This window comes from Miniopterus natalensis, chromosome 22 (genome assembly GCF_054644295.1).
Source record: "Miniopterus natalensis isolate mMinNat1 chromosome 22, mMinNat1.hap1, whole genome shotgun sequence".
NCBI lineage: Eukaryota > Metazoa > Chordata > Mammalia > Chiroptera > Miniopteridae > Miniopterus > Miniopterus natalensis.
The window spans coordinates 1583358-1727536 of NC_142102.1; the positions used below are offsets into that span (position 1 = coordinate 1583358).

The 144179-nt window shown below is 47.1% G+C and overlaps 3 protein-coding genes across 3 annotated transcripts; 1 reads left to right on the plus strand and 2 right to left on the minus strand.

The window, feature by feature from the left end:
• Positions 1 to 538: 538 nt before the first annotated feature.
• On the plus strand, positions 539 to 4540 carry MAGEL2 (MAGE family member L2). Its single transcript, XM_087829227.1, has one exon. The coding sequence runs from the start codon at positions 539 to 541 to the stop codon at positions 4076 to 4078; it is 3540 nt and encodes a 1179-aa protein (XP_087685353.1). The 3' UTR covers positions 4079 to 4540.
• Positions 4541 to 18626: 14086 nt separating this feature from the next.
• On the minus strand, positions 18627 to 23387 carry MKRN3 (makorin ring finger protein 3). Its single transcript, XM_087829216.1, is given in 2 exon segments — positions 18627 to 21857; positions 21859 to 23387. Coding segments are annotated over 2 exon segments (1539 nt in total). The 5' UTR covers positions 23367 to 23387; the 3' UTR covers positions 18627 to 21826.
• Positions 23388 to 45558: 22171 nt separating this feature from the next.
• LOC107527910 (neuronal acetylcholine receptor subunit alpha-7) lies at positions 45559 to 94107 on the minus strand. Its single transcript, XM_087829238.1, has 10 exons — positions 94062 to 94107; positions 93706 to 93845; positions 66177 to 66221; positions 61840 to 61949; positions 56946 to 57025; positions 54591 to 54758; positions 53491 to 53685; positions 52468 to 52554; positions 50478 to 50587; positions 45559 to 46059 (listed from the first exon to the last, which is right to left on the minus strand). Exons 1-10 carry the CDS (start codon positions 94105 to 94107, stop codon positions 45559 to 45561), a joined length of 1482 nt encoding a protein of 493 aa, XP_087685364.1.
• Between the last annotated feature and the right edge of the window lie 50072 nt (positions 94108 to 144179).

Sequence of the window (144179 nt, forward strand, 5' to 3'; positions counted from 1 at the left end):
GGCGTTTCGCGCTGAGCCCCGCTCTTCTGCTGCGCCCTTCGCTCCCAGGGCTGCTTCCCCGGGCGGGGGGGGCTCGCTCCTGCCTCAGTTTCCCTCTCAGCCCCAGGCAGTTGCACACGCGTCTGCGGCACTGGAGGCTGCGGGCGCACCGGCGGCTCCCCAGGCGGCCCCGGCCCGGGCCCGGCCGCCGGGACTCGCACGCGGAGCGCGGCTCGCAGGCACCGAGCGCCCGAGGCTGCGGCGCCCCCCCGCGGGGGTCTCGGCGGCTCCCGCTGCGCCCCGCCCCCCGGCCCCCCCGCGCCCGTGTCCGCGGGGCTCCGGCAGACGCCCCTCCGCAGGCTCCACGCGGGGGTCGGGGGCGGGGCCGGGGCGGGATTGCGCCCCCTCCCCCCGCCCCCTCACTGCGCAAAGCTGCGGCGCCGGCACCCACTTCCTCCTCGCAGTCGGCAGGGAGGCTCCGGGCTCGGCCACGTCGGCACCCCGCTCCCGGAGGAAGGCGCCGCTGTCGCAGGAGGCCCGCCGCCAGAGCCGCGCGGACATGTCGCAGCTAAGTAAGACCCTGGGCGACCCCAGCCCCCCGGCCGAGGCTCCCAAGCCGCCGGTCTACAGCCGCCCCACGGTGCTGATGCGGGCGCCGCCCGCCTCCTCCCGGGCGCCGCCGGTCCCCTGGGACCCGCCGCCGATCGACCTGCAGGCTCCGCTGGCCGCCTGGCAGGCACCGCAGCCCGCCTGGGAGGGCCCGCAGGGCCAGCCGCCAGCGCCCGTGGCCGCGCTGGCCCAGCCTCCCGCGCTGGGGGGCCCGCTGGTCCAGGGTCCCCCCCTGGGAGGTCCGATGGGCAAGCCCCCGACTCCCGGGGTCCTGATGATCCACCCACCCCCTCCGGGAGCCCCGATGGCGCAGCCTCCGACTCCGGGGGTCCTGATGATGCACCCCTCGGCTCCCGGGGGCCCCCTGGCCCATCCTGCCCCTCCCGGGACCCCGATGGCGCACCCTGGCCCTCCGGGGACGCCGATGGCGCACCCTGGTCCTCCGGGGACCCCGATGGCGCATCCTGGTCCTCCGGGGACCCCGATGGTGCATCCTGGCCCTCCGGGGACCCCGATGGCGCATCCTGCCCCTCCGGGGACACCGATGGCCCAGCCTGCAGCTCCGGGAGTCCTGATGGCTCAGCCTCTGACTCCGGGGGTCCTGATGGTCCAACCTGCTGCTCCGGGAGCCGCGATGGCCCAGCCTCCGCCCCCGGCAGCCTTGATAGCACAGCCTCCACCTCCGGGAGCCGCGATGGCCAAGCCTCCAGGTCCAGGAGTCCTGATGATTCATCCTTCGGGTTCGAGAGCTCCGATCCACCAGCCTGCAGCCTCGCCGGCCCCGATGGCACAGCCGACAGCCCCACCGGGGCAGCCTCTGGCGTCCTGGGCCCCGCAGGCTCAGCCTCTGATTCTGCAGATCCAGTCCCAGGTTATAAGGGCTCCTCCGCAGGTTCCCCAGGGCCCGCAGGCGCCGCCGGCGCAGCTGGCCACACCCCCGGGCTGGCAGGCCCCCTCTCCGGGCTGGCAGGCCCCGGCACCAGGCTGGCAGGCCACGCCCCTGGCCTGGCAGGCCACGCAGGTCACCTGGCAGGCTCCGACCATCGCGTGGCAGGCGCAGCCTCCCGTGCGTCAGGGTCCACCACCCATCCGCCCGGGCCCGCCGCCCATCCGCCCGGGGCCCCCGCCGGTGCGCCAGGGGCCACCCCCGATCCGCCAGGCGCCTCCACTGATCCGCCAGGCGCCACCGCCCATCCGGCCGGCCCCCCAGGTCCTGACCACCCCACCTCCGCTCTGGCAGGCCCTGCCGCCCCCCCCACCTCTGCGGCAGGCCCCCCAGGCTCGGCTGCCCACCCCGCAGCTGCGGGCAGCCCCCCAGATGCGGGCGGCCCCCCAGATACGGGCGGCCCCCCAGGTGCGGATGGCCCCCCAGGTGCCCACGGCCCCCCCGGCATCGCAGGTGCCCACGGTGCCTCCCACTAGTCTGCAGGTGCCCCAGGCTGCGCTGTCGGCCCCTCTGTCGGCCCCACAGGCTGTGCACTGCCCACCCATCATCTGGCAGGCCCCCAAAGGCCAAGCCCCGGTGCCACAGGAGATGCCAGTGTCGATGGAGTTCCAGGAGGTGCAGCAAGCCCAGGCGCTGGCCTGGCAGGCCCCCAAGGCCCCTGGGCCCTTCTGGCAGCCCCTGCCCGCCCAGGAGGCCCAGAGGCAGGGCCCTCCACTGGTGCAGGTGGAGCAGCCCTTTCAGGGGGTCCCCGCCTCCCAAAAGGCGCTGCAAATCCAGCTACCCCCCCAGCAGGCCCCGCCGCCGGGTCCGCAAGCAGAGCTGCCCCAGGTGCAACTCCAGCCCTCCTGGCAGGGCCTCCCAGCCGCCCTGCAGGGCCAACCCGGAGCCCCCCTAGCAGCGGCAAATTTTCCCATGGGCTCTGCCAAATCACTGATGACTCCATCAGGGGAATCCCGGGCCTCTTCGATAGACCGTAGGACCTCGTCGAAGGAGCGTCGGACCTCGTCGAAGGAGCGCAGGGCTTCTTCCAAGGACCGCATGATCTTTGCCGCCACTTTCTGTGCCCCCAAGGTGATGCCGGGGGGCCGAGCACACCTGCCACCTGCCTGGAAGAACTTTCCTGCAACACCAGAGCCCTACACTGCCACCCCCAGGGGCTTCCCAGCTACCTCCCAGTTCCAGCCTGCCTCTGCTAATGCCTTCAAGGGCCTGCCTGCCCTCACCGAGCCCCCAAAGTCACTGCCATTTGCTCCCAAGGATCCCTTTGCCTATGCCGAGGCCCTGCCTTCAGTCCCCTGGGTCCCCCAGCCCACTGTGAATCCTCCCAGGGCGTCCCAGGCGGCGCCCACCATGCTGATGGCTACAGCAGCTGCCCCCCAGGCCATGGCCATCCCTCAGGAGGCCTCGAAGACCCCCAATGAGCCTCCGCGTCGCTCGGGCAAGGCCACCAGGAAGAAGAAACACCTGAACACTGAAGAGGACACCAGTGGCCGGATGCTGGCCCTGCGTGGCTGGCAGGCCCCAAGGCCCTGGGAAAACATGGACTTTAATGACTGGGAGGTTGAAAACCCTCTCCAGGTTCTGGGTGACTGGGAGGACCCAATCCCCTCCTATAATCTGAGTGGCTGGGAGGGCGCCAGCACCTCCAGGATCTTGAGTGGCTGGGAGGGACCAGGCACATCCTGGGCCATGAGTGCCTGGGAGGGTCCGAGCACCTCGAGGGCCCTGGGTCTCTGGGAAAGCCGAGGTGGCCCTCAGTCTCTGATGCTCTCTGAGGTCCCTGGGCTCCCTATGGGGTTTGGTGCCAGTCAGGATGAGGCCAAGGAGGAGACTGAGCCGTTGTCTCCCCTGGATGAGAGAGCAAACGCTCTGGTGCAGTTTCTCTTGGTCAAGGACCGAGCCAAGGTGCCCATCAAGCGCTCAGAGATGGTGAGGTTCATCATCCGTGAATACAAAGATGAGTGCTTGGAAATCATCAAACGTGCCAACCACAAGCTGGAGTGTGTCTTTGGGTATCAATTGAAGGAAATTGATCCCCAGACCCACTCTTACATTATCATCAACAAGGTGGCGGGTCCTCTGGGTGCACCGGCGGTGGCATCCTACTTAGAGACCCCCAAGTTTGGCCTCCTGATGGTGGTCCTGAGCCTCATCTTTATGAAGGGCAATTGCATCAGGGAGGACCTGCTCTATAGTTTCCTGTACAAGCTCGGGGTGGATGTCCGGGAGACCCACGGTCTCTTCGGAAACGCAAAGAAGCTCATCACTGAAGTGTTTGTGAGGGAGAAGTACTTAGAGTACAGGCGAGTCCCCAACACTGAGCCAGCCCAGTACGAGTTCCTCTGGGGCCCCCGAGCATTCCTGGAAACCAGCAAGATGCTGGTGCTCAAGTTCCTGGCCAGGCTCCATAAGAAAGATCCACAGTACTGGCCTTTCCAGTACTTCGAAGCCCTGGAAGAGTGTGAGTCCGAGGATTCGGACAAGGATGAGCCAGGGCCCGACGAGGGGGCTGAGGGTCCGCCCGGCAGCCCCCCTCCCCGCTAAGGAGATCTAACAGATATCTCCGATCCCTTGTGTCCCCCGGCCAAAGGCCACTTACAGGGTTGTGTGTGTGCGTGGGGGGGGGGTGTTGTTTTGTTTCTGGTGTTTATGTTCCAGTTCTATGTGTGTAAATTTGGATTTCCACTTGGTTTCGTATCTGCCAAAGCTTTGTACATCTTCATGTGGTGTTGATTTCAACTGGCTACTGTTCTTCTTGGTATTCTGGCACTTGTATTTTTAAGTGAGATCTGTGATTCTCTGTTTTGTGTTATAATTGTTCTGTTTTGGTATCAGAGTTGTGCTGGCTTTGTGAAATGAATTGAAAAAGCTACCCATCTCACCCCGGTACACATTATGTAGTGTTGAAATAGGCTGTTCTTTGAACGTCAAAATGACTCATCAGTAAAGCTGTCTGCAGAGAAATAAATATCTATATCTATATATATAAATATACTTTCAGCATAACATGGAGGTGTTTGTCTTTATTCTAATTTCTACTCTAGATGGTGGGAGCCAAGTTTTTCTTCTCTGAATAGACCTGAACATTGAGACTACTACCAGCAACAGCGCTATAATCTTCCAAACAACACAATGATTTTGACGGGGCGGGGAGGGGGGGGGCGGACGACGACACGTAAGGTTGACATTAACCAAGCATAAGACTTCACTAAGTTATACACATCTTTGGATTTCACCCTCACCACATCCCCTCACAGTAGGCGAGTGTTTAAACTCAGGTCAATTAATTAAATGGCACCGGCTAGTGCCAAGTCAGGAAAGTGGGAATTTGGAGCAGGTTTCCTTAAGGTTACGTGGGAGAGGAGGACCATCCACCTGTAGCACCACAGGTATCAGGCTTCTTAAGAAATTGGTCAAAGGGGCCTTTGTCAGCCATGTGGGCCTCGGTGGGTGTCCAGTAGCTCAGGGGATTTGGGTTTTATCAGCACACTGATACTGGGGTGGAAACTCGGTCCCTGCAAAATATCCAGACTTCTCTCAGGAAAAATGAAGGGGCAGCCTTTAATGAACTAGGGATCCTGCAGGTTGCAGGTGGTGGTGCGGAGCAGGGGGATACCCAGCCCCACCGAGGAAGCTCCTGCGGGTGGGGGGGGTCAATGCTCACACACAGGGGAAGCCTGCCAATGTCTGAGCCCTGGGGTGCAGGGCCCGCTGTGGGAGGGATCACAACGGAGCAGTGAACTTTCCGGAGGTGTTTGGGGAAAGATACTCATGCCCGCGCCAGGCTGGTGTATACAAGACTCTCCTGAAGTCATTATCTCCTCAAGTGGACGGGGGTCATCGGCGCCGCCACCCCCCTACTGTCCTATGAGGGTCAAAAGCCCCAACCCTAACCCCCTCCCCTGGGTAAAGATGAAGCCCAGACAGGAGGTAACAGGTGACAGTGGAATTCGCCTGCCACCTAGTGGCCGGTCCTGGCTCTGTCGCGCCTGCAGCTGCACAGTCTACAGCGTCACATTCCCGAATACCTGGGCTGTGCTACTACTTGCTTCGTAACCTTTGCCCATAACGTTACTGCCCAAACATTCCGTTTCCTCCTATATCACAGCACAAGGCCAGCCCTCTTCTCCAAGTCCAATTCACTGGCAGTTAGTCGCTGAGCTCCTACAGTAGGAGATGGGCTCCTATGACGGTGAGCTCATGCCCAGCACGGACACAGCCAAGCTCTCTAGGACCACCGGCCTCACCCCAGGACCTGCCTGGCTACAGGATCTTTGGCAAGTTGTCCAAGTGACCAGGTTTCCCAGAAATTAGGGGAAAGTCTCTTGCAAACACGTTGGGTCAGGGAGTACAGCGCTTCTAACCCCAATCAATATTCAGTTATTTGGACAACAGCGAGGGTCCACTGATGGCAGCATCATGGCCCCAGCTGAGAACTGTCCCCAAAAGAGGCTCTGCTGGACCAGGAAAGCGCCACGCGGGTCTAGTATTTCTTGTTTGGTTCTGCTTTGTTATTGTTTCTAGTTTTCTCTAAATCATTTACTCATTTGCTCCAACACAAAATGACATTCTGGGGGACAAAGGCATGACAACCTGTGCCAGAGAAATTCTAAAGCGGGGGGCCAGTAGTCTCCCATCAAAGCCATAAAATGATTTTACCCAAAGCCATTTCCCTCTAAGCTGTCTGACTCCCAGGAAAGAGAAGTTAAAAACGTTTCTCAGAGCGACCAATTCCAGTGCCCTGCTGTGTAGGATGTTCAGTTACAAGTGAGCTGCTATCTTACGATATTTATCGTGGGGTGACGATCTGACTTTGGGGATAATTTTACTCAGAGTGATGCTTCCTTAGAGCAGTCAGGATGAGGGCCAGCTGCTTGTCAATGCTGTACGCAAAGCAGCGCTGTCAGCAGACAGGAGTTGATCGCTGCAGCTGGGGTGGGTGGAGCACTCTCCAGGGTCCCTGTGGCCTCTCCTGGGCATCCAGCCCACCAGTTATTCATTTACCTTCAGGGCTATGGGCACACCCACAACTGCAGCCATCCTGACGGCTGCTGTAGTACTTGAGAGGCCAGGGCTCCCTCTGCTGGACAGTTGTAGGACCTCCGTCAACTCTATTGAAAACCCAGGTGTCAACAAGGAGGGTCCTAAAGAGAAGCTGCTAACATTGAGATCCCCCCCTTTTTTTCTCTCTTGTCCCCAACCCACAGTCACACGGGCACAGAAAAGGCACGGTTAACATAACAGGTATGGCCTCTCTGGACAGAATCTCTATGAGAGGAAGACTCCAGTGGATCTACCTGTAGAGCCCAAGGTGTGTGCTCCCCTGCTTTCTGCCAAATCTTCCAGAAGGTTCTGTGGTGAATCCCATCACAGGATCTGTAACACTACTAGCTCATTGGTCCAATCTCCTCATGCCTTTAGGCTCTGAAAGTTGTATCTGCTCCATGGTCAGCTTCCTTCTGCTTTGTCGGTTGCACCGCAGATGCCACCCTGGAGGGCTCAGCGAGATGCCCTTCCTGCTGCAAGTGGCTTTGCTCTGAAGCTGCCAATCCATCTCCCAGCGAGGGTGGCTCTCTGTGCTTGCACTTGTTCACAGCAAATTCGGCTTGAGAGCCAAGGTTAAGAGGGGTTGGTGGCATCCAAGCAACAGCAGTCACAGCAGAAGCGGTTCCTAAACCTCGTGGACTTCCTGCAGCGTGCTCCGCGGTGGCCCAGAATCCTCCCCCAGAAAGATCTGGCTGGAGCCACAGGGCGCCTGGACTGTTGGCTTTTCTGGCTTCTGTGAGACAGCCTTAAAAATATTTTGTTTTGAAACAATCACAGGATCCGCAGGGACTTCCACGCAGCAAGTTTTAAATTTTGATGAGGTCTGATTTACTGATTTGTTTCTTTTACAGATCGTGGTCTTGGTTTCATGTCTAAAGACTGTATAGGGTAATGTCATGCGCCCTTCGTCTGGGTTTCCTTCAGTGTCTACAACTTTCTAATTTAAATATTTTTTAAATTTTCCAATTACAGTTGGCATACGCTATTACATTAGTTTCAGGTGTACGACCCCGTGATTAGACATTCCGTAACTTACTGTTACCCCTCAGGTAAGTCTAGAGCCCCTCTGGCACCATGCATAATCATTACAGTGTTACTGACCATGGCCCCTGTGAGGTACTTTACACCCCAATAACTAATCTGTGACTGCCCATCTGACGCCTCAACCCCTCCCCCTTTCTCACCCAGTCCCCCCCACCCTCCTGCCATCTGGCAGCCTTCAAAATGTTCTCTGTATCTACGAGTCTGTTTATATCCTGCTTGTTCATTTATTTTGTTTTTTAAATATATCTTGTGTGGTGTAAGTTTGTTTTTTCCATTTTTATGAAGTATCTTTTCCCGTCCCTTTCCTTTCAGTCTCTGTGTGTCCTTCTATCTGAAGTGAGTCTCTTGTAGGCAGCCTATGTGAGGGTCTGGGCCCTGTTATCCATTCAGCCTCCATATGTCTTTTGATTGGAGCATTTAATCCATTTGCACTTAAAGTAATTGTTGATAAATATGTATTTATTGCCCTTTTATCATTCATATTTTTTATTTTTTTCCTTCTTTTTCTTAAAAAAGACGCTTTAACATTTCTTGTGACACTGGTCGGGTGGTGATGAACTCCTTTAGCTTTTTCTTGTCTGGGCAGCTCTTTATCTGACCTTCGATTCTAAATGATAGCTGTGCTGGGTAGAGTCATCTGGTTGTAGGTCCTCGCTTTTCATCACTTTGAATATTTCTTGCCACTCCCTTCTGGCCTGCAAGGTTTCTGTTGAGAAATCAGCTGACAGTCCTATGGGTGCCCCCTTGCAGGTAACACTGCTTTCCTCTTAAGGTTCTCTCTTAATTATGATGTGTCTTGAGACTGGCCTCTTTGGGTTCATCTTGTTTGGGACACGCTGAGCTTCCTGGAGCTTCCTTCACCAGGTTAGGAAAGTTTTTTATCATTATTTTTTCACCCTGGTCTTCAATGCCTTGTTCTCACTCTTCCCCATCTGGTACCCCCATGATGTGAAATGTTAGTACACTCAAGTTGTCCCAGAGTCTCCTTATACTACTGTCACTTGGGGGGATTATTCTGTTCTTCTTGCTGTCTGACTGTATGTTGATCTGGTAGCCTGCAACCTTTCTGAACTCACAAATCACTTCTAGGAGTTTGCGTGTAATTCCTTAGGATTTTCTACATAGACTATTTTGTCATCTGCAAACAGAGACCATTCTATTTATTTATTTCCTATCTGCATGCTTTTTCTTTTTAAAATGAATTTATTGAGGTGACGTTGGTTTGCAAAGCCGTACAGGTTCCAACAGTACAACTCTGCCCACTGCATCATGCACCCCCAGCAAAGTCTCTTTTCATCCTTACTTCCCCCACTGTGCCCACCTCCACCTACCCCCCAACCTCCTTTCCCTCTGGCTATCACCACACTGTTGTCTGTGTCTATGTGTTATGTATAAATGTCTTTTGACTAATCCCTTCTCCTGGCTTCATTCAGTTCCCCCTGCGCCCCTCCCCTCTGACAGCTGTCAGTCTGTCCCATGTATCCGTGCCTCTGTTTCTATTTTGTTTGGCAGTCTGTTTTGTTCATTGGATTCCACAGATAAGTGAGATCATATGGTACTTGTCTTTCTCTGACTGCCTTATTTCACTTAGCATAATACCCTCCAGGTCCATCCATGCTGTTGCAAAAAGTTAAGATTTTCTTCTTTTTTATGGCTGAGTAGTATTCCATTGTGTAAATGTCCCACAGCTTTTTTTATGGATTAAAAAAGCCTTTTATTTTCTTTCACCACCTTTCTGCTGGACTTCGAGCAGTATGTTGGAGTGGAGTGGTGAGAGCAGACACCATTGCTTCATTCAGATGTTTTCAGGGAAAACATTCCTTCTTTCAGTATTAACTATAATGTTGAAGCAGTTCTCTTCTATTTCTATTTTTTAATTAGATTTATTGGGGTGACAATGGTTAAATAAAATTACGTAGGTTTCAAGTATACAATTCTATGATACATCATCAGTACATTGCATTGTATGTTTGCCACTCAAAGCCAAATCTTTTTTTTTTATTTTTTAAATCATGAATGGGTGTTTAATTCTGTTAAATGTTTTTTCTGCATTGATTGTTATAATTGTGATTTTCCCTTTTTAGTCTATTAATATGGGTTCCATTAATTTACTTTTGAGTACTGAACAGCCTTACATCCCTTCAATAAACTTTGTTTTTCATGGTACATAGATACATATTTCATTGCTGAATTATATTTACTAATATTTTTAGGAACTTTTTGTTCACACTCATGAGGGTGTTGGCCTGTCATTTTCCATTCTTTGTGTTTTTTTTTGGGGGGGGGGGGTACTGTGATTGCCTGAGTTTTGTATCGAGGTATGGGTAATTTCATAAAACGGCTCTTCCTCTTCGACTTTCTGGGGGACTGTGCTAAACTGGTGTGAATTATTTTTTAAAGTATTTGACAGAATCCTCCACTGGTTTTTCAAGGAATTACTTCCCAATAAAGCTCTACTCGAAGACTGAGGGATTTCTGCTGCACATAAGCAGTAACATGCAGAGGAGCTTCTGGAGGGAAGGTCCCTAGGACGATGCAAGGATGAGAGCCTCCTTCAGGAGAGCCCTGGTCCGCATCAGCCCCTCATGCACGGCTCAGGGCAGAGGCCCGACGGGGCTCCAGCCAGCAATTCCTGGCTGGAATTCCAGCGTGTCAGAAGACAGGGAGTCTGGCCTCAGTCTTTGCTCTACTCCTATCTCTCACCCAGCGTGTGGCTTAACCCCTTCCCTTAGGAATTTCCATAATGAAAGATAAAGATACCAGCTCTCCTACCCAGAAGAGCTGAAACGGTTAAGGGCGCAATCCGAAGACAGCGGCTCTCAAGTGCAGTGGTGGGAAGGCGGTGCATTCCACTAGCTACTACGTACTGGGGGGTTTCTCTGCAGTGAGGCAGCGAGTGGGATACATTTTCAACTCCCCGTCTTCCTCCCGCTGCCCAGTTGCATGTTTCTGCAGAAATGTTCGGCAAGGGGATATCAAGATTTCCATTAACTTATTTCTGTATTTACTAGTAAGTTTACAGAGAGGGGTGAATGGCAACAGCGATTAAGCAAAGCTCGTATTCGGATGAGCTGTCACTCAAAAGGCCCTTGTTTCCACTCAGGGGTTGACCACTTTCCCTCAGAGAAGGGAGATGAGAATCGATTAGTGTGCGCACGGGTCTAGGCAACTGGAACAAAAAAGTGAAGAGACAGATACCTCCTATTATCATGCAGGTAATTCTAGTAAAGAGAGATGGATAAAAAACCAACATAAATGAGGAAATATCAGTTAAAACCATAGTGAGATATCACCTCATACCTGTCGGAATGGCTGCCAACAATAATTAACAAACAACACATGCTGGCGAGGGTGTGGGGAAAGGGGACCCTGGTGCACTGCTGGTGGGAGTGCAGACTGGGGCGGCCACTGTGGAAAACAACAGTAAGGAGGTTCCTCAAAAAATTAAAAATGGACCTGCTTATGACTCAGCGATTCCACTTCTGGGAATATACCCTAAGAATCCCAAAACACTAAAGAAAGAATATATGCTCCCCTATGTTCATAGCAGTGTTATCTACAATAGCCAAGACTTGGAAACAACCCATTTACCCATCAGTAGATGAGTGGATAAAACAGCTGTGGGGCATTCACACCATGGAATATTACTTGGCCATTAAAAGCATAAAATCTTACTATTTGTGACGGCATGGACTGACGTAGAGCAGTGACTTTCAACCTTTTTCATCTCAAGGCACATAAACTAATTACTAAAATTCTGCAGCACACCAAAAATATATATTTTTTGCCAGTCTGACAAAAATAAAAGGTATAATTTCAATCCATTCACAGGAGATGGCTGTTGTTGTCAGCTTTTTAACTGGGCAATTTAAAGTATTGCATGGTTTAAAAATTCTTGTGACGCACCAGCTGAAAATCGCTGGCCTCGAGGGTATGATGCTGGGTGAAACAAGTCTACAGGGAAAGACAAATACCACTTCTACGTGGAATCTAAAGAGCAAACAAAATAGCAACAGACTCAGATCCTTTGAACAAACTCAAGGTTGCCAGAGGGGAGGGGTGGAAGGGCTGGGTGAGAAAGGTGGAAGGACTGAGATGTACACATTGGTAGTTACGTAGTCACAGGGATATATGGTACAGCACCGGGGATATAATCAATAACACTGCAATAACTGCATGATGTCAGGTGAGCGCTTCAAATATTGGGGGGACACTTTGTAAATTATGATTGTCTAGCCACTATGCTGTACACCTGAAAATAATATAAAATACTATTAAATGTAAACTTTAATTGAAAAATAAAATTTAAAAAAATGAGGAAACGTCTGTAGTAATAGTACTATGTTGAAATTAACCAAAACAAGGTGAGTTATAGAATCAAAAGGGTGTGTAGCTCGTGTGCTCAGAGAACTGTGTGAAAAGTTAATATTTAGGCTGATATATATATTTTTTAAGCAGGACCTTTTGACGTAGAGGGGGAGAGGAAGGGAGAGGTAGGGAGAGAGAGAAACATTGATATGAGAGCGAAACATCAGTTGGCTGCCTCCTGCATACCCCATACTAGAGATTGAGCCTGCAACCTGGGCCTATGCCCTGATTGAGAATCAAACCCACAACCTTGGCTTACTGGGATGAAGATGAGCTACCCGGTCAGGGCCTATTTTTAACTTCATAAGTGAAACAGTATTAGCATCAACAGAGACTCTATCGAGGTAAAAATGTTTAGGAGAAAGTATTCTACATTCAATGAACAGAGAGATCACTGTTGCCAAAACTTCAAGTGTGTGCCTGTGTTCATGAGAGAGAGAGAGAAGGGGCTGGGAATGGAGAATATTGAATCCGTAAACTTGAGAAGAAGGGAACAATGACAGATCTTGTTAATTATAGTAATAGCTTTGGTCTTTATTTCTTCTAATAGTAGCAGGGAGGTTTTATTTAATCAGGGGAAGGGTGTGATCAGATTAGTTTTTGAGAGAGATGAAATTACATCCACCTTGTAGGCATTTTCTCTCAACTATTATTCCATTAAACACAGTAATTAAATTTTGTTTCAAGTAAAAAAAAAAGAAAGAAAGAAATGACATCCACCTTGCTATCCATCCCAATTCTCTAACCTCCTAGAGCCCCTTTAATCTTGCTGAAAACCCTGGGGCTTAAAGATAATTGATTTGGGTGAGTCCGTAGTGTAGGGAGGCCTTAAAGTAACCAAGGGCTCAGGAGGGGTGGATGCACCTTTAGCCTCATAAGACCATCAGCATGGCTTTGATGCCTCTGTGCAGGTTCCAATTCTCAGAGAGAACCAGCACCAGCTTAGAAAGGAGACCCTTTCCTCTGCCCCCCATGGAATGAGAATTACCTTCCTCCTCTTGCAGAACCAGCAGGCAAGGGGTGCACATTTTATTAAGAAGTCACTTTGAGAGCAGAAGCCTGCAAAGGAGGAGGGAGAGGTAACGGGTGAGACAGGGGGAGTCGTGTGGGGTGTGGGGCTCTGAACGCCACACGGGAGGCTGTGATCAGATGTGTCACAGGCTGTGAGGGGTGGCATGAGTTGGGTGGAGAGTCAAGCACGGGATTCAGCAACATGGACTAGGGGACGACACTTCCAATGGAGTGGAGGTTGTGAGCGTAGAGTGGAGTGTCTTTGAGAGCAGGAGTTGAACTGGGGACAGTGCATGGGTACAACATCTGGAAGACTGTTGCCTCAGAGAGAATCAAAGAAATGGGGCAATCGCTGGTGGTAGGAGTAGGACTACCCCACTGCATGTCTACTATGCTGTTTTTTAATCAGTTGACTATTCTTATATATTTTTTATTCATTTCCAAACTTTTAGTGTTTTAACAAAAGATGCAATTAACATCTTTGTAGGACAGAAAAATTCCCAGTCCAAAGAGGAGAAACAAGAGAGAAGGAGGCGGTGAGAGGTCCCATCACCCGGCGAGGCAAGCTCCCTACCCTAAGGTGTGACAATGCTCCCTTTGGTTCTATGCTCTGCTTTCTGGGCACTGGGGCCGTGTCCTCTCCACCCGGCTCTGCCAGGTGGCAGTCACATCCCCAGCGCTCTGGCAGGTTAGGGTCATGCTCCCAAGGTTCAGGGCCGCCCCATCCCCACAGCTTAGAGCAGAGGCTACATGGCCTGTTGAAACCGGTGATGGCACCCCTCTTAAAACCAAGGAGGCCCTGAATCACCCGGGGAGTCATAAAGAGTAGAACATGTTCAGAGCCAAACAGCTCTCATGGCCCAGTCCAGTAAAATTCAAGGTCTGATGGCCTTTATTTTTTGTCCAATTACAGTTGACAGTCAATATTATTTTATATTAGTTTCAGAAGTACAGCAGAGTGGTCGGACAACTATATAATTTACCAAGGGATCCCCTGATGATTCTGGTACCAACCTGGCACTATACAGTTATTACAACGTTATGGACTACACTCCGTCTGCTGTACTTTACGTCCCCGTGACTATTCTATAACTGCCAATCAGTACTTCTCAATCCTGTCGCCTTTTTCACCCCCCCCCCCCCAACTCCCCTGCCCTCTGGCAACCACCAGTTTGTCCTCTGTATCTACAAGTCTGTTTCTGTTTTGTTTATGACAAAAGAGGCAAGAACACACAATGGGGTCAAGACAGTCTATTCAATAAATGGTGTTGGGAAAGCTGGACAAATACATGTAAACGCTCTCACACTGCTCTTAGCAATATTTATTTCTGACACATCTCCCCAGGCAAGGGAAAGAAAAGAAAAAATAAACAAAGGGGACTTCATCAAACTAAAAAACAGCAAAGGAAACCATCAATACAATGAAAAGATGACCTGCTGAAAATAAGAGGATATCTGCCAATGACACATCTGATGAGGGGTTCACTTCCAAAATTTAAAAGAACTCACAAACTCAACACCAGAAAACACCCCCCAGACAATCCAATTTTTAAAATGGGCCGAGGGTCTGAATCAACTTTCCTCCAAAGAGGGCACACAGGTGGCCAACAGACATGAAAAGATGCTCAGCGTCGCTAGTCATCAGAGACACAAATCACAACCACAATGAGGTACCTCCTCACACCTGTCCGAACGGCTATTATCAAAATGACAAGAAATAGGAAGTGTTGGCGAGGACACAGAGAAAAGGAAACCCCTGTGCACTGTCGGTGGGAATGTAAATTGGCGAGGCCACTGTGGAAAACAGCATGGGGGTTCCTCGGAAAAATTAAAACTATCGTATGATCCAGCAGTTCCACTTCTGGACATCTACCTGAAGGAAAAAAATTAAAACACTAATTCAAAAATATCACCCTGGCCGGGTAGCTCAGTCAGCGAAAGCATCATCCCGATAAGCCAAAGTTGTGGGTTTGACCCCTGGTCAGGGCACCTACAAGAATCAACCAATGATGCATCAGTAAGTGGAACAAATCGATGTTTCTCTCTCTCTCCCTCTCCTCTCTCTTTCAAATCAATAAATAGAAACCTAAAATAACAACAACAACAAAATACACAACTGACCCTTGAATAAAATGGATTTTCACTCTGTGAATCTACTTACATGTGGATTTAAAAAAATATACAGTAGAGTCTCCATATCCCCGGGTTTCACACTCATGAATTCGACCAACTACAGATCGAAAAGAGTATTTTCAGTTGCTGTTGGGAATCCGCAGATGTGCAGATGCGTTGTTCTACCCCATTTTCTACACGGAACTTGAGCATCTATGGATTTTGGTACCCGAATGAGGTCCTGGGACCAGTCCCCAGCACGGGGTGTTGGTGCCCCTCTCCCCCACATTGTTCAAGGGTCAACTGTGGAAGTACCTCTGCGTTCACTGCATTATTTACAATAGCCACAGTGGGACAGCGAAATGCCCACTGACGGGTGAATGGATAGAGGTGCGGTATACAGAGAGTGGAATACTACTCAGTCATAAAAAGAATAAAATCTTGTCACCGTGACAACATGCATGAAACTTGAGCGTATTTTCCTGAGTGAAATAAGCCAGGCGGAGAAAGGCAAATATTGTAAAATTTCACTTATATGTGGAATCTAAAAACAAGTGAACAAATAAAACAAAATCAGACTCACAGATACAGAGGAGAGACTGGTGGTTGCCACGGGGAAAGATGGTTGGGAGATGGGCAAACGAGTGAGGGGATCAAGAGGTTCAAGCTTCCAATTTCAAAGCACGCCAGTCGTGGGATGTAACATACAACGTGGGGACTGCAGTTGATGATGTTACACTGACCTTGTATCGTGAGAGGGTAACTGGATTTACTGTGCTGACCATGTGCTTCGTCTACAAATGTTGGATTATGACTTTATACACGTGAGACAAATATAATACTACATATCAACTTCAGTAAAATAAAAATGTCTTTAAGGTTTTTGGTAGCTTTTTTTCAGATGTTTTATTCCTATGCACTATAAATTGTTTCCATGAAAAGCAGGTCTTCATTACATTTTCTACGTGATTGTTGTTTTATATATAATTTTCTTAGCATCTTATTGATTTTTATTTTGGGGAAGTTTTCCAGAAAGTTTTAGATTTTCATCATGCAATATTTTATCATCTGCCCAAGAGAGATGAATTTACATCCCTCTTTGAAATGTTTATGTCTCATTTTTGGTTTTGTGTAAAATGCATTAATTATCGAACTAACTTTAGCTGTCAGCAAAGAGACGGGATCTACTTGTTGTGCCTGACTCAAGAAGATATGACTATTTTCCTTTCACTGATTATTCAAAAGGATAAATATGCGGAAATATTTTTACTCTGATCCTTTCTAATATTTATTTTTACATTTTTGCAACATTTTTCATGAAGTTGATCACATGTGTATGTGTGTGTGTCGGTTATACTTTGGTATAAATTATGTCCCACAACGAAATATCATTAAGCCATGGAAAATGCAGGGAAATCCTGCCATTTGTAAAACCATGGATGATCCTTGAGGCATTATATGAAGTGAAATAAGTTAGAGACAAATACTGTATGGCCTCATTTATATACGTGGAATCTAAAAAACCAAACTCACAGGAACAGACAACAGGTTGGTGGATCCCAGGGGCAGGGAGTGGGAGATGGGGGAAACAGGGAGAGGTGAAAAGAGAAGAATTCTGAGATGTCCTACATTACACAGGTCCGAGTGTGAGAGACAGAGACGAGAGTAACTGAAGTTAACAGCCGTGGGCCAGCTAACAATCCACTGCTCGCATTTCTGATCGTATGTTGGAGTTTTAGTTCATTTCTTTTTAACTCATTGTGGTGACATTGGTTAATAGTTATATTAGGTTTCAGGTGTACAACTCTATAGTATATTATCTGTATACTGTATTGTGTGCTCGCCCCCCAAGTCAAGTCCCCCTCTGCCACGATTTGCCCCCCTTTACCGTCTTCTACCTCCCCCTGCCCCCCTTCCCCCTAGCAATCACCACACTGTTGTCAGTGTCCCCGAGTCTTTCTTTTTTTTCCCCTTGACTTAACCCCCTCACCTTTCTCGCCCAGCCCCCAAAGCCTCCCCTCTGACAGTTGTCAGTCTGTTCTCTGTGCCCAAGAGTCTGTGTCCCCTTTGCCAGTTCATGTTGTTCCTTAGAGTCCACACACGAGTGGAATCATATGGTACTTGTCTTTCTTCGGCTGGCTTCTTTCATTTAGCATCATCCTCTCCAGGCCCATCCCTGCTGTCCAGCTTCAGACAACGTATGTCGGGGCCTCGAATCAACTTCCAGGCAGCTGTCTAAAGAGGAGCCGAGCGCCAGGCACCGCTGCATCCTGCTGTGCGCGAACTTTCAGAGAGGCCGCCCGTAAGCCATCAACATGTTTCTTCCTTACAGACTGTGCACTCGCTCCTTCAATTTTTGATCAAGTTAATACTTTATCTGTTTATTGGTTTTTCTCATTATATTCCCATTTTCTAATCCACTAATTTTTACTTGAATCTTCCTTAATTATTTCCTGGTTGTGTGTGCATCCATGTTTGCTGTTTCCTTAAAATTTACAGATTTGGATACGCGTCTTATTATGCAATGTGCCTCCCTGGACAATGTGTATTATATTGGTATTTAAAATTAGTTTTACTGTGAGCACAGATCAGCACTATCCTATAGATTAAGGTAGGCACAATTTTTAATCACTTATTCTATCCTGCTAAATTATTCTGAATTCACTCTTCCATCAAATTATTTTTGAGAGATATTTAAAAGTTTTCATGTGGTAGTCGCTTCTTTTCTTGTATCGGAATCAGAGAATGTTGCCTGTAGTACTGATTTCTCTATTTCATCGACAGTTTCATTGTGATCCAGTACAATTATTTTCTGTTAGTGTCCACTCAACACTGGAAAATGGGATATGCTCTAAATTTCCACGGCCAAACTTCCAACATGTATCAATTCACTTTTTTGCACTAGTGCTGGGCCATTTTCCAAGCATCCTTTCCCATCTACACCACGCTGAGGGCTGTACTTTAGCATCTTCTGTGGAAGCAGAGACATCCCTCCTCGAGAGGTTTACAAAAAGCGCAAAACAGAGGAGCATATGGGGAACCGATTTTGAACTAGAAATGTTTCCCTTTATGTCCCTGAAACTCAGTAAATGGATTCAGTGATGTGTGAAGCAACGCGGTTTCCACATCTTCGGGGGAAAGAGCACCACGTAAAGTTTTAGCATCTTTGTGAGTCTGTGCATCCGTCAACTTCAGACACGTAAAGCGTAGGCAAGTCAGACTGCTCCACCAGGGCATATTTCACGGGGTTGCAATCAAACCAGGCTGAGTGCAGGAGTCCTTGGGGAGGAAGGGCCTGCACACTGCTTCACTCAGAGCAAAGCTCTGTGTGTTGAGGGGTCCTCTGTTCTTGACCTCTTTCTTTCTCTCTTTTTAATCCTCTCCAGAGAGGGAGGAAGGGAGAGAAACATGGATCACCTGCCCCCCGTACTTGCCCCCACTGGGGATCGAATCTGCAACTTAGGCATGTGACCTGACAAGAATCAAACCTGCCACCTTCTGATATACAGGACAACGCTCCAACCAACGGAGCCACACTGCCCGGGGCTGACCTCTTTCTGAACGAGCTGATGAGGCAGGAAATTTATATTTTTAAACGTCATCTTATTTCTTATTTTACTCAGGTAGGCTTTTGTTATGTACTGTATTTTCAGGAACAGAATAGCATTTTTAGTTTTACCTGAATGACTTTTGCTGAAAAAATTACTTGGTCTCTTTGAAATTATGGCCATAAATGTAATGAGCCCCGTTTCAATGAAAATAATCATAAAATAATAATGTTACCCTAATTCAAGTTACAAAGATTCCAAAAAGAAAAACTTAGTGGGCTGTTAATTTTTGTGTCAGCTCTGATCAGGTCCACAAACACATGTAACTGCCGCTTAAAAAATACCATGTGATTCAAGCTCCTTGCCCAATTACATTTGATCCTCACAACAACCCTGCAGAGCTCATGCTGCTGTTGTACCCACTTCTCATACAGACAAACTGAGGTGCAGACACCTGGACTAACTTGCTCCGGGGTGCATGGCTGGTAAGAAACCGAGTCAGGATTCTAATGACTCTTTTTCTGTGGCCTGAACATTTTATCTTCTATTAACCCCTGTCCCACGGCACCTCCTGCACTTCATGATCACTGTCTGGTACAAGATACTACTGGAATAAAAGCGTGACCTGAGAACAAAGTTCTCAGAGCTTTCAGTTCAGTTTAAAAATCCTTCTGACAGCTTAGACACCACTCAAAGCTCACTGAGACTTTGGGGTCAGCCCAGTCTTTGAGAGAGCACCATCTGCTTCTGTTCTTGGGTTTGGTCATCTAAGCCTTCTGAGCCTGCATCACTGGGGAGACCTTGGGGGTGGCACATATTTGGATTTTGTGTAGAATAACTCATCCTGCATGCCACTAACAGCCAGGCATCCAGCGCCTCCTGATGGGGGAATTCTTTAAATAAGATGGAATCAAGAGGGAAGGACTATGGGAAGGACCACAGTGAAAGCAGGCTGAATACTTACTTACCCATAGAATTGGGAATCATATAAGAGGGAGAGGCAGTGTGAAAATATGGGCAGTTGACGCACACTCTGGGAAGGGGGCCAAGGAATACTGAGTCTGGCAGCCCACAGATAAAGGCCCAAGGCGCCCACACTGTGTATGAGCTTATTTATGCCCACCTCTGTCCCACCTGGCTGAACTATCCATACTTAAAGATTGCAGGTGCATTTCCTGTAGCTATATTCAGGTGCCCCACCTATCCATGGCCCTATTATGTGGGGGATCACAGTGTCTGTGATCTGGACATATACTGAGTCCCATTCGCTGTCCCACTAATTTATACCTATAGGCCATAGTGATATCAGCAAGTAATTTAACCTCTCTACCTGTTTACCTCATCAGGATGATGGGGGAAATCATAGTAAGGCGGTTCTGGGAACAAAATTTATGCTTTGCAGAGTGTGAAGTACGTTGTATAAACTCTGCAAATACATCGTCGAATCTCCTGGGCCCAGCTTATTTTCAGCTATCTTAACCCAGAGAAGGGGATTCTCAATGTGGGGCATTTCCTACAGGTCCATTAAACTGTTAAAACTGAGCTCCTGAACTCACACTCTTTCCTTGTTCAGTTACTGAAAAGATGTATTAAAACTGTTCAATCAGATTTCATATTTTCTATTCTTATCAATTATTTATTTGCATATCTGATGCTATATTATTAAATGACTACAAAGTTGGGATAGTTTTATCTTCCTGGTAAATTGTAACTAAATGTTTACATGCCATCCTCACTTATCTCCGGCAATGTATTTATCCTGAATATGCACTTTGTTTATAAGAAGCCACAGCATCTCTGGTGGATTGTTTCATCCTAGCACTTTTAATGGTTCTGTATCCTTATATTTTAGGTGTATATTTTAAACAGCATGTCGTTTCTTTTTAATTATAATCAAGGCTGAAAAACTTTAACTTTTAGTTTTTAAAACATTTTCATTTAATCTAGTTATGGTGTACCTGTGTTACAAACTTTCTGCGTTACTATTGTATTTAGTTTTTGTTCCTTTCTACATTTCAATTTTTGTCTTTCCATTTTTGTATTCTAATGGTTTCAAAATTTTTATTATTCTGTTCTCTCTTTCATAATCTTTTTGGCTACATGTGGAAAACTTTTGTCGCAAGCTCCTTGTGTAGAATGTCTAGAGATAACACAAAATACTGAATACAAAGAACTGTGTCCAGAATTGTGCCGTTATAAGGAAAAATGAGATGTTTGTAACACGCATTTATTTATTTATAACAGCAGAGCGAGCTATTAATGCCATCAGGGAAATAACCAACATCCTACTTAATAAGTCCTTTAAGATCTGAGCCATATTGGGCCAGATCCACTTGAATAGCCTTTTTCAATAGATGCTAATCACGGAAGCCTGTGAAAGGAACACAAGAATTATTCACCCACCTCACACGCACACAACAGCGAATTCTGCTAGCCTTGGACCTTTAGCTTCCAGTTCTACATTTAGTACATAAACATTATACTATATTATGGTATATATCCTTTATATATATATATGTCTTCAAATAAATAACTTTTAAACTCACTTCTACGCACATATATTTATATATGTCTTCCATATATACTTCCAAATATAAGTAATTTCACATCAAGTTAAGCAGGATGGAAACATGTAAACATATACACCTGGTTCTGGTCAAGTACCACACAAAACCACAAGGTAACCACAGTTAAAAAGTGCACTTGAATTAGGGAAGAAACAGACATGTAAACAGCAGAGACGAGCAGCTGCACAAGGCCCCCCGAGGGTCCATTTCTTAAGGCTGTAGCAGCAAAAAGTTCCTTGTTCAGTTAAGACTTCTCCCTTCACCCTGTCCCATTTACTCTCGAGGGGCTTCAAAATGAGTGTGGAAGTCCTGTAAACACTAGACTAGACCTGAGTCAATCCTGTTGAAAACAGAGATGACAAGATAAACCATAAACTGACAGTCATATGCATTTCACCGAACAACAACGTTAAGGACTTTTTTTTTTGGTTTGGTTACTTTTGTGAAGCACCACACTCCTAGGGGGAGAGAAATGGGGATGGGCAAGAAAACACATGAATGATCCATCCAAATGGCTTCGACACCTGCTGTACATGGTAGATGCTCTATCAACGGGAAACAGGCAACAGCGGATGGCAGAGCGTCAGCACAGCGCGTCAGCACACTACACCACATGCCACAGATCCGAGTGGAAACACTTCCCCAGCCCCCCCCCCCCCCATGAAGCATGTCCCACCGGTCCTCCGACAGACGGAGCTCACTGCCTCCCGGTGAAAGAAAACACTGACACCACAACAGACTGGCCAGCCAAAGCGTGACAAGCTCTTTGTTACGGCTTTGAAAAAGCATGCTGCCCTCTCCCACCTGCTCAGGCTCCAAAGGTTGTCTGCTGGATGCCCCAGCACCCTGCCTCTCAGGCTCCTCCTCTCCCTGGCCCTCGGGGTCTGCATGCTTGTAAAAACAGTCCTCTCCAAACGGGCAGCAGTCCCTGACTAGCGCAAAATACCTGCAGGTCTTGGTTTTCATCGCCTCCTTGTACTGCTCCACAAGCTTCTCCTTCTCCTCCGCCTCCTCCACCCAGAGCTCGCTGGGGATGACCAGGCGGGAGGAGACCCTGCACTGCGGGCAGGATTTGACCACCCTGCTCCTAAACTCTCGGGCCGACCTCCACGTGCGGATGCACTTAAGGCAGTAGGCGTGGTTGCAGTTGGACAGGATGCCGAAGCGGCGGTCGCTGAGGTTGGCTTTCTCAGACACCACCTCCATGCAGATGCCGCACACTTTCTCCAGGCTGCGCTGCACGGCGAACGAGAACCGCATGTCCTGCTCGTGGGTCTCCACGCAGGCGCGTCTGTGCTCTGCCCTCTGGGCAGCATCCCCCGGGTGCAAGACCTGCCGCCCACACAGGTCGCAGACCTCTCCGTGGACATACGCGCAGCTCGCCCCGCGGAAGCACTGCCCCATGGCGGCGTCGCGGCACAGCCGGCCCCCCGCGCCCGCGGCAGGGGCAGGGGGCGCCCTCTCGGTCACGAAGCCCTGCGGGGGAGCCTCGGGGGCGGCCCAGGCCCCGCGGCCCCAGTAGGGCTGCCCCGGCACAAACTCAACGGCACCGGCCCAGCCTTCGGCACCTGCTCCCCCCACAGCTCCGAGGCTGCCGGGGTCTGTCTCGGCTTCAAAGAAGCCCCAGTCGGCCGCCCAGCCAATCACAGGCGGGGACCCCGAGGGCGCGGCGGAAACGGCCCGCGCCACTTCCGGCGGCGGCGGCGGCTCCGGCTCGTAGTGCGCAGCCGCGCCGGCGCCGGGCTCCGCGAGGGCCTGAGGCGGCGGCGGCGGCCCGCTGCCCTCCCCGGCCTCCTCCCGGCCCGGGAGGTCGTGAGAGTAGCGACAGTTCTCCCCCTCCTTGCACATCCCATGGCGATAATACCTGCAGACGACTTGCTTCGTCCAGGCGCCGGCGCGCCGCTGGCTCTGCAGCCAGCTGGGGCCGGGCCCGGCCCTGGCCCTGGCCCCGCCCCCGGCGGCGTAGGCGGGCCGCAGGCGTGACGTGCCCAAGGGGGGCGGGCCTCCGGCCGCCGAGCGCCGGAAGACCGGGCGCGTGCGGTAGCTGGGCCCGGCCGCGGCCTCACCTGCCGCCTGGGCACCTGTTGCGGCCCCGGCGTCTTCGCGGGGCTCAGAGGGAGCTGCAGGCTCTTCCATTGCACCTTTTACCCCCAGAAACGGTGCCAGGACCTGCCCGGTGCCGCTCCCTCGCGGGCTTGAAGCCCGGAGGCCGGGAGCCGTCACGGCGCTCCTTGACAGGGAGGTGCGCACCTTTTTTCCTTCCGCCCCGCTCCCGACTTCCGGCCGCGGTGCGTTCCGACTTCCTCCTCCGGTCAGGCCATGGCGGACACTTCCTGTGGGGACACCGGCGGTTCTCTCCCGAGTCCGCGCGGTCGGAAGTCGGCCGGGCGTGGGAATTCGGGCCGCGTGGCTACATTGTTTCGAGCAGGCGGGCGCGCGCCGCCCTCCCGGCCCCGCCGCCGCCCTCCGAGGTTCCCTTCTGAGCGCTCCGGCCGTCCCCGCGGGCGCATCGCCCCCGATGGCTCGTTCACGCCCAGACACGCTTTTGTTTTAAAAATCGTAAACGCCACGACCCCCGTGTCCCCCCTCCCACGGTGCAAAGTCCGCCTCGCGGCGTCTGAAACATCTCACGCGTGAATTTGATGAGTTTTCTGTTCATCTTATGCCTACGTGGGGCTTTTTAAAAATTATTATTTTTATTTTTTGGCGCGGATGGACGCTTCGATCGTGTGGTTGTGTTGATGGGATCCGCTGTGGTCTTTGTTCTCTGGACCCGCGCGGCCGAGGCGGCGGCCGCCGCAGCCCTTTCCTGCGCCTTTCGGGGGTCTCGGGGTCACCGGGGTTTTTCTGCCTGTCCTCTCCCCGCGCTGCGCGGAAACGCGGGCTCCTTTCAGTCCGGATGCTGGATTCATAAGCCCCTGTCCCCTGGATGCCCCAGACTCTTTTTTTTTTTTTTTTTTCTTTTTCTTTTTGCTCTTGCTGGCTTAAGTCGCGGGGGCCCTTTGTCTCCCTGTTTCTGTCTCCGAGGTCTGTGCTGCGCTGAGGTAGGACAACCTTTCCAACGTATCCTCTGCCATCAGCTCAGAGCAGTGCCTGGTAATCTCCACCTGGAGCTCTGTGTCGTTTTGCAGATGCATTAGTTTAGCAAAACCTTCTAATATTCCTCCTCTGCTAAGGGCACTTAGGAATATATCCTGAATTTTATCCTGTCGTTTTCTGAATATTTTTGAGACATTACTGCATATTTCCTCTTGATTCTCTCAATGTGATTATTTGCACTGATAGGTCTTTAAAGCTTTAACTCCAAGCATAAATCTGTTATGATATAGCATCACTTTATATATTCCTGGATGTTATTTGCTAAAGCAAGTTTCTTAGAGGGTATTTTATATCCTAAATTTATATTTTTAAATGGGATAAAGTCTGAAGATAGCATGTAAATCAGATGGAAGCAAGTAATAAAGTTAAATTAAAAAACAAATGTGAAGTAAGGGGACTGAGTCAAACAGAATCCTTTGAAATTATTATTATTATTAAAACTGGTAAATTTCTTTGAAATTTATTAGGAAAAAGACCCCAAAAAGGCACAAGTAGCCAAGATCAGAAATTTTAAAAATAGTATCACTACATTAATAACACATTAAAAATCGTGAAATAATATCAGGAACAAGATTAGGCTATTAGAAAATTTATATGAAATGGTCATATTTCTAGAAATATGTTTATTAGTAAAAATGACAGGATCAGTAATAAGAAACAAACATATTGATCTGTTGGATAAATGACTCTGTAATTAAAAACAATTCTTTAAATGAAAGCCTTTAAAGCTTTCTGTCTGAAAAAATAGAAAGGCAAAAAAGTCTATATTGATTATTTCAAGTTCTTGCCAGTAAAACAAGGCAAGCAAAGAAAAGATGTTAGAACTGGAAAGGAGTTATTAATAGAAGACAGCAAAAAATTGAGAATAACTTTCTGATAAAACTATTAGATTTAATAAGCACATTTAGTAAAGACATCAGATAGTTCAATGTAAAAGATCAGTTGTATTTCCATATGTTGTAATGTTACATATATATAATCAATGGTATGAAAGCATTTATAATTCATAGCATTTACAACATTAAAAGTTAACCATCTTTGGAATTGAGCTAATTAAAGTTGTGAAACTTGAAATCCTTTTTTGCTCATGAAGTGCTTTCCCGCCATAAATCTAGGAACTTTCCTCCATTAAATAGTTACTGAGTTTTGTATGGGAGATGCCAGTTCTTCCAAAGTCTGACTCGAATTCTCTCCTGAATGTTTTTGTTAATAGATACTCCTTGAACATCCCCTAAGAGCTTTGCAGGAAAAAGACTTGGAGCACAGATACCAGGCTTATACAGGCTTTTCACAGATACATGAACATAAGAATCCTGAATATAAACCTGTTATTTGTTTTAATAGTAATATGTTCCAAGCACCATTTAAATTATATTTGATCCATTTTTTATAAACCAGCACCATGCAGTGGAACTTCTATGATGATTGTATATATGTGTTTTCCAGTACAATGGGTGCTAACGTGTGGCTCTTGAGCACTTAAAATGTAGCTAGAATCACTTTGGAACTGGATTTGTATTTTTTAAATTTCAGAATTAATTTAAATAGCCACACGTGGCTGGTAGGTGGTGTACTAGACAGTGAAGTGCCAGATAGTATTTGACCATCTTATTTCCTTATACAGGAGGGAACAGAGAAGGTTTCCTAACTTGGCCAAGCCTAGGCTGCTGGCACAGGGCACTGTTTGCTTTCAAACCCCCCACTTGGGTGCCTCCCAGTGATGTTCATGTCCTACCATCTCATAGTGAACTGTATCATCTAGTTTTATAGTGACAATATTTCATATGCACCATCAGAAACTAAATTGTATCTTCTGATTATAAATATCATGAGATTGACTAACTGGAAATACCAGGCAGTGCATCTTGAGGGGAAAGAAGCAAATATTTCCCATCCCAATCAAATCACTGTTCTCAATGAATTTTCTCTTTCATAGTCCATTTTCCTGTCCCATTTTTTTCTTTTTTTCTGGGCACCGATGCTGTTTTCACTTTGAACACACATCCTGTCATCTCTTTGGTTATTTGGCTCAGTTAATTCAAAAGCACTGAGGGGCTCGGGGGCTGAGACTGGACTGAGACAAACTGGTATACATACCCCAGTGTGCAGGGCTGCCCAAGATTTCCTGGCTGGGCAGCATTTGTGTGCCCATGTAGAAGGAATGGAAGGCACACTTGAGCAGGCTGTGCTAAGCAGCCGGGTCACCAGGGAGCAGAGTGACAATGTGGGAGGAGATTTGCAGCAATGCAGGGCTGAGACACAGTCCAAACAGCATAACAAAAGCCTGAGAGGTGGGAGACTAGTTCTGAAGTGGACTGTGGGGATCGACAGAAAAGAACCAAAGGCCCCACAGTTTTTTATTCCAAAAGCTCAGGCCTGCTGCGCTGAGCCCTACATGGCTCATATGTCTTTATTTATTTATTATTTTAATTGAACTTACTGGGGTGACATTGGTAAATGAAATTCTATAGGTCTCAGGTGTACAATTTTACAATACACCATCTGTATACTGTATTGTGTCTTCACCACCCCAAGTCAAATCTCCTTCCATCATCGTTTATCCCCCCTACACCCTCTTCTACCTTCCCTCACCCCCCTTCCCTCTGGCAGTCACCACACTGATTCCAGTCTCAGTCTCCTACACAAAACCCCGTTACAGTACCCTCTTTAGTACTGGAGTGTACAAGAGTCCTTCTGTCCATAACAAGTGTCACGAATAAGTTTTTCTCTAACTGTTCAGGTGCCTGCAACTCATATGGGATTCACCCTTGACCCCTCTACCCTTTCACCCAGGACCCCAAGTGCAGATTGATCAAGGTGCCATTGGTGAGTGTGACTCTTGAGCCAGTGCTCCCATGACACTCAATAAGGACTTGATTTGGGGTGATGGACACACAATACAGTGTACAGATGACATGTAGAATTGTGCACCTGAATCCTGTATAGTTTTGTTAACCAGTGTCACCCCAATAAATTCTGTTAAAAGGGAAAAAAATTGAATTGAACATAGATCACAGATCAAAAATGTCACTTATATATAACATCAGTGAACAAAAAAACCCAAGATAGAGAATATTTTAAAAAGAGGGATAATTAACATATAACATCCTGTGAGTTTAAGGTGTACATTGTGATAATTTTATACATTTTATATGTAGCAAAATGATCACCCCAATGTTAGTTAACACATTTACCACTTCGCAGAGTTCTAATTTGTGTGTGTGTGGAGAACTTTTAAGATTGACTCTCTTAGCATCTTTGAAATACACAAAACTGTTAACTATAACCACCACGCTGTACATCACATTCCCAGAAATTTTTCATGTTCTAACTGGAAGCTAAGGACACACACACCAGTCGGGCACACCTGGCCCCCCAGGAGCTGAAGACTCGAGCATCAGGTCATAGGACAGGGACATTTGTCTTCTGCTGGAAGTAAAGTTCCTTTTTTAATTGATTTTAGAAAGAGAGAGGAAGGGAGGGAGGGGGAGATGTAGAGAGAAAAACAGAGGGGGGGGCATTGATTTGCTGTTCCACGTATTCATGCAGCACTGGCTGATTCTCGTATGTGCCCTGACCAGGGATCGAACCCACAACCTTGGCGTGCTGGGGCGACGCCCTAACTGAGCTACCCGGCCAGGCCCTGGGAGTGAAGTTTTTTATAAAGTTACGTTGAGCTCGGCCATTTAGCTCGTCTTCCCGTTAGACTTTCAAGGATGCGAAGGATGCCAAGCGGCGCGTTCTAAGGGCTCCCGCCGGGTCCCGGGCAGGTGGCAGCGCCCATCGCGGCGGCAGCGGCGGCGGCAGGGGCGCATGCGCATTCCGCGCCGCCCCGCGCCCGCGCGCACTCGGGGCGCAGCTCTCCGGGTCTCGGCGCCCCCACCCCGCCAACCCCTTCTTCCTCCTCCGCGCCCACAGGTCCCCCAACTCCCACGACCCAGGCCCGCTCGGAGCTCCTCTCGGCCCAAGTCACCTTCCGCGCAGGGCCCGCCGACTCCCTAGGGCTCCGACGGGGAGACCCGAGCGGAGGAGCCTGGGGCGGAGCGGCGCGGACTACATTTCCCACAATGCCCCGGGGGCGCTTCCGGCGTCTGGCTTCCTCCGCCAGGTGGCCGGGCTCTGGCTCCGCCAGGTGGCCGGGCTGTGGCTCCCGCGGGTGATGCCCCTTGGGGAGGTGCCGCTGCACCTTAGATGCCTGAACCCCTTTTATTTTAACGGTTGAGGAGAGACTGAAGGTAGGAAATATATAAACGGAGCCCCTTTTAGCCAAGTCGCTAAAATTATTAACATTGTAAAGGAAAGACCGCCTTCTTTAAGTAGCCTGGGAACTAAAGATCAATTAGAACTTTGCAGTCCATCCTTCGTGTCTCTTAAAATGCTTTTTTCTGTTTGTTGTGTTTTTTTTTCTGGTTTTTTTTTTTTCTTTTTTTTCTTTTCATCCTTTCCATTCCTTACGGAGCATTCTGGATAATTTTCCATGGTCTGTGTCCTAATTACCTAATTTGCAGTCGTGTGGTGTCCAGTCTCCAGCCAAATGCATCCAATCTGCTTTTCGTTTGAGTGATTCTGTTCTCACATGTAGAAAACACATGCTTCCTTTTCGAACCTTCTATGTCACTTTATTTAGGTTCCTGCTCCTTTCGTACTTCCTCAAGCTTGCCCAGTTCTTTAAATATAGTTTTATTCTCTGAGAGTAATATTTCAGTACTGAGTTATTTGGGAGCTGGTGTCGGTAGGTTATCACTCACCAGTACCTCGTACCTTAGTCTGTTTAGTTACCTCTGTGTGTTTCTCATTGACTTTGCAAATGATGTCTGGGAATTCGCCAAGGCCTAGGATTCGGTTGCTTTGCCCAGGGAGGATCTGCACTGCTTCTGCCAACCCCTTCAGGGCATTATTAGTGCAAGATCACTTAGACGAAAAACGCAGATGAAGCTTTCCTAGACCGTCCACGTGATCTAAACTTGGCCAACCCCCCAGAGAGGTCTTACTTACACTTGTGGGTTTTCTCCTTTATTTCTTATCACTTCTATTCTTCCTATTGAACAGAAACTCACAGTCACCTGAGTGTGGAGGGTGACAATCGCTTTAATTCTGATTCTGATTCTCCTTCTCTTAACGATGTACCTTAGCCTTATATTAGTTTAAAAAACAACAACAAAAAACAGACAATCAAATAGTAGCAGGAGCCCAGCTGGCATGACTCAGTGGTTGAGCATAGGCCTATGATCCAGGAGATCAGGTTCGATTCCCAGTCAGGGCACATGCCAGGGTTGTGAGCTCGATCCCCAGTCAGGGGGCGTGCAGGAGGCGGCCAATAAATGACTCTCTCATCATTGATGTTTCTCTCTCTCTCTCCCCCCCTTCCTCTCTCTGAAATCAAAGAAGATAAGTTTTTTTAAAAAATAGTAGCAGGAAATATTAAGTTATATCTTGAAATGAATGAAAAAAACCTACAAAAATAATATACTCAGCAAAAAATATTATAAAGGAATGAAGGAAGATGTGGGTAAATGTAAATGAACAGTGATTTTAAAGAACAGCAATAAAAATATCTGATGGGGTTAAAGGAAGAGCTAGAACTTTAAATAAAAAAACAGAAAAGAACACATAAGAAAGAGGGTGTGATGGATTTAATTGTTCCAATTTCTTTGTATTACCTCAGAAGAAATTAAACACTAGTTTGATTAACTTTATATTTTGAAAATTTTGGTGATTTCTTGCATAACCAGTAAAGATAAAAATGAACAGTATATAATATTCAAACAATGAAGATTAAACAGTGAGCAATCCAAAAAATGTCAAAAAGGAAAGGAAAATAGATGGACAACACAGTAGATTTAAAAGAAAAATATTAGTAATCAAATATAAATTGACTAAGTGCTCCATGTTTAAAACCAAAAAGATTGTCACATTAAATTTTAAAACTATAAACTGTTCATAACAGACACATTTAAATGTAAAAGGCTAGTATAAAGTATAGCATCCAAATGATAGCCAAAAAAAATGGCATACAGAAGGGCCTTTAATAAATAGACTTTAAGGCAAAAGCAACTTATAAAAACTAAGTTTAAAGGCAAAAAGTGCAATAAAAGTCTAGTTCATTATTATAACCTTTAGTTCTCCAAGAATATGTAAGTATGTATAGTCTAATGAGTAACAATATAAGGAAAATAGAAGAATCCTAAATAATTGTGGGATATTTGGACATATCCACTTCAACTGATAAAAGAAACAAAAAATTAGGAGCCAAAATATGAATAAAAATATTTAGCAAGTGAAAATTATTGTTACCAAAATTGATTTACTACAAATACAGGAAACACTGCAGCCTTAAACTCTACTTATTTATCGAGCACAGGGAATATTTAGAAAATGTGACCCTACCCTTGGCCATGAACAACATGTGAATCATTTGTAAAAGTCAGATATCGCAGAGAACATGTTCTCTGACAACAGGTGACTAAAGCTGAAAGGCGGTTTACAAAATTGAAATAAACCACAAAAATTGAAATAAATCAACATTTCTGTGTTACTCTGAGTCAAAGAGGAAACCAAGAAGGCACTTGAAAGTATTCTGAACTGAGCAATTATACTGCACATCAAAATGTGTCATAATGAAAAGAAAATACATCAACATAATTATACATATTTGGGGGGAAATTATGATTGGTAATGAGATAAGCAGTGTCCGATATTCGACGAACAGCAACGTAAACTTCAAAAAGTAGGAAAGAAAATAAAGATAAAAGCTAGCAGTGGGCCTAAATCCATCTAAGATCACTGGCGGAAATAGTAGGCTACCGTAGTTGTGAGCATACGAAAACGTCCCGGTAGATTAGGGTCTGAAATACAGGGATACAGCTTAAAAGTACACACAGTTTGAAATGTCAGTCTTTGAAAGGTCATTTCCGAGAAAGCAAAGAAAGGGAGAGGCATCCCTTGGCAATTGTGTGGCGAAGGCCACATGCGGTAAAAGGGAACCTTTAGCATCCTAGGAGACAAAGGAAAACTAAAGGATTGGAGGAAACAACAATACCTCCCATAAACCATCAGAACAAATCCTTGATATTACTGAAATTTGCTATACTGACAGGAGAGGGTGCCATTGAACTGGGAATCTTGTAAGCCAGCAAAAGTCCACAAAAAAGAGAGGAAAACTCAGTAAGTCTTAGAAAGTTACTATTTTAAAAAGCATATCCAGCCTTGGCCGGTGTGGCTCAGTAGGTTGGGCATCGTCCTGTAAATTCAATAAAATTTTTATTTTATTTTTTATTTTTTTAAATATATCTTTTTATTGATTTCAGAGAGAGGAAAGGAGAGGGAGAGAGAGAGATAGAAACATCAATGACAAGAGAGTCATTGATCGGCTGCAGCCCACAGCCCGGGCCTGTGCCCTGACCAGGAATCGAACCCCGATCGCCTGGATCCTAGGTCGATGCTCAACCGCTGAGCCACGCCCGGCCGGGCTTCAATAAATTTTTAAAAATCCTACTCAGTACACTTCAGCTCATGAAAAACCCGTCCAATAAAATAATTTCAAATCAGAATGAAACTCTAAAGCAACACTACGAATGGAAGAAAATATATTCAAACAAGCATTTTTGGATAAGAAAAATCACCTGGAACCACACATCTAAAAACAAGGAACAGAAATGTGAAGAGATGAAATATAATCAAACTCAGAAAAGAAAAAAAACCCAAAAGGATCTTCTAAGTGAAAAACAAATGACGGGAGACTGAAGGAGTAGATTCACGTGAAAATGTAGTGGCAGGCATTTGACCTTAATTTTACCTCCTTAAAAGCCCTATATCCCAACTTGCCCAGTGCAGTAGTTTTATCACTAAAAGTTGGACTTGTTGATGGAGTCCTATGGTAGTTTCGGTGTTAGATACAGTTTTTTTCCACATACATCTGTGCATTTTCTCTTTAGGTGACTGAATGTTTAAGAAATTTGTGTGCATAGTTACTCAGTTTTTATGGACTGTTGTATCCTGTTAATGCATGTTGCTCTCTGACTCCAGTATATCTTCCCTGTACTGACCAAACCTAAATAAAGATTTTTATTGTAAAAAAAAAACACCAAAAAACCAAAAACAAAAAAAAAACAATAAAAGCCCTATATCCAAGTGTAATCACATTGGGGGTCAGGGCTTCAGCGAATGAATTTTGAGGGTACACAATATTCAGTCATAAACATTTTCGTATTTCCAAAATTAAATTTAGCAGTAGGAAATTCAGTACATTTGTTAAAATGTATAGTCTTCATAGAACCGTTCATCCGAAAAGACCATTCGGCCCTGGCCAGTGTGGCTCAGTGGGCTGAGCCTCGCCCCAGAGGCTGCTGGTTTGACACACGCCCAGGCTTTGGGCTCGATCCCCAGTAGGTGGCATGCAGGAGGCAGCCGACCGATGTTTCTTTCCCTCCCTCTCCCTTCCTCTCGCTCTCAAATCAATAAACACATATTTTTTTCAAAAAGAACATTCACTGTGTAATAAATTACAACATAAATTTTCAAAGGTCACATTTGCACATCTGACAAGCTGTGATTGCAAAGTTAAATGGAGACCTTCAACTAAAATGTTAGCACGGCCCACGCGGATTTGCATGAGGCCAGTTACTTTTTTAACCCAGATAATTTTACAAGAGCTGGGTGGGCATTTTTTGACTCTTTTGGTTTTATTTTTAGAGCAGTATTAGGTTTACAAAAAAAAAAAAACTGAGGCCCGGCCGGCGTGGCTCAGCGGTTGAGCGTCGACCTAGAATCCAGGCGATCGGGGTTCGATTCCCGGTCAGGGCACAGGCCCGGGTTGCAGGCTGCAGCCGATCAATGACTCTCTCATCATTGATGTTTCTCTCTCTCTCCCTCTCCTTTCCTCTCTCTGAAATCAATAAAGATATATTTTAAATAAATAAATAAATAAAGGTACTGTTATAGAAATAGATTTGTGTGTGTATTAGAGTCAGGAATATAAGTTTGATGTATGTATTAGACTTGAAATAAGTAACTCCACTTTATTTTCTAAATGTGATTCTGATTACCGGCCCGTTCCTACCAAAGGGATAGATGGACTTAGGTGTGGGAGCCCTTTGGACTATCGAAGTATGACTATCAGGCATCTTTCTCACAATAAAATGTTGTCGAATTCCAAGTTTCTTATTCAGAAATACCTCTTAGTGGAAGTTGCACCCGCCTGGTTCTGCTGCAGGTGCTGTTAAAGAGAAATAACTGTGCTGAGATGAAGTTTCCAAGGGGCAAGGTCTTTGTCCTGCTCGGCTCTTGTGGTGCTGACACCTGCTATTTTGAATCCTAGGAGCAGGAATCGTAAAGACCCCGGGGATAGATGTCCGCTGGGGTAGGCTTTCATTCTTTGAGGAAGGCCTCGCCGGCTGGGAAACGTGTCTTTCCCAAACTCAAACGGAGAAGTCCCAGCAGCCCCGGGGCCTATTGTTGCGTAAATCTTTGCTGAGATGGGACCCTCCGAAATAAGCAACAAGCAAGGTAAATGTCCAGATCAGAGGCTGTGACATCAAGCAGGAGCGTGACCTTTCTTGAAATAGAAAATATAAATATAAACAAAGCTTATCTGAAGTGGGGAATTCATTCATAAACATCAATATGTCTGTTGCCTTCTGAGAGGTTTGCTCGCCCGTTTTTCCCCGTGTGGATTTCTATGAATCTTGTCAGTTGCTTTACCCTTCCTGGAATTAAATGCTCGGGTGCATTGGAACTAGGACAGAATAATATATGTTAGCATCGCATTGAAGAGCATGTAACAGAACAGAAACATCTCTTTACGTCAGAGTCAAATATGTTTATTTTTTGTAAATGCATATGTATATTTATAGATCAATTAATATGTCTAAATGATATGGACAGGCCAGAACAAGACAATGTTTTTTTTTTTTTTCATTTTTGGGAATAGCCAAGCGAACTTTGGCAACCCTGGGCAATTAGTGAGTAATGTGTGTAAGTCTTACCGAGCGATTGTATTTATTTTAATTATCTTAACGTTGCGGAGCTTCTCTTGACGTGGTTTTGGCTGCCGTTTACGGGCCGGGTGGCCTTGAGCAAGGTGTGTCATTTGTCTGTGCTCTGGCGTGCGTCCCTGTAATCTGGAACGACACCGTCTATTGAAAGGGTCGTTGGGAAGGTCAGGAAGGAAAGTCCTTCACGCGGTCCCTGGCACGAGCTGCTCCTGGACTGAGCGGTGGCTTCCAGAAGCACCTTTAAAAAGGGCCATTTGTTCCCAGGTGTCAGAACACTCACGGTGCTTCATAAAACCGGAGCTCCTACCGTGTAGCTGGGGAAGAATTTAAAATGAGCTATCAGAAGGATTTGTTTTGTTGTTAATCTTCACCCGAGGATATTTTTTCCATTGATTTTTTTTTTTTTAAAGAGCGTGGAATGGGGGGGGGGGTGGAGGGAGAGAGAGAAACATGGACGTGAGAGAGGCACATCCTGCCGGGGCCAGGGACGGAACCTGTAACCCAGCCTCGTGCCCTTGGCTGGGAATCGAACCCGAGACCCTTCGGCGTGTGGGCCGGTGCTCTAACCACTGAGCTACACTGGCCTGGGCTCAAAATGATTTTTGACATCTGAATTTTTAGCCGTTGTCCTCTGAATTCCCATGAAGACCCCATTGTTTGTGTGTGCGTGTGTGGGCGCCCGCGCTCCTGGGCATGTGCGTCTTATTGCTAAATACGCCTGATGATGTGTGACCAGGCCTCCCAGATGCTAGATGTGTCAATAAGAATTTTATTTTGGCCCTGGCTGGTGTGGCTCAGTGGTTAGAGCATCAGCCCACGGACTGAAGGGTGCTGGGTTCGGTTCCTGCCAAGGACATGTACCTTGGTTCCAGGCTTGCCCCTGTCGGGGTGCATGCGGGAGGCAACCAGTCGATATGTCTCTCTCACACTGATGATGTTTCTCTCTCTCTCTCTCTTCTTTCCACTCTCTCTGAAAAGCAGTGGGAAAAAACAAAACAAGAATTTTATTTTTTGGCCAAGGGGCTAGCTGGATCACATCCTACCTGGGAAAGCTGAGCCTCTTCAGGTACAGATGGATCCAGGGACAGAAAGCTAAGACAATATTGGCTCGTTTGCCCTGGCCGGTGCGGCTCAGTTGTTGAGCATCGCCCCGTGCACCGCGAGGTCGCGGGTTCGAGTCCCGGTCAGGGCACAGGCCCGGGTTTGGGCTGGATCCCCAGCAGGGGGCGTGCGAGAGGCAGCCGATCAATATTTCTCTTACACTGATATTTCTCTCTCTCCCTCCCCCTTCCTCTCTCTCTAAAATCAATAAGAACACATTTTAAAAAAAATACTGGCTCATTAGCTCCTTCTTTGCCCTCTCTATTGATTCTGTGTCTCTGAACGTTAATGATACCCCCCCCCCACACACACACACTGGAGCTTAGCAAGCAATTGAAGACGCCAGGGGTCAGTCGCTGTAGATAACCCGGTCACGGGGTCAGATATTCCGAGATAGCTTGTGAGCCTTTTCACAGGTGACCTCACTTAGGGCCACCGAGGACGGCAGGACGCGTTGCATGCTGCAGAACAGCAGGACGGGCCTGTGGCATTGACCTTTCTGCAGCTGGACAGTGCACACCCATCACAACCACAGAAACACACACACACACCCATCACTTCTGAGACTCCGAGGCGGTGCAGGCCGCCTGCCTTCCCGCACCCCCTGCCCGCCACCCGCCTGTCTGCGCCGGGGAGCCCTCCCCTTACTATGGGCCACTGTCCTCGCCCCCGTTGGAGGCCTTGCCCTCCACACACCCCTGAGCTCACCGGGGGGGGGGGGCATTGCCAAGACCTCCCGTGTCATTTGTCCGTTTCCCTTAAAAGACAAACCGAAACCCCGCACACCACAGCGCCTTCGCCCACCCTCTCCAGCTGGTGCCCCATTTTTGTGCCCCCCCATCCATTCATCGGCCGGTGCTATCACTTCTCTTGACTCTTTGATCTGTGCCACCGTCCTTCCATCCCTCTGACTGGTCCCCAGCGACCTCCACAGACGGGTGCAGGGAACACTCCTGTCCCCACCTGACTCGCTCACACAGCAGCATTGGATATACACCCAACCTCTCCAAGTGGCGACACTCGCGTCTCTCTTGCTGTCCATCACCTGTCCCCCCCTCTGGCTATTTATTTTCTCCAATTTCTTTGCCGACACCTCCCCCCCGACCTGACCATGATGTGGGGATTCCTCTGGGCTTGGTGCTGTGGCCTCTTACGGTTCTGCCCCCCCAGGTCACCATGGACTCCCAGCATTTTGCGAAGGTCTTGTCCCTCACTGTGTATCTCGGGCCATGCCCCTGCTGGGCATGACACGGCTGATGCCACCTCGATTCTGTTGTTTCCCGGAGTTCTCAGGCCTGCTACGGACAGAACCGTGGTCTCATGAGCTCTTCCTTTTCGGGGATTGTCCCCATCTCAGTAAATGCCACGACCGTCCGCCTGGTTTTCAAGCAGCTGGATTTCCAGTCGGCGTCCCCCTGTGCAAACCCTACCAGCGTGACCTGCGGCGTTTCCGTGGGTTCTGCCAGCCTCTCGGCCCAGGCCGGCGCGTGTCTGCCGAGGTGGCTGCGATGGCCTTCCAAGCGCCCCCTTTTCACGAAAGCCCCGAATGCCATAGCTTCATGTTGTAGCCATGGCAACCTCCCTAAAAGATAAATCCGCTGTGATTTACGTTGCGGTTCAAACCCTCCCGCAGTCTGTCGGCGTGTCATTCTTTTTCTGGGGATCTGAATGGAATGCAACTTGCGTTAAATGTCTTTTTTCTTTATTTGAAATGAAATGTATTGGGGTGGCACCGGTCAGCAGGGTTATATAGGGTCCAGGTGGACCAGTCTGTGGTACAGCGTCTGTATATCGGACTGTGCCCACCACCCAAAGTCAGTCTTCTTCCGTCACCCTTTGCCCGTTTTTAAAAATTCAGTTTAGCCCGGCCGGGCGTGGCTCAGTGGGATCCAGGCGATCGGGGTTCGATTCCCGGTCGGGGCACAGGCCCGGGTTGTGGGCTCGATCAATGACTCTCTCATCATTGATGTTTCTCTCTCTCCCTCTCCTTTCCTCTCTGAAATCAATAAAGATATATTTAAAAATAAATAAATAAAAATAAAAATTCAGTTTACTGTTGTTTCTGAGAAGGTCTCGAACGATCTGCCCCATACTCACACCTTTGACTTCCTTTTATGCACCTGACTTTTTTGTGTGTATATTTATATATATTTATATTTTATTTTATTTTCCCCTTCAGCATGTATCCCTTCGACGCCCTCTTCCACCCCCGCCACCCCGCAGTCACCACGTTGCTGTCCATGACCGTGAGTTCTCTTTAAAAAAACTGGTCTTGGCCTTCGTTTAACCCTCCCAAAGGCCTGTTGGGTTTTCAGTGCGCACCCGGCTCACGTCTGTCCTTCCCGCGGTCCCTAAGAGGCTCCTCTGCGGTGCAGGGCACGGACCAGCCGCATGGCCACCTGGCGGGGGTCCCAGGCGTCAGCTTCTTCTATAAGAGGGACTGACTGGCCCTGGCTGGTGTTGCTCAGTGGTTAGACCGTCGGCCACACACCGGAGGGTCATGGGTTTGATTCCTGGGCCAAGGGCACGTATACCTGGGGTTGCAGGTTCGATCCCTGGCCCTGGCTGGGGGGAGCGTGGGAGGCAGCCAGTCGATGTGTCTCTCTCACATCCATGTCTTTCTCTCTCCCTCTCTTCCACTATCTCTAAAAATCAATGGAAAAAATATCCCCAGGTGAAGATTAACAACAAGAGATGAATTGACTGCACTAAGCAAAACATAAACTCGATCACTTGCTTTTAGAATGTTTCTCGAAATGTGAAAAAATATTTCAATTTCCTGAGACCCTAATTTGGCTCCCCCCCCCCCCCCCCCGGCAGAATAACTGAATCTTCAACACCAAGCTCTGCAGGGAGACATAAAACCAACCCGGGGTCCGCATCTGAGACGAGAGCCCAGCGCGGAGGCCCGCGGGTGATGAATAATTGAGACTCTCGGCTGCAGTGCTGCGGGACCATCCTTCTCGCCAAAGACCTTGGGAGCCCGCAGCAGGGAGGTGAGCACACGCTGTTCAATTTTTTATTCGCCCGCCAGCCCGGGTGCCTGCTCCAAACACACACAGCCCATAAACACACACTTCAGCTCCCTTTGGCTGCCCTGGTGCAATTTCCCTCGATGCTGCTGAGTTATATTTAATGCCCTTTCCTCCGCCGATGTCCGGAAAGAAGGCAGGATTCCAGCAAAGCAGGCCGCCCTCCAAAGGAGAGGCGGTGAAGGGTGAAGCGATGGAGGTCCGAGGGCGAAGTCACTGAGGCCCCGAGCCCCCCGAAATCAGAGCAGCGCAGGGCGGACCACGTCCTGCAGCATCCGTCTGCAGCACTTTATTTCTGAACTTGGTAGAGCAATGGAAGCTCGTTAACTTTTATAGCCAGACCAAGCGATGATGGTATTTGTAGCTATGGAGACGGAATGGGGCTGTTATTTGGATTCGACAGGGAGTTTGTGCTCATCCGAGGGAGCAAATGCCCAATAAACCACCCCGTGGGCGCCTCAGCCAGGGGGTGCGGTGCTGGTGGGCACAGGGCCCCCCCACAGCCGCTCCTCATCCTTGCGACTCAGGAAACGGCCCTCTGCAGGCTCCAGTAACGACACAATCCTCCTCAGCACGATGAAATATTCTCTGTTGCCGTTGTTGTGTTTAAATAGAAGAAGTTAAGATCCCCCATTAGAAATGCGATTCCTACCTTGGCCATCGCCGGACACCAGATTCGACCACCTCTGTCTCTGCTGTACCCAAGCCCCATTCCTGGCTTCTAATTCCTGGCTTTTTCCCCTCCCATTCTGGCAACTGCCTCCCCTCCAATCTCCCTGCCCGGTTAGACAGCCCCACAGGCACAGGGGTAGAACCTGACTGGTAGGTCTTCCCCTGGGTCCCTAGATCCCTCCTGGATGCTGAAGGGTGAACTAAAGGTCCTTGAAGCGTGTGTGCGCTTCCCGAAACAGATCGTGTTAAAATGCGAGCTGTAGGGCCCCGGCCACGTAGCTCAGTGGGTTAGAGCCTCGTCCCAATACCCCAAGGTCTCGGGTTCGATCCCTGGTCAGGGCGCCTACAAGAATCAGCCAGTGATGCATCAGTAAGTGGAGCAGCAAATCTCTCTCTCAAATTAATTAGTAACTAAATAAAAACTGGGGCTGTGTGAGGGGCATGGAATGAGGTAGGCAATGGGCACAGAGTGTGTAAAACAAAAGAAAGTACTCAGGCTAGTGAGGGGCCTTGCTCTGACGTCTAAAAAAGAATTAATAATCAGATAAAAGAAACAGCACATGCGCATGGAGCCCGTACATATGTCAGGCACTGGGCTCGCTCTGGCATATCATGTGCATAGAATATGTAAATACATAAATGTCCAGCTAGTTCAACAGTACCCCCAATCTTACCACTGTCAACTTCACTTCTGATGCCTTAAGTGACATTTTAAAATGTTGCGATATTGCCCGGCCGGGCGTGGCTCAGCGGTTGAGCGTTGACCTAGGATCCAGGAGATCCGGGTTCGATTCCCGGTCAGGGCATGTGCCCGGGTTGCGGGCTCAATCCCCAGTAGGGGGCGCGCAGGAGGCAGCCGATCAATGACTCTCTCATCATTGATGTTTCTCTCTCTCTCTCCCTCTCCCTTTCTCTCTCTGAAATCAATAAAGATATATTTTAAATTAAAAAAATAAAAAATAAAATAAAATGTTGCGATATGAATCCATATAAATTTATAGAAATGTTTACAGTTGAGATTAAATGGAATCTCTAATGCCAATCTCTGGAAATCTCTTGGTTCTATTTTTATTTACTTTAAAAAAATAATTTCGTATTTTTCAATTACAGTGGACATACAATATCGTATTAGTTTCAGGTGTACGGCATAGTGATTAGATATTTATATAACTTACAAAGTGATCACCCCAATAAGCCCAGTACCCACCTGACACCACACATAGTTATTGCAATATTATTGCCTTTAAGGAGAATATCTGACAGAGGGGTTTTTCCCTGTATTTGTCACTTTGTTAAGGTAGCATGTAATGCAATGTGGAGGGAAAAATTTTTGTTGTCGTTAATCCTCCCCGAGGATATTTTTTCCATTGATGTTTTTAGAGAGTGGAAGGGAGGGAGGGAGAGATGGGGAGAGAGAGAGAGGGAGAGAGACATCGATTGGAGGCTGGGGGCAAATCTTGATGTTCCGATTACAAATAATTACAAATTATCCATACAGAAATCTGGAGACTCTTTAACTTTCTGGTTCAGTTTGCGGTCTTAGATCGTGTTTTAATATTGGATAACCTGGAGACTAATTTATTTGCTTGTCACTTTCTCATTAGGAGGTTGAACTCATTTCTGTTTTCATTACCCAGACACCGTGGCTTGTCCAAAATTGCCTTCATCCAAATCCCACATGGATGAATTTACCGCATTTTAATAAGATAGCTCTTTGCTTTGGGAGGAATTTATAATGAGTAAAATAAATCTTCTTCTCTTGGAAGTAGAACCTCGCTTGTGCCAGCAGCCCCACGCGTGCGTGCGCACACAGTCATAAAGGTTGGGAGCGAAGCTTGAATGTGAGACCAAAGTCTTTGGTCACGCAACGATCCAGAACTCTTTCTTTAAAAGTTCACTGTAGAAGTTGTTATGTAGCATTTTATTAGATGCTAAAAAGCGCCCTTTCTTCATATACGCTCCATAAAGTGCTGAGCTGTCAAAGTGCTCCATGAATAAGGCAAGGCCCACGCTCATCAATCAGCAGGGGCACCTCCAAGTGGACAGAAAACTCAATGATCCCCTTTGACAGCAGTCCCAGGACATGTGCTTCCCACAATTTGATGACCTTGTCATCAAAAACACTGTCTGCAGCCCAGCCGGTGTGGCTCAACGGTTGAGCATCAATCCATGAACCAGGAGATCTCGGTTCGATGCCCGGTCAGGGCACAGGCCCGGGATGCAGGCTCCTCGATCCCCAGCAGGGGGCGAGCGGGAGGCAGCCGATCAATGACTCTCATCATTGATGTTTCTCTCTCTCTCCCTCTCCCTTCCTCTCTCTGAAATTAATAAAAACATTTTTTAAAAAGTCACTGCTTTAAAAAAAAATACTGTCTGCAGAAACACTGGCCTGGATCCTTCCACCCTGGGCAGTGGATGCCTGGAGATTTTCAAGGCAGCCCCTGAACACTGATGAAAACTCTGACTTCACTTCCGAACGGGGCCACGGAGGAAAATCTGGAACTTTCGCTTCTCTCCCATTCTGAGTAGATTCTTCCAGCAGAGGTGGGCGGAGCCAGGAATCAGCTCTTTCAGGAAACCCGCCTGTAGCAAGTCCAAGAGAACTGCAGGGGCAGGTCCCAGTGTGATAACAGTTACATCCTTCAGGACAGGCCATGAATCATCACTCATGCGCCTCGTTTGGACCTTGACAAATACGCCAGTGAAGCACATCCATCCAGGGAACAGAGCTGGGAGAGGCAACAGAGAGTAGGCGACAGGGCGCCCGGGTACTAGGTGCCTGCAGCCAGTTCCCCGGATGGATAAATCTAAGAGTTTGGTGTCTGCAAATATAAAAAAAAAAAATCCTTGGCGAGCCAAATACATCAAAACCAGAAGAAAGGGGACAGGCGCGCAATTAGAAATGAAAAAAGAAATAGCCATGAAAACAGAGGAAATTTGAAAATCCCAAGTGCCTATGTTGTGAAACAGGGCAGATATGCTGAAAAATATGGAAATTCCTGTTCTAAGAAAATACATAGAACTAAAGTTGATGGCAGAAGTGCCCAAGGACTCATTTCTCATGAGAGAAATCTGGCAAGAAGCACCATGGATGCGCGGATGGCCCCAGGTGACTTCTACACTGAAGTAGAAAATGATTTAAAACCCAGTCAATGGTGACAATGTAGAGGTGTTTTGTTTCTTTTTCTGTTTAGCACAAAAGCAATGTGCAAACTGATTAATCTCAATTATGAATACAGACATCAGAAATCAGAAATAGGGACCACCCTGGGAACAGAATAGTGGTTTGGTCTTTTTTTTTTTTTAATTAATGTTTTTATTGATTTCAGAGAGAGGAAGGGAGAGGGAGAGAGAAGCATCAGTGATGAGAGTCATTGATCGGCTGCCTCCTGCTCGCCCCCTGCTGGGGATCGAGGAGCCCACAACCCGGGCCTGTGCCCTGACCGGGAATCGAACCTCAACCTCCTGGTTCATGGGTTGATGCTAAACCGCTGAGCCACACCAGCCGGGCTTAAGGAATCTATTAAGATGATATAACATAGTGACTGAGAAAAGGGAAACTCAGTCATCTCCATGGATACTGAGGAGGCTGTGACAAAAATCTGTCACCTGTATTTCCCCAGAAAGCCTTGATCGTTTGAGAATACATACTTTTTTATTATGACAGTGAAAATACATGTCTTCCTACAAGTTATGCTGAGACATCGAACCATCCCCTCAATGTCGGTAACACAATAGTTGTGCCATCGGGACAAAACCCTTTAATTTAACACTGCTCTGAAATGTGGTTGGTAAGCAAGAGAAATAAGGAAAATATTGGAAAGGAGGCGGCAAAAAATCTTAAAAACAATAAGAAATCACAGGGCAGTTGATTATGACATTAATATACAAAATCTACTACTTTGCTCTACGGCCAGTTAGAGAATAAAATGGAAGAAGTCATTCCACTGAAAATGGTAGCCAAGCGATAAAATATTTGGAAATAAACAATGAGAAATGTATAGGACCTGTTGGAACAAAGCAATAAAACCTACCCGGTGACGTCAAATTAGATGTGAACGCAGGCCTAACTGCGGTATTCTTGAATAGAAGAATCATCTTTTTTGTTAATACTCACCTGAGGATGTTTTTTCCATTGATTTTTTTCAGAGAGAGTGGAAGGGAGGGTGGGAGGGGGAGAGACAGAGAAACATCGATGTGAGGGAGACACATCGATTGGTTGCACACGCGGCAACTGGGGCTGGGGACCGACCCTGCAACCCAGGTACCTATTCTGGACCGGGAATCGAACCCTCGACCCTTCAGAGTCCTGGCCAAGGCTCTAACCACTGAGCATACCAACCAGGGTGAAAGATTCATTTTATAAATTCATTGTGACCCTAGTTTTTTTTTTTAAAAAAAGATGCATGTTTGTGCTTGTGTGTGTGAGAGAGAGGGAGAGAGTTAGTTGAGGGGAGTTTGAGTTGAAAATATGCATATTAACATGAATATTGGATAGTAATATGAAAAAGCCTCAGAAATTTGAAGGTGTTCATGGAGAGATAATAAAACAGAAATAGGCCCAAACATGTACAAAAAGGTGGCATTTTGAACAAGCGGGGAAAAGATTATGATTATACTACCGAAATGCACTGTTATATATTTTATTAGCAAAAGTGACGAACCGTTTGGAGAAAAAAATGCATCTTTACCTCCATTGCCTGCAGTAAATGAATTCCAGGGAGTCAGAGGGTGTGAACAAATGAAACCATAAGGATTTAGAAGAAAATATGAGGAAGTTTATTTATAATCTCATAATGGGGAAGGTCTCTTAAAACTAGAAACAAATTCTAGGATCTACAAAGAAAAATATGATACATTAAGAACATAAAACTTTACATTTTCTATATGCCAGTCAATCACATCAACAGACAAATAAACATTTAAAAATATTTCAAGACATAAGACAGGAAGGTTCCAAAGTGCACAGGCAAGTTAATTACGACCAAGGCCCATGTCTTCAGCCTTTCCGGCTTCTGAGACATGCCCCTCTCTTTCTTGTTACATTTAAAAATGGCAGAGCAGCTATTTGAATGGTCAAAATATGAGTTTCCTTGTTCGCTTGTCTACGCTCTTCTGTACAAGATACAAACCCAAAAAGGCGGTTTTCAAAAGCAAAATGCATTAGGGATCAATTTCCAGAGAGCAGGAAGAAATGAAGCATTTTCTATATATCAAAACATTCTTGGTCTTTCTAAAGGTAGTTTTTAAAAAGAAAGAAGAGAGTGTGTGTTGTTTGTCCACGTAGGACGGGCAAACTCAGGGCAGGGATGCTCTCATCTATCAGTTTGGCCGTAAACAAGGCGTCCCCTCTGAACCTGCACACAGGCGCGCACACAGCACCTTCCTCAGTGCAAAGAAACCCATGGGCATTACCCGGCAGTGAGCGAAATAAAGGGCTGGAGAAACGTATGCAATTCCTTCTGCTCTGAAAAATCGAATCTGTGCGCGTGATGTCCCCATCTCGGGGGTGAGAAGCAGATTAAAGATCCCCGGGGGCTGAAAGCCATCTGCAGCTTTGAGCTCTGGGCAGTTACTGGATGAAATGTCTCTCTCTGATATTATTAAAAATCAAGAAATATGGGAAGAGGCCAAGCGACTATTGTCAGCTAGATCATCTAAATGGTGACTCCTGTCACCGTGCAAGCTTAAAAGTAAAGCTTCCTTGGCTTTCAAAGGCCATCTCCAGGGAGCCCACGCACTGGGCAGCAGCCCGGGTGGGGCTGGGTGGACCAGCCGTCTCCAGAGCCCGAGCCCCTGTGCCGCCAGCGCCTCCTGCTGGCCACGCCGGGCCGTCACCCAGGAAAGCCCCGCGCGCCACACCCCTCCCGGCCCTGCCCCGGCCCCGACGCGCGGGGAGCGCGGGCCCACAGGCTCCCCACTCGCCCGCCTGCACCGGGGGCACGCGCGGTAGCTTCGCCCGGTCACCCTGGGCCGGGACTCGGCGCTGCCGGCCTGGGGCGCGGCCGGAGCCCACCCGCCGGGCTCCCGGGTCGGGGCAGCCTCGCCCGGAGCCTCCTGGGCCCCGAGCCCCCACTCGCGCGGGGCCCCGGCGGGGAGGCGGAGGGGCGGGAAGCGCGTCGCGACGGGACCGTCTGTCTCAGACGCGGAGACAGCGCGAACCGCTCCGCACCCCCTTTGGCGAGTAGAAGCGGGTCGCGGGAGCCCGGCGGGAGTCGGGGTTCGGGCCGGTCCAGTTTGTCCCGTCAGGCCGGTCCGCGGGGGCGGCGCGGGGCCGGCGCGGGCCTCGGCGGCGGGTGACATGCAGACATGCGGCAGCGGCCCGGGGCCCGCCGGCCGGGAGGTGCTCCGGGGAGACCCGCAGCGCGTCCGACGGGGCCCAACGGGCCGCGCTGAGCCGGCCCCGCAGGGCCCGGGACGCCGCCCCGGCCGTCAGGCGAAGTCCTTGGACACGGCCTCCACGAAGTTGGGCGCCGACATGAGGATGCCGATGGTGCAGAGGATGGTGAAGACGGAGAAGGCCATGAGGCACAGGCGGTCCACCACGCAGGCCGCGAACTTCCACTCGCTGCGCGCCGCCTCCGCCTCGTCCTGGCCGCGGAAGCGCCGCGCGATGTAGCGCACCTCCTCCAGGATGCGGGCCAGGTCGGGGTCCCCCTCGGGCGCCCCGGGCAGCAGGGGCTCGTCGTGCGCCGGGGAGCAGGCCAGGCGGCCGCACACGACGCCCGAGTCCGGGGTGGGCGCGCAGCGCACGGCGTCCAGCCCGCGGAAGCCCAGGTAGAGCAGGTGGCCGTTGGCCGGCGCGCCCGCGGCGCCCTCCACGCTGGCCAGGCTGCAGCGGCGCGCGTGCGGGCAGGCGGGCCGCACCCGGTCCTCGCCCGGCCGCTTCATGCGCAGGAACCACGCGCACCAGTTCAGCAGGATGGTCCGCGTCTGCGGGGACACGGCGCGTTAGGGGCGGGGCGGGGCGGGGCCCACGGCACCAGCCCTGCTCCCCGCGCCGCCCAGGAACCAGCCGGAGCCCTCTCTGGGCGCCCACGCCGCGGCCTCAGGGAAGGCGGCCCTGCGGCTTCTGCCTGCAAAGGGGCCCCGAGCTGCGCGGACAGGGCCAGTGGCCTCCCTCGGATCCTTACCTGTAACCAGGGACCGTCTTACCTAACTCCCCGGGCGCCACAGCAAACTCACAGGGGCACCCCGAAGATTTTTAATTTTCAAGGGCACCCCAGCAATCCCGATCTGACGCCACTGATCCCCTAACTTGAACCGGTTCAGACTGTCATGTCAGATCGCTACATCCCTTACAGTGTCATTTGGCAAAGCAGGTTTTTGAATTTAAAGCAGGTGTAGCGGCCCAGCTGGTGCGGCTCAGCGGTTGAGCATCAACCTAGGTAGGACCCAGGAGGTCGCGGTTCGATTCCGGTCAGGGCACAGGCTCGGGCTGGAGGCTCGACCCCCAGCAGGGGGCGTGCGGGAGGCAGCTGACCAATTACTCTCATCATTGTTTCTCTCTCTCTCCCTCTCCCTTCCTCTCTCTGAAATCAGTAAAAGTATATTTAAATATATATAAAAACTAAAAGCACGTGCAGAGAAAGTCAACAATGTGAAACAGGAAGTGGGGGTGGTGTGCTCCCAAGATTGAGAGGTGTGCTGTGCCAACCAGTGCTATGTTGCTGAGGCTTACTAAGTTGTTCTGACATATATTTTCTACTGATTTCAGAAAGGGAGAGAGAGAAACATCCATGTGCAAGAGAAACATCAATTGGTTGCCTCCCGTTTGTGCCTCGACCAGGGATCAAACCGTTTGGTGTACAGAACAATGCTCCAAACAACTGAGCCACCCGGCCAGGGCTGTTTTGACATATTTAATAAACAGAACTATTAGGTATTTCTTTTGCCCTAGGGGCTCTGTGGGAAAAAATACCCTCAGACACTAAAGGTGTATTAACCAAGGGAGTTCAGGAGCCTCTACCCTAACTCATTAGGCTGCAAGGAAGCCTGGCTAAGAGGATGTGCATGGAAGTACTTTGAAAAGCCTGAAGCTGGCGTGTCAACCTTTCTGTAAAGGGTCACGTAGTAAGTATTTTAGCTTGTGGGCCCTGAGATCTGTTTTTACTCAGCTCTGCTGACATGGTGCAGAATCAGCTACAACCAGCTTATAAAAAAGCAGGTGTGCTGATTCCTAATAAAATTTCATCTGTAAAAGTACTTGGTGGGCTGGATTTGGCCACTGGGACCTTAGTTTGCGGACCTCCGATTGAAAGTGCTTTATAATCAGGCATGGCTCATGCGTACAGAAGACGCTGGAGAGAAATTTTGTTTTCCCCTCTAGTGGAAAGAAGGCAGCCTCCTGAAGCCTCAGTCCAGGAAATGAAAAGCATTTTTGCCAGCCTACTTATACAAGAACCTGAAAAGTGGGCAGTTTCTCTGAAATTACCCAGATACTGATTTTGTTTTCGTTTTGGTTTGACTGCAGGCAAATCCATCCGTGACATAACAGGTACGTTTTCCATCTGTAAGGATGGGCAGTAGGTTGTGAGGTTCACGTCTGCTGCACTTCCCTGGCAGTCATTTTTAGGACATCAAAGAATGTGCAGTAGACCGGCCTAGAGACAGGCCATGAAAAGAAAAGAGTAGTTTCACCGCAGCTGTAAAGATACCGCTTGGTCACAGCAGGTGGCGTTCTGTGTATCCTGCCCACATTCCGAGATCACCTCCGGAGCCTGGAGAGCCTGGCTGCTGACGCCTGAGGGCTTCCCATGATGTACAGAAGGGACATCTGTCCCATATAGATCTTCAGGCCATGTTGGCCCCCCACATGGAGCTCATAAGACATCCCATGTCACTGGGGCCTTTTAAGGCTCTGCCAAGTCAGCATATGCCCTCATTTTACAGGTAAAGCAGCTGAGGTTCAAAGAGGCTCGTACATTGGTTTAGGGTCTTATAGGGATTAAGTGACCTAACATATGTAGGCTTCTGTGGCCTGATCTGCAAAAGCCTCTACAGGGTTCTTTTCCAAACCCCTGTGCCTGCAGCCCCACCCTCACCCAGAAGGCACCAGAAAGCCTGGACCAGAGCTTGAGGTAGCTCAGGCGCGAATGCATCCAAACTAGAGGCAGCCAAGTAGCGCCAGCAGCTTCTCCTGCCACGTGGGGGGCCTGTGCATCTCCTGGGGGCACACCTCAGGCAAGAAAGATCCATACCACCAAGTCGATTTTAAATTCCATGGCCTGAATCATTAGCTTTCAAGGCTAAAGCATCTCTGAAGTGAAATTATCCTCTTGGCACTTTGATAACTGCTCGTGACCTCTCCTCTTAGGTTACAGTTTTGTTTCTGGCTGTGCAAATGTCACATAATGCCACCACACTAGGCAGTATCTTCATCATAGCAACAGATCATCATAAAAGCCCCTTGGAGGCTGTTTATGTTTCAAATACACTTGGAAAAAAAATGCAGTTGCTGTGCAAAACGAGAGAGAGAGAGAGACAAGCTTCATACTTCACTTGCAGCCATTGGTTTGAACGCGCTCTTGTGCCGAGAGGCAAATAATTATGGCTCTTAATTAAGATTTTTCTGGAACAGTCAAGCACCAGTAGGTCATTAAAAACGGTTGGGTGTTTTTATGTCTTAATTCCCTTATTTTTACATCTGTCCAAAAGTAAGAAATAAGAATATGTGTTGATTTTGCATAAACAAACACTGGGAGGAAAAAGAAGGGATTCACTGAAATGGTTATCAGCGCTGATGGTGGAAGGAGGGGCAGAATTTCTTTACGTATAGTTTCACTTTTATAACAGATGGACAGATGGAAAGTGTGTCAGGGTTATAAGGAAGTCGCACGAGAGTGGAGGTGAATGTGCACAAATGTGTCCCAGCTTTTATGGGGGGGACTTTCTCCAAACAAGCCCGTAGGCCGTGGCGACGTGGCCTGTATGTGAGGCAGCACCACTCACTCTGCTGCTGATGCTATCAGGCGAGAGAGAGGCTTGTTATTAAGGGTAAGAACTTGCCATGGAAAAGGTTCCAAGGGGACACAGTCACTTAGTAAAGCGATTTTTTTGAGGTTCCATATGAGTAAAACGTGGTCTTTGTTTTCTCCATCTGACTTACTTCACTGAGCATAATACCCTCTAGGTTCATCCATGCCGTCCCAAATGGTAGGACTTCATTCTTCTTTATGGTTGAGTAATACTCCATTGTATAGATGTGCCACTCCTTTATCCATTCACCTGTTGATGGGCATCTAGGTTGTTTCCATATCTTGGCTGTTGTAAATAATGCTGGAAAGTCTTACTGCGCTTTCAAGCTTTGCTAAGATTAAAAGTATACGTGCTACAAAATCATCAAAAATTGTGGCTGTTCCTCTGTTAACCTGGTGTAACTGTAAATTATCGCACAACAAATATTGTTAGAAGGTCCAGATCTCCCTGTTCTGAGGTTAAACAAAATGCATCTTACATCCTGTAACTGCATTTAGCCCATTGGTGAGTCCTAGACACCCGTCTGAACTTGAGCGCCAGGGTCTAAAGATGGGCTCATTTTGACAGGAGAGGGCTCCTTTAGTTCCCAACTATCCCTGGGCCCCTCCGTCTGGACAGGAAGACTGGAAGGTTTGCAGAGCCCAGGTAAGCAGCAGGGGGAGACAGCCCTCTGCTGCCCGGGGTTTTGTCACACCGAGGTGAGGGGGTGAAAGCCGAGGCCCTGCTTGGCTCTCCTCAAGGTTTCCTGAGTGTGGGGGAGTGTCTGGGAGGGTGGGTGTGGAGCTGTGGAAACAGGACTGAAGAGAACGTGGGTGGGAAACACCAGCAGATGGCACACTGCCCGGTGCCCCGCAGGCGAGGCGCTGCAGAGGTGGGCATGACCCGGGCTAAGAGGACAAGGTACTATATTCAATCCTTTCTTTTTATGTATTTCCTTTCATTACCCTCTCGCACTGGGAACTAGTAACCTTTACTTTATAGGCTTTGAGTTACACTGCATCCCTCTGTGCAGTGAACGGATACAGCTCCCTGTTTCTGTTTGGAAGACTCAACCACGTGGCTGCGTGCTTATCTGGCGTTGCACAGCTCTCCGTAGCACACATGCAAAAAGTTTTAAAATCACTGTGCTAGCAAAATACACGGGGATGTTAGTGTGTGAGCCCTGCTCTGGGTGTCAGATTGTAAGAACAGAGCGTGGGACCCTGAGAGCTGCCTCCATCACTGTCCCCCAGGAGGAGACTGTGGACATTACAGGTCTTGTCTTAGGAATGCTAGCTGTTGGTGAAATTTTTAAACTAGACCAGTCACCCATTCATGGCGCCTCCTTTGGGGAGGGCCCCTGACCCGCTGCAGGGAGGGCGGGAGGAACGCACCCACTTGGGCATCTGGCCGCCGTCGGGGTCGTGGTGGTGGTACTGCAGCACAATCACCGTGACGACCACGGAGAGGCCCACGATGATCATGGTGCTGGCGAAGTACTGGGCTGCGGAAGAGAACAGGCGCAGGGTGAGACCCGGCTCCACGCCCCAAGGCGCACGGACGCCGGCACAGGGCAGTGGGGCCAGACCGTGTTCTCTGGCTGTCAGGGGCTGTGGCGGTGAGGGGCAAAGCAGGGCTGCCTCCTGGCCTGCTGGCCACCCCACACGGGCAGAGGCCAGCCAGCTCACAGTACAAAGACCCACTTTCCTGTCCTTGACTGTGACCTCTGCCTCCTCCCCCAATGAGACTTAACAGCGCCTTGCAGGATGGTGACGAGGTTGTTCCCATGAGAAAGCCCATGGGCCATTAGTGCCACTGAAAACACCCGGATAGTGAGAATGTAGGGCCCAGAAACCTGGGGCCAGGCCTGGAGACCTAGGGAATTAGTGTGGACCGTGAGTCTGGCCCCATCTTCCTAGAGACACTAGGGGGCGCCAGTGTCTAGCCTGAGAAAGAGGTGAGTGAGCTGCAGTGACTTTTCAGGCTAGAACATCAGCCTCAGCTCTGATGGGCAAGGATGCGTGTCTCCACCTTGGCCCAGGCGAGCAGCAGCACAGAGAGTGTGAACGAGCTCCCCTCTGGTCCCCTGGCTCCATCTGTGAGTCTGGACAGCGACTTGACCTCTCGGGGCCTCAGGTCACTGACCACTACAGCAGGATGGGAACACCTTCTTTGCAGGGTTGGTGCAGGAATTAGCAATCCTGTGGGCCAGGGGTCTAGGTCAAAGGCTGGCACGGGGAGGCATTCCTTGATCAGCAACTCTGATTACAGAACCGTGAGTGTGGCTAGCTGCTGAAGGGGCTGTTATAAGCAGAAAGCATCTTGGCGTAGAGGCCAAGTGTACAGCCCACACTCCCGTTTAAAAGTACCTGGTGCCCTTCAGGCAGGAAGGAATTCACTGGCCTCTGGAGTAAACCAAGAGGTACCTGGGAGGAGCTTCTGGAGGTGGACATTTGAGACTGAAACTTAGCACCACGGACCAGAAGGGGAATGAGAGCGAACCAAACACGACTACTATGGGCTGAACTGTGTCCCCCTGAAGTTTAAATATTGAAGCTCTAACTCCCTGTACCCGAGAATGTGACTGTCTTTGGAGATGGGGCCTTTAAATAGGTGATTAAGTTAAAATGAGGTCGTTAGTGGGGCCTGATCCTATCTGACTGGTTTTCCTGTAAGAAGGGGAGATTTGAACCCACAAAGAGACACCAGTGATGTAAACAGAGAGAGAAGACCATGTGAGGACATAGCAGGAGGGAGGCCATCTGCAGGCCAAGAAGAGAGGCCTCAGAAGAAGCCACACTGGCAACACCTTGACCTTGGACTCCAGCCCCCAGAACTGTGAGCGCATGCATTCCTGTTGTGTAAGCCGCCCATTCTGTGGAATTTTATTGTGGCATCTCTAGCAGACTTACCCAGTGACCTACGTAGGGACCCTGGGCAGAAGGTCATGCTTAGATCTGTCCTGGCCAGAACATATCTGTCCTGCTCACATGTCCTCACATGCTTTAACTTTATACAGAGACATCAAGTTATCCCAGGAAACAGTGACTAAGAATTAAAGTGTGTGACCTTCCCATTTTAACAAATGATTTGTAGGGAAATGATGATCCAAGCTAAAATAATGAATCTCTAATGATAAAATCTCTGGCTCCACAGCAAGCATGAGGGGGGAGAATTAGGGAGGAAGGGGGCATGTCTGCAGCTTAGAGCCAAACTGCGAAGCTAGTGCCCAGGTGAGCAGAGGACATGGGCCGCTCTGAACAGTCACAGCAGCCATCTCCTCGGCAGACACCAGAGGGAGGTGCAGCTCCCCATGGCCTCAGAGGACACGCTCTGCTCTGCACTGGGAAATCCTAGGCACGCTTTAAGCCCACGTCTCCTTACCTATCAAGGGCACTGAGTCGGATGTTGCAGGCATGATCTCGGCCACCAGAAGCATGAACACGGTGAGAGAGAGCAAAACAGTTATCCCTGAAACAAAAACACAAGGCACCTGAAACAGACTGACCGTGAGACCTCAAAATTCCATCTCACAGGGGCTCCTAACCTGAGGTTCAAAGAACTAGGGAGGGGCAGGTGTGTCTAAGACATTCCTGAAACCAAGTGCTCGGTTTTCCATATTTGTGGGATGGGCATTTCTCGGGACAGTCATGCCATGTACCAGCATTCCAGAGATGTCCCTGGTGGAGTCCCATTTAGGAGCCAGAACTTTAGAAGAACAACACTAAATAAATCGCTGAAGTTAGCACTGGTATCTCCCATTTTCTTTATTACACTGGTATTGAGAGGTAGTCTCCTTAGGCAGGAAAAAGAAAACAGCCAGTTTGAAGACTAGCCTTTGCTGCTTCCCGGCTATGGGACTTTGGACAAGTCACTGAACATGCCCCAGCCTAATGTTCAGAAGATCCAGGCCTGAGAATGGCTTCTACATGTGCTAACTATGCTCTTTAGCAGCTCTGAGAGTCTGAGCGCCTTTAGCCATTCCAAATCTTGAATTTTCTTCCTGCTGGATGACCCTAAGGAACTACACTGAGTAGTGCAACTTGCAAATGCAAGCTGAGACTGGATTAACCCAAATTATTCCCTGCACACACTGAATGCTGCCCCCAAAAAGCAGAATTGGGTGGCAGGAGGGGAGAAAACCCAGGCCCCTCAGGGAAGAGCTGGCCCCTTCCTGTGTGCTCTCATCTGTGTAGGACCAGAGGATGCCACGGTACCTCAGAAGGGCGTAGCATCCAGCACAGAGCTGACCTCTGGAGCCTGTGGTGTCAGGGAGATGTCCAGGGCTAGGTCAGTGTGTGGACCTGGTAACCTCTCTGCCCAGGAGCCCCGACACGCCCTGGCGCTGTCCATAGTGCTGACCCCAGGCGGAGCCCTCCCGTCCCACCTCAAGGCTCCTGCACTTACCGAGGGAGATTTTCTCTCCAGAGTCTGCGGGGAGCAGGAAGACCAGCAGGGCCAGGGCAGAGATGAGCACGCAGGGGATGAGGAGGTTGAGGCCGTAGTAGAGGGTCCTGCGGCGGATGGTCACCGTGAAGGTGACGTCGGGGTAGGGCTCCTTACAGCACTCATAGAACTTCTCGCTGCGCTTGCCCGGGATTCCTCCATGTGGGCGGGGAGGAAAGGAGCCACAGTTCAAATGAAATGACCCTGCTTGTTTATTTTAATGAGTCTAACACCCAAGCACAGCCATGCAGTTTACGTGCTAAAAAAACCTGGGTAATCAGTGTTTGAATGAACACTTCCTGGTTTATCATAGAGTTGTTTAGGAGAATCTTAGTGATATTTGGACAAATGAGGTTTTTTCTTTCATGGATTGGAATTACATGAATGTCTGTGTGTCCCCTCCAAATTCATATGTTGAAACCTAACCCCCAATGTGATGGTGTTAGGAGGTGGGGCCTTTGGGAGATGACCAGGTAGAGGGTGCAGTCCTCATGAATGGGACCAGTGTCCTTGAAAGCAGACCCCAGAGAGCTCCCTGGCCCCTTCTGCCACGTGAGGACACAGAGAGAGGACAGTTGTCTATGAACCGGCCTCCCTCACCAGACACCAGATCTACTAACACCTTGATCTTGGACTTCCCAGGCTCCAGAACTGTGAGGAACAGATTTCTGTTGTTAATAAGCCACCCAGTCTGTCATATTCTGTTCTAGCTGCCAGAGTGGACTAAGACACCATGATTCTAAATAATGCATTGTAAACTTTACACCATTATAAATGCAATTTGCTGTCCAGCATGATTTTAGGAACAGAGATCAGAATGATGTAGGGATGCCCACACTAGCTCTGGCTCATTTAAATGTTTCTTACCAAGTTCCCCACAGGAAGCACTGAATTTTCTAATTGCTTTTGTTTCTAATCCTATAGCTCTCGATAAATCATGGAGGGTGCCACAGGGTGCAATCAATATACCGAAAGCAGAGTGGAAAATCCCAGTTTTAAGCAAGCCCAGGAATAGAGCAGCTTTCTTCTAGCAGCGAGTGTCACACCTCTGCTGGGCTTACCCATGAGGTCCCATTCTCCGTTGGGGATGTAGCCACTGATATCCGCCTCCTGCATCTGCAGATCCAAGGACCAGCCTCCGTAGGACCAGGATCCAAACTTCAGCTTGCACTGCTGCACGTCAAAAGGGAACCAGCGCACATCGATGTAGCAGGAGCTCTTGAATATGCCTGTATGCGTGACGGACACCGTCAGAATGAATGGAAGCTGATGAGATGTGCATCAAATACACAGCAGCCTTGCACTGCTGGTGGGATTGTAAACTGGTGCAGCCTTTATGGAAACAGCATGGAGGTTCCTCAAAAATAAAAAATAGGACTACCGTATGATCTAGTAATCCCACTTCTGGGTATGTATCCAAAAGAAGCAAAAGCACTATCTCAAGTAGGTATCTGCACCCCCATGTTCACTGCAGCATTGTTCACAGTAGCCAAGACATGGAAATAACCTAAATGTTTACTGATGCATATACGGATAAAAATACACACACATATATGTATATATATATAATATATCACACTTATGGATTACATGTAATATTATTCAGTCTTTAAAATGATGGAAATGCTGCGATTTGCAACATGGATGAACCTTGAGGGCATTATGTTGAGTAAATAAGCCAGACAGAGAAAGACAAATACCATATGGTCTCACTTATACATAGTTTGAAGAAGAAAAAAAAAGTTGAACTCATAAACAGAGCTAAATGGTGGCTACCAGGGCTGAAGGGTGGGGCAGAGGTTGGTCAAAGGGCACAGGCTTGCAGGTGGGAGATGGGTAAGGTTTAAGGGTTTCATGTCCAATACGGTGACTATAGTCAGTAATAGCGTATATACTTGATATCATTTCACAGTGTTTACGTATATTGCCATCACATTGTACACTTTAGATATATTACAATTTGTCAGCTGTATCTCAATAAAGCTGGAAAATCTTAAAAATAAACACACAGAGATGCCTTGGTCTCTACCCTCACATGCTGTTCATAATAAGCGATGCCTACCTTTCATGGGAGTGAAAGGCTTGCCGTCCCAGTAAAGGGTTGGTGAGTTAAACAACGCATTCTTCATGATGCCCTGTGTGTCTTTGTTGTTGTTAATCCTAACCCAAGGATGTTTTTCCACTGATTTTTAGAGCGAGGGGAAAGGAGGGAGGGAGAGGGAGAGAGGGAGGGAGAGACACATCTATTAGTTGCCTCCCCCACACAACCTGACCGGGGCTGGGGATCAAACCTGCAGCCCGGGCACGTGCCCTTGACCGGGAATGGAGCTGAGACCCTCTGATGTGCTGGCTGATGCTCTAACCACCAAGAACACCACCCAGGGCCTGCAGGTCTTTTTGATCGGTGCACTGTGCACACACTCTTCTGGCCTTCTGGTCCCCCCTTCGAGAGGAGGCGATGTAGGCATGAAGGTCTCTTGACTGAGTGTGACCAGAGAGGACTTGAGTCCCTCCTGCCCCTCTAGACTGCAGCTAAGCCTTCCAGAACAAGCTGGATCTTGCTTGAAAAAGTGTCCAGAAAAGAGCTCATCTGAAGCCTCACTGTCTTCAAGTTCAAGACAGCACCATAGGCTCTACTGAAGACCGTGCTGAGGGAGTCCTGGGCAAATAACGAGAAGGTCCACAATCCTCATGCTCTCATCACACATGCACACCTTCAGATTCTAAACAGTAACAGGAAAGTGAAGGATGCAAAAATCCCAGAGGAGTTGACAAAGATGATGTACTTACAACTGGGATTCGAAAAGTGTGTGTGTGAGCATGGGTGTGTGTGTGAATGTGTGTGTGTCTGTGAGTGTGTATGTGTGTCTGCATGTGTCTGTGTGAGTGTGGGGGGTGTGTATGGAGGTGGTGAGCTGGGGTGGTTGCAGATTGCCTGGGAGCAGAAAATTAATCAGTTGTGGTTGGGAGAAGACTCCCTTAGAAAAGATCCAAAAAAATCATCTAAGGCTTTTTAATCCTGTTACTATCCATAGACCATAAAGCCCATGGCCCAGTCGCTGAGCAGCCCAGGGCCCTGTGAGTCCACAGAAGTGATGGGCTGGTGAGGAAAGAATCAGTCCCAGGAAGTGGTTAACTGCTGTCTGGCTGAGAGAGAGGAGCAGCACTCATTCAGAACCATGTCACTAATGAGCTCCTGCTGAAGCCCCTTGATCGGGGGTCTAACAGGCAAGTAAGTGCTCCTCAATGCCTGTGCTCAAGAGGGTCGCTAAGCACATTCACAGTCTCGCTCCCAGCGCCTGCAGAGCAGCACCTGCCCAGGGCTCAGAACGGGCCCACAGCTCCTGGGAGCAGCATCAGGGCTGACACCCCAAACACAACTTGTCTAACAAGGACGACCAAGGAAGTGATCTTACCTGGAGGGAGGTACTGGCAATGCCCGGAAGAATTCACTAACACGTTGGTGTGGAAGGTGGCATCAAATCGCTCATCGGCACTAGAAACAGGAAAAAGACTTCGTGAGCTGGCACTGCCCCCCATGCCCGTAGGTCTGCTATGACTGTGGTCCCAGCAGCTTTGAGAGGTGCTGCTGTTTGTCCCCCTGCCCCAGGTACTGGTCTGAGAGCATATTTTGCAGCTGACCTGGGATACTTTCTCAGAGACAGGCTCGAAGAGGCCAATATCCACCCTTATTTCATATAAACTGTGTGTGTTTTTTCATATGAGTGTAAAACAAAGTTCTCAGCAAAAATGAACCTGAAGACAATTTAGGGGGGACATCAGGGAATGGGAAACTCTGATTTAACTGCAGGAGATAAAAAGAAGGTGGAACTCACTCATGGGCCCAAACAAATCTTTTCTTTTTAAAAAAGTTTTAATTTTTTATTGATTTGAGAGAGAAGGAGAGAAAAACATCAATTTCTCTTCCCATGAAAGTGCATGTATTTGCACCTCTTGAAGTGAGTCACCCAGTAGGACTGCAGTTTTGCATTTGGTCTTTTAGAAAGTTTACACTTTCACCTAGGATTTCAGCACAGAGCCTGCATCTGGCTCAGCACATGTTCCTGCCACTGTACCAGCAGAACACCGAGTGTGAGGCCACGCACGCCATGGAGGTATCTTTTTGCTTATTTTAAGCTTGGATTTCTTCTCATCTGAGTTTTATGTTTACAACAAAGACCGAGAGCATCTGTTAGATCCGTGATTCAATTCTGGGAGGATAAAAAATTCCTCCGAGCTCTTCCTGGATGCAATCGGATCAATTTAATTGAAGAGACCCTTGAGATCACAAGATAAATGGGTAAAAACTCGATAAAGACCTGTTGCCATTAGCAACGGCTTACCTGTGTGACTCGGTGATCTCTCAACACGGTTCAACCAAGGCAGAAAATTGAGATAAATGAAACTGTACCCCTGTCATCATCAAAAGTCAAATCTTAATATTCATTAGGGCAGTTCCCAGTTCTTTCCCCTTGGCAAGGGGAAATTTATTACAGAAATGAGATAAAAGTAAATTCTTACAGTAATGTGTGCTAATGCCACGTTATCTGTTTTGACCGTTAGGGTTGGAGATGAGGTTTGTTTGAAAAAGGGCCCCGCTGCTAAAGACGGAGCCTGAGCACAGCTTTCTGAGACAGGAGAAATGAGTCCCTATAAACACAAGTGGCCAAAGCCACTGCAAGAACCTGGCAGGCGACATGTCAGCACTGTTATCTCTCTGCTGGGACCGAGCAAACGCCATGATGTCCAGCACAGTAAATCCCTACCAAAGCCTTCGGTGGGCCAGCCACATGTCCTCTCCAGCAGCTCCATTAGGATGATAAATGATATGGCAGTGCCTGTTCTTTCCACATCCTGGTAAAAATGTAAAATGATTGCTTCCAGGCCCCTTCCGACGAGTCCCCACTCCAGGTCCTGGACGACCTGCCTCACCTGTATACTCCCTCCACCGGCTGTATTTTTCTTGGAGCCCCTATAATCTGGTGGGTGTCCCCCTCTTCTATACTCTTGTCTCTCTGTCCCATTTTCTGGAGGGTACGGTTTTTGTCTGGCTCAACTGTTCCTGTGACCTTGAACCCTAGAGCACTGTGACACCAGCCTATAAGCCTTCCTTAAATATTGGTTGAGTGAATGAAGGAATTAAAACCAAAATCTGCAGTGGCAGGGGTGAGAAGGGAGGTGCAGATGGACAGCTCGGAGGAGAATTCTGGATATGCAAACACAGGCTGGCCGGCTCCACTTGTGTCTGTCCACTTCCTTTCCACCGACCCGATTTAGAAACAGCCTCCCTCCGTGCAGGTCTGAGTATATGATAATGCAGATGCTGCAACAGCACTTCTTAGAACCTTCTCTAAAGTCCAAAGCTGCACAACGACCTTTGCTCAACTGGAGATTCCTGCCAGACCCAAGAGCAGCTACTGATTTCCAGTGATGGCCTCCTGTCCCCACGGCACCCCCAGGTCAGCTGTGATGATAGGAGCCTTTAAATACCAACTGATGAACATCCCGAGCAGCCATTAACAGTGGCCACGTGGGACCTGAGGGATTCCAGTGCATGTGCGGACCAATGCGATACCATGGTAACAACACACGCAGCCCACGGCAGAGTTGTTACTGCTCAGAAGGATGCAGGTCCTGGCTGCTCTGTTACCTCTGCTCCCCGCCTGCCTCTCCTGCTTGGCTGAGAAACCCCCTGGGTCCTGGGACGCTGTCCCTACCGCTCACCTCAGTGCTGTGCTCCCCACCAGGAGCTGGGATCGAGTCTTCAGCATGAGGCGAAATGATGGGAACTGAGTGTGTGGCTCACGTGGGCTGTAGCTGACCACACCGACAGTGTCCTTCCCAGGCCCCAGGCCCCAGGCCCCAACAGCTGTCGACTTGGTCCACCAGAGGGCAGGGAGCAGAGGTGGTGCCAGAGAACTGACACCCTCAGAAGCAGCTTTCAACCCACAACAGAGGCGGCTGGCAGATAAACGCCCAGGGGTCGCTGTGGGAATGGGCCCATGACCCATGGAAGTAGCTTGCTTTTGAATTTTTGAATGTATTCAATATTGGCTTCCTTCCAGCCCTTCTCTGTCTCACTTCCTCTCCCTAATTAACTATGTGCACTGAAGCCCTTGCCTTGGGCCAACTTGTGGGGGAGCCTAAGACACTTGGGAAGGAAATAAATTCTATTTCATTGGTGATTCACTGATGAGCACAATATGAGCCCTCACAGGCTGGATTCCACCACTCCTGTGTACGTACTGTACGCATCAGCCTCTCCCCAGGCTCTGCCATCAGCGCAAGGGTCATGGGAACATGTGACAGAAAGAGGGCTGTAGCCAGAGGGCTGCACTCCCAGAGCCACGCAGAAGCCTGCAGACGCAACAAAAGCAACTTCAAATACATCCATCAACAAAGTTCAACAAACATTGTCCTTATAGGATTTTCTGACTGAGCAGCACAAGAACAGAGAAGCCCAGAGAGGCTGAGGCAGCTGCCCGCAGTTGCACAGCACAGGGGTGGCTGAGATGTCCTGGGCTCAGGCTTTCTGACTACTGATACCAGCGAGGCCTTTCCTTCTATCCAAGGAGGGGCATGACTAGCAATCCACCAACGCTGCTCACTTGGAGTGCAATTGTGTTCAGAAAAATCCTTGAACCACAGGCTTAAGGTAAAGCAGGATGAGGCAAGCACGAAACTCCTGGGCTCAGCATCTGGCAGGCGAGTTGCTCAGAGCCCGCCCTCTCCTCGAGCAGCCTGGCCAGCTGGCTGGCAGTGCCCAGCCTCGCTCCCCATCCATCAGGGAAATAAAGCCCATCCCAGCTGCGACGCAGGATGGCTGGTCTGCAGTGTCCCAGCCTGTTCAAAGCACAGAAAACGTATCTCATCTCCAGAACCATTAGTGGCTCATGCTGGGCCTCCAGTGTCCAGTTGGAATGGAGTGAGGACCGTGATGGACAGGATGGGACGCTTCAGCTGTCCCGCACCGATGCTCCTTTCCAAGCCCCGGCTGACGTGGAATGACGGCATGTCCCCGCCTTAGCCCCCCCCCCCCCACGTTAATGAGACATCAAGTGAGCCCACAGAGAGAACACACCACCGAGTGCCCGGAAGCTGGCAGAAAGTATTAAGCTCAACATTTCTCCAAATCTCAGTAACAGAATATCAGAAGGTCAGGATCTCATTAAATTCAAGCTGGTTTTGCGACTTCCGGTGTCTATTTTTGGATTCAGTCGCATTATCTGTTTCCAGGTTGCCACCAGGCTTTCTCTCCTCTCCCTTCCGCTCTCCTGTTATCACAGGGACACGTCCCCTTCCTGCTCCCCCGTCCCTGCGTCCCTCCATCTCGTCTGTGCACAAGTATTTATTGAGCACATTTTTTTGTTTGTTTGTTAACCCTCCCGAGGACATTTTTTCCTTTGGCTTTTAGAGAAAGAGGAAGGGAGAGGGAGAGAAAGAGAGAGAAACATTGATGAGAGAGAGTCTTTGATCAGCTGCCTCCCGCATGCCTCCCACTGGGGATGGAGCCCACAGCCGGGGCCTGTGCCCTGACTGGGAATCGGACTGGTGACCTCGTGGTGCGTAGGAGGATGCTCCACCACTGAGCCACACTAGCCGGGTGGCAATCTCTCTTTTTAAAAAATATTTAGCTGTTTATCACTTTCTAGACCATATTGCAACAAGCAGCTCTGCATTTGCTGTGCAGTTTAGCAAAGAATTTTAGTGCTTTTAGAAAGTGACCCGACCTGGATACCTTTGTGGCATCTGGTCTACCAACCAGACGGCCTTGGATTACAGATGAATCCCTCACTTCTTGACCTCAGGAGGACTAAACATGACCACTACCTGCCTTGCTCCTGCCAGCTGCTAGACAAGTTTCTGAGGGCTGCTGGAGGTGACAGTCCCCAAGCACGCAGCACCCTTTCACACAACTCTCCAAATGCACAAACAGCGGACTCCAGTCCTATCTCCTGTGGGCCAGAAACTTCTCTTGCCGTGGCCGAGCTGCTGTCACTCAGGGACAAAATAACACCCCATGAGAAAAATGCCTCAGTGCCAATATGCACAAAAATATCTCCGCATCTGTAATGCACAGCCCATGGCCATGGCCATCCCAGGCAGCATGCTGGGTGACGTGAGCTGCAGGCCAATGCAGAGGTCACTGGGGAGGGGACAGTGCCGCTTCTCAAATGCCACTTACAAAGCCTGGGGGAGCAATGGTCCAAATTATAAATAAGGCATGAGGCACATCCACGAGATGCTCAGGCTCACTTGTTAAGCATACGCGAGGAGGCAATCCCTTCTCCTTCCTTCCGAGGGGCTCACCTGTTGTACAGAAGAATGTCTGGCTTCCAGATCTGCCCGTCCGGGAAGCGCACAGTCTTCACGCCCGGGTACTCCGATGTGTTCCACTGCAGGTAGTGATCTGTCCAGGACTGACACAGACAACAACGTCAGGAGAGCTTGGTGTCCTTGCCTACTCATGCTGATCTACGAGATTGTCAGGTAAGCTCAAAGCCAGAAAGAGTCCCAGATAGTTATTTACATGACTGAGTTGCTGTCTATAAAATATAAAGAAACTGGGAATGAAATAATCCCTTCAAAAATGACCATGAATAGCATAAAAATTGCATTTAAGACCCTGCTGTCAACATCACCACATTCCAACGGAAGCATTGAAATCCCATCCACTGCATACCCCAGCCCTCCCCTCCCTGACAGGTGGGTGTTTTCTAGCCAAATGTGTTTTGGTTTCAAAGTTTCCCATAAGGATGCTCTGCAAAAATATTTCCACTGGAATAAGAACCAGGCTGGAAAAACGTAGATTATTTATTTCCATGAAACAACTTCGTGCGGGGGGACTTCTTAGGACTTTCTAAGGGCTTGTTTGGGGCTTGGAGTCTTACTTTCAGCAGGACTGGTGCTCCCGAGTATGCTCTGTCTCTGCACTGTTTCTCCAGCCCTCCCTTCTTTTCTCTCCCTTGTTCTTGGCATAAGCCCCTCCATACCCAACATCTGTGCCTCCCTTTCCACCATCTCAGATCTCACCCTGGAGTGACTGTCTCTGTTGGGAACTGATTATCACCGAGCCCGTCACTGTCACCACCATGCTGATGGGGGCCCTAGGGCTCCCAGAGCTGCCCTGGAAGGTGGGAGTGGTGGGCACAGCCATCTCCCCTGTCTCTGGAAGCCTGTGGAGGCGGGGAAGTGAGAGCAACTGGTCAAACTCAGCCCGTCTAAGCTTCAGGATGCCTCCCAGCACTTTCCCATCTCCCATCTGCTGCCTCATACGCTAGCTGAGCGGCACCTGCCTGTGGGCCTGAATCCTGGCCATCTGCTTCCTCAGTGTTGTGCGTGGGCCTTGGTCACCATGATCCAGGGTGTCATCCAATTACTATTCCTGTTTACAAGAGGGGGTTGGGGCACAGAAACCCTGAGAGGGGCAGCAGGGAACCGAATCTGAACTCAGCTGGATGGGAGCGGGGGTAGCCGGGCACCCCTGTTTGCAGGTGGCATCTGAAGTGGAGGGCAGATCCCTTAGCTGGTGGGGTCTGATGCTTTCCAGGAGGTAGTGTCAGAGTGAAATTGAATGGATGGGCACCCAGTTGGTGTCCAGAATACGAGATAATTAGTTGTTGGTGTGGAAGACACTGCGTATTTGCTGTCAAAAAACTCTATACAGCCCTGGCCAGTGTGCTTCAGTGGTTAGAGCATCGGCCCTTGCATGGAAGGGTTGCAGGTTCGATCCCCAGCCCTGGTCAGGGTGTGTGGGGGAGGCAACCAATTGATGTCTCCCTCTCACATCAGTGTTTCTCTCTCACACATGGATGTTTCTGTCTCGCTCCCTCCCTCCCTCTCTTCCACTCTCTCTAGAAGGTAACGGAAAATGTATCCTCAGATAAAGGATTAACCAAAAACGAACAAACAAACAAAAAACTCCATACATACCTATGTTTGGAAAAGTCTTCCAGTGAACTATTTGGAGATCAGAGAAAGAAAGTGGGCCCCCTGCTTCTCCCTGGCCCCCAAACTTCGTTTTCTTTCAGTGTGACGTGATTGAAACGCCACCCTTAACTACAGGTGGCTGGCATGGCCCCAAGCAAGCACTGGGCTGAACTTCTACGAGCACAATGCGTGAAGTACCAGAGAGCTCAGGAATGAAAAACGTAAGGGAGTTAGAAAGAAACGCAGTCTACTATCTGCAACGGACATGCTGCTAGGTCCATAACCAGAACTGGGAGGTAAAAAAATAGAGAATCATCATGCAGGAAGCACTGGAAACCTAGAGCCACAAGAATGAGCAGAATGCCAAGTTTAGAGGGGACAGGCTGTTTATTACTGACACTATTACGGACGTCCCCCACTGTGAGAGAGCACATGGGAGCCTCCGGGTGGCTCAAACGTCCCTGCAGACACGGAAATGGCTTCGGCTGTTTCTTCTCAGGGATTAAATCAGATTATGTCTGACAGGCCTTCTGAAACAATAAAACGAATCCACAGAGAAAGCTGGCCAACTGCTTCCTCCTGGAACTAAAAAGAGGTAAATGGCGAGATCGGCTGCTCTCTCCTCCTCTGGGCTAAGCAACTGGAGAGTCGGAGAGAATCAAGGGCAAGTGAGCAGATGGGAAACAAAATCAATACGCTGCTGGTCAGAAAGAATTCATTGCATTCTAGTTTTTCATCTTCCTGCCTCTTCTATTTGGGACGTATAGAAACACCTAGCACTGGCAGAGCACTGACCTGAGATGCCCGGGAGCACACTGGCTGCATTCAGATGCTCAGAACAGGAATTTGACGATAGGGAACTCCAGGAGCCCAATTCCCTGGGCTCTGCATCCCCGACCTGTCCACGTACCCACCCTCCCTCCGGCCCCCGGCCCGTTAGTCTTCAGTATGGAGCTGCTCTTGTATCTGCTGTTAGCCAAGCTGGCTCAGGTGGCTGGTCCCAGTGGGAGAGCACAAAGAGCAGGAACCAAGGTGGCAGTTGTCCTATAAATGGCTCAGGGGCAGCTCCCACGGCCTGTGGAGGTGACTTCAGGGTCCCCGTGTCCAGGCTGTGGATGCAGTAGAAATGGTGCGGCCTTCCAGATGGAAACAGTAGCGGGGGGGGGGGGGGGGGGGGGGCAGCAGAGGTTTTGATTAGATGGCTACTAAGGTCCATCCTAATCCCAAGGTACTTGTGACTCCTTAAAATCCAGTCGGGAGTCAGTGTCACAGCTGCCATATAGCTACAGGGGGCACCTGGCAGGGGTTCCACATGGTGGGCCCCTGTGAGCAGGTATTAGTGATGCCACATCTGGAAACACTGATGCTCTGGGCTGTTCACACACAAGCCTGCCTCCATGACACCTCCAGGGAGTCACTTGGTCTGGACAGTTTAACCTTTTTTAGGCTCTCAGTTACACAGCCTGACTGAAGTGGCCTAGATGCAGAAACTGCATCTCACCCATTCCAGGGCCCCCCCTCATACGGTCTACATCAGTGCCCCCCTCGCATGTGCTCGGAAAGACGAGCTGCGTGAGGAAATGCGACCAAAGAGGTGAGTTTTAAAGCAAATGAAGCGGAGGACACTGCTGCATTTTAAGGAGTCACAAGTCTTAATTGGAACTGTGCTGCGCGTGGAGATTTAGAGGCCTCTGGTGATCCCTCCCAAACAGGACTGCTTATTTATGGAGCAACTGACAGTCTGGTTACAAACTTCTCCCGGAAACCAGCATCCTTCCCAAAAAAGTGCTCAATCTTTTTTTTAAAATCCTCACCTGAGGGTATGTTTTCATTGGTTTTTACAGAGAGAGGAAGGGAGAGGGGGAGAGAGAAAAACATCGATGTGAAAGAGAAACATCCATTTCTTGCCTCCCCTACACGCCCTGACTGGGGATCAAACCCACAACCTAAGTATGTGTCCTGACCTGGAACTGAACCTGCAACCTTTTGATGTACAGAACAAGGCTCCAACCAACTGAGCCACACTGACCAGGGCACCAAATTTTATATGTTGCTGAAGATCAATCGCTTATTGAGGGGTAAGAAATATAGGCACCAGGGGGATGGACCTGCCTATGGCCATGAGCATATTAGGTGTCTCTCTCTATAACAACATCAACACCAGCTCTCTATTTTAGAGGGAACAGGAAATGTCCTGTTTTACGTAGACAAGGGAGCATTTACATCACCCCCCAGAATTCCTAGAGCTTTATCTCACACCACAGCGCTCAAATGTGATTTGGGAGGTGGCTTGACTTTGTCTCACCATATCTTAGCCCCTCCCAGGTTTACCTGGAGCACTCTGTTTCATTCATTCACTGCACAGAGGCACTCAGGGTCTGCAGCGGGCTAGGAGCTCGGAAGAGTAGTAAACAAATCCAAAGAGAGCCCTGCCCTCCTGGGGCACATTCTAGAGGGTGGCGGGAGACTCGGAGCCACTGACAAATGAACAGTAAAAAGGATGTGCCTGGTGACCAGTGCTTTGGGAGCACAATGAAGCCGGTGCTGTGGACAGCACGTCTGTCTGCCCCTGAAGTCCCGATGCTGGAACTCTAACCCCAATGTAAGGTTACTGGAGGCGGGGCCTTCAGGAGTGATTAGGTCATGAGGGTGGAGTCCCGAGAAGGGGATTAGCGCCCTTTTCGGCCACAGTGGGGACATCCATTGCCTCCACTTACCATCTGCAGCCAGATGTTGGTGGTTAGAACTTGGTTCTTCTCGTCCTGTAAAGGAAAAGATAAAAAACCTGTAACTATGGCTTATCTGGTCTCCAGCAGAGGGAATGACACTGTCACAGAGGAGTCTGACCACCAGGGCTGCGGGAACGTGTCGGGATCAGAAGGCACCAAGCACTTCCAGGCATACTTGAGCAGCATTAAGTTTTCCCAGAGGCAAGCTTTTCTCTTCATTCTGAGGTAATACACATTTATTACAGAGCACTTGCAAAAGACTGACAAGGATAAGAGAGAAAATTAAAACCCTACAACTCCACCACCTAGAGGTGACTCCTGCTAATGGTTTGGTTTATTTTTCTGTTTTAAAAATAATTTACAGCCCGGCTGGCATGGCTCAGCAATTGAGCATCAACCCTAGGATCCAGGAGATCGCGGTTTGATCCCGGTCAGGGCACATGCCCGGGTTGCAGGCTCGATCCCCAGTCAGGGGTATGCAGGGGGCAGCTGATCAATGACTCTCATCATTGATGTTTATCTCTCTCTCTCTCTCTCTCTCTCTCTTCCTCTCTCTCTGAAATCCATAAAGATATATTTTTAAAAAATAAAATAAAAATAATTTACATACTTAAAAAATTAAATTGAGTACACAGTTTAATTTTTTAAAAAATCCTCACCCAAGGGTATGTTTATTGATTTCAGAGAGATGGTGAAGGAGAGAGAGAGAGAGAGAGAGAGAGAGAGAGAGAGAAACATCAATATGAGAGAGAAACATCGATCAGTTGCCTCTGGCACTCACCCCAACTGGGGATGGACCCCACAACCTGGGCATGTGCCCTGACTGGGAATCAAACTGGTGACCTCCTGGTGCATGGGTCACACTCAACCACTGAGCCACATTGGCCAGACTGTTCAGCAGTATTTAGTGCTCAGTTCCTACCCAGAGGACTCTGCAGATTAGCACTCTCCACCCTCTCCAGGAGAAAGCACTTATTAATCATCCCACGCAGACAGGCCCAGGAATTGTCTGGCCTGGGTCACTGATGGCATTTGAGGACACAGAGCCATGGCAGAGAGAACAGGGCATCTCCTGGGGCGTGGTCAGAGGACATGGATACAAATGAGAAATAGATGCAGCTTCTCATTAAAATAAAACTGTATTAGCCCTGGCCAGTGTGGCTCAGTTGGTTGGGCATCTTCCCATGCACCAAAAAGCTGCCAATTGAATTCCCGGTCAGGGTACATGCCCAGGTTTCAGGCTCCCTCCCCAGTAGGGGCTGTGAAGGAGGCAACTGGTCAATGTGTCCCTCTCACATCGATGTTTCTCTCTCTCTCCCTCTCTCTCTTCCTCTCTCCCTCAAAATCAATTTAAAAATCTTTTAAAAAAATAAAAATGGGTTGGATGTGTAAGGGATTTGCAGAGGCCGAGGCATGAGTGTCCCTGCCCCAGGCACTTACACCCTGGGCACATTTGAGAGGTAAGGTAGGGGTTCAGGGGGTTATGAATTCTGCAGAGAGAATAGGTTGCCTGGAGACGGACAATGGATAAACCCCTGAGGGTCCCAGGCTGGGGACTGCCTAGAAGAAGCTGCCAATTTGATTACAGTAAAACACACAAACCATTCCATTTTGCAAATTAAACCATGCCAAGGTTTTTGATGGAAAAAGCTGTAGAGCTAACCTTTCTCCATACTCTATTGAGCAAACTGCCCTGCAGAGTCCTCCAGAACCAACCAGTTCCATCTCCAATATTACTTGAAAGCCCCGAGAATCTCTTTCAGGACATATATCCGTTGCCTTGATTTTTTTAAGGATTTGTTATTTTTAAAGGATTTAAAATTAGCCAGTGTTCCACGGAGGTGGCTCTCTTCCTTTTAATTGCATCGGTGTCTTCATCTTCTCAGAGAAAGGCTTCTGTGGTTTGGGAGTTTGATTACCACCGATCTAATTAAAAGGCTTTCTTCTTTCCAGCATTCTGACTGAAACCTCATTAGAGCGAAACGGGATTTCTGTGGAGCACAGCAGCGTGGGACCGAGTACGGCATTTCAAACTGTAATCAACACAGCGCAGCCGGCAGTCACCATCTGAGAGCGCCGATGCCAGGTGGGGGTGCGGGAGGGCGCGCCCACAGAACCAGCAGCCAGGCTGCTGTCTGCATTCCCAGAGCAGGCCCCCTTCCTCCCCTCCCAACCCAGGGACACCCACTTGCTGGCTCAGTCTCTCAGCTCTCAGTCTCTCCATGACAAGGTGTCTCACCTCCTTCCCACCCCAGTGTGCAGTGTCGAAACTTAACTCCCACTGTGATGGTATCCAGAGGTGGGACCTTTGCTGGGTGATTAGGTCAGGAGGGTGCAGCCCTCATGACTGGGATTAGTGCCCTTATGAAAGGGACCCAGAGAGCTCCCTAACCCCTTCTGTGATGTGAAGCGCCAGTGAGAAGTCAGCTGTCTATGAACCAGGAGGCAGGTCCTTGCCAGACACCACACCTGCCAGCCCCCTGACCTTGGACTCCAGTCTCCAGAAGGTGAGAGATAAATGTGTGTTGTTTTGGCTGCTCTGTCTGTGGTGGTGGTGGTGTTATAGGAGCCCGAGCTGATGCACACCCACCCCCAACACAGTCTGATGGGGCTCTCTGTCTGCCAGCTGCACAATGCAAGGACTCAAGTCCACGGGCCTCAGTGCACACACGTGCTCTTTCCACAAGCTATAGTTCATTCACTCACTCACTCATTCACTCACTCATTCATTCACTCTTTCATTCATTCATTCATTCATTCACTTATTCAGCAAATGGTGATGGAATACTTCCTGTTTGAGGCAGTATGTCAGCATGACAGGTACAGGGGGATCTGAACAGACATTGTTCCTGAGCTCACAGGGTGGGGGGATCACACAGTTCAACAGTGATACACTATAATCACAAACAGTGACAGGATCATAGAGGACAGGAACATGGCACTGCTGCAGATGACAAGGAGACAGGCTTTACCCAGAGGGACAGGGGCAGAGTCCTATGGATAAGCCTTCCCTGTACACAACTATGATCCTAAAAAACCAAAAGGCTAGAATCCCCACACCCACCATGTATACCATGTGCCCTTAAAGGCCTCAATGCTCCTCCCCTCCCCAGCCTTCCCTGCCTCACACCCTCCTCCCTTCTGCTCAAAGCCAGGGCCAAGCCGGCAGCACTGGGCTGGGGCTGCCTCCTGACTCACCAGGGTCTCCGACTGGGAGCCAGCAGCTCAGGTTGCAGGTTCAATTCCTGGTCAGGGCCTGGGTTGTGAGCTCCATCCCCAGTAGGAGGCGTGCAGGAGGCAGCAGATTGATGTTTCTCTCTCTCTGTCTACCCCCCCTCCCTTCCACTCTCTCTAAAAATCAATAAAAATATTTTTTTAAAGTACACTTTAAGTACCTATGCTTTTAAAGATCAATCTCCCAGAATAGCTGTGCATTGGCCTTCGAGTACAACTCCTTTGGTAATGTGTAATGTGCTATCTCACATTTCCACAGCCATTACTCCACAGTATTCTGCAGAGCTCCCAACACTTTCTCTTTGCTTTTGTGAAGCTATTAAGAAGGAACAGATAACCATAGATCTAACTATGTCTACATTCTTGTTTGCACAGAAAACTGCTGGGTAATATAAATTCCTATTTGCGTAGCACTCTGTAGTTTATAACAAGAATTCCTTGTCTATCTCATTTAGTTTTTCCACCAAACGTATTTTTGTCCCGGTTTTAAAGAATAAGTTGAGGGTGTGATTTTCCCTGAGTCAGCGAGATATTAGAGCTGACGGAGAACTCATATCCAGGGTAAGAAACAAACTCCTACAGATCGATAAGGCAAAGGCAGGCGATCTGGTAGAAAAATGGGCAAAAGATGAACAAGCACGTCCTCCTCACTCCCAAGGATGTCAATAAATGATACCTGAAAATAACAGGGCTGAACTTAAATAGAGTGCATTTTTCTAACTGTCATACATGCACGTGCACACGCGCACACACACACACGCAATGTGCACACACCGAACAGTCAGTACAGCCACTGCTCTCATCTAGCAACAGGGGCTGGGAGGGAGCTTCCTCCCGCACTTAACTCTCTGTGTCTGTTCTGTTTGGGGGTTTAGCAGGGAGCATATAGCACCTTCATAACCAAGAGGGAAGGGCGCTGCTTAAACACAGCTGGGGAACAAGCCACGCTCCTGGCCCCGGGTTACACGGCTCAGGGCGAGGGCCGAGATCCAACCCCTCATCTGAACAGCGCAACACCTGGGTTTGAGCCTCAGACAACTCTGCCCCCCCAGTGTCGTAACAGGGGCCACCTGGGTGATGAGAGCAGAAAATGGTTCCCTTTGGTATCTGTATAGCACAGAAGTTCTCAAAAGACAGCCTGGGAACCCCAGAGTTTCTAAGCTACTTTCAGGAGATCAGTGAAGTTCGAACATTTTTTGTAATTGTTAGAAGTCATAAGCTGTTTCACGAGCTTCCCTGTGGGCATTCAGGAGAGCTCTGCCGAGGCCACAGGACATGTGATACCAGGAGCAGACTGAATGTAGCAGCAGATAAGAGAAGCTAGCCAACTCCTATTACACTGGCCACTGAGATTGGCAAAAGTATAAAACAACGCCACCCTTCTCACTAAACGTGTTTTGCTTGGTAAAATACGAGTTTTTCCCTATAAAATATTTATGTTAACATAACATGGGTTTATTATCATTGTAAATGAATTAATGGACTTCAGCATGTGTTCTTGGTTTTTATTTCAAACACAGTAAATCTCAATGATTTTATGAGAGTAACAGGGTCCTGAAATTTAAAAGTTTGGGAGCCACTGGTGTAGAGTCTGGCCCTCTTGGGGTACAGCGCCTTGCTATTTGGGGGCTGCTCAGGGTCTGTGTCTTGGGGGTACAGTGTGAAAAGTCTGGACATCACAGGCAGCCCTAGGCTCTGCTACGCAGCAGCTGTGGACTTGGGGTCATTGGGCTTTTCTGACACCTGTACATATAAAAAGAGGGCTTGCCACCCTGGCTGGTTTTGCTCAGTAGTTAGAGCGTCAGCCCACAGACTGAAAGGTCCCAGGTACGATTCTGGCCAAGGGCACACACCTTGGTGGCAGGCTCGATCCCCGGCCCCGGTTGAGGCGCATGTGAGGGGCAACCAATCGATGTGTTTCTCACATCTCTCTCTCTCCTTCCATTCTCTCTGAAAAGTAATGGAAAAAATATCCTCAGGTGAGGGTTAAAAAAATAAAGAGAGGGCTCACCATCTCCCCAGTGCTGTACGAGGCTGACATAGGAAACACAATGAAAAGTGCCTAAAGTCAAACCCTCCACCTTCAAACGATCAGAAACAAGTTCCTGTATTTTGTGCAAAAAAATACAAAGCTCTTGGAGAGTTGGTCCAAACTGGCGACTTCTCTCTGCCTTGATACTCTGCTTTCAGAGCTCGTCCTCGATGACGCTAGTTTCATTCTCACTGAGATCCAGGCTTCGAAGGTGACCGTCTAGACGGCCACATTTAACTTTCTCAGAGCGTTTGCAGCTCTTCTGTGATGTCTGATGTGCAAATGTGGATCTTTCCCTAAAGCCTGTGTGGCCCCCGAGCTCCTTGGCGCTTTGAGAGCCGGCCTCCGCCAGCAGCCCTGCCTTGCAGAGGGCTTCGCCGAGGAATTCTGCTCTTTCCCTGCAGAGGTCTGGAACTTCTCAAGCACAGCCGAACTGTTTAAAGACATACAGGGCGGCCCCCAAAAATGTATACACACTTTTAACCCATTATTAATTCCAACAGGTTAAATCCGTAAAGAAAGAAACAGCAATTGAGCTATCAATGGTTAAAGTGCGTATACATTTTTTGGGACACCCTATATGTGTGTTTCTAACAGTACTAACAAAAAAGGAAACGTGTTTTTCTTTGGCCCTTTAAAACCCAGCACCCGGAAGAGCCTGGTGCTACCCATAGATGCTGCTCTAAAGAAGCTGCGGAGGCAGAGACTACAGCCCTAAAGGCCTCTGCCTCTATATCTGTCCAAAGAGATCGGGGCCCCTTTCCTCTTTTAACTACCAAAGCTAACCCTCCACATCTCTAGAATATTTGAGGACTTTTAACAACTTAGGCCAGAGTATAACACACTTTTATTTCCTCCCCATGGGTCACTATGTAATTCCTGTTTTTTGTGTGTTTTTTGTTAATGCTCACCCGAGGATATTTTTTCCATTGATTTTCGAGATTGTGGAAGGGAGGGGGGGAGAAAGAGAGAGAGAGAAGCATCGATGTGAGAGAGATGTCGACTAGTTGCCTTCTGCATGCACCCCGACAGGGGCTGGGGATTGAACCTGCAACCCAGGTACATGCCCTTGACCAGGAATCGAACCGGAGACCCTTCGCACGCGTGCACGCGCGTGTGTGTGTGAAGCTCTAACTACTGAGCCACACCGTGTGTGTGTGTGTGTGTGAAGCTCTAACCACTGAGCCACACCGTGTGTGTGAAGCTCTAACCACTGAGCCACACCGTGTGTGTGTGAGAGAAGCTCTAATCACTGAGCCACACCGTGTGTGTGTGTGTGTCTCTGTGTGTGTGTGTGTGTGTGTGTGTGTGTGTGTGTGTGTGTGAAGCTCTAACCACTGAGCCACACCGGACAGGGCTGTAATTCCCTTTTGATATAATGCCCCATAAGACACGTCGTGACACATGGTAGGAAACTGGCCAACCAGGTTGGCTCCTTTGGGAAGTTTGCTTGCCAGGTGAACAGGGGCAGGTGTGTCCCTTATAAAACCCACCACCCAAGGCCATACTGGGGGGAACAAGGCCCATGGCCAAGTTGCTCCAGCTGCTCTAGTATGTGACGGTACCAGAGGATCCCCCAAGGAAGTGACTCCCCTGCCTGACCTTGACCTTGTGGCCATTTGGGTGGACCCCATCTCCAGCACTGCCCTGATCTCCCCAGGGAGGGGAAGGGGGTTCAGGATACACTTTTAACTGGGACTGAAAGGTTTTCTTTCCATTTCTGTTAAGAGAAAAGACCTCCCTCTCTCCCCCTGAATGACAAATTTGGAAGAACACACACTGACAAGTGGGTCATGAGTGTAGACCTGACAGAGAGGAGAAGCCACCTTGAGTTAGCAGAGCTGGGCATGGTGCAAGGCAGGCGAGGAGACTGTGGAGCCCGGTGGGGTGGGGAGAGGCCCAGTCACTGCGTGCACCGAGTCAAGGTTTACCCACACGCTCCCTAGAGGGGCAATACATTCTCTTTATGCTTAGCCATCATCCTCAGTGAATCTGTGTCCAAGCATTTCCTTCACGGTTTATAACACACACAGCATGTAAGTTATATCTGTCCAGGCCCAGAGCAGCACCATACGCACAGCTGGCCACCTCCAAATGCCTGAGTTATGGAGCGTGCGGAGCTCCAGCCCCAGGCTTTTCCAATAACTCTGTCAGGAAACTGGCTGTGCGATGTCCCAGCAAAACTGAGGTCCCCTAAAGACATGACCCAGAGATCAGGGGTCCCAAAAGAGCCCTCCATGCAGAGAGGCCACTATATAAATGAACCAACAAAACAGAAACAGACTCATAGATACTGAGAACAGACTGAGGGTTGCCAGAGGGAAGGGGGGTTAGGTGACTAGGTGAAAAGGGTGAAGGGATTAAGGAACATTAATTGGCCCAGCCAGTGTGGCTCAGTGGTTGAGTGTCAACCCCTGGACCAGGCGGTCACGGTTCAATTCCTGGTCAGGGCACATGCCCAGGTTGCGGGCTCAATCCCCAGCAGGGGCGTGCAGGAGGCAATCAATAGATGTTTCTCTCTCATCATTGATGTTTCTATCTCTCTCTTCCTTCCTCTCTCTGAAATCAATAAAAACATATTTTTTAAAAAACGGAAGTACTAATCAGTAGTTACAGAACAGTCACAGGGATGTTAAGTACAGCACAGGGGATGCAGTCCATAATATTGTGATGACTACATATGGGTCCAGGTGGGTTCAAAGGCCAAAGGGAGGGGAAGGGGAGGAGATATGTGAATGGAGGACAAGAGCAGCACATGGTTGTTGCTGTTATTTGAAGCTTCTAAACTTCCTACAAGTCCTGGAGATTACTTTGCTTAATATAGCAAGAAAAAATAAATTAGGACCACATCTAAGGAAAGAATAATGAAAAATAATTTATCACCATTAGAGCGGAGGAAATTAAAAATTATGCATAGACAAAGCCTCACAAGGCTTGGGCAAGATGAAAAAAATTGGAAATGACTGCTACATGAACATCATATGGCTATGAATGAATGAATGAATGAATGAATGTTTTAAAAATAGCCAATGCAAGGTAGAAAGGAAGAAATGAAGGCAGGCAGGCAGGCACAACTAAAATACAAAGTAGAGTCTGGAAGAAGGCCCACACAAGTTGGGATGCCTCCCATGAGCTCTTTATATTCTATAGCTTTATAAAGTCTTGGATCAAATTAAGCATGATTTCAAAGGCAAGACTATAAAATAATCAAATAAAATGAAAGGGAGACTGCAGAGCTAAACAAGTAAACTTAATCAAAACAGCACTATTCCATGGCCAATCAATTGCACACAGAGAGGAACAAAACAGACCCAGCTGAAAATCGAGTCACTGGCATGAGCTAATCAGAGTTTGTGCAGAAGAAAACCACAGAGAGATTAAGTCAATTAGGGAAAAGGGTGGAGACCGCGGTGAAACAAGACACAGCCAGGCCTGAAACAGAGAATGTACGGGAAATAAGAAGTGTTCCAGGATCATAAACAGAAGACCTACTTCTGCTTCCAGAAAAAGCAGACTCCACGATCTGAGCACTATCCTGCCACAAAATATGTGGACTTGATGGAGGAAACCAAACAAATGCCTTTTTATAATTTTTCAATTACAGTTTACATGCAATATTAATCTGTATTTGTTTCAGATGTAGAGCAAACTGGTTAGAAAATCTGAGAGTATATCTGAAGAAACCTGAAACATTAATTCAAAAGAATGTATGCACCCCTATGTTGATAGCAGCACTATTTACAATAGCAAAGATCTGGAAGCAACTCAAGTGTGCCCATCAGTAGATGAGCGGATAAAAAAGCTGTGGTACATTTTCACAGTGGAATATTACTCAGCTGTAAAAAAGAAACAAATGTCTTTTTAAATGCAAACCTAATCCCTCAAGAAAGTATGCGAAATCCCCCAAAACAACAACAACAAAACCCACAAAGGAAACTAAAAAAATACTGTGAGTGGTCACTGGCAGAGCCATGGGGGTGGGAGATCAGTGGCCAGTTATGTTCACAAGAGCTTGGACGGTGTCTCCGTGGGACTGAAGACAAGGCTTTAACCCCACAGGTGGAGGGAAGCTGAACAAGCCCCCACGCTACACATCCATCCTTGTCACAGGGATCTTGAAGAGCCACCACCAGAAGGAAACAAAGTCTGTCTCAGTCGGGGATGGCGTGGGAGCAAAGGGGTGGATGGATAATTCCTAAAAAGTATGGGTTTTCCTTATGATGGAGAATTAACATGTGAAGAAGCCACAATGTCTGGAAATCTGCAAGCCAGGAACATAGCCGAAAACCTGCTCCAGCTAAGAGTCACCCATAAAAAAGAGTGAAATCTGACCATTTGTGAAAGCATGGACGGACCTAGAGGGTATTGTGCTAAGTGAAATAAGTCAGACAGAGAAAGACAAATACCATATGATCTCACTTATATGTGGAATCTAAAGAACAAAATAAACAAAAAACAAAACAGAAACAGACTCATAGATACAGAGAACAGACTGATGGTTGCCAGGACAGAGGGGGTTTGGGGGAAAAGGTGAAGGATGAGGGAAAAGGTGAAGGGACTGGTAGTTATGGAACAGTCACAAGACGTAAGTACAGCACAGGGGATATAGTCTGTAATATGTAATAACTATGCATGGTGCCAGGTGGGTACTAGACTTATCAGGGAGAATCACTTTGTCAGTTATATAAATTTCTAATCACTATGCTGTATACCTGAAATGAATATAATACTGAATGTCAACTGTAATTGAAAAATTTAAAAAAAGAAAAGAAAAAAAAAGCTGTTTCAGGCCAGTGAAATTTGAGGCACCAGATGCAAAGAGAGTGAACAGATAAGCACTCCCCTCCAAAAAAACACACAAAAAACCCCAAAAAGCACCCTTGCTTAGAAAATACAACCATGATTACAGCCTTCTGATACAAAATATAAATATATAAGTGAAAAAATCTTCCATTAGCCAGTGGCAGAAAACTAAATCAGCAGAAATACCTCGCCCCCCAAAATTCAGACAAGAGAAATTATCAGACGGTTAACAATAAACACATTTTAAATGATTAAACACAATAAAATATCAAAAGCCTAATAAAAAAATAAGATACCATCAAAGAAAACAAGACAAAACAAAAGTAAAAGTTTCTCAAAGTAAAAAAGGTAGTAATTGAAATAAAAACTCAATGAGTGGGTTATATATCAGGCTAGAAAGACCTAAGGTAATAATTAGTAAGGCGAAGACAGACCCGACCAAATGGTAAAGAACGATAGATGAAAAAATATGCTGCTTAAAAGACATGAGAGATACAACTAAGAGATACAAATATGCATCTAAGAAGGTTTCATAAAATTTAAAGAAGCAATGGATTAGAAATTTCTAGAACTGGCTAATCCTCAGATAAAGGAAGTACAGGTCCTCCAAAGATAAGTATGATTCAGAAACTAATCGAAGCTCAACCCTTCCTCAGACTGTACATGCAAAGAGCTTAGAATTAATCCCATCCACACAGCAAGAAACAAAAAAAAACCTGAACACACTGAAAAGTCAATGCCTTTGCTGGACTCATGAGAGGCCAGCATTGCAGGGTGAGCACCGCACTGACATCTGGAAAGACAGGCAAGCCCAGGGAGTCTTAATAGTGTTGGGTTGATTATATGCAGAGTATAACATGAATATCCATGAGCCTGCACTGGCATACCTAAAATGACTGATTGAATGAATAAACGGGAGAGGAAAGACATCTCTCGTGCAGAGGAATTCCAAATAACTTATGTAGATACTTCACCTCCTAAGGATGCAGAGCTTAGCCCCCTGCTCCTTAAATGTGGGCTGTGCATAGTGACTTAGTTTCTAAAGAGTCTACACTGAAAATATGGAAAAGAGAAACTGTCCAGTGGGGAGACCTGGCAAACATAACCTTCCGCCAAATGATCAAGGTCGGTATCAATGGTCATGTCATGCTGATGGTGTGAGGTGTGAACTCCTGATGTGGGACTGATGAGAAGGTGTTTCATCTCTCTGGTCTTCCTCCCTGAAGTACATCATCCTAGTCTAATCATGAGAAAACATCCAACGGATCCCCTGCAGGGACATTTAACACAATACCAGTACTCTCCAACACTGTCAAGATCATCAAGAACAGGGAAAGTCTGAGTAGCTCACGGTCAAGAGAAGCTGAAGACGATTAATGCAAAAGCAAAGGACATTAGGTAAAAAACTAAAACTGAAATAAACAATGGCCTTAGGCAGCAATAATCTATCAACATTGGTTCATTGATTGTAATAAAATGTACCATACAAATGACCAATGATGATAACAGAGGAAACTGGGAATCAGGTACATGGGGACTCGATAGTATCCTCACAAGTTTTCTTTACATTTAGACCTGTTCTAAAATAAAATGTTTATTTAAAAACTATCTCATTGCCATGAAACTGCAGACTATGAAAAAGAAAATCATAAAAGCATCCAGAGTCTAAGGCAGCTTATCTACAAGGGAACGCAGCTGGGCTGACAGCAGATGGCGAGACACAGCAATACCAGCCAGAAACCCAGAAAGTGGCATTTTCAAATTATGAAAAGCAATCCTGGGATTCAACTTTGGATTCCATGCCCAGCTAAACTGTAACCCAAGAGTAGGTTCCAATAAAGAGATTTTTTTCCGGGTAAACAAATTGCTGATCACTCATACCACCTCACTGGAGCATTTACTATCGATGAAAGAATACACTGAATTCAGAAGAAAAGGGACACGAAAAACGAATTCAGTGTGTTCAAAACACTGAAAATACTTGGAAAGATAAACACAAATTTTTTCAGGTTATTTTTGACATCTGAGTTTATGGATAAATCCAGTTCCACTGTTTATCCTTCAACTAAATATTTATTCTACGGTTTCATGTTTCACCAACTGTAAGATGCCATTCGAGTGCAAGGCACATCTGTTTTCAAAAAAATTAAAATGTGGAAAAAATGCACATCTTAGAATCGATGGAAATTGGTATAAAATTTATTTTTATCTATCAAATGTCATTCACTCTAATGTTTGAAAAATATGCAGGATAAAGGGCCTAAATGTCCCCATTTAGGGGAGTGTCTTCCAGAATCAACACTGAGATTTTTATAAATTATCTGAAAGGCAGAGAAGTGCCAAAGTTTGCAGACACTCCTACACTCACGTCAATGGAGAAGGCTGATGAGGGTAACCTACGGAAACGCGCTGCAAGACTACAAGACTTAGAAAGAGGTGATGTCGCGTGGCGGTGGCAGTGCTACCAGCTGGGGCTCAGGAAGGGAAGCTGCAGGTCATTATCGCCCCTTTCCAGGTGTCCTGGCTTCACCTTAAGGAAGGGCATGAGGAGCGAAATGGGAATGTCCTCCTCTTCCAAATATTGCAACAACACAGCAGAGGAAACGATGAGCACTGAAAGCAATCAACGATCTGCTAAAAGAGAGGCCGGAGGGTGGGGGCTCCCGGAGGAAAACAGGTCAACATCCCCGGGACCCTTCAGAGGAGTCAGAGGTCAGGTGACGGCCGGGAGTCCCCACCTGACCCACGTGCATGAAAAGTCAGCAGTGCTGAATTCAAGGAGCCTATGGGGTTGCCCACAGCAGCTTCCTCTCCACGCTAATTCTGGGACCCAGCACCCAGCCCAGTGATTCACCTTTACAAAGGACCTCCTCTTTGCCACACAGATGCCTGAGGGAGAGACAGAAGGTCTGTGGGTGACGTGCCAACACTCATCCTCTATGGAGGCTCCAGAGGCCCAACCCGGACCTACAAGGGCTCTGTCCATGTCCCAAAACAGCTGTCCTGAGTGTTTTATGTCCTCATGCATGTTGGTACCCAGGAGGAACCCAGCGCTGCCTCCACGCCTAGGGACCCAGTGGGGCAGAGGAGTCTGCTTCAAAGTCCTCCCCTCGTGAAACCAGGCTGGGGTCACTTTGGAAACCTGGGGGCTAAGAGCACAAAGATGTACACCCGTGAAGACAAGGCACTGGGATGCCCGAGTCTCTCGGATTCCTGGCTCACATGGGCATCACGAGAATTCTAGGACAGCCTGGCCAGCTGGGCTTGCAGCACCGTCCCGCGCACCAAACGGCTGCGGTTCAGTTCTGATCAGGGAACATATCTAGGTTGCAAGTTAAATCCTGGATTGGGGCACACACAGGAGGCAACGGATTGATGTTTCTATCTCACATCAATGCCCCCCCCCCCTTTTCTCTCTTTAAAAAAAGAATCCTAAGAGATCCTCGAGAAACTGATGAAGCTAGTGGTCCCCAGGTGGAATTAGCTCATCCTTTTTTTTTTCTCTGTGAAATCTATACACAATAAGCCCCCTTATGGATCTTTAGGCTCTAATTTTTCTCTTATGGGCTGGCAGAAAGCTAATAAATTACTGGGGCCAGAAATAATTTGGCAATTTATTCTAACTAATCACAGCAGAACTCGAACACTCACAGAGGAAAATTCTACACTTCGCCGTCCCCAAGCCAGAAGTCCATTTTTCATCTAATTCAGAGCATTATTCTGATGTCCTATTTTACACAGAGCAGTGAGGAGCTAAATAAATAAAATTGAGACTATTCATGGGCCTCTTTTCTTCTTCTGAAAAGTACAGTGAAGTAACTCCGGACATGTCACACTACCAAGAAAAATGTTCCTATCAGAAATCAGGAACAAAATTACTTGGAAATTTTTTGGTAATTCAGGTGATTTAGTAGTTTGCATTAAGTTCCAAAGGCATTCTTCCCTCATAAATTTTCTTTTGTTAAGTGTGAGCCAGTCAATACGGCAGGGAAATTTTTTTCATCATCAACCCTGGCCTGGCTAGGAAGAAAGAGCTCAGTGTAGGGAATGCTTGAGTTAAAACCTACACAGCAGTGGTAGCTGAATTCCTATCCCACAACTTGTCACCTCCTCACCCCATGCTACCTATGATCAGCCCTCAGCCTGTAGACCAAAATAAATTTGTTACAGAGGATTAAATATTGAAATAATGAAAGATTCCCAGGGAAGGAAGTGGCCCTGGCATTTTATAATCTACTTTAAAACTTTGCAAACTGTAAGAATGAGCTGCTCTCTACCTTCTTCTTACCCAACAATGACACTTCCTATCTTCTCCCCTGTCCAACCAGGCACCACAGCACTCACTTCCTCTGCCCCCACCCCCAGTGCTACCTACGCTGTTCTACCCAGAGTCCAAAGTCACCCCTGTGCTCTTGGGTGCTCTAAGAGCTCTGACAGTGGCCAGCTCTACCAGAAAGGCTCAGGGGAAGGGCACTAAGACACTGGAGAGCACACTCTCTCTCCTGGCTCTTGCAAACTGAGCACAACACAATTAAGAATGAAAATCTTGCCCAATAAACTCACGCATGAGGTGGAAAGAAAAATACTATAAAAATTATGAATATATCTTGCTGCTTTGGTGGGAGGGGTAAAATGAGGCTTCCCAGAACACATACGTGAGAAAAAAGTGACAGTGACAGACTGCCCTTCAATATGTTTGCCTTCTCTCTTCACTGGGTTATTTTTAACACCAGATTTATAAATAATGGGCACAGAGGCCAAATACTGCTACATTCTGGAATTTTCTTCCTCTGGGTGGGTTTTGCACCACAGACAGGAAATGATCACAGGGAAACGAAAGAATGGTTGGCCTCCATCACTGTGGACCATTTTCTTACATCTGCACTAATACGATGGGGAGTGTAAAATAAATGTAATAATAAACCACACTGCCTATGAAGTATTTTAAACCATGAGGCTCAGAGCGGGCGAGGGGACAGTGAAAGTGGCAGTTTCCATCAATGTGAGTCAGTGTGAATTAAGGCAGAAACTGTACAGATTTTCTTCTAAGGAACCTTTAAATTACTTTTAAGTTGAGACTTTAAAACATTATTAACTTTTGGGGCTAATTCCTTATCTAAGAAACGATCATAAAGAGTCAGGCATCATCCACGGCTGGTGGCTCAGCTGGTTGGAGCATTGTCCTGTACACCAAGGCTGTGGGCTCGATTCGTGCTCAGGGCACATACCCAGGTTTCAGGTTAGATCCCCAGCCTGGGCACATGCGGGATCGATGTTTCTCTCTCACATCAATGGTGTGGGGTTTTTTTTTTCCTCTCTCTCTCCCCCTTCCATTCTCTCTAAAATCAGTAAAAACATATCCTCAAGTGAGAATTAAAATAATAATAATAACCAGTCAGATATCAGAATAAACACGGAAGTCCAAAGATGTTGATTATGTTGTTATTTATAGTGTCAACAATACTGCATATAAACAACCTAACTGCTCAACAACAGACTGTGGCATAGCCACAAAAGGCAATATTACATAATTTTAAAAATATCATCAAAAGAATGTAATCGTGTGAAAACATTAACGTACGAAATAGAAGAAAACCATCCCATTAAGTTGTACTTGTAGCAAAACCCAGTTGTTTAAATGGTTGCTTACATTCCACTCTGTGGGCCTCGTATTTCTCAACCCCTGTGTAGTGGTAAATATGATCGGATTGATTGTTTCAGTACTGAGCCGCTCTCTGCCACCTTCTCCGGATCCAGCCTGCGTTACTAAGAATTGCCTGACATCTCCAAGTAAAATGTATGCAGAGGTGAGGCTTCCCTTAACATACACATAGCTGTCAGGGTGATATCCAGCAGTAGGGGGGGCTGCGGGTCTTTGGGGAATCGATAGCAATGGGGACCATACGGCCAGGGGCCGGGCGTCTCAGACCCTGCCCTCCTGTCGGCTCTGTAAATGCTGTGTGTCATGTCGACAATTAAAACTCTTTTTTAATTTACTGATTTGAGAGAGAGAGAGAGGAAGGAAGGGGGAGAAGGAAGAGAGAGGGAGAAACATCGATTTGTTTCCACTTATTTATGGATCATTGGTGGATTCTTGCATGTGCCCTGACCAGGGATCGAAGTCACAACCTTGGCGTATCAGGACGATGCTCTAACCAACTGAGCTACCCAGCCAGTGCCCATGTCGACATTTTAAAATATTAATGCTATGGCCCATACATTTTCTCCATATATACACATTAAATAATTAACATACTCATTTGTGCACAGACATAGTAGTTAATACATCAAGATTTGATTGGCCTCACCAATCATGAGGTCATTACTTGAACAACCCTTTACTTATCCCTGAAAACCAAAATAAGTTAATTACCAGTCAAGATTCCCATGTGAAAGGTAAGACAACAATAAAAAGCCTCTAAAAGCAAATATATAGGAAAATATCTTGTAAGCTTGAGTAACACACATAGAAGAAAGGAATTATAAATCTGACCACGTTAAAATTAAGAATTTCTGTTCATCAAAAGACACCATTTATCTGTAACTATGTCATACTTCAATTAAAAGTTTACAAAGAGAAAGAAAGAGCATTCAAACAGTGAAAAGACAAGCCAAAGAGTCTGAGAAGTTATTTGCAAAACATGTCACTAAGGTCTTGCATCCATAACACAGAAAAACATAGATACCAATATGGAGGGAAACAGAACAACATGAAACAAAATCCACCAATAAAAACGGGCAAGAGACATGAATAGACGCTTCTCAGGAGAAGATGTCTAAGCAGAAAATTAAGAAATGAAAATGTCCTCAACTTTATTGGTAATCGGGACACTGCTAATTAAAGTCACAAGGAAGGATCACTCCACACCCACCAGAACGGTAAATGAGAAAGACTGAAATGCCGAGTGTGGGTGGGTACGTAGAACACGAATCCTTCATATAGCTGGTGAGAACGGTAATTGGAATAACCATTTTGAAATTTGTTTGGCTTTATCTGGAAAAGTTAAAGATATGCCACCCTATGACCAAGCAGGTACACATGTGATAGAAATGCAAACATGTGTGCATCCAAGGACACGTACAGTAAGAGTACTAAAGGCAGTGTCCTTCATAATAGACACTAGCTAGACACAACCTAAACATCAACGTAGGATCCAGGAGATCACGGTTCAATTCCTGGTTAGGGCACATGCCCTGGTTGCAGGCTCAATCCCCAGTCCGGGGCGTTGCAGGAGGCAGCCGATCAATGACTCTCTCATCATTGATATTTCTGTTTCTCTCTCTCTCTCTCCCCCTCTCCCTTCCTCTCTCTGAAATCAATAAAGATATATTTTTTAAAAATAAATAAAATAAAATAATAAAAATGAACGAACTATAGCAACAGGCAACAACTTAGGTGATTTTCACAAAAATAAAATTGAGCAAAAGAAACCAGACCGAAAAGAACACATAAAGCATGCATGTGTGATTCCACTTACATAGCAATGCAGACAAGGGTGAGACTAAACCTTGGCATTTGGCGTCGTGTTTTCTGATGGGAAAGAGGGGGAAGCAGTTAGGTGGTAATAACTGAGTGGGTTTCCTTGTGATAATTCATTGAGTCAGTTTGGATGTTCTATCACACTGTGGCTGTCTATTATACTACAATTCAAAGTTAAAAATAGGATTAAAGACTTCCCAAATGAAATGTAAGCATCCCTATGAGCTAGTTCGGTGTATTAAAAGGACCAAATGCCAATAAAACATCTTAATAGAAAACAATTAATCCACTAATGTTTCCTGACTAGTGATTTCAACTGTAAATTTTATCAACTTGGGCTTAATCAGATCTACCTTGGCAATCAGTGAGCAGCTTGGGCTTAATTTGCTTAATCCAAACCTCCCAACATAACATTGTATGTGTGAGCTTCTTAAAACAGATACATTAGATTAGAAAATCATTTTACAATTCCAACGTTTCAAAACACCTTAAGCTCTACCTGAATGAACACTTATCTTCCGTTCACAAAACAAATATATCCTCCTGGTTCTATCTGCCTTTGGCCTGGATACAGACACCACCTCTTTCTCCCAAGATGGGAACGTTCAGACAATTTGCTCCAAGGGATCCCTGAGAAAATGTCCCACTTTGAGAATTATCTCACAGGTGACATTCACTAGCCACGACAACTGCAATGTCTGTCCCCTTCACCTTTGCCACCTGCAGTCAGGAGAGGTCAGCTCCTTCATCTCCCACCTGGATTTGAACCTGGAGTCAGCCTCATGCCTGGGCCTTTCCCACCACCCGTTTTCCTGCAGTAAATTTTAACCCATTGTGCAGGACTTTATGTAATTCCTTACTTAATCTCAAGTTAGCTTCAGTCAATTATTTTTGGCTTTCTGGCTCTGCTGTACCTTCTAGCTTTTCCTCCTGAAAATGTAAGAAGCCTATTATGTAATGTCTTACAAAAGAAATTTTAAAAACCAGCAAGGAGAGGTAAGAGTAACGGGGGGGTGGGGTGTGTGTGTGTGTGTGTGTGTGTGTGTGTACACACACATAAATATGCACACAGACGCACTATTTTACAATAGTTTGGGTTGTTATTTTTGCTAAAATCGTACGTAGCTGATGTTGACTGTAAATAAGGGAGCTGCTGAAATAAACATGGGAATTGCTCTTAGAAGGTTCCAAATGACTTTCGCCTTCTTGAGTAAAACGCTACCTGGTCCTAATAAATCAATAGGGAAGAGAGATTTTCATGGGCACCCCTCCGTGATAAGACTATCTGTTCCTTTGACAGCATGTCAGGGAGGAAACACGGGCTCGGAGAGAACTGAACCCTTTGGGAAATACCTTCGGCAGCAGACTTGAAAGGCAGCATTTATAAGAAAGATTCCTTTAGTAAAAATGCCCATAATTCTCAATCTATAAAGCCAAGAGAATTGTGCCCGCTTATGTCCCAGAGCCATAAAGAGGTTTGCGAGGGATAAAACTTGTACTGTAATAAACCTGGATCCATTGTCAAGGTGCATTGTAAACACATTTTAACCTAGCATTTCCCTTCTGCCATCAGGGATGAGGAGCTGGAGGCTCTCACCAACCTCCAGGGAAGACAGTTAGAAAAGCAGAAGTGGGACAGTCCTGCGCACAAAGGCACCAGAGAAGTAACCAGTAGTGAGGAACTGCAGGGCCAAGCCCAGAGAGTAACCAGACTGGAGACCACTTTCCAGAAACGTGATGATTCCTAACGCAATGCCGGAGAGGCCAAGTTCAACCAGATCTTGACAGACTCACGAGCCAGGGGGCAAAATGGGAGGTCAGGGACCCTGGATAGAGGACCCTAGTCAATGCCTCTATTTACACCCTAGAAAGTAGATGCAAGAGCCAGAAACAGACCTGCCTCACAGGACACGAAGCCCAGCTCATCTCTGCTAACTGCGTTACAGTGATTTGTCCTTGCTGGTGCCCGAGCTTGGGTGTTGGTCCGACAAACATAAAATTGGAGGAATACAGTAGTTTCAAGACCCCCAAATTATCTCCACAGTTTTTCCACACACAATGCCTGGGACATGATTTAAAAATAACCAAGCAGGCTCAGAAGCAACATCGTGAATCATTTCAATAAACGCTTTTTAAACATTTTCTAAAATAAAAATTGGAATAGAGATTGAATATGCAATGAGGATGTGAGTTACATAATTGTAGGGCAAAGATACAATTTTATTTTAAAACTCCCATTTGTTTACGACTTAGCCTATTTGTGTCATTTTTAAATTAATGCCTATTAATTAGTGTCTAAGATACCCTAATGCTGTCAGACCATTTTAATATTTAAGTATTTCTCTGTACACCCTATAGCCATAGAGAAGAGAGACCAGGAACTGTACCAGTGTCTTGAGTAATGGTAATTTGGATAACTACCTCCCAAGTCCTTTTTTAAATTTTGTTTGTAGTCTTAAAAAAAATAACACTTCTCAAAACATTACTAGGAATGACTTCATTGTACCTTGGGTTGTCTTCATAGACTGTGTTCAAGGTGTGTGATTTTTACAGCTAATTATTTGATAGTATTAAGTCAGAGTTGTAAGTATTTTAAATACTGGCTAGTAAATGCAAAATTATAAGTCTAACGAACCTGAGCAGAAAGCCCCCATAGAGATATCAGGTAACATACAAGCCCATAGGGGAGCTACTGGGCTTCCCAGCCACACCTGGGAAACCCCAAACTCACGACCACGTGGTTCTACTGTCTTGTGACTAAAACTTCCAAAAAGGTGAACCTGCAACCCCAAATCTATGAAATACCCCATATCCTTCGCTCATAATGATGCGTTTTACATTTACACATAATTATGTGTGATTCATGTTGTTCGTTTTCAGTGCCCGGCCTTCTGAACGTGCTTTTGTGACTGTGCACATTGTACGCAAATCCAGGTTTAGAATGGCCTCTCCACGCGTGTGAGCTGGTGAGTGACTAAATGGCATGCATGAAAAAGAAATACTGTGGGAACTGCTGGCGGTTTAGGACCTCCCATTTACATCACTTCAAAATGATTTCTTATGTATTCTCTCATTCCCAGCCCATGAAGTAAATTAATCATCACCATAAGTCGGAGTGTGCATTCAGGAATAATTTAGGTACCGTCACTTAACAAATTCATCTAAGTACCGGCATGAAGTTTATACACAAGCATAGATAATAGATCCCAAATGTCTCTGGAATTTGCCCTTTTCTCCACAGTCCCGCGGTGACCATTCTAGTTTCCATCTCCTCGCCCCCTGCTTACACTTTCCTTCCTCTCTACTCTATCCCCCACTCACTGCCCTCAGCATCCTCTCTCTAAACACACGTCTAGTTACATCCCTTTCCATAAAAATCCACCACGAATCCCCACTCTCTCCACCTAGTCTTTCACCAAGAGGCTGGGCGAGGAACTAGAACCGACCCCGGCAGGGAAAGCGCTCCTTTGAAGATGCACGTTTTGTCTTTTAAATGTATGCACATCTTTTTTATTCTCATCTATAATTTATGCTTGTTGGATTTATTACAAATGTCATGGTTTGGATTGTTTCCATTTCTAGGAAAATATGCTATGGCAAGCTGATTTTGTTGCTTCACAAAACCCCTGGTGCACTACCTCCTGCTGTGCTCGGAGATACCCAGACTGGAGCTCTGGGCAAAACCTAAACTCTGCAGAGGCCCCCAAACACCCCACACTCCACACCCCTCCTGTCCCTGAACGCACCTTTTGAGATCATCTCCTTCCAAAATAATCCTACCCTTTACCTTGTAAGGTGTGTTTCTAGAACACGATTCTTATGAAAGGGCCTATAAAGAAAAATGAGTGGTTCAGTCAATACTGCATCCATCTTTTAGAGGTGTTCAATAGAGCCCGGCCGGGTGTGGCTCAGCGGTTGAGCGTCGACCTAGGATCCAGGCGATCGGGGTTCGATTCCCGGTCAGGGCACAGGCCCGGGTTGCGGGCTCAATCAATGACTCTCTCATCAGGGATGTTTCTATCTCTCTCTCTCCCTCTCCTTTCCTCTCTCTGAAATCAATAAAGATATACTTAAAAAAAAAAAAAAAGAAATGTTCAATAGATATAAGCACATGCAATGTTCTGGGATGTCTTGCTGAAGAACCTGCAGCCAGGAAAACTAGGAGCCCGTGTTCTTCAGAACACACCCTGGTGAGGAGATGCACTCCCTGTCTGTCCTCACCCTGGTCCTATTAGCTTTCCTTACCTTCTTCTACTGGAAAACTCCTGTTCACTTTTAAAATATAAATTTGAAACCATTCCCAGCCACCAGAACTGGAAATAAACATTTTCTCCTGCATGTATTTGTAGCACCTTGTATAGGCATTTATGATGTTCAATTCCACATGCGAGAATCCTGGATTTACATGTCAGTTCCCTGGCCAGAATGTGGGTTTTATGTAGAAACTAGCACTTATTCATTTATGAATTCCCAGAATCTAGTGAAGTTCACAAGCCAAGCTCAGTAAATATGTGTGAAATAAACTGATGACAGAGAAAAGATCTTGCACAAAAATAAAATGTGAGCATCGTTCCATCTCATCACTTCTGCCTGGACATCTCTGCTCGAAAAAAAAGGGGAACAGTAATAATATTGGGGGGTAGTCTCTAAAACAGCTCATCAGAGTGGGCAAATGCCCCCTGGAACTGAATTAGTAAAGAGAATCTTGTACCAGTCAAGAATTTGTCACATGAAGCTCTTATGCGAGCCACAGTGTCTCTGTCCATGGTGCTGAGAGTCCAGCTGGAAAGCCCTGGCCTGGCTTCAAAACCAGGCGGGACCCAGACCGACTGGAATACAAATGTTTGCATATTTCATTAACTTTGATATAGAGACTCCCTTTCACCCAGGATCTCAGGACAGTCACATTCAATCAGTTACAGTTCAGCCAGTTAAAATAAATTGAGCTGACTCTGTTCTGCAAAAGAAGTTACCAACTCTAAACAAGGCAGGAGACCCGAAGGACCTGTGAGTCAGACATGGGTTTTCCTTGCAGCCCTGCCTCTAACCAGTTAGCGACCTTGGGGAAGTGATCACACCCTTCCAGGCATTAACTTCACGACCTCTGAGTCGAATAGCTACACAATTAAGATCGAGCAAACCTTCAGTGAATCATCGATGTGTGGCAGGCACTTCTCTTATTTAATCCTCTTGAAACCCTGTGAAGCGGGTATTACTCTCATTTTACACATGAGGAAACAGGGCTTAGAAAGGTAATGTGCTCAAGGCTATTGCATGAGCTGCCAGCATTGTGTGGCTGGGAAGTTCAAGGGGTTCATGGCTAGATCCACGGCCAAGGTGAGACCAAGGCTTTCTCCCTTCCCACCCTCCCATGACCTCTGGCTGCTGACAACTGTTTTCACATAGTGAAATGTTGATGACACACAGTGCTTATGATTTGTTACTTTTAAATTTCCTAACTTGACCAAAAAAATTGCATTTGTTTGCAAACGTTTGTTTGTTCTTAATTTTCACATAGTGTCACCCTAGCCTATGCCTATACTTCCCATAAGATCCCAAATCCTTCATATAACCTGATTTCTTAAGGGTTTCTTAAAAAGGCTGGGATGTCCAGTGAGTGGTCTTGTCTGCAAAACAGATTGCTATGGCCCTTGGAAGGTCTGCTCAACTTGACTGCTGCTCCTGCTCCTTGGCTGAGTGGCCACTGCACCCTCACATCCCATCCATTCAGCACAAGGACCAGGCCAAGAGAGGCGGCTATGCAGCACACACATGGTGAGGTGGGATGGGGCTGTCATTCTTACCCTATCATGCTCCACTCGTGGAGTGTGTTAGCTCACCTGCCTGGTCCTCTGTCACCGGTGGTGGTGGTGAGGATTGTTCTTTGTTTTGATGAAAATGACCACAGTCATGCGTCTAGCTTTGTGGTCTCTTTCACAGTTGCCTCCACATTCTTTAGCTCATCACAATAACCAACGAAGTGCTAGCGTGTCCATTTCACCAACAGGAAAATACAGACTGGGGACATTCAAGAAACTTACGTAAGACTGACAATGCAGAAAGGAACAGAGCCAGAACCTACCAAGGCTCCCAAATACAAATTCTAAGCTCCTTCAAGTCATAGAGGAGTCACTCTATAAAGTGCCTGCCCCCCCAAATGCCCCGGAACCTCATGCCCCTCCCCAGTGGCATTTCTCCGACCTAGCTTAGATCAACACTAGGGTTTCCTTTCAGCCTCTCCTCTCCTAACTTAAAATCTCTGTCCTTTCCCCTTCCTATAGCCCGAGCTCTGTAAACAGCAGTCTTTTGTAACCTATACGACACTTGTCTTCCTTTACAGCCCTTCCTACGATATCTTGTCCATATCATCACATATATATTCACTATTTTAAAGCTCAGCTCTATCTGTAGGAGGAAGTACTCATCTATAACACAGGTGTAGTGTGAGAAAAGAAGTCATCCATCACAGCTATTTTAACAGCTGTTTAGTGATGCGGTAGGCATCAATGTAGGACTGTGGGTGCACTTTTACTCTCACCACCCACCCCTCATATTCTGGGTGGGGTTTTTTAAATTCCACATATAAGTGAGATCATACAGTATTTGTATTTCTCTGTCTGACTTATTTCACTTAGCATAATGCCTCTAGGCCCATCCATGTTTTTGCAAATGGCAAGATTTCACTCTTTTTTATTGTTGAATATTCCACATATGTGCCACATCTTCTTTATACACCCACCTATTGATGGACACCTAGGATGCTTCCATATCTTGGCTGTTACTAGTAAAGCTGCAATAGACATAGGGGTAGATATACATTTTCAAATTAGTGTCTTTGTTTTCTTCATATAAATACCCAGAAGTGGAATTGCTGAATAGTATGGTAGCTCTATTTTTAATTTTTTGAGGACTCTCCTTACTGTTTTCTATAGTGGCTGCACAAATTTACAATCCCACGGACAGTGTTTAGTCCCATTTGTTTATTTTTTCTCTTGAATCCCTTGCTTGAAAAGATACGTCAAAAAAGATATTGCTAAGGTCAATGCCAAAGAGTTTACTGCCAAAGAGTTCCTAGGAGCTTTATGGTCTAACATTTAAGACTTTAATCAATTTTGAGCTTAATTTTGTATATGGTGTGAAAAAGTGGGCGACTTTGTTGCATGTATCTGTCCAGTTTTCCCAACACCAACTATTTAAGACTGTCTCTACTCCATTACACAGGGGTTGGCAAAAGTAGGTTTATAGTTGTGAGTACACGAAACACAATTTATTCTTGCATTATTAATTAATAGGTATCTGCATGTCTTTTTCCATACAAACAACTGTGAACCTACTTTTGTCCACCCCAGTATACCCTTGCTTTCTTTATCATAGATTAACTGACCATCTAAGTGAGGATTTATTTCTGGGCTCTCTATTCCATTCCATTAATCTTTATATTGTTTTTTATGCCAGTACCATACTGATTTGATTATTGTAGGTTTGTCATACTTGATATTAGGGATTGTGATACCTCCCGATTCATTCTCTCTCAAGATTTCTTTGGCTATTTGGGGTCTTTTGAAGCCCCGTATAAGTTTTAGGAGTAGTTGTCTTAATTCTGAGAAGAATGCCATCGGTATTTTAGCAGGGATTACACTGCATCTGTGTATTACTTTAGGTAGCAAGGACATTTTAACGATACTAATCTTTCCAATCCATGAGCAAGGTGTGTCCTTCCATTTCTTTGTATCCTGCCCAATTTCTTTCTTTAGTGTCTTATAATTTTCACAGTACTGACCTTTTACCTCCTTGGTTAAATTTATTCCTAGCTATTTTATACTTTTTTTTTTTTTTTTTAAATCCTCACCAGAGGATATTTTTTCTGTTGACTTTTAAAGAGGTGGAGAGGGAGAAACATTAATGTGTTCCATGGAGACTGGCTGCCTCCCCCATGGACCCCTAGCAGAGTGGGAATCGATCCTGCAACCCAGGGACATGCCCTTGCCCCAGAATCGAACCCAAATGACCTCTGGCGAGCAGGCTCATGCTCTAACCGCAGCGCCACGCCAGCCAGGGCAGGTATTTCACACATTTTGACGCCCCCGCGATGGAGCCGGTGTCTTAGCTTCTGCGCATGCGCGGTTGCTGCCCAGCCACGCAGCCGGTTCCACAGACCGCGGGCCCCGCAAACTTGCCAAGTCACGTGTCAGCTCTAAGTTTCCGGGGAGCCTTCGGGGGGTTCTGTGCCCACGACCCTGCCGCCCACAAAGAACGGCGGCGTCCCGTCTTCCCTTCGGGCCTGGGCGCCTCTGCGCCTTTTCCGCGTCCGACCGCAAGGCCGGGGCGACCCTGCGGGGACCGCGCGGGCGGGCGCGCCCCGGGCCAGAGTCCCCCCCACGGAGGAGGAGGGACGCGCAGCGCTACTCACCGGCCGCGCCGCCCACAGTCCCTGCCGTCCCCGCCCGCGCCCGGGCCCCGCCGCCTCCCCGCGGAGCCTCGGCCTCGTCGGCTTCCTGCCGGCTCCTCGTGCGCGCCCCACACGCGGGGGGTTGTGGGAAACGCGGGGCGAGCCCGCGCAGGCGCCCTGGGCCCGCGCACTGCCTGCCGGGAGGAGCGCGCACTGCCTGCCGGGAGGAGCCGCTCCGGGCGCGAGGCCGGCAGGGCGGTGGCTGCGCGGAAGCCTCGCTGCTCCGCTCTCTCCAGCTGTTCCGGGCCCAGGGCGCCGGGCACGTGGCCGCGACCCAGCCGGGGACCCTCAGGTAGGCAGAGCCCCTCAGCCGCGGCGGGGCCGGGCCGGGCCAGGACCAGGGCGGCCGCGGCTCCTCAGGCCCGCAGGCCCGGCCCCGGCGTCTCTGTTCGCCTGTCTCGCGTTTGCTTCCAGAGCTGGGCGCTCGGCCCGGTCGTCTCTCAGGCGTCGTTGCTCTCTGTCCGTGTGTGAGTGTGATGTTGCCCACGTGCGGGGACAAGGGCCGCGTCCTCCTGTCCCGGGCCCTCGTGGGCGCGACTGTGAACCATCACCTGCCCTCCTGCCCCCCTGTTCCGAGCCCCTCGGGCGGCTCCTTAGCGCGTCGTCCATGGAGCTGTGGCCGTTACCACAGCCTTTCCCCACCGTATCCCTCCCTCTCCCTGACCACCCTTCTGTGTCCCTGAGCCCCGCACGCCCGGTGACGAACCCCGCGCCTTGTACCCCCCACGGGTCACTCCAACCCGTTGGCAATGAATGAAGCATTTGGTAAAAGTGTTTGTAGCGTGGAGAGGCCACGGCAATGGACGCCGGAGATTCAAAGCGGTCTAGGCGAGCGAAACAGCCACGTGACACGGCCACTGCATAGATGTGGCAACTGGGGGAGGCCTGCGGGGCAGGGAGCCCGTGGGGCTGGGGCGGCTGCCCCGAGGAACAGCCAAGGTGCCCAGGGGCCCGGCCTCGCCCGTGCTCCCAGCAGGACTCCCAGCGCCACCCTCAGCGGGAGGCAGCCCATGTGTGTTATTGGTATCGGGGAGGCGGGATCCTAAATGCCCACAGCTAGCCCCCTGCCTGGGCATATCGACCATCTGCAAAGCCCAGAGCCAAGGCCCTACCCAAAGAAACCGCATGCCACGGGCAGCAGCAGAGAAATCTAGAAATGGCTAAAGGACACCAAGTGCCAGGCTGCTGTGCCGACACACTTATTCCACATGTGGAGCTGAGATAGAACCAATTGGACCCTGTTCGTGCTGATTCCTGGCTCGGGGTACTTTGGCCCTGAGTTTCTAAGCTGGGGGACAGGCAGGCACAGGTGGCCCGGGCGGTGGAACAGCGTCCCTGGTTCCTCCTGGGCAGGCGGGGAGACTGAGGCACGCAGCAGCGGGGAGGCCGGGGCAGGGCAGGGGTCAGAGCACAGCCCGCCTGGCCGGGGGCCAGCTGAGAGCCCGCCGGCCGCGTCCACGACCCCCAGGGGCCCGCGGCGGCGGGAGAGGGCAGCCCTGCGGCCCGCGCGAGGACTCACCACGTCCATGATCTGCAGGAGACTCAGGGAGAAGTAGACGGTGAGCGGCTGCGAGTCGTTGGCCACGGGCCTCTCCAAGGGGTTGTAGTTCTTGACCAGCTCCTTGTAGAGCTTCCTCTGGAACTCGCCTTGCAGGGACACTTGAGGGGAGGAGAGCGGGCCAGGCTGCTCAGGGGAGGCCGGCGGGGGTGCGCCTTACGCCCCCCTGCCCACGATCCCAGCCACCCTCCCCAGGCAGCCCCCGATGCCCCTAGCGACCCCCATAGCTGGCCCCAGCGCGGGCGCGCTGAGCCGCCCCGGTTGCGCCCAGGAGCCCGCGGAGGAGGAGTGGAGTGCGGGGAGCCCTGCGGCTTTACCGTGCAGGAGCGACGCCGCCAGCGCCAGCCAGACCGAGCGGCGCATGTTGGGTCCCGGAGCTGCCGCGGCTGGCGCGCCCCGCGTCTCCGCCGTCAGCTGTCAGCCCCGCCTGCTCCTGCGGCCGCCGAGCCGCCTCTCCCGGCTCCAGCTCCTTTAAAGAGCTGAGCGCACCCCGGCCTCGCCCGCCCCCAGCCTCTCCACGTGACGAGCCCCGCCCCCGGCCCCCACCCCAGCCGGCAGCGGGGGGAACTGCAGCCCGCGGTGCAAGTGGGAGGTGCACCCGCCCCGCCTCCGTCTCCAGGGAGCCCTCCCTCCGCAGGGCACATCAGACTATGCAGGGCGAGGTCCAGGGCCGGGCTCTCTTTGTTCCCACTCCGCTCCCTCTCACTCTCAGGGAAGCTGATCTGGGACAAAGCCGTTGGGAGAAAGCCGGGACTATTCTGGGGTCCAGTCCCCTCCCGCGCTGGTGGCTGGGTGACAGCGACCCGGAACCGGGCTCCCACAGGTTCCGAAGTCTCTCCAACCGGAAGACACGGACCTGAGAGGAAGCCCCCTCCCACCTCCTACCAGATCCAGATGTTCTTTCAGCGTCGCCAGCCTGACTCTCAGCCAGGCTCTGGACGTGCCCAGAAGAGAGGCGAAGAGACCAGGGAGGCATTCTACAGGGTTGGGGAGAGAGGCTGCAAAAGTGTATGACGGGATCCCCGGTGGATGCCCTCTTTATGTGCCATCCTCTTTTAAAGGAGTGTCAAAAGATAGAAAAGTTAACTCCCACCCTCTTGCTGGAAGTCAGTGGTGTGATTTAGACTATTTGCAAGCCTGGGAGAGAGTTAAGTGCCAAGGGGATGCTCAGAGAGGACACCAGTCAAGGAGAGACAGGGGCCAAGTCAAGACCTAGGTGTTGAGGAGGGGACATAGTTCTGGAAGAGGGGCAAGGGGACTGAGGAGGGCCTTCAACAGTGGCAGAAAGCTCTGTCTCATTTGCTCACAGCAAGCAGGTTGCAGAAAGCTGAGTGCAGCAGGGTTCCCTGCGCCCAGTAGGGGGCGCTGCCGCTGGCCTTCCTTCAGGCCCCAGAGCATCTGCTCGTACTAGGAGCTCAGCCACTGTGGGCCAGCAGAGGCAATGCCCACATTTCTGAACTGTGTAAGACACTGAATTCTTGGATGACGCCAAAACTAGGGAAGGGAACGTTAAGACGTGACTGCCCTTGAATTTTCCCCAGCAGCAAGAATGGACAACTGAGCCAGTTATTTGATTTGGAAAAATAAAGGAATGTGACAGCCTTGCAGTGAAGTGTCTTATAGCAAAGCCACACCTGTTAACAGCTACATGTATAAACAAATCATCACTATGGGCTTTGACGACCGTGAAAGGATCCTGAAGAAAGGAAGGAAGGATCCAGTAGGGAGAAGGGTTCATGGAAGAGGTGACAGCTGGCCTGGGCTTGCCTCCAAGGAGGCGTTCAGCCAGGAGAAGGGGACACCAGGGCCATGCTTACTGGGGAGCAGACAGGCGTACTCTTAGCCTCATCTGGCTGCTGGGTCACGCACCATCTGTGGCAGTCTGGCACACGATGGGGGAATGAGAACGGGGTGTTGGCTGCTGGAGGAAAGGGAGTCAGAGAAGGCAAATAAAACCCAACAGCAGAATAGAGGAGGCAAAGGAAGCATGGGCTGGGAGATTCTGGCACGCCATGCCCACTGGCCACGTGATGGCAGTGCTGGCTGTCCTACACGTGTCCTGAAAGGGCCTAAGAGCCCTGCCTTCCGTTCTAGAGGGATGTGAGCCCAGAGGGGCCCAGGGAATTCATATATCTTCAGTATGGTCATTGGGACCATGTTCCTGAAGGCATAACTGCTTCCTTGCCTCCCTTGTACCCCATAATATCAGAAACCTAGAAATAAACCACTTCCCGGTGGGACAGCAGGTCAATAGCATTTATTTATGCCCTGTGTTCTGCTCAGTGCTGGGAAGACTGACAAGCACAATGTACTCACTAGCTCTGTTTACAATTTAGAACTGACACGTGAGAAGTAAATTCCAGTCTGTGCTGTGCCAGTAAGTCGGTCTCTGAGTTTGGCTCTCATCACCCCTATCTGTGGGATTCAATTTTTTCATCTTTAAAATAAAGAAAGGAGTGTAGCACATTTGGGGAGTAGGGCTGACAGGTCCCTCTCTCACTCCCATTTCTAACATAAAGAAATGGTAACTAAAACAAGAGAAATGGATAAATACTCAAGCTTAGAAAGGCAGGAGCCAGAAACAAATCCAGAGTGAGCTACTCACAAGCTAATGCTGCTGACACAGCCCAGCAGAGAGACAAACCTAGGCATGGGCTCCACAGTTAAGCGTCTGAAATTTTAACGCTCCCTCCCCCCAGGACGTGACCTGGCCTTGTGTCTGTGAGGGGTGGGGAACTGGAATGGAGATGTCCGCATAAATCCAGGGCCTGGAAAAATATCCCCTTCCATGTAACTGAGACCAGAAAACCCTAATCATGACATATATGTGTGTGTATGTATATATATATGAATATATAGATGAATATGTATATATATGAATACAGGGTGGGACAAACGTAGGTTTACAGTTGTGAGTACTCGAAACAGTTTATTCTTATATTATTCTTTTATTATTAATTATTGTATTACTTCCCATACAAACAACTGTAAGACTACTTTTGCCCCACCCTGTACGTGAACATTTACATATAAAAGCCGTACGTATGCGATGTATAGAGCTTACATGATTATCTATAGGTATAGATATAGGTATAGATGTGGATATCTCCTGTTTCTCTGGAGAGCCCTGCTGGGTCCTGGAATTTGCAGATGTTCAGCTTTAGCAGATACGGTCAGGTTCCTAACAGGCTTGTTCTGATTATGCTCCCACCACAGTGCGTGAGTGATCTCATTGCTTTGCCTACTCACCTGCTTGTCTCTAATTCAGTATCAGACATTCCAGCTTATAGATAATCTGATCTCATTGTAGCTTTCAATTTGCATTTCCTTGATGACTAAGGAAGTTGGATAGCTTTTCATATATTTATTTGGAACATCCTTTTCTTGTGAAGGGAGTTTCAAGAGTTTCCCCCATTTTTTTCTACTGGATTGTCTTTTGTTTAGTTATTTGTGGGAATTCATTCTTTGTTCAGGACAGGAGCCCTTTCTCAGACGTATGTATCGCAGACGTTCTTTTCGACACTGTGGCTTCATTTTTGCTTTCTTAATGGGATCTTTTGCGGAACAGATGTTCTTAATCTTAGTGTAGTCTGACTCATCAGCATTTCCAATCACAGTTTGCATTGTCTGTTTTGCTTTACATTTCTTTGCCTCCCCCAAGTTCAGGAAGATATCATCTTATATTTATTCTAAAGAGCTTCAGGGTTTTAACTTTCTGAAATCTGCAGGCTGCATCTGCACTGAATGATAGAAGCTAGCCACTTCTCCGGAGCAGGGCTACCTGAGTTGCAGGATATAGAAGCTAAGTGGTCATCAAACATAGCTGTTTTCCTGGGCTAACCTGTCCCCAGAGTTCCCTCTGAGTGGGAAACGGGAGCTCAGAGGGCTGAATTGCAGCAGTCAGGGCATCTCAGATATTGGTGTAGAAGGTATGATCGCTCTTATTTTGCATCTTTTACTAATCATTGGTAAAACCGGTGCTGGACAAGACTCGACTGTCATATAAGTCTGATCAATGGCATGGGCCATTACACAGGGTAATTTAACAATAAAAGTGAGTGTAATTCAAAATATTCACAGAAAAAAGTAGAAACACAATATCATCTTAATAGATGCTGTAAAGTACAATTTCAGATTTATTATAATAAACATTGTGGACAAGCCAGATATATCATGGATCAGCAATCAATTCCTAGCAACCCCTGCTGAGTCCTTATTTATCTTATATCTGGTCCATTCCATCAGCCATTCTTTGCTGGGAGTTTTGTCTCAGAAACAGGAGGGAACTTACAGACACAGCCTGTTAGCGTGTTTCTTCCTGCCTTCTAGTCCTGAGAAATAGCCCACTTGACCTTAGTTATTATTACTTTTAAACATATTGTTGAATTTGTTTGGCCAATAGTTTCTTTTGAGCTTTATATCTATGTTTCTCAAAGGAACGTACCTGACATTGATTGTCTGATGTTGGCAATAAGCTTGGGTGTTTTGGTATGAGGATTATGCTGGCCTCATGAAATGAGTCGGGAATTATTCCCCATGTCCTGTACTGTGAAAGGGTTTGTGTAAGCTTTGTGTAACTGCCCCACCACCACCAGATCATTAGAACAATTAGCTAGTCAAGCCATCTAATGTGGTCTTTCCTTCCTCAGAATATTTCACTTTGTAACTTGTTATGGAAGCATAACAGGTTAACACAAAGGGCGGTGAGTTTGTGAAACTTAGGGTGAAATCAAGAAAAAGAACATAGCCAGCACCCCAAAAACCTTCTGCTTGTTTTTATGGTGCCACTATTTTAACTATTTCCTTCAGTGAATATATGTTCCTTTTATTGATATTGTGTGGGAGGAGGATTGACTTTGTTAGCTTTTAAAATTCCTTATGAGTTTTGAAATTTTGTTTTGCAGTTTCCTCTCTCTCTCTCCCTTTTCCTTTCTCCCTCTCTCCTTATCCTGCTATATACCTAAAATTGGGGAAATCTGAACAATGTAGGTAGACTATATCAAGATGTTGTAGTATCATTTTTCAAGATATCACCATTGGGGAAAACTGGGGAAAACTGGGCAAAGGACACACAGGTTCTCTCTATTTTATCTCTTACAATTGCATGTGTATGGACACTTGATGGACATTTATCTCAAAATAAAAAGTTTAATTTAAAAAATAGTCCTTAATAGAGTGATTCTTTTTCTATATACAGGTCTCATGACTTATTTTTAGTTGTTATTCTAAATATTTTACATTTTGCCCAGCCGGCATGGCTCAGCAGTTGAGCATTGTTCTCCTAGGATCCAGGAGATCGGGGTTCGATTCCCAATCAGGGCACAGGCCCAGGTTGCAGGCTCCATCCCTGGTAGAGGGCGTGCAGGAGGCAGCCAATCAATGACTCTCTCATCATTGATGTTTCTCTCTTTCCCTCTCCTTTCCTCTTGCTAAAATAAAGATATACTTTAAAAATTAAAATTTAAAAAATAAATAAATATTTTACATTTTGTTTCTATTATAAATTAAATCTTATTGTCTGTTACATTTAAAAAAATAGTTATTACTGGCGTAAAGAAATGGAATTCATTTTTATATGATGATTTCCTATTTGGCGATTTTGCTGTTTTCTTATTTGTTCTTATGGGATGCCTGTTGAGTCTCCTTTTCTGTGAATTTTCCATGTAAACAGGCACTGAACTTTTTAAAATGCTTTTCGATAATGTATAGGGAAGGCCATGCGGGTGTCCACTGCATTTGTGTACGTTGTACATTGGACTGCAGGTTTTCCGATAATGCAGTAATCTGAAGCCGAGTCTTTGTGGATGGCTTTTCTGGGATAAACTCTATATAGTCATTTTGTTTTGTTAATTTAAAAATATGTGATTGAGTTAAATTAGCTAACTTCTTCTCATTTCTGAATGCATGTTCGCCTGTGAAATCGGTCTGTCATTTTTTCTCACTGTAATTTACTTGCTCTGTTATGGTACCAAGGTTATTAACTGACTTCACTAATGAGCTTGGAGGCTTATCTTCAAGTCCTGTATCATGTGATACTGTCTCAGTCTATAAAGGGAGAATTTGATCACTCTTTCAATATTTATTATTGATCCTTTTTTTTCTTTCTTTTGGCACCAAATTTAGTGTGTGTTTTTTTCCAGAAAATTTCTCACTTCATCTAGGCTTTTATATTTAGTCCTTTACAATTGTTCATAATATTTTTGTCAACGAGTTTTAAATTAAGTTGCTTTTTAAATTTATATCAAATAAATACTTCTTATTGTTTTTTTAAAAAGCAAATCTTTCAATACATCCAAACCATTAATAATTTCCTATTTCTCCCAGGGACCTCCTGTGGAATCTGCAAACTGGTTCAATTGAATTCTCCTCCAACTGTCATCCTAGAGTTTCCTCTTATTATCAGACTAAGAACTATTTGCTTACTTTCTAAAGTAGCTAATTTTTTAGGTCTCATACTTACTTTATTTTATTACTGTCACATTTTAGTAGAGCGAACCCTTCTAAGAAAGGGTACATCGCAATCTCATTTTAAGACCCTACTTTTTTTTTATTGTTTTTATTGATTTTAGGAGAGAGAGGAAGGGAGAGGGAGAGAGAGAGAAACATCGATTCGCTTCCTCCTGCACACCCCCTATTGGGGATTGAGCCTGCAACAGGCATGTGCCCTGACCCAGAATCCAACCAGAGGCCTCTTGGTGCCTGGTACGATGCCCAGCCACACCAGCCAGGGGGAACCTTACTTTCTGAAACTACCTTCACTGTATCCTCATGTGAGATTGATTGACTGGTTTGCATGGAAGGCTAGGTTGGAAGTCACATTTCCTTAGGAAGGAAAAGGCATCATTTATTGTCTGAGGCCATTTTAATGACTGATCTTTTGTATTCGTCATTTTTTATGCATTTTTTGTACATTGCTCTGATGTACGGGGGGTGAGTTTCCTCTTGTTCCCTTTTCTGCGTTGCGTTAGCTGGTCAGTGGGACCTTTCAATCCTGAAACTCATGCCCTACGATTCTGAATTTCCAGTATTATCTCATTATAACTTATCTTCTTTTTTATCTGTTCTCATTTTTCAGAACTTCAATTATTTGCATGTTGGCCTTCCCAGATTGATCTTTTTTTTTTTTCTTATGGTTTATCTGTTTGTTGTTTTACTCTGCACATTTGAAGAGTAACTCCACTCTGTCTTCCAGCCCTGCTATTAAATGTATTGCTTTTCCCATCATATATTTAATTTCCAAGAATTTTTGTTGTCTGGGTGCTCTTTAAAAGCATCCTGTTTTTATTCCATGGACACAATCTCCTCTGTTATATGTATTGGCCTCACTCCCCATAGGCACTTAGCTTCCGGGTAACAGACACCCTTAGTCCTTTTGTGCTGCTACTTTTAAAAGTTTCCACCATCTATTAACTGATGTCATTGTATTTACTTTGTTCTTCTACACCGATGCAGTGTTTCTCCTCTTTATTCTGATATCAGTGGGATGTTGAAAACAAAATTTCTTTAATTAAAAAAATCTCTAGTATATTTAGGTTAATTTCCCTTCATTTGTTTGCTGTTCTATTTATTTGCATGTTTACTTTTTTTGGAATAAACCAGGAGTCAGTCTAGATAGTCAGCTTCTTTCTAATAGCCAGGCTTTATTTTTGTAATCTTTGGGGAAAATTGTAAAACCATTTCTAGAAGTGTACGCCTAGTAAGCAAATTCTGAAAGGGAAGCCCAAGATGAGGTGATTATCTCCCTCAAAATAACACAGTAAAAAAATGCTTTAATAAAAGCACTGCACCATTCGCACAGGAGTGATGGAGTCGTCTAGGTAGTTCAGACAGAGCCACTAGTGTATTTAGAGGAATTATATAGGGCGGTGGTTACATGACCATCAGTGAAGATGTGTTGATTAATTAGTAACTGCTCTGAGGTAAGTAGGCTGACTACCTGTAGAGAGAAAGCTGGATTTCTACCTTATAGAAATATATGCACAAAGTAGCATTTAATAGGTTAAAGTTCTACAGAGAAAGTAAACCTATTAAGCTAATAGGAGAACCTGCAGAATGTCTTTGCAAACTCGAGTGGAGGAGTCTTTCTTAGCTAAAATCCCAAAATCACACACAGGGAAGGGAAGGACGGATGGACTTGGCCCATTCAGAATTTGTGATTTCTGTTTAGCAAAGGTGAAGTTAAAATACAGATGACAGACTGAGCTCTACTTTTTCCAGTCTCTAGAATATGCAGAGAACTCCTACAAATCATGGAAAGACCAACAACCCAATAGAAGAAAATAACCAACATACGTGGAAAGGTTTTCAGATGGAAAACCAGACACAATACCTAATCGAATGAGTGTATGCCTGACCTCACTAGTCATCTGAGTCATGCGAATTTAAGTATCACATTACCATACTGGGCAACATTAGAAAATCTGATCATGTTAAGTGCTACTGGGGATTTGGGGAAATGGGAAGCTGTGTTTACTTTGGGAACTGAACACTGGGGGAGCCATTCTGGAAGGCAGTTGGGTAGAATTATGGATGTGTATACCTTTGACTTGGCAACCCTCCTCCAGGGCATAGACCCTGAAGAGAGTGTCAGTAATGAGCACGGAAGACCGATACAAGGACACGCAGCCTTGGTTGTGACAGGAGGCAGTGGGGAACAGTCTGGGCAGCCTTCCTTTAAAAAATGAGTAGTGACGTGCATGTACACAGTGGAGACCTTAGCAGCAAAGTAATGAATTACATCTACATATATCAACATATGTGCAGTTAACAAAACAAAGCATTGTTGATTGCTTTATATTAACCACACACACAGAGAACACCTCTGTCACATGTATTTTTAAGTGAACGATTGTGAATGGTGTGAATGGACATTCTTTAGGTACAGTGTGTGTATGTTGTGAAGGTCAGGGTGGGGTGTGGAGTGGCAATGGGGACGATGAGTGAAGGGGAAAATTAATAACTAATGTAGGGAGAGAGAGAGAGAGAGAGAGAGAACCCAAAAGGGACTTTGCAGAGGAAACTGATGGCGTATGCCATAGACTGAGAGAGTATGGTTAGGTTAATTTTATTCATCTGTGGTCCTAAGAAGTAAAACTAGTTAGAAGTTAGATTGAAAAGTCATATCTGAAGAAACTCAGGACCCTGGAGGACAGCTGGATAAAATAGCTGCAGAGACGGCTGCTATTGTCAGGGGGACAGTAACCTCGCCACCCAATGGCACGTGGCTATATACCACGACAGAAAATCCATCAGGGGAAACAAGGCCATGACCTCTCAGTGATATCCCAGGAGAGAGTGTTTTTCTGTATTCTATTAGCTCCAAGATGGATGGTTCAGGTTTCAGATATAATAAGACCTCTGATCATGGGTGTGGATTATGTAAGAGACTGGAGATAGATGGAGGGTGGCTGGGTCCCAAGTCCAGCCAGCTTGTGCTCCATCTAAAGCAGAACCGGTTGTTGACAGAAGAGCCCTGACTGTGCTGTGTCACGTTGCAGTGTGACAGCTGAGGACAAAGGCAGGAGAATGAAGCACCTGAGTCCACGCTGGGAACTGTAGTTGTAAGGGCCTCGTGTGTGCGGGGGCTTGGGCAGGCTGCATCAATCAGCCCTCGTGACAGACGCAGGCACCATTCTACTCCTACATTTTACAGATGAATCAAGAGGGTGATGTAAATTGCACAAGGTCGACTGGTGAGAATGCACTATGGTTCAAACCCAAACATCTCTGAGTTTTTTCAATATGCAGCACGTTACGTTCATCTCTGAAAGTCTGGAATTGCATTTCGTTATCCACGCGGGTTCATCCAGCACCAAGATTCTATCCCCTTGCTAGGTATGCCAGCCCTAGGGCTTGTTGTTCACCCTAAGGTAACCCCCCCGAGAGGACAGCCTTGGGTATTTGTGCCAGGACCTCCCCTCTCTTCCACAGCTGATGGCCTGAAGGGAACCACTCTAAAAGTCAGGAGACTACAGGTGAATGAAGGTCATGGAAAGATTTCCCCTGCCAGATATTATGGGTATCGATTGAGCAAGGGGAGTCTTCCTTTCTGGAATTAAAAGTAGAAGGTTTGGCAACAACGAGCTCCTTGATAGGCAGACGGAAGCTGACCTGAGAGACCCACCAACAGAACCCGAGAGTGGCCCCTGGATCCCTGCTGCTGAGGCTGGTGCTGCCTTGGACTCAGGAAGCCCTCTATTCACATCTCCCTGGTGGCCAACTCGGAGCTCCTGACTCTGGTGTGAGGCATGGTTGGTCAGCTTTCCCTGGGTTCCTGTGAAGACCCACCCACAGCTAAGACTCTTGCTTTCCATTTTCTTAAGATGTCCTCCTCCCATTGGCATGAGGTGGTGTGAGTACATCTGTTCCATGGAGAATCATCCTTTTGCCTTCTTGACTGTCTAGACAGTGGCCTTCAACTGTGATCAAGGAGACCCACACAGTCCCATGTAGGGAGAGAGCTGAACGTGGGCCTCATACTTCAGTTTGCAGTGGCTGGAAGCCACACGTGGGGGCAGGGGAAGGCAGGTGCTCATAACAGGACTTGTGGAGGCAAACTTGGTGGTTCCGACTTAGACGTGTCCGTGACTTAGGGTCCAGGGGTCATTTGGGGTATGGCTGTAAGTGAAGAGGGGAGCTGACAAGGATGGGAGCCAGTGAGGTGGATGACATCTCAGGATATAGGTGCCCAACATACTCAGGGATCCACGTGGCTGAGATGAATCATGGTGGTGGTTCAATTATGACCCCCGATTAGGAGGGTGAAGAGGGTCATTCTGGGAAGTCCGGGGAAAAATAAATTTGGCAGGATGCTCTGGTTGCAGGTGGAGCACCAGCCCGGTTTGCCCATGACTGCGGGCTTTGGCTTCAGTATAGTGAAAACCACTGCTTTCCATGAATCACGGAGTAAGCCCTGCTTCCCAGCCTTGTCTTTCCATTGTGATCATATGGAGAGTCCAGTCCTCAGAGATTGAGGTGTAACTGATCTGGGTGTGGCCAGCGCTTTGGAAGTTTCTACACATTGGCAGGTGATTCTAACCTGCAGACAAATTTGGAATCCACCCTAGATCCTCTCCCAGAATAGCCCTAGGGCTGGAGCAGGGGAAGAGTAGAGGTTTGTGAGTATTTTAATCTTCAGGTCAGTCCACAGGGATCATTTGCAAACCCTGCGAGTCAGCTGAATGCCTGCTCTGGTGATTCTACCAGGAGAGAGAGTGGCTGTGAGAGGCTGCGTGTGATCAGAAGATGAGGCCCTGACAAGACAGAAGCTGAGTCCTCCACGGTCTTCTCACTGTCCCGGAGCTGTCGTGTGTATCGATCAAGGCGTCTGACAGGCATGCAGTTACCTCCCTGGCCCTGGCGTGTGTCAGCTGACCTTTGCTATTCAGTCATTCTCAGCTTTGACTGTCCCCTAAAATGGAGATACCACCGGACACTGGATGACCTATATAAAGCTGCTGATGTGTAGTTAATGCAGAATAAAGCGTTAGCATTGAGTCCCCCCAGGGACTTGTTTTAATATCGGGGCATTTCTGCTGCACCCTCACTCTGCATTCACAGCACTGCTTCAGCATTCCCAGATGCCTCTTTAAGACATTATGACTCCATGACTTCCTTTTTCAGAGTTTGTGAATTTGCAAACGCAGAATGTTTGAATCGGGCTGAAGATCTCAGAGAGGAGGACTGTAGGATTCCACAGCTGGGAGCTAAGATTCTGCAAGTGTGAATCCAGGCCAGCAAGGGAACATCGTTTTTAAATGTTGTGACTCCGCAGATTCCAGGTGACATGATTCATTGATATTCAAAAATGTTCCTGAGCGGTTCTGTGATATTATGACACCGGTTTTCTATTTTGGTGATGCATACCTAGAAAACATAAATCTAAACTTATAGCAATGGTGCAAAAAATGCGCATCCTCAATCCATGCCCAGAGCTGGTCGCTTTTGATGAGGACAGAACAGAGCTGTATCTGGGCTGCGAGACTCATGTAGACGGGCGTCAGCAGAGGGTGTTGTCCTGAAGTGCCAGCTTGTGGAAAACTGGAAGCTATGAGACAGTTGAAATTGAGATTAATTTTTAATTTGTCCTTTCAAAGAGGATGAATGCTGCTTAGGTCATAATTGGTATAGTCAAGCGAGCACAAAATAAGATAGGTGGGACTCAGATAGACTTGGGGATCCTCTGATTGTGTAATTTGATTGCTTAACTTGGGAATTCTTATGCACAAATAATAAGATGCTAAAAATAAGGAAAAAAGTTAATTCAGCAACATGGAAAGATAAGCCAACATTTCAAAAGGCAAGAAGACCAAAAACACACTCACTGAGGGTCACGGGCCACACTGGAAATGACCAGGACCCCTCTGTGCTCTCCCTCCTTCCTCGTGGGCTCTGCCCCACAGACAGCTCAGAGTGGGGAAGCCTGGCAGTACCTGGCCTTTGTTCTTTGCTCAGCTGCTGGACCAGTCCAGCGAGAGGTGTGACGCTGGCTGGGTAAGCAGATTCCCTCCCTACCGTCTGTCCAGGGATGACAGGGGTGGTTAATTTCAGAGCTGGGCAGTGTGACAAGCCAGGGGTGAAGGAGACTTCCTGTGTGAGGCTGTGCCTGCTGCTGGCCAGGGCGGAAGCTGTCTGCGGAAACAGAAGCAGGAGGGTATCCCATTCCATCCCCTGTATACCCTGTTTTCCATTAAGTTCCACAGCACACTACCATTAATTTTCTTTCCTTGGTTTTATGTATACATTAGTTTGTTTCCTATTTATCTTTTTATTGTAAGATCAAGCAGGAAACCAGACTAAAACATACCTAGAGTTTAGTGATGTACAATTATAAGGCAAATGCCCTAGTAATACCACCCAGGTCAAGAAGCAGAACTCGTCAGTCACTTGAAAGCCCTTTCTACGCCTCATCCAAACCCCACCCCTCCCTTGCTCTAAATGTAACTGTGCTGACTTTTGTAATAGGCACTGTAATGCATTTCTCCATGGCTCTACCATCCAACTGTGTGTCCCACACACATAGCATTGCCGTGTTTGTTTGATCAACTTTCTATGTTACTTAATTCTCTTTTCGTCTAGAGATCACTGTTCCATCCTTTTTCTTTCTTTCTTTTTTTTTTAAAATCATTTATCTGTTTGAGAATCTGGGCTCTTTGCCCTGTAGTTTTCTGTTGCCTGGATTTCTAACTTATTTTGCAGCTCAGCATGTTTCCATGCCCTGTTTTCTGCAAATTAGCAGCGGGACCTGGATGCCCCTTCTGACTCAGGTTCAGTCTCTTATATGAGATGACAGGTTGTGCTGTGACCTTTCGCCAGGAAGCACATGGCAGCTGGATGTCACTCTTGTGCTGTCACCATGGAGTAACAGTCAGCACCTAGGTCCCTTCATTGAGTGTTGTAAAAAGCTAATATACTTATTTTGTCACTCTGTTTTCATTGATTCTTTAAACGTGTTAAGACATGTTTTATGTCCCAGGATATGGTCTGTCTTGGCAAAATGTTCCATGTGCACTGGTGGAGACTGTATTCTGCTGTTGCTGGGAGGAGTATCCTGTAAATGTCAGTTAGGTATAGCGGATTGGTGATGCTCTTCCGTCCACCTGCTTCCTTACTGATTTTCTGCCTGCTGGACCTGCCAGTTACTGAGTGAGGGATGCTGAAGTCTCCAGCCACAACAGTGGGTTTATCTGTTTCTCATTGTAGTTCTCCCAGTTTTTGCCTCATATATTTTGGTTCTGTTGTTAGACACATGCACACTAAGGATTGTCCTTGGTGAATTAATCCATTTATCATGATGTCATACCTCTTTTTACTGCTGATATCTGTCCTTGCTCTGAAGTCTGCTCCATCTGAAATTAATACAGCTCCGGCTTTCTTTTGATTAGTGTTAGCCTGGTATATCTCCCTATCCCTTTATGTGTAATCTATCTGTCTGTATAGTTAAAAATTGTTTCTTGTAGACAACATATCATTGGTATTGGTTTTGATCCACGGTGATATTGTCTTTTAATTAGTTTACTGACACATAATGTGATTATTGATATAGTTGAATTAATCTATACCATATTTGTTATGGTGTGTTTTTTTAATTTATTGTCTTGTTTTTGTTTCTGTTTTTTGTCATTTTTGGCCTCCTCCACTTTTGATTGAGCATTTTATACAATTCAATACTTTTCCCTTAGCCTTTAACTGTATTCCTTTTTAAATGTTTTAGTGGTTGCCCTAGAGTTTGAAATACCCATTTATGAGTAATCCAAGTCCATGTTCACATACACTGTACTGCTTGAAGGGTCTTAAAGTATTCAAAATTCCTACTTCATATCCCTTATAAAATTGTTGTCTTTCATTTACTCAAGTGTCCATGTCGAACCTCCAACTTCAAGGCAGCATCATAGCATTCATTCTAGACTCCTTCCCTTCCCTTATTTGTAACTCCTTTCTCCCACAATGAAAAACTTAGCTGTCATTCTGTACAGCACATTTACTTACTTGTTTGACACTAGCACACAAATAAAAAAGTTTCAGAATTCTTAATCCAGCCCCCCTGGAAAACAAGAATATTAACGAAAGTGTGGTGTCTTCCCATTTCTCCTTTACCGTCGGCCTGACCCTATTCAGCCCTAGCTGGAATTCTGAACCTATGTGGGTGATGCTCTCTTCTTCCTTGCCCCTAAGCATGCTTATGTCATTCATTGCTATTATAGTTTGATTCCTTTACCACAGTCTGGGTTTAACCTTTCCCCCACATCCTGGTTGATTTAAAAATACTATATCAATAAAATTCACTTTGCGTGGTTAAGAGTTGTGTGAATTTTGACAAATAGAGTCAGCCACCACAATTTCATATCAACTTTTTCATACCAAACAATCCAACCATCCCCAAAGCTCCCCTGAATTCCCCTTTTACATGCACCCTTCCTCCAATGCAAGACACTCTCTATCTGCTTTCCTTTCTATAGATTGGATTTCCAGTGTTACAGAAATGGAATTACGTAATAGGGCATCTTTGGGGTCTTTCTTATTTCACTTAGAAATATGTGTTGAAGAGTCATCTATAATTTTACATGCATGAGTGGTTTGTTTCCTTCTGTTGTTGAAAAGTATTTTATCTGATGGTTGTATCATAGATTAACTATCCATTTGTCATTTCAAGGACATTCCCATACAGGCTTTTGTATGGACATAAATTTTTATTTCTCTTGAAGAAATACCTGGGAATGGGAGTAGGTCTCTGAGTCAGACAGTAGGTATATGATTAATTTTATATAAAAACACCCAGTTCTTCTCACCAGCCAAGACCGTGGACAGACAGGCGGAAGGGGTATACAGGGCCCCGTCACAACAAGCAGCCAGGTTTTGTTGAGAGCTGACATCCTCACCTGCTTGCCAGTCCTGTTCACACTGGCCTGTATCCCACCAGGACCAGTGCCCTAGCCAGCAGGGGGCTCTGTTTCCACATGGTTTCCCCCACAATCCTTCCCCTTTGGCACACAGGTTTGTGTGCATATGACAAACATCAATCAAGCCAGCCGCATACTTAAGCCTTCCACGTTCACAGCTCCTCCTGAGTCCTTCAGAACCCGGCTCCCATCCACCTTTCTAACCCTACCTGCACTCCTTCCCAGCATCATCATGGGAACCCTACACCGAAGCCTGGAATACGAGCTTCTTCTGTTCCTGGAGAGAAGACCCTTCCTGTCCATCTGTCCGTCCCTAACCCCTTTAAGATTCAGGTCAAGCTCAGGGCCTCAGTGAACTACTGGGAACCACAAGATACTCCTTTGCATCTATGATGCATTGAGTCCTCTGCTGCCCACTTAACACAGACTCTCTGGAATCCTGAAGGGCACCAAACGGGGCCCCAGAGGGTGACCAAGGGTGGTCCTGACAAGTGTCCCCACCTCCCCCTTTGCCTGTCTCTTCAGAAACAAGAAGAAAAGACATCTGTCATAGCACCAAAAAGTGAAGTAATATCAGCATATTAGGAATTTTTAGGAATCTTCAAAAGGCAGACTCAACACAGAACAGTACCCTGTCACAAGCTCCAGGAGCGAGCGGCAAGGGCTGCAGAGAATGGGATGGAGGGCTTCCTAGGTCTGGGCTCCCAGACAGCAGCACCCGTGTCAGGCTGGCCCTCCAACCTGGGCTCCCCTGGAAAACCCTGGAGGGGTCCTCTCTGGTTCACTGTCTCAGTGGAAGAGTCCTAGACACTGCAGCTCACTGAACCCCTTCCCACTCTGACCCTCCTTATGAGGAGACAACAGAGGCAGGAAGACTCAGCCACTTCCAACTGCAGCAGGAAACAAGAGAAGCCCTGATTTAAAACATTAGGGGTGAAAGCATCCAACAATTAGATGCTTCGCTCTCTGACATCTGAAATCACAAGAAAGCAGTGTTCTAAGTGCTTTTAATAGGTTTGTACTTTTCTCTACATTTGTAAGTGTTCTGAGCTTTTAATGAAGCCGCCCTTTCTGTTTGTGCAGAGGTTAAGTTCCTGACTCACCTCTGTGTTTGCACCCCATCTCCATATGGAGGGTCCATCCCAGGGAGCCCTGATGCAGAGGCAGTGTCCCTTGTCCCGCTATTGAAGGTGACAGGATCGTTTCCCTGGACAGAGAGCGCTCGCCACCTGGTGGCTGCATCAGGAGATGATCACACTGGGCCAGGCCATGACACCTGGGCCCTGGTTGCAATTTCAGGTGGTAGGGATGCCGCAGGCCCTGAGAGATGAGCCGTCTCAGCATATCTCTAATTCTAGAGTTGGGTTTTGGTTCTGTCCTATGGCTGGGGCTGCAGATCTGGGCGTGTAGTGACTCCCACAGGCCCTGTGAACTCACCACAGGTAGCTACCCTTCAGCCAGGGCTTTCACCAGGGCACATGCCACCCTCAGGCACACACACCAGGCACACAGAACCAAGCGTACACTGCTAGGCAAACACAGCTGAGCAAGCAACACCGGGCACACATGCCCAGCACATGGCAGAAACACATGCTTGGGTCACGTGTTGGATACAGACGCCAGGAGCACGGCAGTGGGCACACAGCTGGCACAGAGCCAGATTTGAGGAATGCAGTGTGAGTGGGGAACCCCTTCCCCATCAGTCAGGGCTCACCGTGTCTCTCCCGCCCCACTGAGCAGCCAGGCTCCAGAATGGGATCTGAGTGTCTTGTGTTGCTGCTACAGAGCCCAGAGCATTCTGGCCCGAATTCTTGTGTGGGTAGTAGCGCCCACTGTGACATAATCCTGCATCACATAGCATGTACTAAACCATAATCCTGCGATGCATAGCATGTCTATACATGACTCTTGAACAACACGGGTTTGAATTGCTCTGGTCCACTTATACACAGATTTTTTTCAGTACCTATCTTGGAAAATTTTTTAGAGATTTCCTTCCTACCTTGAAGCAATCGTATTGGTTGCACTAGGGTACCATACAGCAGTCACATTGCTGCTGCGTCAGTGTACGAACTGTCATAGCTGTAAGTAAATACAAATGTCTTTTCACCTGTGGTGCCCAGTGTTAGTGATGCAGTAACATCGACAGTGTTTCGTATCATATAAAACAGTGTAGGTATTGACAGATGGTTCGTTTTGTAAACATGGTGTAAACTTACTGCATTGATAGATACATACACTACTGTAAGTGCATTTTCTCTTCCTTATGACTTTCTTCATCACATGTCCTTTTCTCTAGCTGACTTTATTATAAGAATATAGGATAACCTGGCTGGTGTGGCTCAGAGGTTGAGCATAAACCTATAATCCAGGAGATCACTGTTCGATTCCTGGTCAGGGCACATGCCCAGGTTGTGGGCTCGATCCCCAGTGAGGGTCGTGCAGGAGGCAGCTGATCAGTGACTCTCATCATTGATGTTTTTCTCTCTCCCTTCCTCTTTCTGAAATCAAGACATTTAAAATAAAAGTATACAGTATATAACACACATAACATACAGAATATGTTAATCAACTGTTTATGTCATCAGTAAGGCTTTCAGTGAACAGCAAGCTACTAGTAATTAAGCTTTTTGGAGTCAAAAGTTATACGCAGGTTTTCATTTGTGCAAGGGTCAGCGCCCCTAACTTTGTGTTGTTCAGGGGTCATCTGTACCTCATTTGACATTTTTGCCAGGGTACTTTTTGGCATGATTTCCTAGAATAGCGGGTCAAGGGGCAGCGTCTGTGATTTTACTAGATAGTGCCAGTTCTCCCCATCAGGCTCTGACACTGCACCTCCACCTGCGATGTTAGACAGCGACTAATCCAGTGATTGTAAGCGCAGTAGGTCAGGGAGGAATCTGAGAAGGGTCCTGAGGTTGTACTGATTCTGTGCATCAGCTCTTCTCTGGTCCTAAAGCCGAGAAAGCAAGAAACCTCTCTCCCTCCCTCCGGCCTCTCTGCGGCCCCCTCCACAGTCCCCGCCCTTCTGCATCTTAATTTTGTGGTGCTTTAGGACAAGCAGTTTGAACATTTTGGCACTAGGTGGCGCCACGAAACTACCTTTTACAGCTGCCTGAGCGGCTTTGACCTTCCACCTGAGATGAGATTTTTTTCCCTTCCTGAAAGTCCAGAGATTTAGTCCAAATAAATATTGAAGCTCACAGCTCCAGACCTTGCAAGGGTGGCAGCACCTTCAAGAATTGCTGGAGGACTTTTATAAAAGTCTTTGTATTCCCTGATAGAAAAACTCATAACATACAGATTCAAATGCAGGTAATTATTTGCCCTTCAGCGCAGTGACCTTGGCCCCCCACCAGGCTGCCTTATGAGGGCAAACTAGTGCTTGGCAAACGTGCACTAAGGCCAGGAACAGTGAACGACGTGTCCTCCTGGAGCAGCTCCGTGCCCTGCTGCAGACCCCTCCCTGCTCAGCTCTCTTGGTGTCAGAATCACAACGTGATTTCATCTGTTGGAGGGGAAAGAAGAGAGAAAACAGAAGAATATCGAATACAAAGGTCAGGTCGCCTCACCCAGTGTTCGTCCCAATCCTGCGTCTGTCCCTGAGCTTGTACAGGTAACAGAGCAAGATTCTGGACAATTGATATATCCTGTCATTGGCCTGTCTGGCTGGCTGGCTGTCTGGAGGGGACTCTGCTTGGTTTTCTGATGTGGAAGGAGGACACCTTATTTATCCCTGCTGGCACTGAGGCTGTGGACTCCAGCTGCCCGTGCCCCTCCCAGCCCCCCCAGCACCAGGAGGAACTTGAACTTTCCCCGGAGGCTCAGTATTGCTGGGATGAGGTATGATCACCTGTCCAATGACAGCCAAAGGAGTGGCACCTACAGGGATGCTGAGTGGCCGGCAGGAAACGCTGAGGACGAGACAGTGCAGACTGGGGCAGATAGGAAGTGCTTCAGCTCATAAATTAGGGTGATCAGCAGGCCAATCCCTAGCCTTCCCCTCTGCTGCAGAATAGGTGTCCCACCTCATCACCACGTGAGGATGGGAAGTCCTCTGTGTTGTCCCTGCTCTGGCAGTTTCTCAACCGCAGGTACCACCTCCTCTAGGAAATAGCAGTAATGCTCAGGTCTAGGACCCCCCGGGGAGCTGGGGAGCCTCTGGCAGGTCAGTCACAGCACAACACAGCAGTCATGGGCTCAAGCTCTGGAGCTAAACCAGCTGGGTTCAAATCCCCACCTGTCACTCACAAGCTAAGTATCTGGGAGACAGCCTCACCTCTTAGCAGCGTCCACATCTGGAAAATTCAGGCAGTATCTGCCACCTCAGAAAGTGGTGGAACGGAGGAAGTGAATCCCGTTGCCCAAAGTCCTTAGTACGCCCCAGGTACACGGTCCCTATGTACTACTTCATCTTTCTGGAAGCAGACATTTATATGTGGTATTTTCATTCAGTTCGGCATACTCTTTAAAACCCTCTGACACTTCCTTTTTGAACCTTGAGGTAATTAGAAGTGTATTATGTTGTTTCCAAGTGTTTGGAGATTTTCCTCTTATTTTTTTGTTATTGAGTCCCAGTTTCAATTCACTGTGACCATAGGAAAAATTCGGTGTGATTTCAATCATTTCACACTGAAGTGTGTTCTATGGCCCAAGAGATGGACTATGTTGGTAAATATACTGTGGGTGCTTTAAAAAATGTGTGTTCTGCCTGTGTTGGGTGGAGTGTTCTCTGAATGTTGATTGGATCCTGCTGATTGATGGTGATAGTCTGTCAGTCATTGAGAGAGGAGTGTTGCAGGATCCAGCAATAACTAAGTTTATTTCTCCTTTCAATTTGATCAGTATTTTCTTCCCATATGTTGAAACTCTGTTGTTTGGTGCATCGGTATTTGGTATTGCTATGCCTTCTTGATGGGTTGACCCTTTTATCACTATGCAGTGTCTCTCTCTGTCCCTGATAAGTCTGTTTTATGTGATAATAGATTCACTTCGGCCTTCTTTTGATTAATGTTTGCATCTAGTATGTTTTCCCATATCCTTCTTTCTGTCCAACTAGATCATTGTATTTGAAGAGAGTTTTTTGTAGCTGCTGTATAGTTGGGTCACTTAAAAAAAAAATCTATATCAACCTGTCCTTTTTAATTTATATAGTTAGACCATTATGTTGAATGTAATACTGGCATTTAGGGGTTAAGTCTGCCCATTTATTTTTGTTTTCTCTTTGTTCCCCCTGTCTTTTGTTTCTCTGTTTTTATCCTGCTTTCCTGTGGATTACTTGAACAGTTTTTAGAATTCCATTTTGATTTTTCTATAATTTTTTAGTGTATCTAACTTTATAGATGCTTTATTGGTTGCCTAGATATTACATCCCAGTGTAGGTGTTAATGTAACAAAGAAGAGGAATTGTTGATGGGTATATGCTTCCGCTTCATCATTATAGTGAGCAAGTGGCGTTCTAACTTTTACTGTTACCTTCATCGGCAGGATTGTCCCTGAGAGAGGCTATATTCCCCACTTGTGGGCAGTGTACTGAGGTACATACACTTTGTAAATACACAGGTAAGCAGCTCGCCTTTCTTGGTAACTCCCCAGCCTCCCTTGGAGTCTTTATTTCATGTTTGACCATGGAGTCCTTCCCCATGGTATCGTCTGGTCAGAGTGCAGGCACCAGCAGAGCCATAAATTTCCACATTCAAAGTGCCAAATTAATAGGAATCACATGGTTTCAGTGGGAATCATCACCATTTGTCCTCCTGGAGCTTAAAAGAAGTGAGCATACTGGTGTCCGAATGGCACAGCCAGCACCAGGCCGTTCTGATGTGCCACACAGGAAGGCGGCAAACAAATTATGCTGAAATTAGACCAACTGCGCTGCACAGCCAGCTTGTGCTTTTGAACCACCTTAATGATGAAGAGAAATGGAAACGATTCGCCAAAGCGCTGGTTTTCTCAGTGGGGAGTAGAGAGGAACCAATGCAATGTGTTATTTTGTTGTTGTTCAGACACATTTTAGACAAGTGACAAAGTATCCAGGTTTTGTGAGCTCAGAAAGTATTTTCCAGCGTTTGCTGCTTGCGCTAACTAGTTTTCTTAAAACATGTAAGAGACTGGATGCCACAGGCTGACAGTTCAAAGACTTCTCAAAGGGGAGTTTACATTTCAAAGAACTCATGACTCATCCTGTTGACTTTGCTAAAAATCAAACTAAGTTGTTTTTAATGTGTGGGAGGAAGAGTCTGCATCTGTCATCAGTAAAAAGCATCAGAAAAATAGATCAGGAAGGGTTGATGGAGCAGCACCGCAAGGCTGAACGTTTAGAAACACCCAGGCATTGTGTCTTGTTTTATAAATCATGTGCCGTGAAACAAAAACCATGAGACGTTTGAAGAAAAGCCACCAGTGTGGAAAAAGCATCACCTGTGGTCAGCAGGCCCTGCACTACTCTTTACTGCGTGATGTTTAATGCGGGAGTATTAGAAGTTGGGGGTAACCCCTGAAAACATAGGGGAAATACTTACACATAGAGGAATGGTTTCATAGTAGATGGATTACGATATCTAGATATTCCAATTCTTTGCATACTGGTTATTGATTCATTTGTGACAAACTTTTACAAAGCCTGTGGTTAAAAGCAATGAACACCATTGCTTTTGCTCATGAATATGCAATTTGAGTGGGGCAAGGCAGGAAGGAACAGCCTGCCCCTGCTCCATGCACCAGTCAGTGCAGTTCTGTGGAGGCTGGAAGAGGAGCCACTTGTAAGACCACTCACCTCACAGGGCCGGGGAGTTGGGGGTGGCTCTCTGCTGGGCGCTTAACCAGGGCTATTGCCTCAGAAGTTCAGATCTCTCTGCATGGGGCTCTCCATGGGGGCCTCTAACAGGTAAATGGGAAGCACATCGAAGAGGCCTTTCCACCTGTTAACCTATTGCACCCCTCTAAGTTTCCACAATGAGATAAGATACCAGGACCTCATCAAAAGTCCGTGTTGGTGTCCGCGTATCCAGCTCTGCCCCAAGAGTTGGTCATATCCTCAATTGCAGTCTTGTAAGCCCTTCTATGAGAGATCTTTTCATTTCGTATTGCTATTTTCCACATATCTCTGCCCCCAAAGAGAGGGTGCTCTTGGAAAGCAAAGTCCGTGTGGTTTCCAGGTGTCTTCAGATGCCTCAATATACAAAACACATTTGATGCTGAATAAATGTGTTTGAAGTAAGGAAATAAAGATGAAAGGGACACAGGAAAGGAAAAGTGAAGGAGAGAGTAAGTATACTGCCATCTAAAGAATTTCCCAAGCCGGAAAACTGGCATTATTTTTATCTGTCTGTCTGTCTGTCTATCTATCTATTTATTTATTTTTGCCTCCCCTCCATCCCCTTTGGAAACCATTAGCTTGTTCTCTGTATCGATGTTTCTGTTTTGTTTATTTGTTTATATTGTTCTTAGATTCCACATACAGTATTTGTCTTTCTCTGACTTATTTTATTCTTTATAATTTTTTATTTTAAACTGGCATTATTTTTAGCATCACCCATCCAGTCACCAAATGCTAGCCATCATAGGTTCTATTTTACCTTCTGGTCTGTCTACATGGAGTTCTGGTCATCATCATCGCCAGCCAGTTTCACCATCAGCTGCCTTCTCATTGAGCATCCAGCCTCTGGTCTCACATACTCAACCAACCTTACCGGGATCTTTAGAAAACATACATCTTACTATTTTACTTTCTTACTGAAATTCATTCATCTGCTTCCCTTGGGTCTCAGAATAAAGACTAAGCATCTTTCTGTGGTTCACAGGCCATTTGTGGTTGTCCCCTCCTGACCATCCATCTCCATCCCACTGATTTCTCGGTGCACTTTATGCTCAAGCCATTCAGAAAGACCTTCTGTGTTAGTTTCCCAGGGCCATTGTACAAGTGGCCACAGTGGTGTGGCTTAAAGCAACATAGATTTATGATCTCAGTTCAGGAGGCGGGAACTCTGTCATCAAGCTGTGAGCAGGGTTGGTTGCTTCTAGAGGCGCTGAGGGAGAATCTTTTCCTATGCACGGTGGCTGCTAGCTACCCTTGACTTTGCTTGGCTTATAGCTGCTCCCCTCCAATCTCTGCCTCCATCCTCACTGCCTTCTTCCCTCTGTGTGTCTCTGTGGGTCTCTACATCTCCCTCTCCAGATAAGGATTCCAGTCACTGGACGTAGGGCCCACCCTAATACAATAAGGCCTCATCCTACCATAACTAATTATACCTGCAAAGCCCCTATTTGCAAAAACATTTTGAGTTTTTCTGGATGGAGATGAATTTTGGGAGATACTATTTGAACCACTACCTTTCTTTTCTCCTAACAGATGATGTTCACTGTGCCTTCAGGTTATTTGCATTAGCTGTTCTCTCCCCCACTCCCCTTGGCCTTCAGCATTTTTTCATTTCTACTTGTCCTCAGGATTGCACTTGCTTTAGAGTGGATTTTCGTGCTTTGATGATTCATTTTATGTCAGCTTTACTGGGCCACGAGGTGTCCAGGTGTATAGTCAAACCGTATTCTGGATATGTCTGTGACAGTATTTCTGGATGAGGTTAATATTTGAATTGGTAGATCAAATAAAGCAGATTGCCCTCCCTAATGTGGGTGGGCCTCGTCTAATTAGTTAAAGGCCCAACTAGGACAAAAAGGCTGTCCCTCTTTCTAGTAAGAAGGAACTCCTGCTGGACTACCTTGAGCTGGGGAAGTTGGTTTCCTGTCTTCAGACTTGAACTGAAACATCAGCTCTTAGAACCGCACCATTGGGTCTTCTGTGTCTCCAGCCTGCCAACTGCAGATCTTGGTACTTAACAGCCTCCATAATTGTGTGAGCCAATTCCTTATAATAGGTAGATATAGATATGGATATAAATTATAGATATAGATTATAGGTGATATAGATATAAATTATAGATATAGATACAGATGTAGATATACCTCCTATTGGTTCTGTGTCTCTGGAGAAACCTGACTAATACAGCTGGGGAAATGTTCTTTACTCCCAGGAATTGCTGATGGCCTTTCTGAGTGCAGAGGTGTTCAGGGAGAAGGTCACATTCTGTATCTCACTCTAACTGTGGTCACCCTCCAGACCATAAGTTCCTATGTGTAGTAACTTTTCATAGTCACTATTGTGTTCTTAGAATTTCATAGTCACTATTGTGTTCTTCAGTTCTTAGAATAGTCAGTATATGCTTAATAAATGCTTTCTTTATAATATGACTGGCTGGGTATGTGGTATAGTCCTCCCAGCCGACATTTCTAAACGTTAAGAAAAGATAAAAAGCATTTTACAAATTCTGTGAAAACAGGAATGTTTGCAAGTTCTGTTGGTAATAATGGAATAGGTCATTTTCTGATCAGTACTTATGCTGAAGGAAAACTGTAAGATTGCCTGACAGAGATTTTAAGGCAGGCATTATACAAATGCTGCAATGAACAATTACAAACATGCTTGAAACAAAACAGCAGAATAGGAATTAGAATGTGTCAGCAAAGAAATAGAAGATATAAAGGAGAACCAAATGATATTTTAGAAAACAAAAATACAATAACCAAGTAAGGAAAACAAAACTCAGTGGACACACTCAACACCAGACAGAAGTGAACACAAGAAAGAAGCAGTGAACTCGAAGATTATCCTGGCTACCTTTAGCAGGAATCATGCCAAGTCCGTTTCTCCAGAAATCACCCTTGATATTTGCTCTTAGTAACTTTCCATCCACTGACCCCTACCCTGCTCCTTCAAATGGCCACTTTGTCTCATGTTTGGGGTTGAGCCCTTGCCCCCCCTCCTTACTGTAGAACCCCATGCAGTCATCCCTATACTATCACAATCGTCCTCCTGAATAAAATCTGCCTTCCCGTTTCAACAAGTGTCACGAATAATTTCCTTTAACAAATGAAACTCTGGGATGTAAATCATACCTCAGAGGTGGAGACATGTGTGGGCTATCACACTCCACACCTGTCAGCTCTGGGCTGAGGGCTGCCATGGCAGTGGGTGGGGGGTGTCCTCTGAATGTAAGAGCAGAGTGCCAGGAGCCTCAGGGAGTCTCCTGAAGGAGCATCACAGGTGCTGCTGGCATAGAGGCAGGTGATGATCAGAGGGATCCCCACGGCATGGAGCAGCCACAGGCCGGCCTCAGGATGCTGTCTGGACCAGCCACGTGCACATGCAGCCTCTGACCCTCCCCTGTTTAATACCCCCATGTCTGATCCAGCCCTGAGTCCTTGGAAGGCAGAACTTGCCATCTCGCTGTATTCTCCTCAGTGCCTGGCTGTGCACACGATCCCTCTGCAGGCTGAAGGGTCAAGGAGATGATCCCACTTGGACATCTGTCTGCAAAGCTGGACTCTCTCATCCGGCACCTCTGCCTGTGGAAAAGAAACCTTGCTTTGATGTTGGTCGTCGGGGAGATCTCCGAGTGCATGGAGCCGGCTTCCCCAAGGTGGAACAGGACACGATGGGACTGACTGAGCTGGAGAATTAAGCTTTATTAGAGAAATCTTGGAGAAATGTCTCAAAGCAGATGAGTCATCCAAACACCCCCACTCACAGCTACTCCTGAGCTTTATCCCCAAACATAACACAGGATTCTTTCTTACTGCCAGCTTCGACACTTTTTATTTTTTATTGCTTTTTAAATCATCTGTTAAATGCTCACTGTGTGCCAGGAATTGGGCAAGATTCTTTACTTGATGAATCCCCAAGAAGCCTGGAGAGGAGTTAATATCACCTTCTACCAGAGAGAAAAGCTGAGACCTGTAGGTCAGGGGCTTACTCGCTGAGGGCAGGCAGAGTGGGGTCACCCATGGCCTACACCGCCTTCCAGCAGCCTCCCCACCATTCACACTCCTGTGCCCTTATGCTCTCCTGTTTCAATCCACCTTCCTCCTGGATCCCGTCCTCAAACTGAGCTCTGCCTCCCCTGGAGATGCAGCCCGAACCTCCCTGCCCCAAGAAGCCTTGAAGTCCAACCAGAGGCATGGCTGTCTTCTTCTGAATGTCTCTGGCACACCCTGCGGCGGCTGTTTGTGCACGATCTCCCCTGCTGGCTTCCACCAGCTCAAGAGCAGAGCTCTTGGTGTGTTTGTCTTCCAGCTCCACAATGTGCCCCCTGCGCTGGGCGTGTAGTCTCTACAACTGGGACTCACTGCTGGAGTGAGGAGCTAAGACTCGGTGCTCGAATGTTAACAGGTGTGCTGCCTGGTCCTCCCTGCCAATTGCTTGTGCATGACGAGCAGTGTGCTGGAGAAAGGGTTTACTGGGGAACGCTTAATAGAAACTGGAAGACACCTTTGATGCCCACAATTGTGTCGTTATTAGAAGTAAAAAAAATAGCATCTGCGAGGCTAGGACGCCTTTATGTTCGTGTTTCTGTCCTTTCCTTGAGCCATCTGCTTGCATAATTGCATCTCTAGTCTGCAGACACCCACGGGCAGCCCTCCGCTAGAGTCAGACTGCTGGCTAGCCCTGCCCTCACTCTCAGGAAAGATCAAATGAGAAGCCTTCAGCCCTCCCCTATTTAATCTTCATGACCACCTTTGAGGTTCATTTTATTATCTAAGGGAGATGCTCAGGGGCCACTGCTCCCCCACATGTTGTTATGTTGCTGGCAAGGACCCGTCCAGAGCTGCTGACCCTCAGCTCTGCTGTTCCCACCACGCAGCCCACCTCCCTCTGCTCTCCTGGACTCACTTGGGCCGCTGGGGCCTGCCTTCACCTGCACAGATGGGTCCTTTGCCACCTCCACGCATCCGCACTTTCTTCCCTCACTGGGTTACTGTGACAGATCTGTGAGCCCTGGAAATTCCTCTGGAAAGTTGCTATAGAAACTCCCAGTGGGGGTGTTTAGGCTGCAATGTGAGTCCTCCCAGGCTGATGGGCTGATGCAGGCACCCAATCTCTAAAGCAAGCCCCCAGCATCTCTCAGGAGACATGTGCTGTCCCAGAGGGCGGAGGAGGAAGCCACTCTGCTCCTGTCTGTTTACCTCTAGCGCGGAAGAGGACAGTCTTTGAGCTCATTGAGGCCCGCCACCTCAGCTCAGAGCTAGTGGAGCTGGGCCTGGAGTGGCCACCAGCTAGCTGTCCAGGGTGTCAGAGATGCCTCACGGTCAGAGATGGATGGAGCACCAACTCCCCCATAGAGCACCACCTGCCACACTCCCTCCAGAGCAGGCTGGTGTGTAGGTGGGAGGAGCCTGCCCCTGCTGAGTTTTGGATGGTAAACTCCTACCTCCTGCATCTTCTCAAAAGACTCCTGGTTCTTGCGCCAAAGCTATCTGACTCCGCCAGCTCCAAACTCAGTGAAGACTTGCTGCAGCCAAAGGCAGATCATGGACTTCCTTGTGGCTATTTCCAGAGACAGCAGTGTCCCTGCTGCTCAGAACAGCTCAGTGTAATGGGTGGAGCCTTCAGGTGGAAACAAACAGTCTGAGCCCAAAGCCCCGCTTTGCCCCATTCCAGCTGTGCCTCGGTTTTCCTTTCTGATGTGGGTGCATAGTGACTTACAAGGTGACCTTGAGGCTTCAGTGGGGTGATGTGCTCCTCAGCCATACTGTTCAAGAGATCTCAACTCACACAGTCAGGAGACCTGCAGAGGGAGGGAGCAGAGGCGTCCTCTGAACACACAGCTTCACCATGGGTTAGAACCAGCAACCACACACCGCCTGTGAGAACTTCACTCCCCGGGTGGGTGGGGCCAGTGGCTGCCAGCTGGGCTCTCAGGGCTCTGGATTCCACATGTTGACAGAGGACTGGATTTCTCCTTTTGCACAGCTCTTAAAATAAATCTTGCTGAAGGGAGGGTTTCACAGAAGAGAAGTGACAGATATATCCTGTTCTACATAAGATGACTAATAGCCCACAAATGTTCCCAAGAAGCATCAGCTGGCGAGAATGTCAGACACACAAAGGCCTAGAGACATGGGGCCTTGTGGCCCATGTGAGCTATGGGAGGTCCAGAGGAGGTGCCACTTTTAAAATTCCATTCATCTGAACACACACCGAGTACCCACTATGTGTGAGGCTTTGTGTTGGGGAGGGCCAGGCTTAGAGATGTAAGAGACAGTCCCCTGTTCTATGGGCAAAACAGTGCAACTAGGGGGTTGAGACACAAGCAAATTAATACTGGGCAGAATGGTAAGAAATACTTAAAGACAGATATAAGCTATGGAGCCTGAAGGCTTGAGTTCCCTATTTTGATGGGGAAAGAGGGAGAGGAGGATCATTCTGGAAAAGGCTCACTGGAGCTGCGAGTTCCTGAGGTTGAACAAATCAGTAGTATATTTACAAGAATCTAGGCTTTAGAAAAGGCAAATGTAAACCAAGTTTTAAGAAGAAGAAAGCCTGTCTGAACGTTATTTAGGATATTGAAAATTGAGATTCAGATAGAAATTTGAAACACCATAATGTCATGGAAGATTGCATAGCCATGTTTTCAGGAGATATGTATTAATATCAAGAAATATATCAGACACACTGGAGAGGGCCCTGACCAGCCTCCCATCTCTGACTGACTGTGAAGCTCAGAGGAGAAGGGAGGATACCTGGCAGGAGCAGAGGCCAGGTAGACTCGTGACCTGCCTGGACACCTGCTGTGTTCCACTCACTCAGACCCAGAACCATCAGCTTTACTGGGTCAGGTACAGACTCTGGCCAATCAGTGGCTGATCCAAGGCACCCCTGGGAAGCCAGGCTTAAAAATAAAAACACAATCTTAAAAAAAATGAACAGGGACACCTTCAGCTGCACATGTGGTGGAGACCAACCTAGAGGATTGGTCCAGACAGGTCAGTAAACAGGTGAACAAGAAATTTACAAGACAGAAACAACAACAGCAATATATAATCTAAAGTGTTTAGTTTTCAATAAGAAATTGGGGGATGTGCACAGAAACATGAAGGTGTTATCCATATACAGGAGAGAGAAAACTCTCTCTGAGGGGCCCAGATGTTAGACTCAGCAGACAAGGACATCAGGGTGACTATTATAAATATAGGGTGTCCCCCCCAAAACGTATACACACTTTATAGCTGGTAGCTCAATTGATGTTTCTTTTTTTTTCAGATTTAGGCCATTGGAATTAATAATTGTCCAAAACATGTATACATTTTTTGGACACCTTGTATGTTCAAAGAAGTAAGGGAAACTATGTTTAAGAATAAAGGACACAGTGGAATACTACTCAAGGCAGTCTTACCCTTTGCAACAACATGGATGGACCTGGATAGCATTATGCTAAGGGAAATAAGCCAGTCAGAGAAAGGCAAGTACCACATGATCTCACTCATGTGTAATCGAATGAACCAAATGAACTAACAAGCAAAACAGAGACAGACTCATAGGTAGAGACAGGCTGACAGCTGTCAAGGAGTGGGGGGTTTCATTGTTGGGGGCTGGATGGGGGTGGTGGAGGGATTGAGCAAAAAGGAGAAAAAGAGAAAATTCGTGGACCAGGACAGCAGTGTGGTGATTGCTGGGGGAGGGGGTGAGGCAAGGGGAAGGTAGAGGGAGGATGACCCGTGATGGAAGGAGACTTGACTTGGGGTGGTGAACACAATACAGTGTACAGATGATGTGTTGTGGAATTGTGTGCCTGAAGCCTGTAAAATTTTGTCAACCAGCAATCACCCCAATAAATTCAGTAAAAAAGAAAAAAATTTTTTAAAAATAAAGGAAAAGTATGATGACTTATCAAAGAGAGAATGTAAATAAAAATATAGAAATGATGTGAAAAGGAACCTAATGGTAACTCTAGAGTTCAAAAGCACAGCATATTTGAGGTGGCAGAAGAAATAAGAAGAAACTTGAGATTATACAATCTGAAGAGATTTAAAAAAAAAATTATAATAAATTGAACAATACCTTAGAGAAGAAAAGAGGAACAGTAGCCCCCAAACATCCCAAATTTGATTTAAAGAAAAGATTAATCTACACATCCAAGTTTAACAAACTCTAAATAGGGTAAAATTTAAAAAATTCACACCTAGATAAGTCATAATCACACATTTGAAAGAGAAAATCTTGACAGCAGTAAGAGAAAAATTATTCATCAAGTACAGAGAAACCACACACAGATTAACAACTTATGAGAATTCTCATCAGAAACAATGAAGACTAGAAAGCGATAGGATGACATATTCAAAGCACTGAAAAAAAAGTCAACCAAAACTGAATGTGAAAGAAAGACATTCCCAGATAAATAATGACAGAATTCATTTCTAGAAGACCTGTCTTATAAGAAATACAAAGTAAAATCCTCAGGCTGAAAGATATCAGAGAGTGACGTGAATCCATGTGAAAAAATAAAAACACTGTAAAGATAATGACATAGGTAAATATAGATGACAGTATAAATGTGTTACTTCCTTTTTTCTTATTTCACTTAAAACGCATTTGTATGAACTAATTATAACTATATTGGTTGTTGAATTTTAACATAAATGGATATGTACTTAATATAAAAGATAATAATTATACAAAAAAGGGGTAGGAAGTGGAGCTTTATTGGAAAAATTTATATTTTACTGTTATTATGTTAATATTAATCTGAAATAGATTGTGAGAAAATTAAGATGCATATTGAAATCCCTAGGAAAAAACACTAAGAAAACCCTACAAATATAGTAAAACCAACTAAACAAAAGAAGGGTCTATTCACCGAAGTTCTTTTTATGCAGTACATGATACCTGACTTTCAACAAAAAATTACATGACCTACTAAGGAGAAAAAAACAAGTATAAAGAGACAGAGCAAGCATCAAACCAGGTTCAGATGTGGTAGAGATTTTGTAATTATCAGAACAAGAATTTAAAACAACTGTAATTAATATGCTAAGGGATCTAATGGAAGAGGTGGGAAACATGCAAGAACAGATGAGTAATATAACCAGAGGATGGAATCTCCAAGAAAGAATAAAACAGAAATGCTAGAGATCAAAACACTGAAACAGAAATAAAGAATGCTTTTGTTGGGCTCCTCAATAGATGACATGGCTGAACAAGAAGAAAATCAGTGAATTTTTGGAAATGTCAATAGAAACTTCTAAAACTGAAACTCAAACAGAAAAAGAGAATTAAAAAGATGAATAGGATATCCAAGAATTTTCGGACAATTACAAAAAAGTGTAATATATGCATAATGGAAATTCCAGAAGGAGAAGAAAGAGAAATGCACGAAGCATTTGGAGTAATGACTGCCTTTTCCAAGATTAAACACAAAACACAAACCACAGATCCCAGAAGCTCCGAGGAGAACAAAAAATAAATAACCAAAAAATCTATAGCTGGGCATATTGCATTCAAACAACAGAACATTGAATATAGAGATAATCTTGAAAAGCTGTTCAGGAAAAAAACTTACCTATAGAGGAGCAAGGGTAAGAATTAAAATAGACTTTTCTTTAGAAACCATGGAAGCAAGAAGAGATTGGAGTAAACACTGGAAATGTTGGGGGGAAAAAAGATCAACCAAGAATTCTGTACCCATTGAAATTATCCTTCAAAAAAGGGGTTAGGGGAGGAGAAATAAAGCCTTTTTCAGACAAGCAAAAATGGAAGGAATTTATAGACCTGCCTTTAAAAAGTGTTGAAAATCCTCAGAGAGAAGAAAATATTATCGTTGAGAAATTCTGAACCACATTAAGAAAGGAAGCACGTTAGAGATAGAATAAATGAAGCAGAATAACTAATGGTTTATGATGGTTGAAACATTGTTAATTTTTGTATATTTAGCTTGAATCCATCAACTGCTAACCTAAACTCTCTTAATAGTTATAAATGTATCATCTTTAGATTCTGTTGGGTTTTTATGTAACAAATATACTTGTCTGTGAATAGCATCAATTTTGTTTCTAATCCATGACTCTTCTTTTTCTTATTGCATTTGCTAAGATCACTATGACATTGAAAACAGAAATTATCACAGCAGACGCTCTTGTTTTGTCCTGAAATTAAAGGAATACTTCTAAAATTTAGTCATTAGATATAGTGTTTGCTGTAATTTTTATTATAAAGCAGTATTACTTAAAAATTTATCATATAAATCAGGAAAAATGTCTATTATAATAAACTTTTATCATAAATTACATTTTTGCATATTTCAAGACCTGTTAAAATAATGAAATCTTTCAGTGCTATAAGTTACACTAATAAATTTTTTCAGGTCCAATCATTTCTGACATATTGTCATAATGGGAGTTTTTATCACATTACTGGATCTGAATGACATTAATATTCTATCTTTGTCAGGTTTTGGAATCAAGATTATATTAATCTCATGATTTGATCTGGTCACCTTTGCCTCTCTATGTATTCTATGAAATAAGTAATTAAAATGATTATTTGTTATTGAAAGTTCTGCAAAGCCCACTTGAAACTGCCATTTGGGAGACAATTTAGGAGAGATCTGGATTCAGTTTCCTTAATGCTAATTAGACTATTCAGATTTGCTATTTTTTATTTTTAGTGGCAAGTTTGGTAATTTACATATTTTCTAGAAATTTATACATTTTATTTAGCTTTTCAAGGGTAATGGTAAAATGGTACACTTAGTTTTCTCTTTAATAGTTAAGTTACTACTGTGTCTTATGATACGGTGGTTCATTAATTTTGATGTTATTTACTGGGACCTTCCTTCCTTCACTCGATTAACCTTTCCAGGTGTCCTCTCTTAGGAGCTGGCGCTGGACTTCGTTGGCGTCTTCCTGGCTCCGTCGCTCCCTTGTCCAGTGATACCTGTTTGTGCTTTATCTACTTTTTTCTTCTCACAGGCATTGTCTTGAAAACTTAGTTCAATAGTGGTCACTTTCTTCTTTTCTAATGGATGTACTTGAAGTTGAATGTTCCTCTAATTACCATTTCAGCAGCATCTCTCAGGTATTGCTATGTATGCAGCCATTCTTTATCCCTCACTAATAAGTATTTTATGGTTTCCATTGTGGTGTCCCTGCTCCTTTTCATTTCCAAAAGAATATGGCTTTGGGGCTATATTTTATCATTGATTTTTATTTTTTAATAGATATTAGGTATTATCTACATGAAATAGACTACTTGGTAGTCATTGAAGTTGCCTTTGTGACCTAATATCTTCCATCTTTGGTGAAATTTTATATGGTTTTTAGTTGGGTGCAGGGTTCCAGATATGCTCATTAATCCAAGATCAATAATTAGGCTGTTCAGGTGTTTTCAACCCTCCACCAAGACAGTGTCGCTATGTTAATATCAAATGTGGAAGAAGGCTGCTAAACAGAAAACCTGCCCACTGTTTCTGGAAGAAGGTGATATTCTCTATTTCATTATTGTCATCATTCTTTCCTTTATTCTTAAACATCATTTCTTTCAGCTCTTTGAACATATTTTTAATAGTTGCGTTGATGTCTCTGTCAGCTAAGTGTGACATCAGAAACAGTTTGTTTGGACTGTGCTTTCTCCTGTTTATGGATAACTTTCCTGTTTCATTGCAAGTCTTATAATTTTTTTTGTTGAAAATTGGACACTTTATGTAATGTACTGTACCAGCTCTGGGCCCCAAATCCATCTCCCCTGAGGTGGTTGTTTCCGACTTGTAATTTTTGTCTGAGTGACAAGTCACAGAAGCCTGTCTGAATCAATTATCTAGTGGCCCCCAGAGTATGCAGCCAATGATGCGTCTGCTCAGTTTGCTTGCTTAATTCTTGTTTCAGTTTTTAATCCTGGCTTCCTAAGGGTTCCCCTAGGTCAGCATCACTTGGTGATCAGCCAGTGGTTAGTCAGAAGTTTGTGCTTAACCACTTTGATCCAGTGAGGTCCATGGTCTGTGTTTGAGTCGGGGGCACATTCAGGCAGTCACAGCTCTGCCTTGGCTTTTACTTTCTCTGCGGCATTCTAGGTTCTCCTTTGAGCATCCCACTCGACTAGAGATAAGTGAATATCCAAGGCCCTGTTTGGTCTCTCTTGAGCTGCACGCAACCTTGAACATGTTTGAGGCCTTGCAGACCATCAACGATAAGTGAGAGCTTATGAAGGCTGACAGTACTGTCTCCTCCCCCAGATCCCTGGCTGTCCTGCTGGCCTGTTACCCCAGCGTTCTGTGTCACTGAATGGATGGATAATAACTTTTTGATGAACGAAGTTAAGCCTTTTGGTCTGAGGCACTAGCAAAAGAAGGTACAGCTACACTCTTTTTTAAAAAGATTCTTTTATTGACTTTTTCAGAGAGAGAGGGACAGAGAGAGAGAAAAAGAGAGAGAGAGAAACACACATCACTGTGAGAGTGAAACATCCATTGGCTGTCTCCTGCATGCCCCCTACCTGGGATCGAGGCTGCAACCCAGGAACGTGCCCTGGCCAGGAATCGAACTGGCAGCCCTCCTGTGCACGGGACAATGCCGAAGCAACTGAATGACATGGGCCGGGCTAGTTACACAATTTTAATTAACCTAAGCACAATCTGAGATTACACAGAAAGGGACAAAGGCAAAGATGCAGCGCTTCCTCCAAGGCAGGCGAGGGAAACCCACTGAGGTCTGCTGGCTCTCAGGGAGCCCCTGGAAACAGACCAGACCAGGTCTACTCAGTAGGATCCCAAACGAGCTGTCGAGGAGAGACTGGAGAGACCCTCCACGATTATCTCCAAGAGGGCGAATTACACAGAAATGAGTCTGCATTCAAGGAAGGACTTCCGGTGGTGGAAGGATGGATCAGTATCTGCTTTCTTCCGGCCCACCACTGCCTCCAAAACCCATGTGCAACCACCTGTGTGCACAGCCCCCTACACACATACCCCGCAAACTGCTGCATTTACAGGACATTTTACACTTCAGGTGGGTCTCTTAGTTTCTGATAAACATACTCGGCTTCTATTTTTGGATCTCATCAGCCTAATGAAAGGAACGCTGAATGCTTCACAGCCAATTACTGCGCTCAAGATAAATGCGTGCATTTATTCATTCTAGGGCGTGGTGATTAAGAAGGAGTTCATCTCACCATAGTCTAGCAGGCGTTTACAATATAAATGGACTGGCTGCAACAGAGAAACCCTCTTTCCAGCCCAGCCTGAGGAAAATGCTGCCTCAGATAGGGCTTGCTTGTCCTGTTAGCATGAAATCATGCTTCTGTTCCTCCCTGTGCACCGTGCAGGTGACATAAAGCACGTGCCAGACAGACACCTTGCAGAGACGGGGCCTGGCCTCCCTTTTCACCCGAGAAGCCCAACACCAATCCTGCTCTCCATTCTGGGTTCCCCTTTCCCTAACGGTGTGCTTCCCTCTCCAGTTCCACGAGGTTGCACTTGATATTTATTTCTCTGCAGCAGAAGGTATAGGCTAATACAGAAAAGACAGCTATGCAACTATGAATAAATCTACTTTTGAAGTTCTCTACTGTGAGATCAATTTTAAGCAGTGATGCGTAGCTATGGAAATGTGCATCTGTAGCCTTATTTCATTGGGCCTGTTGACAATTCCCAATGCACTCAGCACCAAAAAGTCCTCCTTATGTGCCCTCATGATTGTGTATCTGATGCAGATGGATGTACCCTGAATGAGCAGCCTGGCCCCCATGTGCTGGGTGTTGCTTCCAAGCGACTGGTCTACCAGACCAGGCCGTCCAGCCTGGGTGCGCAGCATGCGTACCCACACCCATGAGTACTCCACACAGCAGAGTCTGAGCATGCTCAAGTGTCCAAAATGTACGGTCAAAGCCCTGGCCAGTGTGGCTCAGCAGTTAGAATGTCGGCCTGCACACCAAAAGGGTTGTGGTTTTGATTCCCGGTCAAGGGCACATGCCTGGGTTGCAGGTTCAATCCCTGGCCCTGGTTGGGGCACATGCGGGAAACAACCAATTACTCTCTCTCTCTTCCCCCCCACCCTATCCACACTCTCTAAAAATCAGTGGGTAAAAAACATACCCTCAGATGAGGATTAAAAAAAAGAAAGTTATAAATGTAGTGCTTAATGCGTATATACTATGCAGCCAAAATAGTCCCATATTTTGGCCATCAGAGGTGGGGTCGAAGCAATCAACCCCACCAAAGAGAGAGCATGAGAGGAAACATAGGTTCGAGGTGTGGACGTAAATACTGGTGAATGCCGTTTTCTTTTGCTTTATGACTTGTATTATAAAATATTTTATGACCAAAATACCAATTTTCAATGCTTACACATGTATTTGTTAAATAGTATTTCTTTATAAATTAAATCATTACTTTTTAATCACTTTTTTAAATTGATGTTAGAGAGAGGAAGGGAGAGAGAGAGAAACATCAGTTAGTTGCCTCCCCTTCCCGTACGGACCCTGACTGGGTATTGAACCTGCAACCTGGGTATGTGCCCTGACCAGAAATAGAACCTGACACCTTTTGGTGCATGGGACAGTGCTCAGCCAACTGAGCCACACCGGCCAGGGCAGTACTTTGTAGTTGCAACACAAAATCATGAACAAACCAATTACATTCAATTAAACAGTTCTAACACCAATGAAAAGTTCTGGTTTCTTCTCGTTTAGACCCAAGATATTATCTGGCCTGTTCTTCAAGCTCACACTTGAAGTGGCTGCTCTGGAAGCAGAGGCACCCTGCTAGCTGTGCAGACCTGCATGAGCTCAATGTCTGGTTCCAACGTGGGCACCGTGATGTCAGAACTAGAAGCAGCACATAAAACGGATCTCTTTCCCGCCTGCTCAACGCAGACCACCACCAGAGGTCAGTACCTATTGATTATATTAATAACGTAAGTACAGATCAATATCTTTCATGAACACAGATACAGAAATCCTCAACAAAATAGCAGGTTGAGTCCAGCAATATATAAAAGCAATTATATATCACAGCCAAGTGGGGTTTGTGTCAGGTAGGCAAGACAGGCTCAATACTTGAAAATCAAACAAGTGAGTCATCCCATCAACAGGCTAACGAAAAAAATCCTATCAGTAGGATTCTATCAACATGTTCCTATCAATAGATAACAGAAAAAGCATCTGACAAAATTCAACTCCCATTGATAATTTTTAAAAAATTCTCAGCAAACTAGAAGTAAAGAGGAACATCCTCAATCTGATCGAGACCATGCACAAAACCTCTGCCGCTAACACCAGAATTAATGGTGGGAAATGGGGTGCTTCCCCCTAAAATCAGGAGCAAGGCAAGGATGCCCTCTTTTACGACTCCTATTCTAGTTCAGTAAGACAAGAAAAGACAAGACAGATAGTTTTGGAAATAAAACTACCTCTACTAGAAAATGACAATATTCTGTGTAGAAAGTTCCCAAGAATTGTCAAAAATTATCCTGGAACAAATATAGCAAGGTCACAGGATACAAGGTTAACATACAAGAGCTGGCTGTTTTCCTATATTGCAGAAATTGAAATTAGAAATTAATACCATTTACAATGGCTTCAAAATATAATATACATATCAAACTAACAAAATACATACAGCACTTTTATGCACAAACTAGGAAACTTTGCTTAAAAATATCAAAGAAGATTTAAATACATGGAGAGGTGTTTCATACTCATGGATTGGAGGATTCGATATTGTTAAGATTTCAGTTGTTCCAAATTCTATATCAATTCAGTGGAATCCCAATAAAAATTTGAGCAAATCACTTTGTAGATATCTACAAACTGATTCTAATGTTTATATGAAAAAGGCAAAAGACCTAGGATAGCCAACAAAGAGGAATGACACCCCCCAACTTCAAGGCTTGCTACAAAGTTGTAGTAATCAAAAATCAAATACACGGATTGATACAACAGAACAGAGAGCCCAGAAATAGACCCTCACAAAATAGTCAACTGATCTGTGACAAAGGAAGGAAAGGACAATTTTTTTCAACAAATGATGCTGGTGCTACTGAACATCACCATGTGGAGGGGAAAAAAATTCTTGACATAGATTTCAGACCTTCACATATGTAAGTAAAAGTGGATCATAGACCTAAATGTAAGATGTAAAACTATAAAACTTTGAGAGGAATAGTATACATAGATCGATGTAACCTTGGGTTTAGATACAATACCAACAGTATTGCCCATGGAAGAAAAAAAATGCTAAGTTAGACTTTCTTAAAAGTAAAAATTTCTGCTCTGCAAAAGACACCATTGAGAGAGTGATAAGACTAGCCTCACACTAGAAGAAAATATTTGTGAAATACATATCATATAAAGTAGTAATATCCAAAATATATAAAGAAGTCTTAAAACTCAACAATAAGAAAACTAAACTAAAACACAAGCCAAGGATGTGAGCAGACACCTCACTAAAGAAGATCAACAGCCCTGGCCGGGTGGCCCAGTTGGTTGGAGCATCATCCGATGCACCAAAAGGTGGTGGGTTCAATTCTTAGAGCCCATACCTAGGTTGCGGGTTTGATCCCCAGTTGGAGTGCTTACAGGAGATGTTTCTCTCTCACATTGATGTTTCTCTCTCTCTCTCTCTCTCTCCCCCTTCCTTCCTCTCTCTCTAAAAAAATCAGTAAAAAAAAAAAATACATATCCTCAAGTGAGGATTTAAAAAAAAGATCAACAGATAGCAATAAAAATATGAAAAGGTGCTCAACATTATTTTTAGTTAGGGAATTGAAACTTAAGACAACAGCCCTGGCTGGAGTGGCTTTGTTGGTTGGAGCATCAGAGTTGCGGGTTCGATCCCCTGTTGGGGCGTGTATGGGAGGCAACTGACAGATGTTTCTCTGTCATGTCAACGTTTTTCCTCTCTCCCTCTCCCTTTCTCTCTCTCTCAAGTTAATAAAAACATATCTTCAGGTGAGGTTTAAAAAAAGAAAATGAAAACAACAGTGAAATATCACTACACACCTGTGAGAATGTCTGAAGTAAAACATATACCGTGTGTTGCAGACACCAAGTTGCTGGCAAGAATGCAGGCAGGTGGGACCCTCATACATGGCTGGTGGTTATGAAAATGGTGGAGACGCTCTGGAACACTGTCGGCAGGGTTCCTCTGAAGTTTAAACAAGTTTACCTTGAGACCTAGCCATGGTACTCCAAGGTGTTTATCCAACTAATTTGAAAACTTTGGTCTATAAAAAACTCTGCGTGCAAATGTTTATAGAATATCTATCCATAATCGTCCAAAACGAAGCCACCCACATAACCTTCAGTGAGTGCGTGAACAAAATGCGGTATGGGTTATGGGGTAGGACGCAGCAGTAAAGAGCCATTGGTACATGCAGCAGATGAAACTGAAAGCCATGATGGCAAATGGATAAAGTCAGTTCCAGCGTATTGCACATTGCACAATTCCATGTATGTAGTCTTCTCAAGAGGACAAAACCACAGCAATGGAGAACGTATGGGAGGTCACCACATGCCAGAGGGTAACAGGGTGTGGGGAAAGTACAGCTGTGAAAGGGCAGCCCCATCTTTGGGTGATGTATCCTGATGTATCCCCCATGTGCTGGTGGTTACACACAAATCCAAACGCGTGTTTTAAAATCACAGGACTGTACATTTGAAAAGGTCAAGTTTATATTAATTTTGAAAGTCAAATAAGTTACTACATTTCATTAAACATATACCATGTTTAAAACCTTGCAAATGTCCTAAGCTAGGAGTAAAATAATGATTGTCAAGAAACACAGGAGGATGGTACCGTCTGTAATGTAGTGTATTACTTGCAATAGGGGCGTGGCTACACCCAGAGGGTGAAGTTAGCTGTGGGAGTCTTGACATCAGCCAGGGAGCCATCCGACGTGGTAGCGAGAGGAAGTACTGAGAAAGGCGAGAAATGGTCGAAGGTCCGAGAAGCAGTTTCCGAGGCAGGAGGACCAAGCCTGGGTTAGATGAGATGCCTCGGCCCGGAGCAGGGCTGGCGACGAGAGGAGACGGGCTGGGTGGGAGCGAGTTTGGGGTGCTGGGGAAGGAAGAGGGGGCCGGGGGGAAGACGGGAGGGTGGGTGCCCACAGCGCGAGCTGGCAGAGCGCGAGGGCCGGCTGTTCAGGCCGCGTCTCCCGCTGCCCGCAGGCAGGTGCCCGGGGCACCGGGAAGGGCGAGCGTGGGAGCGCGGGGCAGGGCGCGGGCGCGGGCGCTCTCCCGGGTCCTGCCACGAGCACGCGCGCTCGGCGGCGGGCGCGGCGGGAACGGGGCGCGGCGCGCGCGAGTCCGGAGGCGGGGGCGCGGCTGCGGGCGGTGACGTCATGGGGCGCGCGGGCGGCGGCGGGCGGAGCCGGAGGCGGGCGCTGCGCGGCCGCGGGCGGGGCGGGCGCGCGAGGGGCGGAGCGGCGCGGGAGGAGGCGGGGGAGGAGGCCCCGGACCCAGAGCGCAGCCGGGGAGGGCGCCGCGGGGCCGGAGCGCGAGCGGAACAGCTGATGTGATTTTTCTTTAAAGCCAGAGAAAATGGAAGTCGGGTAGCGGCGGCTGCGGCGGTGCGGGCCGGCGGAGGGCGCGGCGAGCGCGGCAGGTGAGGCGGCGCTGGCCGCGGTGCTGACGGCGGGGTCGGGGCGCGGGCCAGGCAGGTGCTCCTGCGAGCGCGGGCGGCGCGCGAGGCGGTGGGCACGGAGGCCGGGGGCCTGGCGCGAGGGCGCTGGGGGCAGGGGCGCGGGGGTCCTGGCCCCGCGCAGGGCGGCGGGCGAGTCTGCATTGCGGGCTCCTCTCCGGACCCCGCGGGCGCCTTGGCCACCGGCTCCGGCCCTGCGGGGCGAGCGGCTCCCAGGCGGGGCGCGGCGCTCGGGGTGGATGGGGCCGGCGTCCCCTCTGGGCCGCTTAGCTGTCCGCACTGGAACGTGATGACAGGCGCGGGGGTGCCGGCCCCGCGGTCCGTGTGGTCACGCCGGGGGTCCCACGCGCCGGCCGACTCCCAGGCACAGCCCAGCCCGGCCGGGAGAGCGCGTGAGGCCCCAGCCCCGCGCCGAGCTGTGGCTGCGTGGGCCACCGCGGCCCCGAGCGCGGCTCGCGCCGCTGGTCTGGCTGGACAGCAGGCAAACCGTTAATGCAATTTGGCTGTGCACCCGGAGGCCTTCCCCAGTATCTTCTCACTGGAGGGGGAAAATTTCATCTGCTGTGCTTTCAGTGCTCCTTTAAATTTGGGAAATGTCAGTGATGTCATCATTAACAAAAACTTTCCTTCATTGGACACAACCGCTCGAGTGTCCCCTCCTCCCTGTGTAGCTGTTGCAGCCCTTTGAGAATCTTTGCCATAAAATGGATTTGCCTTTGCTCTCTCAACTCAAACACCTCGTTCAAGTGAAGCGGTTTTCCTTTTTCTTTATTGGCTTGAGAATGAATAGATTTGAGAGTGGCTGACAGGAAACTTGTAAGATCAGGGTGGATCTGGGGGTTGCTTCACCCACAGCACAAGGACCCAGGGAAAGTCATGTATGACACTGAGGTGCTTGTTGCCTTGTTACCTTTGTAAATGACAGTGAATCGTGAGCCAAAATAAAATTTTAAGATATTACATTTGGTGTGGCAGGTGTTGTGTCCAGGGAAAGATAGACCATGTTGCCTAAATCTTCACAGGCCTTGATAGCTTCAGGGAAATCTGCAGTTCTCCTTCCTCCTCCATGACCCTCCCCCCTCCAGGATGTGTCTGGGAGCAGCTTGCCATGAAGAAAGGGGTGGCAGCCTTTCTGGGGTCCTCCTGAGTTTTCATGTCCTTACCCTAGTAGCTGTGTGTCCCACCATTGTCCAAGGCCGATTCAACAGCCAAAGAGGGTGGAGAGCTTGCAGAGGCTGCAGACATACCTACCGCATCCCAGGTTCTGGGGGAATCCCCCCAAAATGCGAGCAGCATGCCATCATCATTGTGTTTGTGAGCTTTCCATTAGTACCGACTATCATGGGAACAGAAGTAAGCAAGTTCCCAAGACAGTCTGAATACCTACTTAAGCCTATCATACTGAAGGGATACTCAATAAGGGACAGAAGTATTGACGTTTTTGCATTTAATAATTAATGACTACTCCTAATTGGTTAAAATACGCATGCCTTAAGCATTAGCGTATCATACTGGGTCTGTAAGGGATTTAATAACACATGCCACACAGAAGTTAGAGTCTGGTCAGGAGTGTGAAGCTCTCCAATCCTGGATGGGCATGAAGAAAATGGGAAAGTGGTTTACTTTGGGCCCGTGACATTCGGGGTGGACTTGGATAGAAGCCATTGCTTTATGGAGTCTTTCCAGGTGTGGGTAGCAACCTGGACTCTGTATGGCAGGTGTTCCAGGAGGAAGGAGCTGCTTAGGCCCAGCTCTGATGGGGGCCAGCCTGGAGTTGTGGAGACACCGGGCTGTCTCTTTTCACCTTGTGGGGAAGGGGGAGGCACCTCCCTCCAAAGCAAGGAAGGCGTCCATGCGCCTCACCTCTTGAAGGTCCCAAGTTTATTTATAATGGCAAGGCTGGGTAAGACAGGGGGCCTTGTAGCAAAACTGTCTCCAATGTGTGTCTTTTCAGTGACTTTGCCCCATTGTTTATAGTTGCTTTAAAATGTAAGCTCTTAAGTCAGGGCTGAGATTTTCTGCGAGTGGAATGTTTTTTCTCCATAGTATGAAAATTGGTTAAAACTCTGGGCTGTGAACCTTTTGGAAATGGAGTCTGTGAAAGCAGTAGCCACAGATCCATTTTATTTTTCACCTGCGGACTTGTGAAAAGATTCTCTGTAGTGGTTTTTGATTGAACTCACTGTAGTACTTGTGAAAATACAAATGCAGTGTTTCCACTGCATTTTTAGGTGTCCATCATTCATTTTCTGAAACCTGTAAAAAATCACTTCAAAACCCATCAATGACCTTTGTATGCTAGAGTATCATGCCTTCCGTTTCTAAGAAGCCTACATTGCCTTGGCTTTCCTTTTCATTCCCTTCGTATCTTAAGGTCATGGATTCCTCTTAGGCCCAGAGAATAAAGGCTGAGTCAGCTCCCGCGGGGCCAGCAGGGGGCGAGCTGACCCAGGCGCCCCTACCTGAGCCACCTTGGGAGGGACATGCCAGGGTGTGGGGAACCTGCCTGCGGTGTGCCGCCTCCCCGTGCTCCTCGCCCAAGGGAGGAAAGCTGACAGAAGGTCGCCCCGACTTGAATAGCCAGAGGCCGAGGCTCCCAGAACGTGGGCTTCCCTGGATGGGGCAGGGAGATGCTTTAATGACTCCATGCCTTGGGACAGGGGCGGTTCTTTCTAGTCTGAAGATTCAGCGCCTTCCCTGACTGCTGAAGGGAGAGTGCCACCAGGGAGGAGCCAGGTGGCCTGGTCACACAGCACCCTAGTGCTGGTGAGGCATGAGGGTGCCAGGCCCCTGTGCTGTGTGCTCTTGGTTTGACTCCTACTGACTTAAACCCTGAGGTCTCGTGTCAGCGGCACCTGCCGGGTTCGTTTGCCTGCCTCCCCAGGATTTCTGGCCTCAGGGTTTCTCAGATGGGGACCAGCAAGTGTTTACTGGATGTTTGTTTTGCCATAGAAAATAGAAACAGGAGGAAAGAGGCAACTGTGCTTTTCCCATCGTGTATTTAATCTGACTTTGGGTGTGTGCTGGATTCTTCATCAGCAAGTTCCCCCTGAGGCCTCTGGGTGCAGAAGCTGAGCCCGGGAGGGAGATCCTGCCTGCAGGGCCACCTCCGGGAGCTGGGATGGGTGTTTCCCATGGTGGGTGATCACCACCGCATCTGGACACCCTGCTGAAAATCAGACTCTTCTCTCTTCCCTGTGTGGGAGGGGGACCATCACACCTTGCAGGGGAATAATTTCCTGCCAGAGGACTATGCAAACGCCTTCCCTGGATGTTGCTTTTTACTTCTCGAACATGCCTGTAAAACCAGTCATTTCAGGGGGGCCAGCTTGTTCCGCTTCGTGCTGAACCAGGCTCTGTACTTGGAGCACTTTAAATGGCTGCAGGAAGGAGTGCCACTAGATTAAAAAAAAAAAAAAAAAGACAGGTGGCCCTGCTCCTTTAAGAAGATGTCCATCCCTGAGAATGATTCCTGACCATGCTGCTCAAAGGGAATCCGGGGATCCACGGGCATTCGAATGGGAACCATCTTTGTGATATATGTAATTCTGGTTCCTTTTTGTGATATATCTAATTTGAAGATATGTTACCCTTGTCTGCCCTTGAGGACTGCTGCATCCCCAGGCAGCGTGTGTGTCAGACCAGGAGTACGATGGCCTTCACGCAGACGGGGCGAAGCAGGCAGGGGAGGGGCGCCTTCGCCACACTTTGGGAACAGGGCTTCTTGTTGTTCACGGTGATGAACTGGAAAACTGGGTTGAAATAAGTCTTTAAATTCTGAGGTTGAGAGAGGCACTGGCTGCTGCCATACTACCTGCCTGCTCTGTAAGGTGCATTTAGCTGGCGGGTGTGCACACGGCATTTTTGGCCAGGAGGAGAGGGTGGGGTGGGTAAAGCCTGGGATTGGGATGGTGTAGACCCTGCATATTTCCTCCTGTTTCAGCCACAGCCGCCACCATGGGCAAGGCATACTCCCATCATGCTCCGCGCTCCTTGTGGGAAAGGCAGCCGGTTAGCCTCTCAAGTCTCCAAGGCCTGAACTGGTAAAATCCTCAAAAATCCAGTCCTCACTGTTAGAGGTTTCTGCTACCCACCCTCTTGCGTTCTGAGGGGTCCTATGTTCAGTACCACTCAGGCCAGTGCTGAGTGCTTCTCTCTCGGTTTAAGCTGCTAAGTCTTAAGTCAACTCATTTTCTAAGTTGGAGCACTGTTGAGTTTTTCCTTCCCAGGAAGTGTTTTCTGTTTGGGTTCAGTTTACGCTTACATAATTTTCCTTATACGTAGAATGGAAACTTGATGTCTGAATGAATATATATGAGTAAGATGCTGTATCGACTTTTATGAAACAGAAAATGAGAACCTTTCCAAGTCATTTCCTTTTCTGCTCAGCAGTCCATTCAATTGTTTTATTAGATTACCGCAGGGATCGGTGTGAACAGACAGCCCCCTTCCTCGATGAGATTAGATTGTGTCTCCATTACTGAGACAAGAGTTTAGGAGCTCGCCCCAGGGAGCGCGGCTGCCTGGAGTGGGAGCAATGTCCTGGCTGCTGTCTCTGCCAGCTTGTGACTGGATACCTCTGAGAAGCCCCCAAGTCTGCTGCTCCAGAGCTGACACCCCCATGATTTACCCAGTCACCTCTGTGCTTCCATGTTAGGAGCTGTCTATGACCTGGGGCTTCCCTGTTTCTTCAGTTAAGCTTAGGGTGGGCCTGGCATGTCCTTGTTGTGGAAGAGACCACACAATGCACTGTGTCCTGGGATGTGGCCAGGCCCTCCTTCTGCCCTGAAAGCTGAATCAGCACCCCTTTATCTTGGGGGTTCAAAGACCAGGGTTCCAATCCATTTCCCCATTATTTCCCTAATGATGATTTTAAGCTTGGAAAAAAGTGTATATTATTGAAGTGTGGGCAATGTATTTGCATGTGTAACTCTCCACACCTTTAAAAAAGATTGACGTCCAAGGTTTATGTAGTTAACTTTCTTTAAATTGCATATATTGGAATATTTGTTTTTCCAAATCTTTTGAATAATATCATGCTGTCTCTTGAAGGACTCACCCCTGAACAGTGAGAATAAATGGGACACATTGCCAGCTGACTTGGATGGGTGACCAGCTGTGGGGCCTTGGGCACAGTCCCAATGTATGCAGTGGGCCCTTCCATTCTAAAGAGCGATCATTTGTTCCAGTAGCAGGAATTGGAGACTGAGTATGTCTGTCGCACCACTAGCCCAGTTCCTCTCCCTGTCACCTGATGGGCTGACAGTTTGCATTTGTAACTCAGGGAATTGCGTGGATGAACTTGCCTGGACTTTTTTGGTAGAGGAGGAAGGCGGCCTGGGTAAGAAGGAGGGATGGCCTTCTGTAGCTTAGTGATTCTTGTAGTGTGTCTAGACTCATTAGTCAGCTCTGTTAAAAAAAAAAGGAAGTTCCCTGCCCTGGCCAGTGTGGTCAGTTGGTTGGGCATCGTCAGTTCAATTCCCGGTCAGGGCACATGCCCAGGTTTCAGGATGCATCAAATCTATGTTTCTCCCTCTCACTTCCTCTCTCTCTTAAAAAAAAAAAAAAAATCAATAAAATTATTATTTTTTTAACAAAAGGAAGTTCCTCTAAATCAGAGGAGACTGTAGACTCCCTGGGAACTGGGCTATGTCTCCTACATCTTGGGTGCTGCCCCTGAGGGCTCACTGAGGGTTCACCGGATGGGATAGTTACAGAAGCCACTTGCTCCTCTTTAAGTTGATGAAAGATTAGTCATTCACATGGACAACTGGAGGCAGGGAGACAAAGGAGAAACCTATCCCAGCAGTGGAGTCCTGCCGTCCATGCCAGGGAGGGGCTGTGACTGGGATGCCCCCTTGCAGGGCCTGCTGGCATTCTCAGAACAGGTCTTCAGGCTCTGGGACCATAGGGCAGCCCTCGTCCTTGGCATTGACTGGTGGAGAGCGCAGAGGTCTCTGTGGCCCCTCAGGGGTGATGCAGACCCACGTGTGTACATGGAAGTGGCTCTCCTGCAGGCCCTGCTTTGTGTCAGGCTGAGTGACAGCTCTGTGGCTCTCTGTTTAGGTTGGCATAGTGGGTTCGCAGTTATTGGCTGGCAAATCGGAAGGCAGGGCTGGGTCTCTGGGGAACAGGTGGCCTGGAACTGCAGTTTGGTTGCAGTGTGTGTGCACACCTCCTGATTAGTCTGTTTGTAAAGTCTGTCTTGTCTGAAGCTGATGGTGACCAAGCCCACGGGTCCACTCTACGGGAAATGGCCAGGTGACTCTGGATTATTAGGCACCATGTGTGCTGTCGGCCTGCTGCCTCACAGGGTCACCTGCCCGAGCTAGGTGAGGTGGGCAGGGTTTCCTTACATTTCTTCCACCAAAGTTGACTTGACTTATCCCACGAACAGTCTGGCAGGCAGTGTGCTCAGAAATGCACTGTCATCAAGGGTGCTCAGAAATGCCCTATCATCAGTGGTGCTTGAGACTTTGGGGGTCCTGGGGCAGGGTCAGTACAGGTGAGAACCCACTGCTTTAGCACTTGGGGTTTGTTATTACAAGGTGAGTATGTTGCTGCATTTAAATTCAAATCCTCTGTGCCTGAGGTGACCAGAGGGCCAGGCCAGGCCGGACGAGCATCTTCGTGTGGCCCTGCTGTCTCCATGGTGATGGTGTGGCCCCGCATGCAAGAGAGGGAGCACCCAGCCGGGAGCAGGCCCCCTTCTGGCCCCAGCCCTCACTGTGGGTGAGTTCTCTCGGTCTTAACTCACCTGTCAACTGAAGACATGTGGCTGCCGGACCTCTGATATTTCCATTTTGCTTCACAGTTCTGGGCAGAATAAACCCTTAGTTTTCTCCAAGGCTGACTAGTCATTGCTGAGAAAAAAGTGAGAAAAATTAGGTGTCTCTTCAAAATATTTGCATGCATTTCCCTAGTTGAGAAGACGGAGCACTTTAACAAGTGCTTATAATTAGAAATGAGCTGTGTGGGGAGCACCCTCCTCCGGACTGTTTGTCTCCTCGAGCAGATATCCTTACACGTCTCGGAGGCACCTTGCTCAGAGCTGACTCTCAATTTGTGTTTGTTAAATGCACTTACTAGCCCTGCGGGAATTAATATCAGAAACTGAATTATTCTTTCCGGAATTGTTTAGCTCCCATGAGTTCAGAAGTAGTGGAGTTGAGAATGTAGTTTATGGAAACATTTTCCAACTTCAGCCCCCAGGTTGCTAGTAACGGAAGTAAACCAAACCTGGGCTACTCGGTGATGCACAGCAATGGGACTTGGTGGTCCTGCAGCACCGTGTACCCTCTCAGAAGCTATAGTTTCGTGCTTTCCATTTTATATACATCACAGCGACTGTGTGCAGTCTAGGGAATACTGGCCGCGTTGGTTTGATAAGAGAGATTGTTGCACTCTAGAATTTTTTTGTTAATTCTCACCCAAGGGTATTTTTTTCCATGGATTTTAGAGAGAGTGGGAGGGAAGGAGGAAGGGAGGGAGAGAAAGAGAGAGAGAGAGACATTGATGTGAGAGAGACATACTGATTGGTCGCCTCCTGCATACGCCCCAACCAGGGTAGAGAATCCAGCCTGCAACCCAGGTACATGCCCTTGTCTGGAATTGAACCCATGACCCTTCAGTTTGAGGGCTGGTGCTCTAACCACTGAGCAGCACAGCCAGGGCCTGTTACAGTCTTTCACATTGTCAGGACACAGACCATTTGCCGTCTCGCAGGTAACCTCAGTTTCCACAGCCCCTTGGCCTTTGTGCTGTATTTAAACGGATTCAGGATCACAGAGTTTCAGTGCCTTTATCAGGACTTCTTGAGGAATTCTCTAGGGCTTTCTTTCAAAGTCCCCTTTCAGTTACCTGGAGCTCGATATAGAGTTTGTTTGTTGGCGCCTCTTCTTTTCCCAAATGGCTGGTCATACTAACCCAGAGAATTCCTGCAACTTCAAAATATCGCTTGAATTTTTTTTTAAATCTCTTGAAAATATCTCAAAATACAGAATCCTTGATTCACACTGTTTCCTTGTAAACTATAGAGATGTGATCTCACTATTCCCGCTTTGCTGAGGGTTTTAATATTTCTACTGTCCTTCGGCACCGAGAGTTACTGTGGGGAGATTTGAACTCACCCTGTTTTCTGCCTAGACCTTCACAGCGTCCTTTCGCCTCATCTTTCCACCAACTGTTCCTAGATGCTGACCTTTCTGAGTCACTTTTAAACTTCAGACGGACAGAGACAAGACACTACTTCATAAGTTTTCTTCTGTGCTGTCGTTGACATTTCTCTGCTATCAATGCGAGAATGTGAACTGTGTCTGTGCTATGTGTTGTGTCTCGCATCTGTCATCTTTGATGGCCTCAATGGTGCACACCGTCCCCACCTCATTTGCTGCTCCCTTTATGTGATTGATACGTTCATTCTGTTACTGAATTATCCTAATCAGCTTTCGTCTGTACCCCATTGATTTTATTATTTCTCCGTTTCTTTCCCAAGCTGGGCTTTTCTTTCTGTTGATTTATAATTTCTTCTCTGATTGTTAAAGTCTTTTTAGGAGAGTATGGTAGGCAGGATAACAGCCCCTCAAAGATGCCCATGTCCCACTCCCAGAACCTGTGACTACGTTACCCTATGTGGAAGAGGAAAACTGGAATTGAAACAGTTAAAATTGGGTGTGTAATTCCTGTTGCTAATCAGCACACTTAAAATAGGGGACTTATCCTGGATTGTCTGGGAGGCCTGTGTAATTCAGGGGTCCTTACAAGTGGAAGAGGGAGAACCAGAGAGAGGTGGCAGCCTGAGGGAGACGTCCTGGCATTGTTTTAGGTGGGACCGGGAGCCAAAGCGTGTGGACGGAGTGCAGACACTGGAAAAGGCGAGAGACAAGGTTCTTCCTGAGGGAGGCAGGATAATGACCCCAGAGATGTTCATGCTCTAAGCCCTAGAACCTGGGGATATGTTATTTTATGAGGCAGAAGGGACTTTGCAGATGTGGTTAGGTTAGGAGTCTTGAGATGGGAATGCTAGGTGGGCTTGCTGCAATCCCAAAAAGGCAGGAGGGTCAGATCAGAGAAGGATGTTACCATGGAAACATAGGTCATTGATACGGTTCCTGGGAAGGGACCATAGGCCAAGGAATGGGGGTGACCTCCAGACACCATACAAGATAGGGGGCAGATTCTCCCCTGGAGCATCTGGAGGAACACAGCCCGCAATGCCTTGATTTTGGCCCAGTGAGATGTTGGACTTCTGACCCCCAGAACGATAATAAAACATTGCTGATTAAAGCCACCACATTTGTGGTGACATTACAACAGTAACAGGAAGCTCAGAGACCACAGGGAACATAGTGGTGGCTTGTCCCCTGCCCCCTTCTGAGAATTTCCTTGCACACCTGCGTTTTCTGGCTCCTGGCCCTCCCCCTGTTTCTGTGCCTGACTCCCGTGCTCCTTACTCTGTGATTTTTGTCATGTTTGATAGGGTCTGTTCTTTGTTGAAGAATGGGCTCTGGGTGAAGCTGGACAGGTGCACACCCCATTCAAGTCTGTGGCCTGGAATCCACTTTTGTCCGAGTGTATT

What these genes read in the sequence shown, in the direction of transcription:
- MAGEL2 (XM_087829227.1), top strand. Translation starts at nt 539, where the DNA reads ATGTCGCAGCTAAGTAAGACCCTGGGCGACCCCAGCCCCCCGGCCGAG.
- LOC107527910 (XM_087829238.1), bottom strand. Translation starts at nt 94,107, where the DNA reads ATGCGCCGCTCGGTCTGGCTGGCGCTGGCGGCGTCGCTCCTGCACG. An exon ending in GACATTCTTCTGTACAACAG is followed by an intron (nt 57,026 to 61,839) that starts GTGAGCCCCTCG and finishes TCCTGTTTCTAG; the next exon opens with TGCCGATGAGCGATTTGATG. An exon ending in GCGGCCAGATGCCCAAGTGG is followed by an intron (nt 46,060 to 50,477) that starts GTGCGTTCCTCC and finishes GTGTCCCCGCAG; the next exon opens with ACGCGGACCATCCTGCTGAA.